This window comes from Myxocyprinus asiaticus, chromosome 4 (genome assembly GCF_019703515.2).
Source record: "Myxocyprinus asiaticus isolate MX2 ecotype Aquarium Trade chromosome 4, UBuf_Myxa_2, whole genome shotgun sequence".
In the NCBI taxonomy this organism is placed as follows: Eukaryota; Metazoa; Chordata; class Actinopteri; order Cypriniformes; family Catostomidae; genus Myxocyprinus; species Myxocyprinus asiaticus.
This window is the reverse complement of record NC_059347.1, coordinates 9,328,993-9,473,171: the sequence shown is the minus strand read 5'-3', so window position 1 is coordinate 9,473,171 and position 144,179 is coordinate 9,328,993. Positions and strand designations below refer to the sequence as shown.

The window sequence follows — 144,179 nt, the reverse complement described above, 5'->3', positions numbered from 1 at the left end:
GTGTTTACATGCATATCCTTTGTTTTGTGGCTATACTTTTGAAAAACGGAGTATTTTAACATTAATAAATTGGCCCCATTCACTTCCATTGTCAGTGCCTCAGTGTAACACAGATTTGTGCTTTTTTTAAAGAAAAGGTGGTGCAAGTAAAAATACTTTTTTGTGGTAATCAATATTATGCCGCAAATGCTGTCAACTGAGCTTAACTTTATTGAACCAGGAACATTCCTTTAACACATCAACACCAAAATGCCATTAAACTCTGAGATGTAGTGGTTTTATCAGTTGACAAGTTTTCTTCGTCAGCTCGGAAAAAAATGCTTTTGGCGAGAAAATAAACTGGAAATATTCACCAGTTGGTAGGTAACATTATTAGCAACTGCATCATTACATTCTTTTCATTAAACAGTGATCAACAATCAGACACTTGCTTAATAAAGTGTCATGCACAATTAAAATCAAACTGTCTTAACATCTGCCGCTACTCATGTATCTACTGTATAAACATATTTTACTTCAGTGCAAAATTTACCATCAGATGTTTATCTATGATGATGCCTAAATGTTATATTTCTCCAGAGCTCCACGAGATGCCACCTGTCCAGAATTTTCTGGTTTTTGGCCATCTGTCCTGGAAAAATACAATTCCATTTTGGCACACAAAAATATTTTCCCGACGCATATAAAATGAGTCTGATGAGCACTTTAGCGCATGGCTTGTGCGGTCAAGAGCCACAAACCTCAATTTTATGCACTGTATGCAAAAGAGCAGCAGAAATGTGGTTTATGAGGACATTTCTAGTGTCCCCATAATTCAAATTGCTTAAACATTCTAAAAAAATTTTTTTTGAAAATGTAAAAATGCAGAATGGTTTTTGTGAGGGTTAGGTTTAGGGGTAGGGTTAGGGGATAGAATCTATAGTTCGTACAGTATAAAAATCATTATGTCTATGGAGAGTCCTCATAAGGATAGTCGCATCAACATGTGTGTGTTGCATTTTCATTTTTGGTGCTTATAGCTAATTACCCGATATTCTGTCCCTGACAGAGTACGATGTGATAATTTAACTCACACACTCTTGCTTCATCCTTCACTGACACATACACACACTTTCACACTCCCTCTCTTTCACACACGCCCAACACACATACCCACACACGTCTCCCCCTTCTATAGTGTGATCACGCTAGTGCCACAGAGGAGAATCTGGAGGAAAATTCTCTTTCTGTTACGCAGCATGTGTGTTTTAATGAAGTGAATATGCAGAGAGAAAGAGAGAGAGAGAGAGAGAGAAAACAGAGAAGGTGAAGGTTTTATCATCTGCCATTTGATGAAAACTGTAAGTCTAATTGCTAAGAAAAGTAATAGCACACCTCTCCTTAACAAGCCACATGAGTAGAGGTATCAAAAATCATTAGGGCTGTCGATTTAAAATGTTAATTTAGTGTGATTAATTATATTTAAAAAAACACAAAAAAATTAACGCCCCGACCCATACATAAATTCTGTAATAAGGAATGTTCCTACCATTGCAGTAATTCAAGCTTAATGTACCACCTTGATTGTTTTTTTTTTGTTTGTTTGTTTGTTTTTTGTTTTTTTGAGAATCTGTGGCAGTAGGGGCAGTCAGTGCAACTCCAGCTGTACAAGCAATGCGCCTCTTCAAACCAGCGAGAGCAACCAGCAGCTCAGTCTTCCACAGACGCACTTTTTCTCTCAATGACAGCTGGACTGAGCACAACTGCAAGGATGAAAAATTAAATGTTTTTCATTTCGATTTGTTCTGAGCTGAAACTGTATTTTTCATTCTGGTTCCGGCTTTATGTGGCCTCCTTTCCAAATGGTAACCGGTTAGAACGAAATTAAAGTTTTTTTTTTTTTTTTATGACAGTAGCTAAGGGTGGGTGATATACCAGCTGCAGTGTTGCCAGATCTCACAAATCTCACAAGAGAAACATCCTGGTTACTTGCGTAACCTCCGTTCCCTGATGGAGGGAACGATACGTTGTGTCGATGTAGTGACACTAGGGGTCACTCTTGGGAGCCCCTCTGGTCTTTGAAAAAAGGCCAATGAAAATTTGCAAGTGGTATTTGCATACCACTCCCCCGAACATACGGGTATAAAAGGAGCTGGTATGCAACCACTCATTCAGGTTTTGTGCTGAGGAGTCGAGACAAGGTCCCGGCCATTTCAGCGGGTAGTCCATCTTTGTGGCAGGAGGGACACAATGTCTCGTTCCCTCCATCAGGGAACGGAGGTTACGCAAGTTTAATTTTTATCAGCTGATTGATGACTTGCAGTCTTTTAGATGTAAGTGGTGTATTAATCAATGTTTATGTGATGTTGATAATGATGGTTCCCTATCTGTCACTCACTCAACGTTGTGTCGATGTAGTGACACTAGGGGTCCCTATACGAAATGCCACAACTGGCTGAACTGTGTTATGTGAACTGGCGGTGTGTGACGGGCAGACCACTGTGTGCCTCATAGCCAGCGCATCAGGCCGACACGTAACCTCCCCCAACGCTGTTATGAGTGTCGAACGGCCCTTCGGGGACAAGTTGACTGCCCAAAAGATAGAGACAGGCTAGCCCAGTCGTGGACTCTTATCCTCTCTTTTTTTCCTCTCCCCAAAAAAAGAGTTAACCGACTGGGGCCACCAGGTCTACATCAGGGGGTGTCCCTCCCAAGGGGAAGACACCGCGGAGACCACACCCCGCCCAAAGAGAGGGGGGTGTATTTCAGTGGAAATACGTCACATGGTCTTGCCGAGCTTTGTCGGAAGTATGTCATGTGGAGAAGTCCCATGGTAGGTCCTACCCTACGGGGGAGGAGTTTCTACAAACATGGTGACTGGGGCAGAGGGCCTCTGCCCAAGGAAGACGCAGTTTACCAACAGGGAAACGAATTAGCAGAAAATATCCGTTGCATGCGGTTACCTACGAGGAACCACCACATGCGGAGCACCTACTCCATTACAGGGCTTAGTTAGCACGTGAACTGAGCTGGCAGCAAGTTTCTCCGCAAACTCGTCTGCCACAAGGCTCGGAGGAAATCATCCAGGGAAAACAGTTTGTGAACACTACTGGGAGTCAACAGCGCATGTCTTCAGCTCAGGGGAGATGAAAGGCGCTATGTGCAAGCGATGCACCCGGCCAGCTGTCCCGGACTTACCTGCATGTGCCTGCCACTACACGGGACGAAACCGGTTCCACCCGGAGATCGTAGAACCTCGCAAAGTTGTTGGGTGTAAATGTCTGTTAGAGAGGTGCCACTGGTCAAGGACCAGGAGGCCGCTACACCCCTGGTAGAATGGGCTCATAGCCCTGCTGGGGGCGGCACGTCCTGGGTGTGATATGCCATTGTTATGGCGTCAATGAGCCAGTGGGCGATCCTTTGCTTGGAGACAGCGCTTCCTTTCAGCTGTCCACCAAAGCAGACAAAGAGCTGCTCAGCGATCCAAATAGATGCGTAAAGCACGCACTGGACACAGCAACGTCAGGGCTGGGTCTGCCTCCTCCTGGGGCAGCGCTTGCAGGTTCACCACCTGGTCCCTAAAAGGGGTCGTAGAAACCTTGGGCACATAGCCCGGTCGGGGTCTCAGGATCACGTCAGAGTAGGCCGGACCGAACTCCAGGCACGTTTTGCTGACAGAGAACGCTTGCAGTTCTCCTACCCTCTTGATGGAAGTGAGCACGGTCAGGAGGGCAGTCTTCAAAGAGAGTTCCTTAAGCTCAGCTGACTGCAAGGGCTCAAAGGGGGCTCTCCATAGACACTGAAGAACTACAGAGAGGTCCCATGAGGGAACGAGGTGCGGTCTGAAGGGATTCAACCTCCTGGTGATCAGGTCGTGCTTCCCTAAGGACTTACCGTCCACTGTGTCATGGTGTGCCGCTATAGCGGCTACATACACCTTCAAGGTGGAGGGGTACAGCCGCCCTTCCAATCTCTCCTGCAGGAAGGCATCTCTGGGGGTCTTCGTGTCGGGAAGAACACCACTTAGCAAACAGACGCCACTTCAAGATATACAGGCACCTCGTAGAGGGGGCCCTAGCCTGAGTGATCATGTCTACCACCGTGGGTGGTAGGCCACTTAGGTCTTCCACGTCCTGTCCAGGGGCCAGACATGGAGATTCCAGAGGTCTGGTCGCGGGTGCCAGATGGTGCCCTGTCCCTGAGAAAGAAGGTCCTTCCTCGGGAATTTGACGGGGGGGCTGTCGCGAGGAGCGTGAGGTCCGAGAACCATGTCTGGGTGGGCCAGTAGGGTGCTACCAGGACAACCTGCTCCTCATCCTCCCTGACCTTGCACAGGGTCTGTGCAAGTAGGCTTACTGGGGGAAATGCATATTTGCGAAGTCCAGAGGGCCAGCTGTGTGCCAGTGCATCTATACCAAGAGGTGCCTCGGTCAGGGCGTACCAGAGCGGGCAATGGGACGATTCTTGGGAGGTGAACAGATTTACCTGTGCCTGCCCGAATCGACTCCAAATCAGCTGGAACACCTGAGGGTGGAGTCTCCACTCTCCCCTGAGGGTAACCTGCTGTGACAGCGCGTCCACTGCAGTGTTGAGGTCGCCCGGGATGTGAGTGGCTCACAGCGACTTGAGGTGCTGCTGACTTCAGAGGAGGAGACGGTGGGTGAGTTGTGACATACAACGGGAGCGGAGACTGCCTTGACGGTTGACATATGCTACCGTTGCCGTGTTTTCTGTCCGAACTAACACATGCTTGTCCTGGATCAACAGCCGAAACCTCCACAGGGTGAGCAGAATTGCCAGCAACTCGAGGCAGTTAATGTGCCAATGCAGCCGCGGACCCGTCCATGAGCCGGCAGCTGCGTGCCCGTTGCATACAGTGCCCCAGCCCGATTTGGAGGCCTCTGTCGTAACCACGATGTGCCTGGAGACCTGCTCTAGGGGAACGCCTGCCCGTAGAAATGTGAGGTCGGTCCAAGGGCTGAAGAGGCTGTGACAGATCGGCGTGATGGCCACGCGATGTGTCCCGCAGTGCTATGCCCATCTTGGGACTGGAGTCTGAAGCCAGTGCTGAAGCGGTCTCATATGCATCAACCCGAGCGGAGTGGCCACCGCTGAGGATGCCATATGCCCCAGGAGCCTCTGAAACAGTTTCAGTGGAACTGCTGTTTTCTGTCTGAATGCCTTCAAACAGGTCAGCACTGACTGTGCGCGCTCGTTCGTGAGGTGCACCGTCAACGAGACTGAGTCCAACTCCAAGCCGAGAAAAGAGATGCTCTGGACCGGGAGGAGCTTGCTCTTTTCCCAGTTGACCCGACGCCCTAGTCGGCTGAGGTGCAAGAGCACCAGGTCCCTGTGTGCACACAACACATCCCGAGAGTGAGCTAGGATTAGCCAATCATCGAGATAGTTGAGGATGCAAATGCCCACTTCCTTTAGCAGGGCAAGGGCTGCCTCTGCGACCTTCATGAAGACGCATGGCTGTAAGCAGCGCCACGAGCCCAGGAACCAATCATCGAGCCACGAGGGTTCAGGGGAGAGCGGAGGGTTCCACTCTAGCAAGACGCTCGTGGCTGCCCGGGAAAGCATGTCCATCATTTCCGTGTCAGCCTGTGACTGGGCGACCGTACCCGAGGGGGAGCTCATCAACTTCACGGCCTCCAAACAAGAGGTCGAACTCGCCATGAGACGAGCCGGCGGACTCATCCGGAAGCCCGATCGGGGCAGATGAGCATGCTGGAGAATGGGAGGTCTGTGGGGGGATACCCGGTGGAGGTGGTCCCATTGGGGCCCCCAAATCACCCCCAGTGCTAGCCACGCTGGCCTCATACCCGTAGGTAGAAGGACCGAGGCGGGGAGCCATTGGGGTGGCTTGCTTTCTTATGAAAGCAAGCCGTGACTGCAACATTGCCATGGTCATGTTTTCGCAATGAGTACATCCAACCAGGAATAACACACAAACGGAAAGGCATCTTTAAAAAGACACGTCTTTAAAAAGACGTTCCGTGTGTGCCGCTCTTTTAGAGAAATGTACTCTTTTAGAGTAATATACTCTCTTATTTCTGCCGAAGCATCTGCAGTGCACCAGTGCAGAGGAGGTAGAAGCCACTGAAATGCGCCGTCAGATCCAGCAAGGGTGAATGAACAGTCAGCTCAGTGAACATCGACCGTTCTGCTCCAAAGAGAAAATCTGAATGAGTGGTTGCATACTAGCTCCTTTTATACCCGTATGTCCGGGGGAGTGATATGCAAATACCACTCACCAAACTTCTTGGATCTGATGCTCCTGGTAGTAGCACCTCCCTGGCGCATTCCCCTGAGGCAGGACCTTCTCACTCAGGGGCAGGGCACGCTCCAGCACCAGCAGCCAGACCTCTGGAATCTCCACGTCTGGCTACTGGACGGGATGCAGAAAACCTAGCAGGTCTTCCGCCAGCGGTGGTAAGCACAATCACTCAGGCCAGAGCCCCCTCTACGAGGTGGCTGTATGCCTTGAAGTGGCATCTTCTGTGGGAAGAACCACAGAGATGCGCCATCAGGTCTGTGCTGTCTTTCCTTCAGGAAGACCTGGAGAGACGGCTGTCTCCATCTACCCTGAAAGTGTACATGGCTGCCATAGCAGCTTACCACGACACACTGGACGGGAGGCCCTCACGACAGTGCAACCTGATCAACAGGTTCCTCAAGGGCGCGAGGAGGTTGAATCCTCCTAGACCACGTCTGATTCCCTCTTGGGATCTCTCTGTCATCCTACCTGGATCCTATGCCTGGATTGCATGCAGAGCTTTAGAATCTCGGAGCAGCTCTTTGTTTGTTTTGGAGGACAGCAGAAGGGGAAAGCTATCTCCAAGCAGAGGCTAGCCCATTGGATTGTGGATGCCATTTCTCTTGAATACCGATCTCAGGACTTGCCGTGCCCCTTGGGAGTCCGGGTGCACTCCACTAGAAGTGGGCTGGCAAGGGGGGCCTCTCTAGCAGATATATGCAGAGCTGCGGGTTGGGCTACACCCAATACCTTTGTGAGGTTTTATAACCTATGCATAGACCCAGTTTTACCCAAGTGTTACGCGGTAACAGCAGGTAGACCGGGCAGCCGGTTGGGTGTACTGCTTGCATTGCGCCTTTCCCCTTTTTTCAAAGGTGATAATGTGCGCCTTTTTGTCCACAACAGTTCCCTGTATGCGGTGAACCCTGGACACCTCTTTAATTCTTAAGCACTGTTCAGTGACGAACTCGGCGGAGGAGTAACGACACCAGGCCCAGTACTCATGGTATGCCCTTTATCAGGTGAGCCAGAGCTTTCTCTGCCTCGGCCACTGTGGCTGCGTACCCTATTCCCCGTTGGTAAGTCCATGTTAGGTATTATCCATGTTAACCTCCCTCCAGTAGGATGTGGTCTCCATAGTGCTCTCCTTCCTGGAGAGGGAAGAGCACTTCCCAGCGCTATTCTAGAAAGTGCTCAGCGGGAAATTGCTTAACAGCAAATCAGGAAAGGCACCGCCGGTAGCCTACTTGGGTAAGTGCCTCCTCCCCCCATTAACGGGACTAGGGAGATGCCTTACCTAACTTGCTGGAAGGTCACGACGTGGTTGAGCGCTCACTGCGTGGCATGCAGCAGCTTGCCTGTGTCGACTCTTCCGTACCTCGTGACACGGTTCAGCGCCTGCGGCGTTTCCTATATATAGGAACCCCTAGTGTCACTACATCAAAACAACGTCGAGTGAGTGACAGACAGGGAACGTTTTGGTAACTGATGTAACCTCTGTTCCCTGATGGAGGGAACGAGACGTTATGTCCCTTCTGCCATGGCGCTGAGCCAGCCGCTGACATGGCCGGGACTCTTTATCGGCTCCTCAGCATAAATCTGAATGAGTGGTGCACGCCATCTCCTTTTATACCCGTATGTCTGGGGGCAGAGAATGGCATGCAAATTCCACTCGCCAATTCTCATTGGCCTTTTCTATTTTAAGCAAACGTGATTGGGGCTCTCAAGATCGAACCCCTAGTGTCACTACATTGACACAACGTCTCATTCCCTCCATCAGGGAACAGAGGTTACATCAGTAACCAAGACGTTTCTCTGTCCTCTACTGTGAGTCTAGGGCTAGAAGAGTTTTGAAGCATTGTGGCCAATTCATTGATATAAATATGAAATAAAGTTGGGCTTAGGCTGCAGTCTTGATGAACTCCCTTATTCTGGCTGAAATAATCAGTTCTTTTGTTGTTTAATTTAATGCAGCATTTGTTGTCTTTGTACATGTCCTTTATTAAATCATAAAGCTTTCCTCCTAATCCACTCTGAATCAGTTTTAGGAACAATCCATCATGCCAAACCAAATTAAAGGCTTTTTTTAAATCAATAAAACAGCCAAATATTTTCCTTGTTTTTATTGGTGGTCATGTTTGTTTATAAGTGTGTGCGGTGTGTAGATATGATCAGTTGTTCTCTGTTTTGGCATGAATCCTATTTGACAGTTTCTTGGAGATATTGGACAAATCTGTCATTTATAATGTAACAGAATAGTTTGCGAAGGTCCTGCTCACTGAAATGCCCCTGTAGTTGTTCGGGTTAAATTTGTCACCTTGTTTGAAGAATGGAGTGATTTGATTTTCGTTCCAATTCTCAGGAACGTGTCTTGATTTTAAGAGCAAATTGAATAATTTGAGAATGGCCTCATTCAGTTTGGGGCTGCCATGTTTCAATATCTCAACATTCCTTCAGTGATATAGGAGTGTCCAAATTATTTAAGTGACCCTTTATTGTGCATTCCATATTATATAGTTGGGAATTCAGAATTTTTGGGTGGGGTTTAATTTATTTTGTGTATAAAGGTTTCCAAAATGTTCTGTCCAGGTGTTTGGGTCACAGATTGGAATTTGTTTTTCTATTTTGGACTTATTTAATTGTTTCATAATTCCCAGAATGAATTTTGATTAACTGCTTCTATTTTGTTGAGCTTTCTCTCTCTCTCTCTCTCTCTCTCTCTCTCTCTCTCTCTCTCTCTCTCTCTCTCTCTCTCTCTCTCTCGTGCCCATGCTTGGGAGGTTTGGGAAGCTGAGTGTGTTGGTGGGAGTGAGCGTGGAAACTTTCATTTTTCCTAACTTTCATTGCATGTTTTTCATTTTTCCCCTCATTAGTCTACATACTGATCTTTGAGGTTAAAAAAAAAAAGTTTAGTAAAGTTTTCTTTAGATGCCGTTATGGCATTTAATCCTGGGCAGGGAACGACAACTCTGTCACTCCGTAATGGGTGCAAGTGTGTGCCGGAGCCTGCCGTTTCTGTGGAAGAGCAGACTGTGACGGCATAGTCTGCCTCGCATATGAATAAAGCTATTGTTGTTATTTTGAAAAGTGAGTCACTGGTCAATAAGTTGACTGTGAATGGATTATGGGTGAAAGAAACTTTTGTTCCAGTAACCCCGTTATCCGCTCCAGCAACCAAAATCATGATTTCTAATGTTCCGCCTTTTGTATCCAATGACACCATCATTAAAGAAAGGTTGAGATTTGGCAATCCCTGTGAAAATGATCCCTTTGTGTTGTAGAAACGCAATGCTTAAACACGTTCTTTCTTTCAGACTTTAAATGTACATGTTTTTGACTTCCCCGGAGCACTCTTTAGAGGTTTCTTTCCATGTTAATAACGGAGAGAATACTTATATGGTGTATGCAAGCACTGAGAATCTCAGTTGTTTTAAATGTGGAGACCTGGGGCAAAAGCGATTTTTCTAATTGTTTTTAAACGGCTGGCTCACTGGTGCAGTCAAAACAACCTGGAGCTGAACACGCTCAAAACAGTGGAGATGATAGTGAACTTTAGATAGTGAACACCCCAGCATCGACCCCGCTCACCATTCTAAACAGCACTATGGCAGCAGTGGAGTCATTCAGGTTCCTGAGCACTACCATCACACATGACCTGAAGTGGGGCACCCACACTGACTCCATTGTGAAAAGGGTCCAGCAGAGGTTGTACATCCTTCGGCAGCTGAGGAAGTTCAACCTGCCACAGGCGCTGCTGATACAGTTCTACTCAGCAGTCATTGAGTCTGTCCTCTGCACTTCAGTAACTGTCTGGTTTGAATCAGCTACGAAATCAGACATCAGAAACTACAAAAGGTAGTTCAGACTGCTGAGAGGATTATTGGTTGCCCCCTGTCCTCCCTTCATGAACTCTACACTTCCAGAGTGAGGAAAAGTGCTGGAAAAATCACTCTGGACCCCACTCACCTAAGCCCACTTCCTTTTTGAACTTCTGGATGGCACTACAGAATACTGAGCATCAGAACCATCAGGCACAGAAACAGTATTTTCCTTCAGGCTTTCCATCTCATAAACAGTTAAAACTGCCCCATTGAGCAATAATTATGTCCAATACACAGCTTAGTCTATTCTATTCATCCAACAAATCCTACCTGTTCTGCCATACATTCCCTTGCATCTGTATATAACAGATTTGTATTTGTGTGTGTATATATATATATATATATATATATATATATATATATATATATATATATATTGTCTTATTGTGTATTTCTATATATACTTATATTTTCTATTCACTTTTATTTATATTCTATTTTATTATTATTATTATTATTATATCTGTCTTGTTGTTGTATTGTTTTTGCACTGGAAGCTTCTGTCACCAAGACAAATTCCTTGTATGTGTAAGCATACTTGGCAATAAAGTTCATTCTGATTCTGACATAGGATATTTTTTTCCTGATCTTGAAAAGTTTATGTCATCAGTAATGTGGGCAAGGAAAGTAAATAGTCAGGAAGAACTTTCTCAACAAAAACGTTTTCACCTCAAAAAATATATTACTGCTATTAGACAGGGAAAAAATACTGGAATGGAAAGGCAAATGAGGGGGAAATCTAAATTAATCTAATGTTTAGAAGTTTTTCTTTTTCTTTTTTTCTGTTTACTTTCTTTCTCTCTTCATTATGGAGATCTTGCGGGTGGGCTCTCTTAACATGAATGGAATGAGGGATGGAAGGAAGAAGGATTTATTTTCAGAGTTTATAGGTTTAAAAGATTTGAGTGTGATTTTTATTCAAGAAACACATAGTACTCAGAGTAGTGAAGTTGATTGGAGTACATGGTGGGGAGGTGAAAAAGTTTTTAGTCACAGAACAAATCTGAGTGCCAGAGTTATTTTTTTCTTCTACAGTTAAAGTAAAAAAAAAAATCAAAGCAAGAAATGGAACTTGGTAGACTGTTGCTTGTGAGGGCTGAAATTAATAATATCTCCTTTTTGTTTGTGAATATATATGCTTCTAATATAGGAGTAGATAGAACACAGTTTTTCAGTATGTTGGAAAAGATTTTAATACAACAACAGAACAGAGACCATATTATCTTATGGGGAGACTGGAATTGTACGCTGGATTTTGAAATGGAGGAGAACCACACTTACAGTCTGCTTCTTGTTTTGGCTAGTCTGGTTCAGAGTTTTAAACTTTTAGATGTGTGGAGAGAACATAATTAAGCGGTATACTTGGGTTGGGGTCTGTACATGATTGGTATCAGCTGCACGTTTAGATAGGTTCTATGTATCTTGTAATATGAGAAATAGAGTCTTGAAAACTAATATTGTCCCCACTCCTTTTTCTGATCATAATCTCATTTACAGCTGATTTCTTTTTGGTTTTTAGAGCTCACAAGAGTTACTAATGGCATTTTAGGGGGTTTTCACACTGGGCACATTTGCTGCGATTCCGAGTGTGATTGTTCCCGGTGCCCCCCGCAGCTTTGGTCTGGTTTCACACTCACTTGATTCTATCGAACCCCGGTCCATTTGCGTTCATCTTACATCATCACAAACATGCATAGAGAACACAACGCGACTCATCATACTTTTTATTTTTTTGTTATTTTGGTGCCATTATGCACAGCAGAGTGAACGACAACTGCGTATATGTGCGCTTCATGGTGTAACTCATCAGATGTCCAGGGGAAGGCGGCTTGCTGCTGCTCGCAAATTGTGTTTTTTGAGGAGACAGCTGATTGCAAGGAATTCATTTGCATCTTTGTTTACACTGCACGCTTACTCACACTCGTGTCCAAGGTGAAGTTATCGCCACTGTCATCTCCTATTATACCCTATATTTATAACCTATAATAGTATTTATATATAGAATTTATAAGGTGTATAGATAGATAGATAGATGTCGTCATCAGCTAAAACGCATGCGCAGGTTACTTTATTTCCTGAACGAGTGTGCACCCGAGTCCGAGTTGCTTTCACATTCATGCGAAGGGCGCTACAGTTCCATTGCAACCGAACTCAGACCACCTCCTACAGGTAGTCTCGGGTTCAGTACCGCGGTGCGTTCCCTGGTCCACCTGACAGCTTTCACATTACCAATTTTTCATGCAAACCGTGCTGTGTTTCGAACTAAACTGCCTGTGTGAAAGCACCCTTAATGTGAAACTTTTAGAAGATAATTTCTTTTTTTTTTTTTTTTTTTTTTTTGAGAATTTTAGATCTTTTTGGGAGATCTGGAAAATAAAATAAAAATCATTATGAAAGTATTACTCGGTGGTGGGAGAAAGTACATTTAAAAACTTACTGTCAAGATATTATACCTCTCAGTCTACTCTGTGTTTAAAAAGGAAATTAGAATGGTTGGAAAATGAAATTATTGCGATTGAGAAGAATATGACTATATATAATTTTTTAGAAAAAAAAAATCAGCTGAGCTCATTTTTAAATGAGAAAGTTAAAGGAGCTCTTGCAAGATGTCGCTTTTTATCTTTAAGAGACATGGATGCTCCCACTTCTTTTTTCTTTAATCTGGAGCGCAAATCAGGACAAGAAAATCAAATGCTTTGCTTAAAGGACAGTGATGGACAAAATATATCAGACCCTGTGGAAATGTGCAGAAGAGACATGCTGCAAGATCTTCTGTGTCTTACCTCTAAACAAAAGGGCTTTTTAAAAACTGAGATCACCTTTGATGAAGTAACTGCTGCCGTTATGGGACTGTCTTCTGGTCAAATGCCAGGTATAGATGGTCTCCCTGCTGAATTCTATAAGCAGTTTTGGACTATAATCGGACATGATTTCTTTGAGGTCATTAAGAAGGTTTCATTGAAGGAATTCTTCCAAAGAGCTGGCAACGAGCTGTTTTAACTTTGCTCCCAAAAATAATACTTAACTTAGAGAACTGGAGACCTTTTGCAATTTTATGCTCTGAATATATAATCCTTTCCAAAGTTTTAGCAAATGGTCTGAATAATGTATTACATGGAATTACACGTAAAGATCAATCCTATTGTATTAAAGATAGATCCATTACAGACAACCTACATTTAGTGCAAAATGTTTTTGATCTGGCTTCTTATAATAACCCTAATATGGGTTTTCTGTATTTGGATCAGGAAAAAGCCTTTGATAGGGTTGATCATGTCTTTCTTTTTGATACTTTGAAAGACTTGTGTTGGGGATGGTTTTATTTCTGAGATAAAGTTGCTTTATACTGAGGCCACTTGTATGTTGAAGATGGCTGGTGGCCTTAGTATCCCTATAAGTGTTAAGAGGGGTATTAGACAAGGCTGTCCTCTTTCTGGACAGCTTTACAGTTTTGCCCAGACAGGAGGGAGGACAAGGCCTAATCGACATTAAATCCAGAATTAAAGTTTTTAGACTTCAAACGATTCAGACACCTCTTTATGGAAAAGAGGTGAGTTGCCGTGATGTAACCTGTGCTCTTTTGAGGAGAGCAGGCAAGATGGGTTTTTATTGGCATCTTTTCCTTATGGACATTAACAAACTTAAAGTCTTAATGGACTTTTATAGGTCTGTTTTAAATTCATGGGCACTTGTTAATTTTTCACGGGAGCTAAATGTAATTAAGCCTTTATGGCTGGGAGAAGAACCATTACTTTTCAACCATGCCTTGGGCTTAGATATTTTAAATTCAACTGCTCTAAGGAAAATTATTTTATCTGCGAAGGTCACTAATCTTGGACATTTATTGTCATTGAACGGATGGATATCTACAGAGTCTTTAGCTCACAGACTTGGCATAAGGTCAATTCATATGGCAAAAAGATTGCTGACCCAATTTTCTGATTCCTTGCCGCCAGACTATAGACTTTCTTTAGAAACTTATGATCCAGGGGTGGATATCTCTATCTTCCCAGAGCTGAGAATTCAAGTTGCAGCTGGAGAATGGCAGGAAGTAGAAGGTGGCTTGCTATCTCTTGTAACACCTATGCTGGGTTCTTTTGGGGACACTGGAAAGAAAGGACTTTATGGACTGTGTGTGAATGGACTACATCCACCTGCTCTTCAGAATGTCAAAGATTCTCACTGGCGAGAGGATTTTGGATTAAGTTTTTCCCCTTAAGGTAGCTGGAGGACCTTGTACAAACCTCCTATTGAGAAAAGATCTGAAGAGCTTCAGTGGAGGATTGTGCATGGTATAATAGCTATGAACAGACACAGAGCACATCTTGATCCACAGGTGGGAGAGGGTTGTCCTTTTTGTGGTGTATAAAAATCAGTGTTTCATTTGTTTTTAAATTGAGTGAGACTAGATTTTTTGTTTAACAAACTTTTGGAGTGGTGTCAGACTATAGGAGAAATCTTCAGTCCCATGTTTTTTATTTATGGTCCTTCTTATAATAACCCTAATATGGGTTTTCTGTATTTGGATCAGGAAAAAGCCTTTGATAGGGTTGATCATGTCTTTCTTTTTGATACTTTGAAAGACTTGTGTTGGGGATGGTTTTATTTCTGAGATAAAGTTGCTTTATACTGAGGCCACTTGTATGGTGAAGATGGCTGGTGGCCTTAGTATCCCTATAAGTGTTAAGAGGGGTATTAGCCCACGGCCATGCCCCGCCCCGTTCCTTTCTTCCCGGAAGTGCATGAGGAGCTGACAAGATCGTGGGAGGCACCTTTCACTGCTCAGTCCCGGTCTTTCAGCTCACCTGCTCTCGCTACCCTCGATGACGGAGCAGCCAGGGGGTATTCGGTGATCCCCCAGGTGCATAAGGTGCTTGCGGTGCACTTGTGTCCGCAGAGTGCCACCACCTGGCGTGGGTGCCCGAAACTCCCATCCAGGGCCTGTAGGTTTACGTCATCCCTGTCCCACTGGACAAGCTGCCTCCGCCCTGCACGCCATGGCTCTCCTGCAAGTACACCAAGCCAAGGCTCTAAAAGAACTGCACGAGGGTAGTTCTGACCCGGGATTGATGCAGGAACTGTGCTCGGTGACCGACCTCGCTCTCTGGGTGACGAAGGTCACGGCACGGTCTCTCGGGCAGGCGATGTCCACCCTAGTGGTCCAGGAGCACCACCTTTGGCTCAACTGCGTGAGGCTGATAAGGCACGGTTCCATGACGCCCCCATCTCCCTGGTTGGCCTATTCGGCGACACCGTCGCGGACTTTGCCCAGCAGTTCTCGGCGGTGAAGCAGCAGACGGAGGCCATACAGCACATCCTGCCCCGGCGCGGCTCAAGACCCTGCACCCAGTCTGGACTACGAGGACAAGATCCCTGCTCCCCCCTCCTCTGCCAATCTTATGGTGGATGGCAGGAGCCAGGTAACTGCTTCGATGTCCCTGGACTCAGCATGGCCACGGGGCTTGAATCCCCTTGACGTGGCACCTCAAGCTCCGCCCCACCGCGAGGCCCCACCCGCCGGTACATCCGACGTGATCATTCCATTGGTCCCCCTCGCCCGGAGTTTGGACGCGTGGCTCGCGCTTTCCAACCCGTCGCGGTGGCTAACCCGGACCGTCCAACTCGGCTACGCGATTCAGTTTGCCAGGCGCCTACCCAGGTTCAGCAGCGTCCGCTTCACCTCGGTGAAGGGTGAGAACGCTGCTACCTTGCATGCGGAGATCGCTACCCTTCTGCGCAAGGGCACGAAAGAGCCTGTCCCTCCAGCTGAGATGAAGAAAGGGTTCTACAGCCCTTACTTCATCGTACCGAAGAAAGGCGGTGGGTTGCGACCAATCCTGGACCTGCGAGTACTGAACCGGGCTTTGCACAGACTCCCATTCAAGATGCTGATGCAAAAACGCATTCTAGCGAGCGTCCGGCATCAAGATTGGTTTGCGGTGAAAGACCTGAAGGATGCATACTTTCACGTCTTGGTCTTACCTCGACACAGACCCTTCCTACGGTTTGCCTTCGAAGGCCAGGCATGCCAGTACAAGGTCCTCCCCTTCAGCCTGTCCCTGTCCCCTCGTGTCTTCACGAAGGTCGCAGAGGCTACCCTTGCCCCACTAAGGGAAGTGGACGTCCACATCCTCAACTATCTCGATGACTGGCTAATCCTAGCTCACTCTCAAGAGTTGCTGTGCGCACACAGGGACCTCGTACTCTGGCACCTCAGCCGACTGGGGCTTTGGGTCAACTGGGAAAAGAGCAAGCTCTCCCCCCGGTTCAGAGCATCTCTTTTCTCGGTCTGGAGTTGGACTCAGTCTCGATGACAGCGCGCCTCACGAACGAGCCTGAACAGTCAGCGCTGAACTGTCTGAAGGCATTCAGATGGAGAGCAGCAGTTCCACTTAACATTTTTCAGAGGCTCCTGGGGCATATGGCATCCTCAGCTGCAGCCACACTGCTCGGGTTGATGCATATGAGACCACTTAAGCACTGGCTTCAGACTCGAGTCCCGAGATGGGCATGGCGCCGCGGGACACATCAAGTGGCCATCACGCCAATCTGTCACCGCCTCTTCAGTCCTTGGACCGACCTTGCATTTCTACGGGCAGGGGTTCCCCTAGAGCAGGTCTCCAGGTGCATCGTGGTTACAACAGACACCTCCAAGACAGGCTGGGGTGCCGTATGCAATGGGCACACAGCTGCCAGCTCCTGGACTGGCCCGCGTCTGGGTTGGCACATCAACTGCCTAGAGTTGTTGGCAGTACTGCTCACCCTGCGGAGGTTTTGGCCATTGATCCAGGGCAAGCACGTGTTGGTCCGGACAGACAACACAGCATTGGTAGCATACATCAACCACCAAGGCGGTCTATGCTCCCATTGCATGTCACAACTCGCCTGCCGTCTCCTCCTCTGAAGTCAGCAGCGCCTCAAGTCACTATGAGCCACTCACATCCCGGGCGACCTCAACACCACAGCGGATGCACTGTCACATCAGGTTACCCTCAGGGGAGAGTGGAGACTCCACCCTCAGGTGGTCCAGCTGATTTGGAGTCGATTCAGTCAAGCACAGGTAGACCTATTTGCTTCCCGGGAATCCTCCCACTGCCCGTTTTGGTACGCCCTGACCGAGGCACCCCACGGTATAGATGGCACACAGCTGGCCCCCTGGACTACACAAATACGCATTTCCCCCAGTGATTCTACTTGTGCAGATCATCCTAGTAGCACCCTACTGGCCCACCCAGACATGGTTCTCGGATCTCACGCTCCTCGCGACAGAACCCAGTGGAAAGGAAGCACTGTCTCCAAACAGAGGATCGCCCAATGGGTCATCGATGCCATCACGATGGCATATCAGGCTCAGGACGTGCCATCAGCGGGGTTACGAGTCCACTCCACCAGGAGTGTGGTGGCCTCCTGGGCCCTGGCCAGTGGCGCCTCTTTGGCAGACATGTGCAGAGCAGCGGGCTGGGCAACACCCAACACCTTTGCGAGGTTCTACAATCTCCGGGTTGAGCTGGTCTTGTCCCGTGTATTGGCAGGCATGAGCAGGTAAGTTCCGGGACAACTGGCCGGGTGTACCGCTTGCACATAGCGCCTTTCCCCTCCCTTGAGGTGAAGACGTGTGCTCTTGTCTCCCAGTCATGTTCACAGACTGTGATCCCTGGATGACTTTCCTCCTTAGCCCTTGCAGCTGAGTTTGTGGAGAAACTCGCTGACCGGCCCATTACATGCGCTAATGAGCCCCTGTACTGAGGTAGGTGCTCCACATGTGCTGGTTCCCCGAAGGCGACCCCATGTGATGTCTTCCGCAAAATTGTTTCCCTGATGGCAAACTGCGTCTTCCTTGGGCAGAGGCCCCTCTGCCTCCAGTCACCATGCTCTGTAGAAACTCTTCCCTCTTTGGGTAGGACCTACCATGGGACCTCTCCACATGACATACTTCCAGTAGACTTGGTAAGACCATATGACGTATTCCACTCAAAATACCCCCTCTTTTTGGGCGGGGTCTGGTCTCCGCAGTGTCTTCCCCTTGGGAGGGACACCCCCCAACACAGACACTTATGGCTCCCAGTCAGTTAACAAATTCCACTCTTTTTGGGGAGAAAAGAGAGGGAAAATAGGCCTCGGCTGAGCTAGCCTGTTCCTGATGGACCGTTCAACGTTCATAAGAGCATTGGGGGCGGTTACGTGATGGCCTGGTGCACTGGCTACATGGCACACAGCAGTCTGCCCGTCACACACCGCCAGTTCACGCAACACAGTTCAGCTAGTTATGGCATTTTGTATAGGGAACCCTAGTGTCACTACATCGACACAACGTTGAGTGAGTGACAGATAGGGAACGTCCTGGTTACTTTCGTAACCTCCGTTCCCTGATGGAGGGAACGAGACGTTGTGTCCCTCTTGCCACAATGCTGAACTACCCTCTGAAATGGCTGGGACCTGGTCTCGGCTCCTCAGCACAAAACCTGAATGAGTGGTTGCATACCAGCTCCTTTTATACCCGTGTGTCCGGGGGAGTGGCATGCAGATTCCACTCGCCAATTCTCATTGGCCTTTTTTCAAAAAAGCAGAGGTGTTTGGGGCTCCCAAGAGTGACCCCTAGTGTCACTACGTCGACACAACGTCTCATTCCCTCCATGAGGGAACGGAGGTTAAGAAAGTAACCAGGACGTTTGTTTCAGATTTATTTTTAAATCTTGTGATTTTTTTCTTTTTAAAGAATCTTTGTTTTTTATACGAATTGTATTGTTTTTGTATTGTAATTTTTTGTGTGTGTGCATGACATTTTTTAACATTGGTAAATAAAGAGACGTTAAAAATAAAAAGTCTGTCTCTCTCTCTCTCTCTCTCTCCCTGGTTTTTGGCTTGCCGCTGTGTCTCATTTGAATAATTCAGCACAGTGTTGGTATTCTCCAGGACTCCATTGTCTCAGTGTGGCAGTCGAGCAAGAGAGAGAGGCAAAGAAGGAAGGGCAAAAGCCACTGCAGAGAGGACTCCTTTGTGTAAATCACTGCTAATGAGCCAGTGAAATGGCAGACAGTCCAACACATACACACACACACACACACACACACACATCATATCCTCCAACAGCCTTAGGTATCGACAGTCTGATACTCACCTGACCTTCTGCTTATTCCCCACACACCTCTCTGCACCTCTTTCAGCTTCACTTCAATTCAATTTAAGCGGTTGTCCTAACATGCCTCTCAGTAATGCCATACCGCCAGAGTATCAGGGTTGTGCACCATTCAAGATTAAATTCAAAATGCCTTTTAAATTCCGGTTCGATTCCCGAATTTGAATTGAGTTAGCTAAAAGAATGGAGAATTGTAATTTGATGCTCAATGCCAAGCAATCCAAAGGATATAGGTTTAATTTCCAGAGGTCGGACATACTGATAAAATGTATAGATTGCAAGCATTGTAAGTCGGATGAAAACATCCGCCAAATGCATAATGTAAAAGGCCAATTTGAAATGAAGGGGGGAAAATTCAAAGGGAATTAAATTAAAAGAATTGATTTAACTGCTGTAAGTTTTAATAGCCCTAATACTTTTCATTTTTTCACATTACACAGACATGTTATCATACGCAAATGTGGTATGTACTAAAACATTGAATGATATGTCACCTGTAGAAATTTGTATTAATTTGTATATATTTCATTATATTTAATAAAGTAACTTTCATTTTAATATCCATGATATCAGAACTCTTAATTTCCCAGAATTATAATTTACCCCAATGCCAGATAACATAAAGGAAGGCAATAATTTTGGAGCTAGTATCATATGTAAATTTGCCATTTCACTATCCCCTACAGAAAAACCTTCACAAAAATAATGGACTATATAATTTTCTATTTTTAATACATTATATTATTAATAGATGATTATTTATATTATAGATCATTTCAGTTCATTTATTAGATAATTTTATAATTTTAGATTATAGAAGAGACAGATTTAAATGTGTTTAAAGAGAGCTGTTGATTTTGTTTTGACAGGTGTCTTCAGTGTACTGAAACTTTTTTCCTGGCAGAAATGGTGAAAATGTTAAATTACTTTATTTGTAGTCAAGACTTCAAGCTATATTGTTATGCAGAAATTGACTTTCATAAATAACCCTTCATGAAATATTCACTGCAGTAAAAAATAAAATAAAAAAATATGACAACTGTCCCCAGTCTTTCCTATAATTAATAGATCATACTTTTGATGTCAATATTTACTTGAAAACAATGTGTTGGACATTTTGTGGTACTGTATGGCAAAATTAAAATCTGTTTTAATGGCTGTTTTGACCGTATAAACTTACTGTATTTTAGAGAAATGTGTCTTGTGAATTGAGGAAAAATGTATTCAATGTTTAAGGGCATAAATATGCATAATTAGACAAAATGAATAAAGAGACTATTTATATTTTGCTGAAAAACTTATGCTGGACAAATGAAATTCCTCTATTGCCTTTAATTTCTTCCTGTGGGTCAAGTGGGTGTGGCCAATCCAATTCAGTGGTAACTCATAAATTAAAAAGGAGCCAATTCTTAAATTCAACATTTTGCCCAACCCTGCAAAGTATGCATTCACACTAAACTAAAAAAAAAAAAAATCTTCTAGTGGTAACGTTTAAATTAATTGATTTTATTAAAGTCAAAAATATTATTTAAAGCTGAAGTGTGTAATTTTTTGCGTCACTAGCGCCACCGAGCGGAATTGCAAAAATAAGCATTGATTTCAAACAGCTTTTATGAACACTCCCTTTGCCTTCCGTTGAACAAACAAACTGATATTGAGTTGTTTCAAGGGTTAGATCAGGTAGAAATAGCCCCATAACGTAACAATTGCTGGTTACCACTTTTTACAGTTATCAAATTAATAATTTCAGGGATTCAAACTCCTCACCTTTCGGAGAAATTCGCCGTTTTGAAACCATAATCGGTCACTTTTGTGATTGTGAAGAGCAATGATTAATGTGCAACAGTGACAAATATTTATACGCATTAAGGGTCTTTCACATGACTCGCGTCAGCGCTGCAGAATACATTGAAGTCTATGAAGTGACGCCACTTTACACCAAAGTGTTTTTCACACATACATTTTTGTTTCACCAATAATGTCTTTGAGAGTACTAAGCAACAAGAAATATATAAAACCGGCCAAATTTGTGAAGAGACATTGAATGTCTCATAATTTATTTTAATTAAATATTACCTCATCGTTTACGAATATCAGAGACCCCAGTTATTGAACTAATTTAAATTCACCAAGAAAATGCTTAGACCTAAACATAAACAAGTCATTTTATTACTTTCTGCTATCAAAGCAACTGCAAGCTTTTTTTTCTCTTCCAAATACGTTTTCAATGTTTATTGTGCACACCTCCCACTTTTTTACGTGGCAAACTCGTAAAATTGCCCCTCTGTGACGCTTTCTGCAACTCTTGTCCTGTGGAGGGCAATGCGGCGCTTGACGCTGGCGTTGTTTAATAGGCTACTGTAGGAAAATGATACCGTAGATCTGCTTTGTGTTTATAATTCTTATACTGAAGTCAGTAGATTTGTAGCATGCAAGTTTTAATAAAGGAGAAGTTAAGGACGTTATTGAAACTCAGTATTATTAGATATCTTTTTGGATGAAAAATAATGCTCAGACTGAAGGAAGACTATAGATCTGCTTTGTTCTTTTAATGCTTAAACACTATAAAGTCTCTTGGTAGATTTCGGTCATGAACGACTCAAAATGATTCACTGACTCACTCATAGCACATAAGACGCTCATTTGTCGCCACCTAGTGACATTTCCAGAAGGGGTCACTGAACTAATCAGTTAATAAAATTGAGCAAATTTGTGAAACTGAAGCAAGCCTCACCAAAATACTCAGCTAATTCTGTACAATTGTAAACTTGAATAAACTTGAATCACTAAAATAGCTGGAATTGGTGCTTTTAGCTTATTCTTTAAAAAAAATATCCCCAGAAAAAATGTTGTGGACTAGTGGTTGTCTTACCTTTTTCGCCCCTCATGAGTTTGCATCCCTGTAATTTGTTGTGGCATTGCATGAACAAATCTACAAATTAGAAAAGAAGCAAATTTGTTGTTTTTTCATTACCCATTTAGCACTCTTGCCACCTGTGACAGCGTAGCCTACCTATGTGATTTTTTTTTTGTTTTGTTTTTTTGTTTAAGTAAACATGCTACTAAGATGGACAGAAAACATGGACAAGTTCTTGAAAAGAAAAAATATTGATGATGGTTAGCCTATGTGGGATAGTGGTGTGCCGTATAATTTTTTAGTCGTAAAAAGTGTGCCGTGGCAGAAAAAAGGTTGGGAAACACTGATATACTGTACCATGGTACTGAATGATTACTTTATTCATATACCATGGTAATTATGTGGTACACCAAGGTACTTCAAACAGTACCACGGTATTTGCATGGTACTGGTCAGAAAATACATGGTATTAAAACAGTGCTTTACCATGTCAAAAACAAAAATGGTAATAACATGGTACTATTTTTACAATACAATAAGTTTTAATGACAAACTCAACTTAAAACAACATAAGACACACACACAGCGGCCTCGTGCGTCTCTCTCTCTCTCGAACTGGCATCTCCGGCTCCCCTTTATCTTGCTCTCCCGCTGATCAGTTGACTCATGCCGGCCGTGCACCCTCACGGCCCGGCCATGCCCTCCTCCTCATCACAGTTACATTGATAAAGTTGGAAATAATTTGAAATGGTCTTTGTATTTTATACATACTGATGGGATTGAATGAATACCTATAACATTTTAAATAATGGAATCAATAGAAATTGCAGCGACATTCATCAAATTGCTATTACTAATGGAATATGTAAGTATTACCATGTACGGACAACATGGATCAACACAGAATCAAGAATCATTTTCAGTGAAGCACCTTTTCAAATAAAGCTTTCAGTGTCTCCAGACTTCAAAGGGATGACGCAAACATTGTGAAAGGACTCACTTTATTCTTTGAACACTATTCTTCTGTCCATAGTTGCACTTTTTTTCCTTTTGGGGGTTTTGAAATATAAAATCCATCATGCCTGAGCATTCTTAAAGGAATCATGTAAGCGTTTTTGGAGCAAATTTACCAGAAACACTGTCCATATAAATGCCCATGCTATTAATTACAGACATGCATAAGTAAATCGGGTCAGCGCTGTTTTGGATTAGTTCAGTCTTGTTTCATTTATTTGTCATAAATGTATCATAAAAATGTCTTTAATAATTATTATCTCCAATGAAAAGCAATGATCAGTTTTAAGGTTAAGTGTGTAATTTCTGTGTCACTACAACATTGAAAAACCTACACACTTCACCTTCAATGTTTACTGTTACTGTATGAAACTGTATGAGCTCTATCATCTCCAAAAATGTAAAGCCCAAAAATGCCAAGTAAAACCCCAAAATCCTCTCAGATCATCTACGATCATAGTTTTCATTAGCATATTGATTTAGCTCCATAGCTGTAAAATTAACAAATCAAATCAAATCAAATCACTTTTATTGTCACACAACCATATACACAAGTGCAATAGTGTGTGAAATTCTTGGGTGCAGTTCCGAGCAACATAGCAGTCGTGACAGTGATGAGACATATACCAATTTACAATAAACTTCAGATTTACACAACACAATTTAAAATCTAATATACACATAATTACAACACAATATACAAATAATAACATACAATGTATATTATACAATACACACAATATAGAATACACATTATACAATAAAAAATAGTATATATAGTATATATAAAATGTACAGTAGGTTGTATTGTACTGTATTGACATTCAGGCTGTCGGTTGATAGTCAGTTGCCAGTGTGTTGTTAAGAGATATACACAGGTGCATCTCAATAAATTAGAATGTCGTGGAAAAGTTAATTTATTTCAGTAATTCAACTCAAATTGTGAAACTCATGTATTAAATAAATTCAGTGCACACAGACTGAAGTAGTTTAAGTCTTTGGTTCTTTTAATTGTGATGATTTTGGCTCACATTTAACAAAAACCCACCAATTCACTATCTCAAAAAATTAGAATACATCATAAGACCAATAAAAAAAACATTTTTAGTGAATTGTTGGCCTTCTGGAAAGTATGTTCATTTACTGTATATGTACTCAATACTTGGTAGGGGCTCCTTTTGCTTTAATTACTGCCTCAATTCGGCGTGGCATGGAGGTGGTCAGTTTGTGGCACTGCTGAGGTGGTATGGAAGCCCAGGTTTCTTTGACAGTGGCCTTCAGCTCATCTGCATTTTTTGGTCTCTTGTTTCTCATTTTCCTCTTGACAATACGCCATAGATTCTCTATGGGGTTCAGGTCTGGTGAGTTTGCTGGCCAGTCAAGCACACCAACACCATGGTCATTTAACCAACTTTTGGTGCTTTTGGCAGTGTGGGCAGGTGCCAAATCCTGCTGGAAAATGAAATCAGCATCTTTAAAAAGCTGGTCAGCAGAAGAAAGCATGAAGTGCTCCAAAATTTCTTGGTAAACGGGTGCAGTGACTTTGGTTTTCAAAAAACACAATGGACCAACTCCAGCAGATGACATTGCACCCCAAATCATCACAGACTGTGGAAACTTAACACTGGACTTCAAGCAACTTGGGCTATGAGCTTCTCCACCCTTCCTCCAGACTCTAGGACCTTGGTTTCCAAATGAAATATAAAACTTGCTCTCATCTGAAAAGAGGACTTTGGAACACTGGGCAACAGTCCAGTTCTTCTTCTCCTTAGCCCAGGTAAGACGCCTCTGACGTTGTCTGTGGTTCAGGAGTGGCTTAACAAGAGGAATACGACAACTGTAGCCAAATTCCTTGACATGTCTGTGTGTGGTGGCTCTTGATGCCTTGACCCCAGCCTCAGTCCATTCCTTGTGAAGTTCACCCAAATTCTTGAATCGATTTTGCTTGACAATCATAAGGCTGCGGTTCTCTCGGTTGGTTGTGCATCTTTTTCTTCCACACTTTTTCCTTCCACTCAACTTTCTGTTAACATGCTTGGATACAGCACTCTGTGAACAGCCAGCTTCTTTGGCAATGAATGTTTGTGGCTTACCCTCCTTGTGAAGGATGTCAATGATTGTCTTCTGGACAACTGTCAGATCAGCAGTCTTCCCCATGATTGTGTAGCCTAGTGAACCAAACTGAGAGACCATTTTGAAGGCTCAGGAAACCTTTGCAGGTGTTTTGAGTTGATTAGCTGATTGGCATGTCACCATATTCTAATTTTTTGAGATAGTGAATTGGTGGGTTTTTGTTAAATGTGAGCCAAAATCATCACAATTAAAAGAACCAAAGACTTAAACTACTTCAGTCTGTGTGCATTGGATTTATTTAATACACGAGTTTCACAATTTGAGTTGAATTACTGAAATAAATGAACTTTTCCACGACATTCTAATTTATTGAGATGCACCTGTAATTATGACAGTCCAGTGTGAGATAATAAGATTAATAAAGTGCAGTGCTGATGTATATTGATCGTGAGAGATCAAGAATTCAAAAGTGTTTGGGGGAAGAAGCTGTCATGAAATTAGCTAGAGCGGGTCCTGATGCTGCGATACCGCCTGCCTGTTGGTAGCAGTGAGAGCAGTCCATGGCTCGGTAGGCTGGAGTCTCTGATGATCCTCCAAGCTTTTTTCACACACCGCCTGGTATATATGTCCTGGAGGGAGGGAAGCTCACCTCCGATGATGTGTCTGGCAGTTTGCACCACCCTTGCAATGCAATAATTGAGGGTGTTTAACTTTTACTGGCATTGTTTACTGGAAATTAACAAGCCAGAATGATTTGCAAGGCAGTGATTAAATGTTTGGTCTAGGGAGACAGAGTGTACAAGAATAATAAGAGGGTTCACTGGGGCTAACAGAGGTTAAATGGACATGTTCATTACACTGCTCTTGGCCTGCATCTTTTAACATCATTTGAAATAAATGGTTTTATATGCATTTAATGTGTAGCTTGTTAATTTACTATATTGACACTGTAGATTTCATCATCTGGAATAATTGTGTTAAGTGTTCTCAATAAAGATACTTAATTTTCCATTCTAGCACACTTTTTCCTCATTGACGACACTTCAGCTCTGTTCCAAATTTGTAGTGAGCTGCCTTGCTGCCTACATTGCAGGTGCCTTCTAAGAAAGCATACTAACTAAAATGGAACACAAGTGATTGATTTGGAAGGCTCTACATTGAAAACAACTTGGTGAATCACCCAAATAGCACTTCTCACATGAAGTACATGGGATACTTGACTCACAGTTGATTTCAATAGATTGTGGTGTTAGCATGTAGCTAAGCTAACGCTGCAATAAGCCTAAAAACACGTAGCACGCACAAATTTTGGGTTAAATATTTCATTTGTAACTCTGAACTACCAAGACCCTTAGATTTTAAAGAAGTACATGTGCATGTGTAACCGGTCCTGCTTGACCCGCTCCAAGCAGGATTCAAACCGGCGCCAGCCGGCATGGGAGGCGGGTGCGCTAATGAGGAGGCTAGTGTGCCTCTTGAGGCCAGGGGAGTGAGGTTTACACATACCACACAGCTGTACTGTCAAGCAGTAGTTGAAGAACATATCCTTCTCAATTGTTTTGTTGTTGTTGTTCTTGCTTCCTCTAATGGCGGATCCTCAGTTTTTCTTCTTCTTTATCCTTCAGAGCAGATGTCCTGTAAATGACACGACTCTGTGCTGCCCTCTAATGTCTGGTAGCGTATAACAAAGCAACTGTACTGTGCATGTGTCGAATGCGTCCATTCGCGCTCATCCACGTGTATACTCATATACTTTCAAAGCTCTGCGCACACAACTGTGTGTGAGACGGAACACGCAAAGTAAAGTATAACTTGGGCCTTTAGTGCATGCTTGCAAGAAAATACCAAAACGTTATGGACATGACCATTAACTTTGCTCTTATGACTTAGGCATAGTGTTGAGCTAAGCGTTAGCACACTTAAAATAGGGTCCCATGCCTTTTTGGAGCTTAACACGTTTGGACCTCATTGACTTGCATTAAATAATTATATCATATCCCCATCAAAATATCTTTGTTATTGTTCCTCAGAAGAAAGAAAGTCTTACGAGTTTGACACAGCATAAAGGTGAGTAAATGATGTAAGAATTCTAATTGTTGGGTGAACTATTCCTTTAAGAATAATTCTAATATACACCGATCAGCCACAACATTAAAACCACCTGCCTAATATTGTGTAGGTCCCCCTCGTGCTGCCAAAACAGCATTCTGAGATGCTATTCTTCTCACCATAATTGTACAGAGCGGTTATCTGAGTTACCGTAGACTTTGTCAGTTCGAACCAGTCTGGCCATTCTCTGTTGACCTCTCTCATCAACAATGTGTTTCCATCCCCTGAGCTGCTGCTCACTGGATGCTTTTTGTTTTTGGCACCATTCTGAGTATATTCTAAAGACTGTTGTGCATGAAAATCCCAGGAGATCAGCAGTTTCAGAAATACTCAAGCCAGCCAATCTGGCACCAACAATCATGCCACGGTCCAAATCACTGAGATCAAATTGTTTTCCAAATTTTGATGGTTGATGTAAACATTAACTGAAGCTCCTGACCCGTATCTGCATGATTTTATGCACTGCACTGCTGCCACACAATTGACTGATTAGATAATCGCTTGGATGATTGTTGGTGTCAGATGGGCTGGTTTGAGTATTTTTGTAACTGCTGATCTCCTGGGATTTTCACACACAACAGTCTCTAGAATTTACTCAAAATGGTGACAAAAACAAAAAACATCCAGTGAGCGGCAGTTCTGTGGATGGAAACGCCTTGTTAATGAGAGAAGTCAACAGAGAGTGGCCAAATGTTGAAATTCTTACACTTTATGCAGTAGTATACAATGTGACCAAGATACTCTTAAATTAGAGCTTTATTCTATTTAAATGTAAGTTTTTTGTAATATTAACTAAAGAGAATGCAGGTTTCGTCTCACACTGATTTTTTACTCTTATCCTATCACACCATGTGGGGTGTCTTTGGCTTATAACACTTTAGAGGGTCTGACAGCCCCAATGACAGGAGGAAGTTTCACCTGAGTGTCAACAGCACTCGAACTCCCAGTCGTGTTTAGGACAGATTAAGCCGATTGCTCATTACCGGTGACATAATTTAGATTAATGGCACATCTATTCCGTCAGGCGAAGGATGTAGGAAAGGAAAGATGGTGTGAGAAGGAACGGGGCCCAAGGGGGAGATCTTTTGGGGTGGGGCTGGAAATGGGACGGTAATCCTGTTTTATATTTAGAACATGTGTTAGTAGCCCACTCGCTTTTTTGAGTAAACAATAGAGTGATAGCACAGAACTTGAGTTACAGACTCTGCTTATTCAGAAAGGCGTGATGGAGTAGGGTGAATGGAGGTAATGGATGAGGTGCAGTGTCTACTGAGACAGGGACTGAGCAGAGAGAGAGAGAGAGCCTGCACTAAAGTGAGAGATTGACAGCTCCAAGGTTGTGACATGAGAGACACCAAGTGGTCCAGGAATGGAATTACAGCTTTTTTTGACATCACTTAACCCTCCTAACTGCACCCTCCTTTTGTCTTTCCTGTCATTTCTGACCAGCCTTAATAGAAATCGTACCAATTTCTCAGAGATCAAAGAGATTTCAAAGCCATTTGCTTTGGATGGTATTTATTTTTCATATGTCCATTTTTGTCACATCCGTAATGCAAGTTCATTTTCCAATTTAAACTGGGAAAAAGAAAAAAGAATTTGATTGAAAATTTTAAATCGGTTTATGGTTATACATATAAAATGATTTGATATACTGGTAATAAGTAATTTCTATGAGATGCTAAATTTCACATATAGATTGCAATGTCCTTTCTATGATGCGTGACCTCAAATTTTTGACTTCGCATTGTCATGTACACTTGCACAGACAAACGAAGACTGGTGCAACTTAACTAAGCAAAAACCTGCTGTAGCTTGATTATAGCTGCACATGTAAACATGCCGAGTGTGATGTGCAGGTCAATTCACATTTGGAGTTATCTTAGGAAAGGTTTCAGTTGTCAAAGAATACTGAATACTTCAGTTGTCAAAGAATCCCAGCCAGGATATCAACAAACATAATTGTGAGACTTGATAGTGCACACAGTCACTTCAGTTTTTTGGATAGTCTTATAATAACTACTGTTGAGAAAACTACAGCATTTTTTACCTTAACAACTCTAACCTTTCGAGCTGGTGAAGGGTTTTTGTCTTTCACCCTCTTACACTTTGTAGTCCATTAAAAGCAAAGCTTATACTCATGCAGTGGACTAATTGCAAAGTATTGGTCTCATTTTACATATGTGACTCACCATGTGCTCATTTATAGGTATTCAGGTTTTGTGATCTTACGCACCTTCTGAAGTATTTAGACAAATATCTTGGCCTGAGATCCTCAGCTTTACAATGATGTATAACATTTCATCATCGTTGTCAAGAACACATTTTGCAGATTATTATTATTATTATTATTTTTATCATGCTTTCTATTTGCATATTAGGTCTATTTTAAAAACATTTCGATTCATATTTTCCATCATTAACACAGGGTGGCGCTCATTTGCAACCTGGTGGATTTCGAGTCTTATCTTGTTATTTGATGTAATATAAATACAAATTGATGGATTCAAAAAGTTCAGATTCAAAGCTTTCATATAGTACCACACATGGCTATTTATGTATCCAGGGACATTTACATTTGAAGTGTAAACTTATTACATACTCGTGGCCCCACCCACTTTATTTAAATGGACACCCTATGGACATCATACATTAAGTCGCAGCCAATTAATATCACCAATTGACATTTTAAAAACACATCCACGCACGAAAGCCACAACCGGAGGGCTAATACCAGGACAAAGCTATCTAACAATATTTGCGATTTAAAAACTTGAACAGACACTGAATGCTCCAGCTAGCCTAATTTACACTTAGAAAACTCCTGATGTTGCTATAACAATGCAAAAAACACTTACCAATTTACTTGAAGTGAAAATCAGCCCTCCTTTCCTGTTTACATCTCGGGATTTTAAATCCATAAAGATCTCTTTCTCAATGGCGACTGCGGCAGTGATGACAGCCAGATCTCGCACTCTTCGCTTTCAAATTATGCACATCACTTAAAGCGTGATTGCGTCACTCAAGGCCAGCTAGAAGGCCTTGACTAGGACATATCCTAAAGACCACACCCACCAAGAACAAATAAATCAATCTGATTGGCTGATGAATCTGACAACCTGACTTTAGATGCCTATTCACTGCACTGTTGAGGGATTCTGTAGAAATTCTGAAGGCCTAACAGGGTGGAGCTCAGACTCACGCGCTGCTTTGGCTAACAAGCTCGGCTTCGGGCATGTGATTTGTGAAAGAGCCATCACGCTTCACTTGTAAGCAATAAGGAATATTGTGACAAGGAGGAGGGCGGGGCCAGGCCGTGACTACGCACTCCCGGCCCCCAATCAGGCTAATCAGCCAAGGAGAGGGATAAGTGCAACGAGATGCGGCAGTTCGGGAGAGAGAGAGCTTCAGGCAGCTGCCCTGTATGCATTTACGTTTGTGTACATTTCCCGCATCCTTCTTTCCATTGAACCCTGTTACAAATACATTCTGATTAGATAAACTATTAGTTGTTTGCTTTTAATTTGTAGATGAATTAGGGGTGGAAAGTGATTGAAAATGCATAGGCAAAAAGGTGAATTTATTTGGCATGTTAGGCAGGGACGGATTAACCACCGGGCCGATTGTGCTATTGCCCAGGGGCCTCTAAACCCAAAGGGCCCTGAGCTCTAAATCAATTATTTATTTATTTTGAGATATCTATTATAAATCCACGTAAATGTCAGCCTTATGTGAAATATAATTTGTTCGGCTGAATGCGTGCTGGACATCAGCAGCGCGAGCACTGACACTTGAGTACAAGCTCAGGGAATCTGCGTCTTACAGGTGCTGCGCATTTGTTTGAAAGACTACAGAGAACAGCGTCTGATTCACAAAATGCTTCCAAACACAAAGATAAGGTGCAGTTTACCCTGGCTCTGTACAAAGCTGATTGTTTAAATTCATATAAGCAACAGAATTCATGCAACAGTATAGAGGACTTTAAAATGTTTAAGTACTGCATGCATTTAATGTTTAATGATAAAGCGAAAGATGCCTTAGTACCCTAAATATGTGCACGGTAACCTTTTGTAATATTTGGTTTACCGCGAGAGTTCACGAACGGTTATTCTGTTATTTGTCAGGAGTCGGGACTTGGGAATAAAGAACGTTTATTGCCATGGATCAAATCAAATCAAATCAAATCACTTTATTGTCACACAGCCATATACACAAGTGCAATGGTGTGTGAAATTCTTGGGTGCAGTTCCGATCAACATAGCAGTCGTGACAGTGATGAGACATACGCCAATCTACAATAAACATCAAATTAACACAACACAATTTAAACATCTGTTATACATAATTAAACTCGACTTAAAACATCAAATTAACACAGCACAATTTAAACATCTGTTATACATAATTAAACTCGACTTAAAACATCAAATTAACACAGCACAATTTAAACATCTGTTATACATAATTACACAACTTAAAACATCAAATTAGCACAACACAATTTAAACATCTGTTATACACAATTACACTCAACAATATACAATAATAACATACATTGCACAGTATACAATATGCTGTTTTTGTTTTTTGTTTTTTTTTTTTGTTTTTTACTATATAGATACTATATAGATACACATTATTCAATAAAAATTAAAATATATATGAAAAAAGTATATATATAGAATGTACAGTATTGTACTGTATTGACATTCAGGCTGTCGGTTGATAGTCAGTTGTTAAGAGAGACATAATATAATGACAGTAATATAATTTATGACAGTCCGGTGTGAGATAAAAGAGTAATAAAGTGCAGGGATGATGTATTTTGATCGTGGGAGATCAAGAGTTCAGAAGTCTGATTGCTTGGGGGAAGAAGCTATCATGGAGTCGGCTGGTGCGGGTCCTGATGCTGCGATACCGCCTACCTGATGGTAGCAGTGAGAACAGCCCATGGCTCGGGTGGCTGGAGTCTCTGATGATCCTCCGAGCTTTTTTCACACACCGCCTTGTATATATTTCCTGGAGGGAGGGAAGCTCACCTCCGATGATGTGTTTGGCAGTTCGCACCACCCTTTGCAGTGCTTTGCGGTTGTGGGCGGTGCTATTGCCGTACCAGGCGGAGATGCAGCCAGTCAGGATGCTCTCCACAGTGCAGGTGTAGAACCGTGTGAGGATGTGGCGGTTCATTCCAAACTTCCTCAGCCGTCTCAGGAAGAAAAGGCGCTGATGAGCCTTCTTCACAACGACTTCAGTGTGGACGGACCATGTGAGTTCCTCAGTGATGTGGACACCCAGGAACTTGAAGCTGCTGACTCTCTCCACTGGTGCCCCATTGATGGTGATGGGACTGTGTTCTCTGTCTTTTCTTCTGAAGTCCACCACAAGCTCCTTTGTCTTACTGACGTTGAGGGAGAGGTTGTGCTCCTGACACCAGTGTGTCAGAGTGTGCACCTCCTCTCTGTAGGCTGTTTCATCATTGTCAGTGATCAGACCTACCACCGTCGTGTCATCAGCAAACTTAATGATGGCATTGGAGTTATGTGTTGCCACACAGTCATGTGTGTACAGGGAATACAGTAGTGGGCTGAGAACACAGCCCTGCGGGGCTCCAGTGTTGAGGGTCAGTGATGAGGAGATGTTGCTGCCTATTCTAACCACCTGGCGTCTGCTTGACAGGAAGTCCAGGATCCAGCTGCACAGCGAGCTGTTTAAGCCCAGAGCCCGGAGTTTCTCATCTAGCTTGGAGGGCACTATGGTGTTGAATGCTGAGCTGTAGTCTACAAACAGCATTCTCACATAAGTGTTCTTTTTTTCCAGGTGGGAGAGAGCAGTGTGTATTGTAGATGCAATGGCATCATCAGTGGAGCGGTTGTTACGGTAAGCAAACTGCAGCGGGTCAAGATTGAGTGGTAATACAGAGCAGATGTAATCTCTGATTAGTCTCTCAAAACATTTGCTGATGATGGGGGTCAGAGCAACAGGACGCCAGTCATTTAAACAAGTTATTTTCGATTGTTTTGGAACAGGCACAATGGTGGATGTTTTAAAGCATGTGGGGACTACAGACAAAGAGAGGGAGAGGTTGAAAATGTCCGTAAAAACACCAGCCAGCTGGTTCGCGCACGCTCTGATGACGCGGCCCGGAATGCCGTCTGGACCCGCGGCTTTGCGGATATTCACCCGTCGGAATGATCGGGTTACATCCGCTACAGAGACGGAGAGTGAACTAACCTCTGTAGCTTCGGCCGTGAGAGCTCTCTCCGCGAGGGCGGTGTTATTTCCCTCGAAACGAGCATAAAAATTATTTAGCTCATCTGGGAGAGAGGCAGCGGTGTTCATGGCGGAGTTTTTATTCCCTTTAAAGTCCGTGATGATGTTAATTCCCTGCCACATGCTTCTAGAGTTGGTGGTGTTAAACTGTCCTTCAATCTTACTCCTGTACTGGCGTTTTGCTGTTTTGATAGTTTTTCGGAGGGCATAACTGGCTTGTTTATGCTCCTCCGCGTTCCCGGAATTAAAAGCGGAGGTCCGCACATTAAGTGCTGCGCGAACATCGCTGTTGATCCACGGCTTCTGATTCGGATAGATTCGCACAGTTCTGGTCGGAATCACCTCCTCTACACACGTTCTGATGAAGCACATTACGCTATCAGCGTAAAGCTCGATGTCGTCATCAGAGGCGGACCGGAACATCTCCCAGTCCGTGCGATCAAAACAGTCTTGTAGCGTAGAGTCTGATTGGTCCGACCAGCACTGGATCGTTCTGAGGGTGGGTGCTTCCTGTTTCAATTTCTGCCTGTAAGCGGGCAGAAGCAGAATGGAAGAGTGGTCCGATTTTCCAAATGGTGGGCGGGGGAGGGATTTGTAGCCATCCCGGAACGGAGAGTAGCAATGGTCCAAAACCCGGTCCCCTCGTGTGTTGAAACTAATGTGCTGGTGATATTTTGGTGCGACTGATTTTAAACTGGCTTTATTAAAGTCCCCGGTCACAATGAACGCGGCCTCAGGGTGCGCGGTTTCCTGCTCACTTATACTCCCATACAGTTCCTTGAGTGCCTGGTCTGTGTCGGCTTGTGGGGGAATGTACACAGCAGTGATAATGACCGCTGTGAATTCCCTCGGTAGCCAGAATGGTCGACACAGAAGCATAAGAAATTCCAGATCAGGAGAACAGAAAGACTTGATAGAATGTATGTTCCTCTGATCGCACCAGGATTTGTTGATCATAAAACATACACCACCTCCTCTAGTTTTACCTGAGAGGTCTTTCGCTCTGTCCGCTCGGAGCATGGAAAACCCCGCGGGTTCAATGGCTGAGTCTGGAATCTCCGCAGACATCCAAGTTTCCGTAAGGCAGATAACGCAGCAGTCCCTCGTCTCTCGTTGGAAAGAGATACGCGCTTTCAGCTCGCAGAGCTTGTTATCCAGAGACTGAACATTTGCCAGTAGAATAGTGGGTAGTGGGGGTCGATTTGCGCGGCGTCTTACTCTGATGAGAACGCCGGCTCTGTTTCCCCTTTTCCTCCTGCGTTTCCGCGGCCGTGCTGCCCAGACAAAGGGCTCCGCTTGCGTGTTTGTAAACAGCGGGTCGGCATTGAGGAATGTGAAGTCCGGTTTACGGTGTGAGATCGCTGAGCCAATGTCCAAAAGTGTTTGTCTGTCGTAGACAATAAGGCAGGCAACATCCAAGACAAGAAACATAAGAATTGTAAACAAAACAAACAAACCATTGCTAAGTTGTGTCGGAGCTCGCAACGCAGCAGCCATACTCGGCGCCATCTTGAGTCAAATCACATGCGTCAAACACAATCTCAGATAGCAGGGATTAAAGTGCACAGTGAGCTATGAGCCTAAATAGCACAATACATAGATCTTCAAATGATAAAATCACATTAAAGTCAAACAAAAATAATCTCTGTCACTGCCTGCAACATAGTAGGCCTGTTCTTAATAAATGAAAAATGCATAATTCTGCCAGGGCAGGTTCACTTTTTATGAGGCAGCGAACACTACGGATTATAGGACTTCTTCGAGCTGCTTTGATTTTTAGATGATTCATCGTTTAATTTGAGTAATTATTGTCTGCACACCAGAGCAAAAGGGGGAAAAAAACATTGGCTCACCATTTATCAAGTGCTGAAACTTTGCCAGGTGAAAACAATCTGGAATCATGTGTAACAGTTACATTAATTCCTCTTTGCAACCTGAACTTCAGAGTGTCAATTTGTGACATCAGTGTTGAAAAAGCTTGATGCAGCGCAACAAGTGGTGAAACAGAACACAGGTGTCTTGAGATGCGTTAATAAATACTGAAATTATTTTTAAGTTAACAGTGTCTAAAACAATGTGATGGTCCTGCACAACGAATTGTAAAACAGAACGCAGGCATCTTGAGATGCGTTTATAAATATTAAAGTTCTTTTAAACTTAACACAGTGTCTAAAAAAATGCAACTGGTACGCTGAAAAACTGGTACGCTGAAAAAAGTGAGCTGTGGCACAACGATCAAAGACATCCGTCCAGTGTGTGTTTACATGGCCTCAACGCATGTGTGAATAGCCCATAACTCTCCCTATAGCCTACTTGAAAAACTGACCCGAACTTGGCCAAAACCTGTAGGTTTGTGGGGTACTGTCGGACTCAGATTGGGTTGAAGACCTCTAAACACGTGCAGAATAATCGAATAGTGATTTTGGTATTTGAATACCATGCACATCTCTATTAATAACGCATGATTTTGGATCGGTACATTATTAAAAAGTACATATAACTGGCCATATAAGACATTACTCCAAACTTTTCTTCCATCAATTTCTTCCAACCAAATCTGGCAAGCGTCCTGTTGTGGGGGGGCTCCATGGTGTACCAGCCCATGGGCCTCTCAGTTCTTAATCCATCCTTACATGTTAGGCCAGGAGGCCAAGGATTTGCTGGTCCTGAGAATTCATCACTGCCATCCCTATACTGGGGCATTAGGACACACACAGACCTGCTGGCCTCCCGAATACCTCTTCAAAAAGCAACTATAATTTTTCCCAGAAGATCTCCTATCCAGGTACTAGCCAGGCTCAACACTGCTTAGCTTCAGTGGGTAACCAGGCAAGAGCTGCTGGGTGATATACACCAACTCCCACCCATGTCCAGTTGCGCGTTGCCCAGGCACGGAAATTGCTCTTAGACTTAGCTCTTTCGTGAAAATGTGATGTAGCGGTCATAGCGTATAGCCCTGCTTCTACTGTGGATATGAAAATAGAGCCCCCTCTCTATTTCAATATTTCTACACAAGAGTCATCTCTGGATTGTGTGTAAGTGCTTTACAGCAGCTAATGCCTTCATCTCATGGCTTTTTCCACCTTGGTGGGAGGATATGGGTTGTTTCAATCTCTTCCTCCTCAGTGAATGTTTATATCTAGTCGACCTGACCTTTGGACTACAGACTCAGTGAGCTGAGAGGTTCTGACCTTAACATCAAGAAGACTGCACCTATAAACAACTGTGTGCACCTGCATCACTGAACAGTCTTATAATACAGTGTAGAGCTGAATTGTATGTTCTGTTCATGATGAGTATAAGGAACAAGATGAGGTTTTGTTAACAAGTCTTCTATTCATTAAAGGGAGAGTTTTCATTTACCCAAAAATGAAAATTCTTTCATCATTTACTCACCCTCATGCCATCCCAAATGTGTATGACTTTCTCTCTTCTGCTGAACACAAACGAAGAAATTTAGAAGAATATTTCAGCTCTGTAGGTCCTCACAATGCAAGTGAATGGGTGCCAAAATTTTGGAGCTCCAAAATGCACATAAACACAGCATAAAAGTCATCCATAAGATTCCAGTGGTTAAATCCATATCATCTGAAGGGATATGATAGTTGTGGGTGAGAAACAGTTAACTATTTAAGTCCTTTTTTGTTTTTGGTGATTTGCATTCTTCATGCATATCACCCCCTACTGGGAAGGGAGGTAAAAACTGACTTAAATATTGATGTTTCTCACCCACACCTATCATATCACTTTTGAAGATATAGATTTAACCACTGGAGTCTTAAAGATGACTTTTATGCTGGCTTTATGTGCATTTTAGAGCTTCAGCATTTTGGCACATGGCATTGTATGGACCTACAGAGCTGAGATATTCTTCTAAAAATCTTAGATTGTGTTCTGCAAAAGAAAGAAAGTCATACACATCTGTGGCATGAGGGGGAGTAAATGATGAGAGAATTTTCATTTTTGGGTGAACTATTCCTTTAAATTATCATGAGTTGATCTGAATTGTGAATGGCTTCAGCACTGTAGACCACTGGGTATCTGCAATACAACATTATGTAGGGACAAAAGAACTTAAAAAAATGTACTTCAGCATATGCTTGTTAGATGTTTCTTTACAGTTAGGTCATATTTCAACTTTGCAACTTTTGACTGACAACACTTCAACCTCCATCTTCGTTTGGTATAATGCAATTTTCTAAGGACTAAATTGTCTCAACTCCACATCTATGATGCAATTTCAGCAAATTAAATGTTATTTTCCATGGCCACCAATAAAACCTCCATCCATTCAGTGCTTGAGCTTGGCCCCATCCTCATCATATTAAACTAAGCACAGAAATCACAATGTCAATCTGAAACGCCAGCCTAATGGCCTTATGGCAGCTAGGGTTGTTTTTTCCCCTCCATTTGTTTTTTCTCCTAATCCTATCTCGATCCCAATTAAAGCTTTTAATCTATATGTAGATATTGGTGACCAACACCCCTGCTGAAATGTCAGGTTGGGAGAGGTTATTAGTTAACTTTTAATTACTGTCCATCACTCACATTGGCGGCTCAGGAATAAGGCTGTTTACATTACAACCATTCATCTGCTATCTGGCTATTACTGTAGTGGTGACAGTTCGGCCATCTTTGATGCGTGGTCAGTGTGTATGAATTGACAAATTTGTTGTGTAGGACTGAAGAAACACAAATCAAAAACTCACACATACATTTAGTCTGACCTCACACAAGAATATTGTTGGATTATTGTTGATTATTGTATTAATTATTGTGTAACTATTGTAAATACAGCCATTTGTGGTAGTCTCACCACGATAACAACATGTATCTGAGCCCAGTGCTGCAATGGTGGCTGTTCAAACAGTTCACTAGATGGTGCACAACAGAATGGAACAGATTGCTGTGATGGTCAAGACTACAGACTGACTGAGATTTTTTGAAAGTCAAGACAGAAGTTTAGCACTATCATTAAAAAAAAAAAAAAAAAAAAAAAAAGAAAGTCCTAATAAAAAATGTATAATATAATAACAATAGTTTCTTGATGACACTGAAAATAATTAATACACAGCCTCTTATGGCACTAGCTATCACTTTTAATTAAAAAGCATTTTAATATGAAGATGTGAACTTGCACAACTACACGTCAAACTAAGAAAATGCTATTTTATTTGACTATTTATCAGTTTATAATTCATGTCCTGAATTTTGAATTAATAAAATAAAAAATTATTGTAAATAATAAAATTAAAATAATCTATAACAAAATTTCATTATAAATTAGACATACTGTTCATGCACAGAAAAGCTCCCTCAGTGACATCACTGTGCAGTAGTAAATGTGGCTGTGTTTCCACTGAAGTGCACAAGATTCACCAACATGATCACACAGGCAGTTGGCATTTAATATGATGTAATATGATGAGGATGTTTCCAAGGGTTCCGGTTCCCTAGGAACAGCCACATTATGCCGACTCACTGACAAGCGGCATCTCGTATCAGACATTTTTTGCCTCAGCTCCAGCCTGTTTACCATCGCCTGTGGAGTGACTGGAAGCAAGTTGCGTCAGCATCGTGGGAGTCCCAAGTTAGGATCTCACGTTGAAACCAGGATGTAATTGCATTCGCATAAGTTATGTGTGCCATTTGGAGGTTGCATTTTTCCTCCATAACATTACATTTTTACTCCGCTGATGGTTTAGGTTTGGGGTTGGGGGGTACAGTTTATAAAATATGCATTCCTCTTTACTGTATTACAGCCTGTACTGCTGAAAACATCTCACTTTTGGCACCCCTCTGTGAACATTTCACCCTGAAAATGGAGCTCACATATGCCAATATGCCCAACAACACTTACCGCTTTGGCCACTGGGGGAAGTGTTTTGCATTTTGGTAAGCAAAAATGTAACAATTTTTTTATTTATTTATTCATACATCAGGCTTTTATTGTTTTTAATGGTCTCTTGAATGTTTTATTAGACTATTTTAGAAATACTAAGAATACATTTTGGTCACTTTATTAGATAGGTTAGTTTAATTTCAAATATTTAATAAGCCAGTCATGTGGCAGCATCTTAATGCAGATATGTGCTATATTTAAAATTGTCAGGAATGCAGAGGCTCAGGACCCAAACGCAGAGTTAAAATAAATGAATTTATAAATGCATACAAAAAGGGCAAAAATCAAACCAAAACTTCCACAAGGGGGAAAAACAAACATAAACAACTCTGTAGGGGATAAACAACAAAGGAAGTAATCTGGGCTGGGGAAGAAGGTAATGGGGAATCAGGACCAACTGGGCCGAACAGGACTGGGACTGGAAGCAAGACTGACTGGAAACACAAGACACACAAGACTGGAAACAAGACGAACTGGCACTGGACAGTAAACACGAGGAGACTAAAATAGGGAGAGAAATCAAATGGGTTAACAGGGGACAGGTGAATCAAATTAACTAATAAGCAGGTGGGGTATGATGTAAGACAGAGAGACATGCGGCAATACAGAAACAAAACAAAGCCACGTGCTCTCACAAGACAAAACACCTGAATGGCATGAGTGCACATCGCCAAGGCAATATGCGCCCATGCCAACGACAAACAAAGCGATGCCATGCATTCTCACACTAAACGAAACCTGAGCGTACATCGCGAGGCAAACGCCACGGTTGCAACAGGTGACAAAAACAAGACAAGACACCTGTGCGTGAGTTCGGCTACACACACACCCAACACCTTAGTGTCACCTTAGTAGCATAAGTGACCGAACCTTAGCACAACATGAAGACAGCTCGCGACCCAGGCGGCAAAGCATCGCGAGCATGATGCGAGGCGTACGCGCGTTTGCGAGAGCCAGACAAACTACTGACGTGAGTGCATGCTGCCAAGATGACATAAGCGCGATGCACCCACGTCAATAACAGACAGACATGGAGCACGAGTGTCCAGATCCTGACAGAGACCGAAACTGAACCAGACAGGAAGTCAGGATCCAGACACTGTGCTCCCGACATGAAACAAGATGGACCGAAGAGCACACAGCAGGGAATACAACCGAAACTACGTGCTCACACAAAGACAGACAACGAAACACAAGACAAACATGGGACGATAATGCCACGGTCCTGATAGAAAAAAACCCAAACTGACAGAGTGACAGAACTAATAAAGAAATAATAATTTGCACCATTCATGTTTTTGGATGAATGTTTGATTAATTAAATGCTGAAAAGTAGTATACATTTCTTTTTTTTTTTTTTATTGATTCATAGACAAAAAAAAAAGGAAAAACACAACGTATGTACATTGAATCACATTTACATTTAACCCCCACTATTACCCCTCCCCAATCACCCACCCCACCCTGAGCCCCAACGAATACCCTTGTGGTCACAAATAGGAATACACACACACACACACACACACACAAAATAATATATAATAATCATGTATAATTAAAACTAAACCACTCTCTCCATAGCCCCTCCCCGAGAGTCCCCCAAAAACACTAAGTACTTGCCCTATTTCCTATCAAACAAATTCCGACCCCCCAGCCTTTTGCTTGGCCCCTCTTCGAAAGCAGCCACCCTCCCCATCTCCGCACACCACACCGGAAATGATGGCACTCCATCCGACTTCCATCCCCTTAAAATAATTTGCCTGCCAATCATGATACTGGTCAGAACCCAATTTTTTATGTGTTTACCCCCCAAATTTATGACCGCCCCATCGCCCAAAATACAGAGTCTGGGGCAAAGTCAAATTTGAGTGCCCAAAATGTCATATACAGTTGTGCACAAAAGTTTGCATACCTTGGCAGAAATTGTGAAAATTTGGCATTGATTTTGAAAATATGACTGATCATGCAAAAATTGTTTTATTTTACTTAAGGATAGTGACCATATGAAGCCATTTATTATCACATAGTTGTTTGGCTCCTTTTTAAATCATAATGGTAACAGAAATCACCCAAATGGCCCTGATCAAAAGTTTATATACCCTTGAATGTTTGGCCTTGTTACAGACACGCAAGGTGACACACACAGGTTTAAATGGCAATTAAAGGTTAATTTCCCACACATGTGGCTTTTTAAATTGCAATTAGTGTCTGTGTATAAATAGTCAATGAGTTTGTTAGCTCTCACGTGGATGCACTGAGCAGGCTAGATACTGAGCCATGGGGAGCAGAAAAGAACCGTCAAAAGACCTGTGTAACAAGGTAATGGAACTTTATAAAGATGGAAAAGGATATAAAAAGATAATTCAGTGGAAAATTCTGGGATCTCTTGATACCAAGCCAAGGTCATGTAGACCAAGAAAGATTTCAGCCACAACTGCCAGAAGAATTGTTCAGGATTCAAAGAAAAACCCACAGGTAACCTCAGGAGAAAAACATGCTGCTCTGGAAAAAGATGGTGTGGTTGTTTCAAGGAGCACAATACGACGATACTTAAACAAAAATGAGCTGCATGGTCGAGTTGCCAGAAAGTAGCCAATGCCACAAAAAAGCCCAGTTACAATATGCCTGGCAACACCTGCCTCACAGCTTCTGGCACATTGTAATTTGGAGTGACAAGACCAAAATAGAGCTTTATGGTCACAACCATAAGCGCTATGTTTGGAGAGGGGTCAACAAATCTTTAGTTACCTCTCCAAGCTCCTCCAAGTTTATCTCAGAATCAAGATAATTTTTTTGCTCATTCGTCAATTTAGGGAGTTCTAATGGTTCCACAAAGTTTCTAATGTCTTCATCAGTAGACGAAGACGTGGAACTATAGAGATCAAGATAGAATTCTTTAAAAGCATTATTAATATCAATGGCAAATATTTATCAATGAGGTAAATATTTCACCACCATCAGATTTCACTGAGGGAATGGTAGAAAAGACTCTCTCTGCTTTATATATCTAGCCAAAAGCTTCCCTGCTTTGTCCCCCGACTCAAAATATGACTAATGTATTGCCCTGAATAGCCAAAACTCCACCTTCCGCGACAAAATAGTATTATATCTGTATTTCAATCGGGTTAATTCTCTGAGGCCATCAGACAACATTCGGTGCTTCAGCTCTGGCTCGGCACTTTTAATATTCCCTTCCAACTCCACAAATTCTCATGCTTTGGATTTTTTGATGAATGAGGCATATACCGTATGAACTGCCTTAAATGCCTCCCAAGCCACGCCCACAGAGGATACTGAGGACCATTTGGTCTCCATATAGACACTGATTTTAGCATTTAGCATTTGTTAGAATTCAGGATTTTGTAAAAGGGATACATTAAAGTGCCAACTATATGATTTATTTTTCTCCGTATGTGGCAACACCTCTAAACTCACCAGGGTGTGATCTGAGACTAAGATGTTTCCAATTGAGCAATCAACAACAGATGAAATGAGAGACTTAGATATAAAAAAAAAAATCTATTCTAGAATAAATCTTATGGACTGATGAAAAAAATGTATAGTCCCTACCAGATGGGTTCAAAAGTCTCCAAATATCTGTAAGACCAAGATTTTTACACATTCTGTGAAGCGTCAATGTTGCTCTAGGGGGCTTATACACATCTGCTTCACTATGATCAAGGACTGAGTCCATTTAAAAAATGTTGTCTCCTCCCAATATTATATCATGAGGGGTGCCAGCGGCTTGCAACATCCCTTCAAGATCTATAAAAAATCCCTGATCATCAGCGTTAGTTGCGTAAATATCAGCCAAAATCAACCTTTGCCCCTGAATTTCTGCTAAAACAATAATTACTCTTCCTAATTTATCATTAATCTGTTTGAGACATTTGAATTGTAGATGCTTACTTGTCAATGTAATGACTCCCCTGCTCTTACTTGAGCCAGCACTGAAAATATGTCCACCCCATATCTTCCCAAATTTTTCAGCTTCCTGTGGGGAGAGATGCGTTTCTTGAAGTAACACAATATCATATTTCTTATGTTTAAGAAAATAAATAACCTTCCTTCTATTTATGGGGTGCTCCAACCCATTCACATTCCATGTGGAGAGAGACAATCCACTCATATTAACATTTGACATTTTGACATATTAGAAAAAAAGAGATTGTGTGTCAAATGACAACATTCCAACATTAGTGCAACAATCAAACCCCAAAATTCCCCCCGAACAAAAAACACAGAGAAAAGAAAAACATGCGCCTTAACCCCGCGCACGACAGCGGCAACTGGCGTCCATCCATCTAAACTCAAACAGTCCATGTACGCCTACGAGAGCCCCCGCGACAACTCTGCCATCGGATTGCTCAAGTCCAGTGCTTCTATACAAATTTTGTGAGACAGAATTACACAACAGAAAATAATCTATAAAACAAATTCCAGCCAATAGGAGGCATAAGCACAAAGAACGTGTAGATTCATCCACATAACTGTCCGAAGGTGTGTTCCTCCACAAAACAAACTCCAGCCGCTAGGCAGAACCAGCACAAAAAAAAGAAACAAAAAAAGGTGCTCAGTTTCCTCGGACAGTCAAGTGAATGTTCAGTGAGTCAGGCCCACTGGGCTGTTGCATGAGTGCAACAAATACCCAAATCACTCCAATGTTTTGTAAGAAATATTCCACAGAACAAACTCCAACCAATAGGAGGCATATGCACAAAGAATGTGCAGATTCATCCACAAACTGTCCCGAAGGAGTGTTATTCCACAAAATAAACTCAAGCTGCTAGGCGGAACCAGCACAAAAAGAAACAAAAAAGGCACTCAGTTTCCTCGGACAGTCAAGTGAATGTTCAGTGAGACTGTAGATGTGATAGATTTATATACTATTATTTATATGAGTACGCAGGGAATAATACAGTTAGCCTAATATGATAAAATCACCTGACGGACACATTTCAGATTTGTATGTGGTGAAAACAAGGGATTTGACACTACTATAGGAAACAATATTTTTTACCTGTGAGTCTAAATATATTAAAGAGTCATGGTCCTGTCACCTTGTCAGGTTGGGTTTTTGTCTGACGGGACCGTGACATCATCGCCCCATGTCCTGTCTTTGTGTTGATTGCATAGGTTCAGGTGTTAGTTACTGCCGTGTGCTCTCCAGTAATGTCACGGTCCCGTCACCTTGTCAGGATGGGTTTTTGTCTGACGGCACCGTGACATCATCGTTCCTTGTCTGTCTTGTGGTTTGTGGACATTCTTTGTGTGAGCAGTTGTGAGGTCCGGTTGTGAGTTACTGCCGTGCGCTTTTCAGTCGGTCTTGTTCGTGTCTGGGGCATGGTGTCTGGATTCTGACCGGTTCTGGTCTGTGTCGGGATCCGGACACTCATGCTCCATGTTCTGTCAGGTTTGTTAAATGTAGTTCAGTGTTGACTGAATGTCGTTCAGTATTGTTGAATGTAGTCTGTAATGATCGTTGGATGTTATCATTATAGAAAGCTGTTTGATGTGAACTTACCTCACTCTCTCCGCCTAGTTTGTCCTATCTCGTGTATCTGTTGGTTGCCCGTCTCTGCCTGCGTGTCGAGCATGTGGTTGCCTTCCAGTTTGCTGCATGTCAGCTGATATACCACAATGCACACATTCATCCATTGAAGTTAATTTGAACTGTCAATAAATCCTTTGAACTGTTCCTCTGCCATTGGGTCTCTCTGTCTCTCTCTTTGACATTAAAGGTGCTGTTTTTTTAAGAAAATATTCCTACTGTCTGAAAGATAGTACTGAAATAAATGTTCTAAATACCTAAAATACACCGGTCTCTGTGACAGGGTGACCATGTTGGGCTAAGGGGGTGTTAATTAATAGCATTCAAAACTGTGTTACTATGAATATAAACTTTAATACATCTAACAATATTAGCATAATATAAATAAATAAAAATAAACAAAAATGAGTTTCATTCTTCCCACATTTTACATTCTTTTTAATGTCTGTGGAATAAAATAACACATTAGATGTCATGAGTGTAACTTCTACCATCATTTACATATTATAATGGCTATAGAATATAATACAATGCAATAACATGAAATAAAAAATTACATTACATGGCATTAAAAAAAAATCACTGTTCCTTGACACTTTTGACTTTGGCTTCTACATCGTTCCAGTCAGGTGGCTTACTCAGATCCATCCACATGAATGAGGAGAACTCCTCCATGTGTTCCATCCACTTCTCCAGATACTCCAGGCATGAACTGTACAGACCCTGCACTTGAGTACTGAACTGGTCGCACTTCTTATCAAGTCCATACTTGTGCTTTTGTGCCAACAGTCCCTTGACTTTAAGGGACATGAAGTTGTTGGTTTTGCATTCAAGAAGCATGGTGTCAACTCTGTTCAAAATTCTCTTCACTTCTACAATTGAGATGTTTTCCTTTTACATCTTTTAAATGTGTGAATGGAATACACACTTGAGAGGATAAATCTTGTGCTAGAGGTAAATCTCAATGAACTCATCTTCAAAAAACATCTTGATCGAGGAGGTGAAATAATGCTTTCAAGGCTGGAAATAGAATATCTGTAGCAGCCTCTTAATACCTGGGAATAGTGACAGCCATCATGTCTTGTTGTGAGAAAGGAGACTTCTGTATTTAATATCAACAAACCCACAGTACTTCAAATTCTCTGTGTGTACAGTGTAGATGTGAAATTATTGATATATTTTGAAGATGATGTTCTCAACATCTAGTGTGTCTGCAACATAATGAACACAATTGTTCAAGATGTGTGCTGGGCAGCCCACCCCAATTAAAGCCTTGTTCTGCAATGACCACTTTAAGTTTGCAAACACATTCTTTCCCTCTTCAGCTTGCCTGATTCCCCAAACATCGTATTGCAGTTGTCACCTGTAAATGCAATACATTTGGAAAAAAACTCCCCTTCTGGTCCAGGGTTTCTTTGATGTACTGTGCAATCATATTTGGTGTATTTAAGTTCAATTAATTTACTTTGCACTAGGGATGTCAATTTTCAGATATTTTCATAATCGATAGTCATGGAAATTAACGATCAATTAATCGTTAACATTACTATCGCAAAACGCATTTGGAGGACTCCAAATTATATGTGCATGTAGTCTGTTGTTTAAATATAATTGACATTAATACACTTAAGGAATGCAAGTATTGGCATTTCCCTCTTAAAATATTTTGAGTTCAGTGTATTTTAATACATTTAGACTGTGTTTAGTATGAATTTGTGAATTGTTTAGATACTGGTAATGAATTAGGCTACTGTTCAAAATAACTTGTAAACAAGATATATCACTTATGCATATTTGAGTTCATTAAAACTTCACGTTGTGGATCGTGGGATATTTCGGACCTTTGGACTTATTTTTTTATTTTAAATTAAGTCAAATCATAACACGCTGCATAAACATAGTACTTATCATACCGTTTCTAAGGTGACGATGGTGAGATGTCAGCTGAATGTACCTTCGTGCTTTCCCGGCAATCGCTGATGTAATTGCAGGATGAAAAAAGAGATCAACAGTGCTTGTTGTCATGTACTTTAACACACTATCATAGTGTGTGCAGAAAACATTAATGTTCATTTAAAGAGAAACGCTCCAACACTATTTACATTTGAGCCCGCATCATCTCGCATATGTGCGTCTTCTTCTGTGAACCGGATAATGACATGCAGCCTGCAAGTGCCCTCTAGCGGTGGGTGACTGTATAGACAGTCTTATCAACATCTGCTGGCTTGATTTCAGAACACATTTATCCTGAAATTAATTAATCGACGATCGATAAGCTTAATCAATTAAATTATTAACGACAATGAATTGTTTTTCAATCAATCATTAACATCCCTACTTTGCACACCCTCCGTTCTTCCAATCAAAATACTGAATAAGCAAAGGGAATATTTTCATGGCACCATGATTGCTCCGATCTGTAGACACACCACAGTAAGATATTTCTTCTATTGCTTTCAGAGCAATGTCAACAGAATGCGGTGCTAATACAGCGTTAACAATAGCTTCTGTCTTCGTTCGAGCGCTTAGAAAATTTCCAGGCTGTCTCGGAATCAGGGAATACCTTTTTTAAACAAAACATTAATTATGTTATTACTGGAACTATGTTTAAATACCTCTTGTTCGTATGGCATTGAATGAATATATATATATATATATATATATATATATATATATATATATTTAAAAATATCATATGATCAATTTAATGTTGCTATTTTGCAACTGTTGTGTCAAGTGGCATGTCCAAAGTTTTTTGACTGGGGTGACCCATGTGGGGCACAGACTCAAGGGGCAGTCACACTAGGCTTTGGGGACCCACTTTGTTTTGGACAATGCAACGAATCAGTATATGGGCTACGTTCACACCGCAGCTGAATTTGGCCTAAATCTGACTTTTTTCGCTCACATGTGACACAGATTTGTTAATTGGATGACCATGTGAAGAGCCAAAAGTGCTTTGAATCTGACATTTTCAAATCCGATCTGGGCCACTTTCATATGTGGAAATAAATCAGATCCATATCTGACTTTTTACAATGTGCCTTCAATCTGAACAGCCAGGTCAGATTTAATGTGATTTTTACATCAATCTAACACAACATTCGTCACATGCGGGCTTGATTTACAATGTAATATGCCCGTTATGCTTTAAAACTTTAAATTTCAATTAATATCTTTTCTGCATTCAGTTCCTTTTTAAGACAAGAAAATGATAGGCTTCAACAGCTGGGTTCAGCGGTTCATTTGAATTTCAGATAGAATATTCAGATAGAATAAAATATGTGCATGAAAAGATGCAGAGGCAGATTGAGCCTATGTAACATGGCTCTTTGCTCATGTCACTCATTCAGAAAACAGTTTTTATATTTCTTAAACTGTATCAAAACGCAAATGCAAACAAGTTAATGGAAATCTGAAATAATTACAGTTAACAACTCCTTCCTTACATATACACCAATCAGCCACAACATTAAAACCATCTGCGTAATATCGTGTAGGTCCCCCTCGTTCCGCCAAAACAGCTCTGACCCATCGAGGTATGGACTCCACAAGACCTCTGAAGGTGTCCTGTGGTATTTGGCACCAAGACATTAGCAGCAGATCCTTTAAGTCCTGTAAGTTGTGAGGTGGGGCCTCCATGGATTGGACTTGTTGGTCCAGCACATCCCATAGATGCTCAATCGGATTGAGATCTGGGGAATTTGGAAGCCAAGTCAACACCTTGAATTCTTTGTCATGTTCCTCATACCATTCTTGTGTGAACAATTTTTGCAGTGTGGCAGGGTGCATTATCCTGCTGAAAGAGGCCACTGCCATCAGGGAATACCGTTGCCATGAAGGGGTGTACGTGTTCTGCAACAATCTTTAGGTAGATGGTACGTGTCAAAGTATCATCCACATGAATGCCATGACCCAAGGTTTCCCGGCAGAACATTGCCCAGAGCATCACACTGCCGGCCTGCCGTCTTCCCATGGTGCATCCTGCTGCCATCTCTTCCCCAGGTAAACGACGCACATGCACCCGGCCTTCCACATGAGCTAAAAGAAAGTGTGATTCATCAGACCATGCCACCTTCTTCCATTGCTCCATGGTCCATTTCTGACGCTCACGTGCCAGCATGGCACTCTGACCAGTCTGCCACTATGCAGCCCCATTCTGACACCTCTCTATCATGGCCAGCATTAAGTTTTTCAGCAGTTTGTGCAACAGAAGCACTTCTGTGGGATCAGACCGGACGGGCTAGCCTTCGCTCCCCATGCACATCAATGAGCCTTGGGCCCATGACCCTGTCGCCGGTTTACCGGTTGTGCTTCCTTGGACCGCTTTTGGTAGGTACTAACCACTGCATACCGGGAACACCCCACAAGACCTGCCGTTTTGGAGATGCTCTGACCATTTGTCTAGCCATCACAATTTGGCCCTTGTCAAAGTCACTCAGATCCTTACGCTTGCCCATTTTTCCTGTTTCCAACACATGAAATTCAAGAACTGACTGTTCTGCCTACTTGCTGCCTAATATATCCCACCCCTTGATAGATGCCATTGTAACAAGATAATAAATGTTATTCACTTCACCTGTCAGTGGTTTTAATGTTGTGGCTGATCAGTGTATATATATTTATATATATATAATGCAGTTTGACCTGCTTTTCTTTTGATTTGATTTTGTCTCAATTATAAGATTACATTCTTGAGCTTCAACAGTAATTAAACTCCATTATATGACTGCGAAATACTTTATTTAAAATTAATTTATCCATCTGGTCTTCCATCACTTGCTGATACTTAATTAGATAGTCATTAAGTGTCCTATTCGGGTTAATAAGTTAGTTAATTATACATATTAAAATAATAAACATGTCTGGGTTTGTTATACGCATGCTCAGGGAGTGTTATACGCATGCCAGACAGTTGTTCAGACCAGTTTCTAATATGGGTTACATTTAAAATGTTCTCTGAACAACCTAACAAAAAAAATCACATTTGAGCAAAAAAATACGATTTGGGCCACATTCAGCTGCGGTGTGAACGAAGCCATGATGTCACGTAGGAGGGCTTCTGGTGTAAGTAAATAATACATCACAAATAACAAATAATATTATATTAAAAATGTAAAAATATATTGTCTACTCACTTTTCTGCAATAATAAATCACGCAGCATTAAAATATTTATTCTTTGTATTGAGCCAAGAGGTCAGGGTGTGACGTTTTGATCTTCTATTGCTCATGCATCCTCTCATTGTACGAATTCCCAGTTCAGACTTCACCAAGCTTGAACTTTTGTATGTAGCATTGTACAAAATGTCTTCGCATGAACTTGCGTTTCCTGCCTCCCGCGTTGAGATGTGTTTGAATGGGAGTGAATGGAGCGTGAAGTGTAGTGTGACTGCCCCTTCATTCAAAGATGGCATGAAGCATAACTCAGCTGATATATAAGAAGAAGAAGAAGAAGAAGAAGAAGAATTGAATAGTTGAATGTTATTTAGTTAAATAGTTGATTAATTGTTATCAAATGTAAATACTGCAAAACACAAAAGACTCCAAATAGCTTGTATGATACTGCTTTAATGTTGTGATCGATACAAAATTGATTCCATTTATTTCATGCTTTGTCCCAAGATATACATCCAACAAAGACTCATTGATATTGCTCATTACTCAAAAATATTGCTTCCAGAAATTAAACAGAGCAAAGAGTATTTCTTATGACCTTATTGCTACACCGATGTTTTAAAACATCAGCATTTCTCATATAAATATGTTATTAACAATGTTAAAGGAATGTTCTGGGTTCAATACAAGTTAAGCTCAATTGACAGCATTTGTGGCATAATGTTGATTCCCATAAAAATTTATTTCAGCTTGTCCCTCCTTTTCTTTAAAAAAAAAAAAAAAGCAAAAATCGAGGTTACAGTGAAGCACTTACAATGGAAGTGAATGGGACCAATTTTTGGAGGGTTTAAAGGCAGAAATGTGAAACTTATAAAAGCACTTACATTAATTTTTCTGTTAAAACTCTTGTATTATTTGAGCTGTAAAGTTTTTACAGTCATTTTAGAGTTTATGGTTTGTTGGCATTACATCGTCATGGTAACGAAGTTGTAAAATTAACAATAGCTTTACATAGAAAATGTTAGTAAGTTATTTTATCACACTAAAATCATGTTTATGCATATCCATTATGTCTTGTGGCTGTACTTTTGAAACACTGTAACAGATTTTTGCTTTTTTTAAAGAAAAGGAGGAGCGAATCAAAATACATTTTTGTGGTAATCAATATTATGCCACAAATGCTGTCGATTGAGCTTAACTTGTATTGAACCCGGAACATTCCTTTAACTTCCACTGAACAGGAGTTCCTTAAAAGTAACACTGCACTTTTTGAAACTGCATCAGGAACAATAGCAAATTCCTTTGATTAAATTGGTAATTGAAAGTTTTTCAAGAAATTCAGTATATGACAACAAATATCCATTTGAATTAAGTAGCTGCCTAACTAAAGGGTGTTGATGGTTTCTATGTGTTTTTGTTGGAGCTGATGATGTTTATTACAATGTTGTTGATATGTAATAAGCTGCCAGAAGATGGAAGAAGAGTTCTTGACTGGGCACAAGTCAGTGACCCTTAAAGGGATAGTTCACCCAAAAATGTAAATTCTCTCATCGTTTACTCACCCTCATGCCATCCAAGATTTGTATGACTTTCTTTCTTCAGCAGAACATAAATGAAAATTTTTAGAATAATATCTCAGCTCTTTTGGTCCTCACAATGCAAGTGAATGGGTACCAAAATGTTGAAGTTCCAAAATCCACATAAAGGCAGCATAAAACTAATACATATGACTCCAGTGGTTAAATCCATGTGTTCAGACACAATATGATAGGCAGGGTTGGGGAGTAACGGAATACATGTAACGGGATTATGTATTTAAAATACAAAATATAAATAACTGTACTCCACTACAGTTACAATTTAAATCATTGGTATTTAGAATACAGTTACATTCAAAAAGTATTTTGATTACTGAAGAGATTACTTTGCATTTTATTGTCATTTTTTTCATTTAATATTTAGTCCTTTCAGATGGAAAACATTTATACATATAAATGATGCGATCCAAAGTGCATTTGAATAGCGGTGAAACACTTTCTTATGAAGTGTTACATTCATACGAGCAGACAGAGAAGTAAGTTTGAAGTAAGTTTGGAGCAGAAGAAATAGAAATAAACCTTGTGTAAATTGTCAGCTTTACGCTAAGCTAAAATGCTATTTCTAGCCATTTTACATGCACATGTTACCAGGCACGATCATATTTTTTTATCAAGAAAATTCACGTTAGATCATAATTTATTTTTTTTTCTAGTAAGACCTTTGATATTAGGGCAAAAATCCTATTCTTGATAATAATTTTTGTATTGTTTTCCTGTAAAAATATCTAAAAATCTTTAGAATAAGATCATTTATGATTTATCTTGTTTTAGAAACAACACTGCATAAGATATTTAGGTTTTTCAGAGAATGTATTTTTAACATGTGTATTTTGTATTACTGTACTGGCAGAGTTTTTATAGTCAAAACAAGTGAAAAAATCTGCCATTGCTGAAGAAGTAATCCAAAGTATTTAGATGTTACTGACCTTGAGTAATCTAACAGAATACGTTACAAATTACATTTTACAGCATGTATTCTGTAATCTGTAGTGGAATACATTTCAAAAGTAACCCTCCCAACCCTGATGATAGGTGTGGGTGAGAAACAGATCATTATGTAAGTCTTTTTTTTAATTTATTTTTTTATCATAAATTCTCCTCCCTGCCCTGTAGTGGGCGATATGCATGAAGAATTTGAATAACCAAAAACAGAAGAAGAAGAATGTGAACCACCAGAGTTGTCTGGAGTACTTTTATGTTGGCCTTATATGGATTTTGGAGCTTAACATTTTTGGCACCCATTCACTTGCATTGTATGGACCTGCAAAGCTGAGAAATTCTTCTAAAAATCTTCATTTGCGTTCAGCAGATGAAAGAAAGTCATACACATCTGGGATGGCATGAGAGTGAGTAAATGATGAAAAAAAAAATCATTTTTGGGTGAACTATCCCTTTAAATGAACTATCTACCTGTATGTCTTTCAGTAAGCCAACACCAAAGTTTGTCTTGACAACCTTTCTTTTCCTAGTTGTGTTGACTGCAGTAATACTTGCGCATTCTTTTGCGGTGGTTTCTGTAGTGGGCATGCCATGCCGGGAAAAGCAGGCAGACTCGGTGGGTTTGCTCAAGTAACGTACTGTCTGTACAGCGGCAAAGCAGCAAACGACACTTCAGTTACCTCCTCTCTCTCAACATAACATGCATTGTTAACGCCACTCAGGACACTGGCAGCACCAGCCTTCCCACAATTTATTATATCCATGTGCCTGTCTCTGATGATCCTGAATCCAGATTCCAGACTCATTGACCATATTGATACTGTTGCAGATAAAATACACCAAGTTAATGAACAGCACGGACGCGTCCTGGTGCACTGCAATGCAGGTGTGAGTCGCTCCGCTACATTGTGCCTGGTGTACCTGATGAAACACTGTGATCTGACCCTAGCGGAAGTTGGTCAAATTTCAGAGACCAATAGTAAGACCAAACAGCGGGTTTTGGGGTTAGCTGATCGAGTATGAGTGTAAAATACGTGGAACAAATACAGTTAAAATTATAACTTCACCTGTCGAACACATTTCAGATTTGTATGAGAAGGAAACAAGGGGTTTGATACCACTTTAAGAAACAATTGAAATGTGAACTGTGAGTCTTGATATATGAAATGGGGGTATTTTGTGTTGTCTGTTATTTCAGTAGATTTGTAAAATTAAAGAGTAGAGCATTTCTACTGTATTTGTTGTTTATGATGCTGTTGTGATGTTATGCAATAAGCAGCCAGAAGATGGCAGAAAAGTTCTTGAAATACACTGGCCCTAAAAATATTTCCGACTATGCTTAAAATGTACTGTACGATTGTCATTGTGTTAGATATCAGAATATAAAACCAAAATGGCACAAGCACACTTTTCAAGCAAAATGTAATTTTCTGGTTGTCAAATGTTAGTGGAACATGTCCATAGTCAATGTGATGAACTACACATGTGGTTCTTCTTCTGACTTCTGTTAGTTCTGATAAAGCTCTACCATCATTTGTGTGCAGGTGCCACTTGCTTTGATATTTCATATCTAACACGAGGAGATTCGTTCATTTTAAGTGTGGCTTAAGGGAATGCTTCACCCAAAAAAAAATTTTTTTTTCTCAGCATTTACTCCTCATGCCATCCCAGATGCGTATGACTTTCTTCTGCTGAACTCAGATTTTGCAAGTGAAGGGGTGCCAACATTTTGAAGCTCCAAAATGCACATAATGTCTGCATAAAAGTAATCCATATGACTCCAGTGGTTTAATCCATATCTTCAGAAGTCATTTGATAGGTGTGGGTGAGAAACAGATCAATATTTAAGTTAGTTTTTACCATAAATTCTCCTCCCTGCCCAGTAGGGGGCGATATGCACGGAGAAAGCAAATCACCAAAAAATTTAAAAGAAGGACTCAAACATTGATCTGTTTCTTACCCACGCCTGTCATATCTTGTCTGAATGGATTTAATATGGAATTTTCCTTTAAGGCTGCGTGGGGCTCAAGTGAGTCATTTATGTGAACTAGTTAATTTACATGCTAAATATATGTAGGGCCAAATTACTCACATTTAAGTAATCAAATAAATATTTAAATCATTAAATGCATAAAGAGTTGTCAAAATAATATCAAAATTAAAATAATAATTTAATCACTAAATAAATCGATAAATGTCCCCTATATTTTTGTTAGCACAAGTTTTAGCCCATTTTCATTTTAGCATTGAGCTTCATATCTTTTCAATTTCAGGGTTACGCTATCAGCAAATCATTCAGTAACAATGGCCATCATCTTTCAAGTAGGACGTCCTCTTCAATAATTACTTTCTTTCACAGAATTAACATCTTGCCGTGCATTTTCCAGTCAAACTTAATGCTCAATGCTGTCAAGAATGGTCCACACACCCAAGCCAGTGCTACTGTCATTTACAGCATTTATTTCAGCCAGCATTTCATTTACATTTTCTAAATGTGTTAAAATTAAGCGATTCCTTTGAAAAGACACTTGAATAAATGCACACCTTAAATTTGGGGGTGCATGTTATAGCATAAAAGTTCAAAGGAAAAAATATAACTGCACAAATCAAACTGCAACTTATTTATTGACCAAAGTACTTTTTAGAATGAGTGTATTATTGTGAAAGCTTGCTGTTGTTTATAACCAAGAATATTTTTGCAATAAGTTGCAACAATATCAATCAACAATAAGCTATTTGTTGGGGGACCTTGTGGTCTGTGTAATATATTAATGTAATATTTCATTGCTTTTAAAGTGAAAGTGTTTCTTGCATGTTGCGCATGGTTCTTTCCTCCCAATGATGTGCCATTCAGGAGTGTGTGTCTAGGTCTATGCCTTAGGTCAGCACTTAGTTTGGAGAAAAAAACAATATGCTCGTAACTCATTCATCTGAGCATGTTCATCATAAATCAGCACAGCCCCTTTGAATTAGTACTTCAGATACCAGTCAAGTCTGAGCTGCTAAGTATGCTCTACTTTATTCAGGGCCCTTACTTCATTGGATAACATTGATTTTAGACAAGATAAATGGGGTTAAAATGGTGTCTATAAAAATATTTGAAAGGGAATTTTCATTGTACTTGTGTCTTAAAGGGCTGTCATCATTTACACACACCCCATAAGACTTTCTGAGATGTTAGGCAGAATGACAGCCACAGTCACCATTCACTTTCATTGCATTTTTTTCCATATAGTGAAAATGAATGGTGACTGAGGCATTCTGCCAAACATCTCTTTTTGTGTAACTTAAAAGGAGATGTTTTGTTACACCACCTTCAACTGTGCCTTTTCTTAGACTTAAACTTTTCTGGTGTGGGTTTTGTGAATTTATATATCAAGTTTTTTTTTTTTGTTGTTGTTGTTGTAGGCATTGGAATGTTGCACTGCAGCATTTTCATACAAATGGAAATTTTTGAGATGTTGCAATAGTGTCCTTAGATTGAAGGGCTTGTATTGCTTTCTTATTTTATTTTTTTATAATTAATTCTAGTCACATGCTCTGGGCATTGTTTAAACATTCCATGCCTGGCTTGGAAATGACAGAAAGTCCAACCCGAGGGTGTATGAGGGATTTCCCTCTTCATGAATGATATGCTTTTACAGCGTTTACACAATTTTTCATTTAAGGCAACCAGGTATTTAGTCGCCATAGTTTTTAGGGTGGTTTAAGTTCACATCACATCAGCATTTACTATGCAAGCCTTTTTTCTAAATATATAATCTTTAAGCCTCATTTCTAATCTTCATTTGTTTTTAACAATCCAAACACCAAGTAGATGACTGCATGTGCCAGTCATCATGTTCAGTTATTCAGGTTTAGTCGGGAATCAGTACGTGGGAATAAAGAATGTTTATTGCAGTGTAATTTCCTCAAACACAGCTCAAAATAGCAGCACAGTGAGCTATAAGCCTGAATAGCACAAGTACATAGTACATAGGTCTTAAAATGATAAAATCTCACATTAAAGTCATACAAAAAAGTTGTAGCATTATGAGATTAAAATTGTAATAGTTTGAGAATAAAGTCGTAGCATTGTGATATTAAATTTCGTGTGAGAATAAAGTAAAAATGATTCGAATAAAGTCATAGCATTGTTAGAATAAAGTAGCATATTGTTTGAATAAAGAAGAAATATTTAAAGAAAGAAAATTCAGTATTAGGCAAAACAGAGCGTGATTATCACAACGACAGAACGGACGCCAAGCCAGCAGCTTCATTAATGCAAGAGATGGATGTGGAGGATGTAGTTAAATCATACTTTAGGATAGGATTTTGCAATAAAGAAATCCTTGGTCTTTTGGCGTATCAGCACAGAGTTATTAGTATCCGGACTCTGCAGTGGTTATGTAGGAAATATAATTTATTCAGGAGAAAGAACCAGACAGATTCGTGCAGTCCCAATCAGCTTTGGGTTTCCTCTCAAAACAACACTGTAACTGAGTGGATGTTACCACATACAATATCTTGATACTGACTTATACAATTCACAGTAGTTCCAGTTATTTTTCACTTCACTTGAGTGCGAGCCTATATCTTGCGCCTCCCTTGACAGGCGCCCACATGTTGAAAACTCCTGTACTAATGCACACCTCATTCATGAACAGAGATCTAGAAAAAAAAAACCTATACATTCAGCTCGGTTGCATAGCCAAGTTATCTCCCTGGTTAATGATGTTCTATGTAAAGACCCAGACGCTCCACTTTGCTGTTGTCCACCACATCATTTTGATGTTACTTTCCTTTCGATTTATTCTCAAAATATTAAAACTTTAATCTCATAATGCTTTAACTTTCTTCTCATTATTTTTACTTTATTCTCAAAATATTATGATAAATGACAATTGCAAATTTAAATTGTTAAATTATTTTGATTTTATTGTTAGCGTTAATTTCTGCACAATGAACAATGAGCCGACAAGTTGTAATTCTCGTTTTGATCCTCTGCAGTTTAAATTTAAACATGTTTGATCCGTTTATTGTGCGCCTGATGTTTGCTTATATAAAGTTCTGAACCAGTGTCAGAGTTGTGCTTAATATAGTTATTATTTGACAGGTAGATTGGTCATTTTTTAAGTCATGGAAGGAAGGATTCTTCTTTTTTTATATATATTATAATATGGCCTGTGGGCTAAGCCCTGGATGACACTGAAGTCTAGTGATGCCCCTGCATCACATTATATGTTTTAATATAATTAACTTCACAAAACATGTACCTCTAGGCCTATATGCTATTTATAAAAGCAAATTGAAATCTTAAGATAATTAGAATTTGAGAGGCGTAATACATTTGATTCAAGTCATACAATAAATTGCATTGTTTTACACTCTTTATTTTCCTAAAGACTAACATTTCCATATCAATTGTAACCAAAGAATGCATTTTCAATGTTTTCACTTTAAATGCATATTTTGATGACACAGCACTCCCAAATATTCAAATATAAGTAAGCTGTGTATTGTGACAGTCCATAAGCACACTTGTTTCAGTGGAAAGTGAAAGGGGAAGGGAGATAAGGGGTTTTTATACTTCTATTTCATACAGACTGTCATCTGATTGTGTTTTTCGATATGAAACTTTGCAATAATACCCCTTGCTTGAAGCTGAGCAAAGCAGTTGTTTGTCATACCTATAACCTATTTTATGAAATGAAATGTTGAATTTGTATGTCCTTTTGCAGAAATGTGACACGGTAATGCATTAAGTAAACCTATGCCTGTTTAACAAGTGCGTTTTAAACCTACATAAGACAGATTCAAAATCTAGCGCATTTAAAAAAGTATTTAGACCCTTCTCTTAATTCATTATTTCATTGAATTACAAATTCTACAATGCAATTTAGCTCTCTGTGATATTTTTATGTCTAGGCAATAAAACTAATAATACATTCAATGTGGTGTGTGTTATAAAATATCAAGATGGATAGATGGTTGGTAGGAAGGTCTTTAGATTGGTCGGTAGGTTGGTAGATACAGAAGGTAGGTAGTTAAATAGGTAGGTAGGTAGGGATGTGGGTCTGTAGACAGGTACATTAGCTAGTTAGGTAGGCAGGTCAGTAGGTAGGTAGGTCAATAGATTGGTAATAAGGTAAGTAGGTAGGTAGGTCTGTAGGTAGGTAGATATGTGGATAGGTCAGTAGTTAGGTAGGTATGTAAGTAGATCAATAGGAAGGTAAGTTGGTAGGTCGATAGATAGGTAGGTAGGTCCATTGGTAGTCAGGTCAGTAGTTAGGTAGGTATGTTGGTAGTTGGGTAGGTAGGTAAGTTGGTCGATAGATTGGTAGGTAGGTGGGTTGGTAGGTCATTAGGTAGATGCGCCGATAAGTAGGTAGGTAGGCAAGTAGGTAGGTAGGTCAATAGGAAGGTAGGTAGGTAAGTAGGTAGATAGGTTGGTAGGTAGGTCAGTAGATAGGTGGTGTAGCGCAGAGGAGGGCGGGGCCGGGTGGAATGACAGACACCCAGACCCCAATCAGCCTGATGAGGCGAGCGAGGGATAAAGGCGACCGAAGACGGCAGCTCGAGAGAGAGAGTATTATGGGCAGCTGCCCTGTATGTGTTTGTGTGTCTTTTTATTTAATTAAATATTATTTATATTGTTAAGCCGGTTTTTGCCTCCTCCTTTCCCTTGTACCCCCTTTACATTGGTGCCAAAACCCGGGAGGGAGGAGGGATGCCCATCGTAGAGTCCTCGACACTGTCGTCCACCCAGGGGAGCGCCGCTGCCATCCGTCGGGGGATGGAGTAGCCCGACCGCCCGGACACGGGGAACGGCCGCCGTCCGTGAGATGAGGAGGGACTATACACCCCGACCACCTGAAGTGATGGAGTCACTGCCAGGGGCGGAGGAGTGTCCCCACGTGCCGCCAGAAAAGCAGAGGGGCGTTCTGTCTGCTGGGGGTCAGAGGTTTGACTCCGGTCCGCCCGGGGAGGAGCGGCTGTCGTCCGCCTGAGAGGGTGGAGGAGTGATCGGGGACCACGCGACGGCGCATCAGAGAACCGGTGAGTGAGCTTTTTCTCTCTCTCCTCTCTCTCTCGCGCTGTCGCTCCGTGTTGGCCTTTCCCTCGCCTTTTTTTTTGTTTGTTTGTTTTTGTTTTGTTTTTCCCTCCTGTCTCCTCCCAGGTCGAGGATGGCGGGGATGACCTGCCGGCAGGCGGGGCGCAAGGCACGCCCCCAACCCCGGAGAGGAGGGGGGATGTACGTCATGCCGGGGACTCCCCGGCCTGAGGCAACGCAGGGAGGAGTGTAGCGCGGAGGAGGGCGGGGCCGGCGGGATGACGGACGCCTGGACCCCAATCAGCCTGATGAGGCGAGTGAGGGATAAAGGCGACCGAAGACGGCAGCTCGAGAGAGAGAGAATTATGGGCAGCTGCCCTGTATGTGTTTGTGTGTCTTTTTATTTAATTAAATATTATTTATATAGTTGAGCCAGTTCTCGCCTCCTCCTTTCCCTTGTACCCCCTTTACAGGTGGGTAGGTAAGTAGGTACTGTAGGTTGGTCACTAGATAGGTGGGTAGATAAGTAGGTGGGTAGGTCAGTAGATAGGTAGGTAGGTAGGTTGGTAGATAGGAAAGGAAGTAGGTAGATAGTTAGGTAGGTCAGTAGATAGGAAGGCAGGTCAGTAGATAGGTAGTTAGGTGGATAGGTAGGTAAGTAGATGACTTGTTAGTGAAGCCACTTTCTTCTGTTAACACATTGGAAGATATAAGGCAGAATGCTTCATTCTTCTGCCTTCCAATTAAAGTCAATGGTGGCATAGACTTTCCCCAACATTCCAAACATATTTTGTGTTCCACAGAAAAAAAGAAACTCACTTGGGTTTGGAACAACATGAGGATGACTTAATGATAACTTTTCAACTTTTCATCAGTCAGCAAGGGACTGTATGTATATGTTCCATGTATGGATGTATGCACATGGAACTGAAAATCAAGACTGAAATCAAACTCTGGTGTGGCTGAGCAGTGAACCATGTAGAGTTTTCACCTCTGTGGCTCTGCATCAGAGATGTTGTTTCATACACATGATGGCCTTATCAATATTTTTTTCTAAATTTTTCATTTCCAAATGTTTCTAAAATGAAAAAGAATGGGATGTTTATAGGCTTTTTGTGCCTTTTGGACAGAGAGAGCAATGTAGTGGAAGAAAGAGAGCGGACTGTGATGATGCAGTCTTCTCAAACCTGCATCACAACTGAATCAACATCAACATAACTCCAACGTGTCATGAGTACGTGCACTACCACTGTGTCACCGGCCCCACTAGAGTGGGTTTGTTATTTACAAATATATTTCAGAGGCCTTTCCTATCCTTCATGTGAAGCATTTGAAGAGGTCCCATCCCATTCAGAAATTACGTAAACTGTGATAGGCGGGCCTTTCTAGGCTGTTAACCCTTGTGTTAATTGTTCCCATGCATAGTGTCATTAATGAAACAAGACAGTGGGTGAGTGGTGTGACACTTTGATGGTGATTTGAACTGACAGATGAGCGCACAACCCATAGATGGAGATGTTAATTAAATGTGCTTTCTTAAGAGTAGAGAGAGAACAGTACTTAATTGCCAAGGAATACAGTAAATTCATCACAGTACATGTACAGGCAGTGCGAAATTAAGGAATAGATACACAGCAATGCACAACAACAACAAAAAACAACATACAGTAGACAATAAACAATAAATAAAGTGCAGAATGTATGATAGTTACAAAGTTTCTTAATGTAAATTAGGATAGCCTATGAAAATCTGTGCAGTACTATAGAGATGGCTATACCTCTATAATATGTATTGGTTTCAAACATCAGTCACAGATCTACAGTACTTATGTTGTTAGTAAAAAAAAACAAAAAAAAAACAAATTGAAAATACTCAAAACTATATAGATAAAAAGCATGGAATTTTCCAAACATTGAGAGCCCAGAAGTTCTTTTAAGTCAAAGTGCACTGTGCACTTAGTTGCAGTATACTGTGTATAAAAATATAAATGTGGAGATGCTATATACAGAGCAACATTGGACATGGATGTTGCATCCATGTTGTTGCCAACTTTCTTCCACCCAAATGTAGAACAGGATGTGGAATACTGTGGCAGTGTGGATATGCTATTAAATACATGCATATTTTTAATACAGAAATCACTCATACATGTTTTTGTTTTTCAAACCGTGGTAGGGACTTTCCCTGGGCTTCTGTTGTTTTTATACAGAGCTAACAATATTTTCTATCCCCTGATCATAATACAATTTTGATATTTTTAGATTTGAGAAATTTAGTACATTTATTATGGCATTTTCCAGCATTAAATTTAATCCATGCGCAGAGCGCTAGATGGCGCTAGGAAGTGTAATCAAGCTTGAAATCATGATTGCCAAGGAGACATTGAGACATCATACACATTGATTAAACCACTGGAGTCATATGGAATATTTTTATGCTGCCTTTATGTGCTTTTTGGAGTTTCAAAGTTTTGGTCACTATTCACTTTCATTGTGTGTACCTACAGAGCTGAGATATTCTTCTAAAAATCTGTGTTTGTTTTTAGCAGAAGAAAGAATGTCATACACATCTGGGATGGCATGAGGGTGAGAAATGTTAAATTTTGGGTTGATACATCCCTTTAAATGTGTCTCAATATTTCAGTAACACTTTACATAAATGTTCCTTTTAAAGCCATTCATTAATGGCTAATAAGTTAATACAAATGCATTATAAATAGATGATATGCAGTTCAAAGTATTTGAATAAAAAGTATGACTTTCATGCAATACTTGCTAAATCGTGAGCATTATAACCTGCATGTTATAAATGCTCAATAAAAACACTTATTCACACTTATATTAATCAAAAACATAAAATTCGGTTATCCATGATTTATGTCACAAAATAGATTATTATAGTGAGATTAAAAGGACAGGTTGTCATTTTGCTACAGAGCTCACTTGTGTCACTTTCTTTGTCACGTTGATGTCAAAAGAATGACGCTACTACGAGTGCTGTTCCAACGTACTTCCCTAGTCCTAGTTATCTGAAGAAAAGTAAACCTATACACTTTTCAGGTCTAAATGCTCATTTACAGCATATATCATTTAATGAAGCCTGATGACCATTAAATTATAGGCCTACTGATTTTTCTGTTCATAGGTTTCCAACGTTGGCAAGTCCTTAATAAATTCGTCATACACTGGCGGCCAAAAGTTTGGAATAATGTACAGATTTTGCTCTTATGGAAAGAAATTGGTACATTTATTCACCAAAGTGGCATTCAACTGTTCACAATGTATAGTCAGGAAATTAATAATGTGAAAAATGACTATTACAATTTGAAAAAAATGTTCAGAACTTCTTAAACTACTTCAAAGAGTTCTCATCAAAAAATCCTCCACGTGCAGCAATGACAGCTTTGCAGATCCTTCTGTCAGTTTGTCCAGATACTCAGGTGACATTTCACCCAACGCTTCCTGTAGCACTTGCCATAGATGTGGCTGTCTTTTTGGGCACTTCTCATGCACCTTACAGTCTAGCTGATCCCTCAAATGCTCAATGGGGTTAAGATCCATAACACTCTTTTCCAATTATATGTTGTCCAATATCTGTGTTTCTTTGCCCACTCTAACCTTTTCTTTTTGTTTTTCTGTTTCAAAAGTGACTTTTTCTTTGCAATTCTTCCCATAAGGCCTGCACCCCTGAGTCTTCTCTTTACTGTTGTGCATGAAACTGGTGTTGAGCAGGTAGAATTCAATGAAGCTGTCAGCTGAGGACATGTGAGGCGTCTATTTCTCAAACTAGAGACTATGATGTACTTATCCTCTTGTTTAGTTGTACATCTGACCTTCCACATCTCTTTCTGTCCTTGTTAGAGCCAGTTGTCCTTTGTCTTTGAAGACTGTAGTGTACACCTTTGTGTGAAATCTTCAGTGTTCTGGCAATTTCAAGCATTGTATAGCCTTCATTCCTCAATACAATGATTGACTGACAAGTTTCTAGAGAAAACTGTTTCTTTTTTGCCATTTTTGACCTAATATTGACCTTAAGACATGCCAGTTTATTGCATACTGTGGCAACTCAATAACAAACACAATGACAATGTTAAGCTTCATTTAATGAATCAAATAGCTTTCAACTGTGTTTGATATAATGGCAAGTGATTTTCTAGTACCAAATTAGCAATCTAGCATGATTACTCAAGGATAAGGTGTTGGAGTGATGGCTGCTGGAAATGGGGCCTGTCTAAATTTGATCATAAATGACTTTTTTCAAATAGTGATGGTGCTGTTTTTTTACATCAGTAATTTCCTGACTATACTTTGTGATCAGCTGAATGCCACTTTGGTGAATTAAAGTACCAATTTCCTTCCGAAACAGCAAAATCTGTACATTATTCCAAACTTTTGGGCACCAGTGTATGTGTCCAATTTACACTAAGTTAAATGATTTACAATGCATTTGTATAAACCCCTTTATAAACCCATAACAAAGGGAACATTAATGTGGTGTTACCAATTATTCACCAAAATAACATGCGTTTACGAGCTTTTTGTATTGAGGAACAGATAAACCATGTAGAGAAATGTATTTGCAATACATAGTTATCACAAATGTGGTAAATAAATCACGTGCTCAAATGGTTTACGATTATTTATTCTCGAGCACAGCCGAGAGAAACAACGGCAATGGCAAAGTTTGCATGGCATTTCATTTACACGACACACAACAGACAAACTTGACGTCCCGGTAAATACTTGAAGGTTGGCAACGCTTCAGAATCATGACGACACAAAGGACAAAGTAAAAGTCAAGACATGACGCAGTTGTGTTGTAGTCAGATCTTACCCTATCCGAGTCTCTGTGTGCGAAATGGGTGGAGCGCGCGGTTATTATTTACAGAACTGGAAGTCGAAAGCACTTTTATCACTTTGTACTAGTATGTTCTGATAGCAAAAATAAATAAATAAATATATATATATTAATAATAATAAATCCAGAGCAGTCTTTTATAAGGAAGGTCTGGAATCTGCTTGGGTTTTATTGAATTGCTTAAGTTAAATCTATCACTGAATATTTATTATAATATGGACGTTTTTGACCAAAATGATCCAGCGTCGAACACTACCATCCCTACTGAAAACTGGACATCTGTAAGTAATTGAAAACATTGTATAACAACTAACGCATCGTGCACAGACGGATGCTGTTTGCGTGCATTGGACTTAAGATATGTATTTATTTTTTATTTATTTTTTTATTAACAGATAGGCTAATTATAATAGCTAGTTTAAGGAATTTGAAATGGAAAATTCGCAAATGAGAAATAAACTGAATATTGTTTTTGTTCGGTAGGGTACAACGGGGCTAAAGGCTCCCCGGTGTAAAAGGCTCCTTTGATTTAATTTTTCCCAAAACACAAAATATCTTCAAAAACTACCACAGGACTTTCCTAAACACCTGTTTGTCACTATGCGCTGCAAAATTTTCCTGATCCATGACATCATTGCGTGTAATGTCTAAAGTTTGATTTTGAGGCAGTTTGATCTAATATTTAATAATTTTTAGAATGCTGTAAATGTATGAAGCTAATGAATATCCTGTAAATTATAACATTTATTTTGAGACAAAATACTTTTTCAAGGTGTGTCAAAACCATTTCAATATCTGTCCAATAAGTGAAAGGATAATAGGCCCTATTAAACACATTATTTTTCTTAAAGGCACACGCAGTAATTCTTTCCCCATAAAAAAAGTTTTACTCCTAAAGAAATTAATAGTAATTTTGAAACCTATGTATAAAATCATGAGCACTCACATGAGATGAGGACTCTAGTCATATCAGTAATCTTATAAAAGCTGTTTTATTCAACATGGGGCAGGGGGGCTCTCATGGGGGCTGCCATTTTAAATCACATGAGCAGCTGAATACTACTCCTTTAATCTCAGTAACCATCTTGTTATTGGACACTTTCACTCTTGGATTTAATTAATCATGGCTGATTGTGAATAGTGCAGTTCTACAATGGCATCTGTAACTGAAAACTATTGATTTTGAATGATGCTGCATCCAAACCACTAGGTGTCACTGTAAGTCCAAGATGACACAGACAAAAAGATACTAAGCGCACCTTTAAGTGGGGTGAATAGATTTGTTATGAAGAATATTTAAAGTGGGCTCACACTGACTGATCCAATCACAATGGAGATTCATTTGTTTATAGAATACTTGAGATGTTATGAAATGTCAAATGTGATTGAAATGAACAAGAAATTATGCACCCTTTTCTGAAGTGGTTATTTTGAATAAGCATTATCTTAATTTGTTACTCAAAAAAGCATCTTGCTGTCTTAAAAGTATTTGTATAAATTGACAAATTGTGCCCTGTAACTATTGCCCCTGTATCTACACTATATCAATATAACCCCTCTGGGGGCATTTTACCCCAAGTGAGGGAGCATTTTTCACCAGCTGTGGGGTAAAAGGCTCCCTCACCACCTTTTTTTTTTTTTCAAAACAACATTCTGTTGTTATTTCTTTTCACACAAATTATGTTGCTCCATCAATATTTAATAAAAATACTTTGATACACTTTGTGACTAGAAAAAAAGCTAGTTTTCCTTAAGGTGTGCCTTTAGCTCCAATGTACCCTATGTAAAATAATCACTTCCGTATTACTTGCATAGGCCATTGCAAATATTTCGAGACACTTCATATCTGGGTCATGCATTGTCATGAAGTCTTAAAAGAAAAGAAAAGGAAAAAAATAAAGAAAGGAAAAAAAAATGTGTTTGTTTAGTTTCCCTGTGGAACCTTGAACATGATTGTATTTTTTTTAAGGTTTACTCAGCAGTTCGATGGATTCAAATGATCATGGCTGTCCTAAGGTGACTACTTTTACACCGTGATTTAGTTTTGTACTTATTTAATATTCAGACACTAACAATGAATGTATATGTCTTGTGTATGTACAAATAATTTGCCTCCCTGTTTCTTCAGCATCTTAGGTGCTGGCTCCATAATCATATATGCCACTTCTCAAAGACTAGTTAGAAAACCAGAGGTAAGCCTCTGTCTGCTATGTACTATGAATTATTAATTATGTTAAACATGTAAACGTAATTTTTACAACAACATTCGGAAAGTTTGTTGCCTGTATGTATGTGATTATTTTTTACCCTGATAGCACACGTACATCACCCAGACATCTATTTGATGTATATATTTACATCTGGAAGATGTATTTTTTTAGGTTGTTTGCTTTTTAAGTCGTATTTCAATAAGTATGTCTTGGATGTCAATGAGACATTCAGCAGATGTCTTTGAGACATTTGAATTAGAATGTTTTTTTTTGTTTTTTTATCCCCTTTTCTCCCCAATTTGGCATGCTCAACTCTCACTACTTACTAGATCCTCATGGTGGCGCAGTTACTCACCTCAATCCGGGTGGTCTCAGTTGCCTCCGCTTCTGAGACCATCAATCCGCGCATCTTATCACGTGGCTTGCTGTGCATGGCACCGCGGTGACTCACAGCATGTGGAGGCTCATGCTATTCTCCACGATCCACGCACAACTTACTACACGCCCCATTGGGAGCGAGAACCACTAATCATGACCACGAGGAGGTTACCCCATGTGACTCTACCCTCCCTAGCAACCGGGCCAATTTGGTTGCTTAGGACACCCTGGATTTGAACTCACGACTCCAGGGTGGTAGTCAGTGTCAATACTCGCTGAGCTACCCAGGCCCCCCTGAATTAAAATGTTTTTAAATCTGACCTTTTTCACAGATGTTGATTAGATTGTGATGCTTTCCAGATGAAAAGATCTAAAACAGACATCTCGGAGATGTACATGTGCTGTCTGGGTATTATCAAACCCAGGGATATCCCTGATAGCACACGTACATCACCCAAACATCTATATGATGTGTGTGTTTACATCTGGAAGACATATTTTTTAGGTTGTTTGCTCATCTGCATTACGTCTATGAAGCGTTTCTTCTCGGATGTCTTAGAGACATTTATGATTTAGAATGTATGTAAATCTGATCTTTTTCATCTTTGTAAATCTCTTTTATGAAACGCTCTTAAACGGACATCTCAGAGATGTATGTGTGCTCTCTGGGAGTCAGCTGAATCTAAATGGGTGTTAGGAGCAACAAATCCTGCAGAGTGATGAATAACACTTACTTTTCTCTCTTTCAGGTGCTACCATTATTCTTGCTAAGTTTAACAGACCTACTGTTAGCTTTGAGTTGGATGTGTGGGGGTCTTCTCTTCACCCAGTCCTGTAACTCCTATGCCACCTGCTATAACCTCCACATAGTGGAACAGGTAAAAAACTAGCACAGTGTCATGCTGACATTAGGCCTAACATAGGGAACGGAGCAGCACTTTCACTACATGGTTTTCGCATCACACTTCCACTTACACAATTAAAGCCACACTGCACTGGAGCAGCCCATCACTGTGTTGTTTAGTGCCATCAAAACAATGATAAGCCTAAACACATTAGTACTATTGGGGTGCCTTGTACTATAAGTGGAATGGTACAGTACATGAACTACTATTCAGTACTATCATATTATCATTTGATACCACCACCACAGTACTTTTTGTTTTATATGAATTATGGAAAGTCATTAATTGTAACTTTGATTGTCATTTAACCCGTAGAGTCTGTTTAGATGGTCTTAACATCTGGGATTGCAGTAAAAGTAATTTCACAATTTGTAGTTTATTTTTCCTAATAAACCTAGCAAACTTTTAAAAAAATGTTCCTCTGACCTAATAAAAACCAATTTAACAGATATTAGTGACAACATTTGTTACTTAAAGAGTACCATTTTTCATGAGATTATCCAATATAGTAACATTGCTTCTGTTCGGGGTGAATTTACACTTGTACATAAGTTGAATAAACAAGTGTAGTTTTTATCTCAACTCGCTTAACAAAGTTAAGTTGAGTTGTTGTTTTTGTAATCACTGTTGATTAATAGTTGTATGGTGATGTTAAAGGGATAATTCACCCCAAAATGAGAATTCTCTCATCGGTTACTCAAGAAATATCAGTTACTCAAGAAAGTATAACTTTCTTTATTCTGCTGAACACAAATTAAGGTTTTAGAAGAATACAGTACCTCAGCTCTGTAGGTCCATAAAATGCAAGGGAATGGTGATCAGAACTCAGAAGCTTCAGAAATCACATAATGAATCCATAAGACTCCAATGGTTTAATCCATGTCTTCAGAAGTGATATGAAAGGTGTGGGTGAGAAACAGATCAATATTTAAGTCCTTTTTTTTTTTACTATAAATCTCCTCCTTTGACCAGCCCCAACTATAAGGTGGCTGAATGAGAAAGTGAAAGTCACTTCCCACCAGAATGTGGAAGTGAAATTAAAAGTATAGATTTATAGTAAAAATGGAGTTTTCTTTCTCACCCACAGCTAACATATCGCTTCTGAAGACGTGGATTAAACCACTGGAGTCTTTTGGATTACTTTTATGCCTCTTTTATGTCCTTTTTAGACCTTCTGAATTCTGGCCACCATTCACTTACAACGTATGGACCAACAAAGCTGAGATATTCTTCTAAAAATCTTCATTTGTCTTTAGCAGAAGAAAGAAAGTCATACACATCTGGGATGGCATGAGGGTGAGTAAATTATGAGAGAATTTTCATATTTGGGTGAACTATCCCTTTAAGAGTTAATCTTTTACCTAAAGTTGTTTGTTGAGTATCACCTGAGGTTTCTGTGTCAAGTGTTGTCATCTACAGTATATGCCTCCTAATCAAATTATTACACGTGCAGCCCGAGCCTCTCAGGAAGAGATCAACCAGCAGTGCAAAACTTGCAGGGTTTACTTGAGAATTAAAGGTGCACTCAGTAATTTTTTTAAGTGTGTCGAAGTGGCTTACACTGACACCTAGTGGCCTGGATGCTGAGTCATTCAAACACAGTAGTTTTCAGTTACCAATGCCATTGTAGAAATTCACTATGCACAGTAAGCCAGGGTTCATTTAATCCATGAATGGAAGTGTCCAGTAATAACAGGGCAGTGACTGAGATTAAGTGAGTAGGCTAGTATTCAGCAGGTCATGTGATTCTAAAATGGCGCCCATGAGGCACCCCTGCCCAGTGTAGAATAAAAGAGCTTTTATAAGGTTACTGATATGACTGAACTCTTCATCTCACATGAGTGGTCATGATTTTATACGTATGTTTCACAATTACTATTCATTTCTTTAGAAGTAAAACTTTTTAAATGAGGAAAAAAATTACTGAGTGAGTTTACAGACTTTACAGTGGCAGACTTACTCAAACTTTACAGTGGCAGGCCTTAAAGTTCAGTAGACTAAAGTGAAGTTGTCATAACTACATCCAATTTGAGCTCAACTAACTAAACTGTTTAAGTTAAGATAACTAAAGTGAAGTTTTCAACCCAGTGTCTTACACCCTGTCTACACCGGGCACATCCGTTGATGCATTCCTGTTGTCTGCCAGTGCACTGCAGGCCAAACATGTGTTATTTGTTATCTACTTGTCCTATTCAACTGAGAAATAACATCAGGAAATCACTAAAAAATCCACTAGTGCTTGGGCAATTTCACTTAAAAACGGAACTGTTTCTAGCTTAGCCATTAAAACCAGTGTGTCCCATAGCACAAAACCAACAAGGAACTAGGACGAGTCTGAAAGGAAGTGGAGCGGCAAATGTATTTCATATTGCTTGACCAGATATAATAAGTTCTGCCCTACTTTTGAGGTCTACACATGCGGAGTTCATTCTATTGTTCGTTATTGGGGTACCACTATTTGCCCTACATGTTTACTCTATTTAATCATTTTCATGTCCGTTTATCAAAATGAAAATGCAATTTGATTTCAGATCCCCATGCTGTATTCTAGGGACTTCATAGTTTGGTTTGATGTTTTTTGGTATGCAATAATTTGATTAATAACTTGAAGTTTGTTAATGGAACGTTGGACATTCCCAAAAAAATCATTTGAGATGTAATCACTGCTCAAACCTGGGTTCGGTGAAACCTTTGGAAATTCAATTCATAGATCTTTCCAGCTTTCCTTCAGGCAGAGAAAATGGCTTTCTGGAAAAAAAAATATAGATATAGCATACTCCCTGATGAGTCATATCTTACTTGAAGGGCATGCTCAAGTTTAAACCTGTAGATCTTATACATGTCTAATCAAAACGAGCTGGTCGAATTATGTTCTTTGAATTCCTTAAGCATTATATCTCACTTTATTGTCAGATATATAAAACAAAGATAAAGATGCTTTTTTAATGTAATTGTAATCATGCATTAAGCATCCAAGAATTGTGCTCTTTTTTAATTCAACAGCTGTAGGCTACAAACACTGTAAACGAATGCAATGTTCATACAACAGTGTTGATTTAATGGGTACACAGCAGTCATATTTTAATATACGCAAATAGGAATGAGATTTGCAAACTTTGAGAGAAACATTTTCATTGCAAGCAAACCTACATTTTTATCTGTTTCTCACACAAAGCTATCATATGGCTTGTAAAGGTCAAAATGTAATAAAGGCCCTAAATGTGATAACTTTTGGTCCTAAAAGTAATAAAGGACGTAAATGTAATAACTATTGGTCAGAAAGGTAAAAAGGCCCTAAATGTAATAACTATTGGTCCTAAATGTAATTAAAGGCCTAAATAACTTTAGGTCGTAAATGTAATAAACGCCCTAAATGTTATAACTATTGGCCCTAAATGTAATTAAAGGCCCTAAATGTAATAACTATTTGTCCTAAAGGTAATAAAGGCCCCAAATGTTATAACTATTGGCCCTAAATGTAAAAACTATGGGTCCTAAATATAATATAAAGGCCCCAAATGTTATAACTATTGGCCCTAAATGTTATAACTATTGGCCCTAAATGTAATTAAAGGCCCTAAATGTAATAACTATTGGTCCTAAATATAATATAAAGGCCCTAAATGTAATAACTATTGGTCCTAGAAGTAACAAAGGTCTCCAATAACTTTTAGTCCTAAATGTAATTAAACGACCTAAATGTAATCACTATTGGCCCTAAATGTAATTACTATTTGTCCTAAATGTAATAAAGGCCCCAAATGTAATAACTATTGGCTCTAAATGTAAAAACTATGGGTCCTAAATGTAATTTAAAGGCCCTAAATGTAATAACTAATGGCCCTAAATATAATAACTATGGGTCCTAAATATAATTTAAAGGCCCTAAATATAATAAATATTGGTTCTAGTAGTAATAAAGGCCTCCAATATATTTTAGTCCTAAATGTAATTAAATGGCTTAAATGTAATAACTATTGGCCCTAAATGTAATAACTATGGGTCCTAAATATAATTTAAAGGCCCTAAATATAATAACTATTGGTTCTAGAAGTAATAAAGGCCTCCAATAAATATAATAACTATTTGTCCTAAATGTAATAAAGGCCTCAAATGGCATAACTATTGGTTCTAAATATAATAACTTTTGGCCCAGTAATAAAGGCCCAAATGTAAATAGTTATTTGGAATCGTACAGGATGGACTATGTTTTTCAGATTTTTGTGGTGCTTTTTTGGAGCTTGACAGCATCCGTTCTAGTTATGTATTGCAATGGATTCTATGGATTTTTGCTGATTGTTAGAATCAGGCAATGAAACAAATATAAAACAAGCAATATACACCTTGATCAAATATAACTAACAACTATTCCCCTTTTTCAATCATTTGCACAAAGCAAATAAGAAAACAAAACCCTGTTGGACCGTAAGGCATTTCATAAGATGAAAGATATGCTATCTTTTAACATAAAGCACTTAATCTACACTCCTGGAATGTCATTTAACGTCTTTGGAATGCTTTGACATGAGTGTCAACAAATGTGTCATAAGACAAACTAAGAACAAATGGGGGAGTCATGTGTAACGTTATTGAGACAACATGGTGAAACATTTTCAAAGATCAGAATGTGAAAATGAGCTATAGGGCACACCTGGACTAGATGTCACATGGGGAAGTTGTCACAAGCGCTATATCTTAGTAACTGTAAGGTTTTGATTCAAAAGTCCAATTACACAAATGTGTTTTCTCCCGTTGTGGTTTTTTTTATTTTTTATGTACAAGTTCAAAATCCTCTAAAGTTAGAATAATTTTTGTGAATTATATCTTTCAAATTAAAATTCCACTATCATCATATTTTTGCAATCTGTCAGGTAAAATAAATAAAACCACACTGGCATATAGGGTGAATTCAGGTCAGTTGAGCCACTTTTGGACGTTAAGATGACTGTCAGAAATGTACCCAGATTACATGAATTCACCCTACTAAGGCAAGGCTCAACTATATAATGAAGGTACATTGTAACCAAGAGGTTGAACTGTGTTCTCAGGATAAGGGTATTTTTCACAAATGTCAGGTCATGACAAGTTGTCAAATTTTTATTATGGTAAATTGTCACATGTGTTCTATATTTATTTATACAATTTATTAATTACAGTATTTGTTGGTCAAAACAATGGTTTGATATTTTTGCATTGTTTGCATCTTTTATGTTTCATAATTATTTTACTGTTTAGAATTACTGTTAGGTCTTAGGCCAGGTTCCATCGTGACAACTTACCCCATATAGTGTGACAACAGGGCAAAGGTCAGTGTGTGTACAATGAAGACACATTGACATTAAGGTATGTGCTTGCTTAGAAATGGAACCTACCCTGAAAAATATTTACAAAAATATGTAACAATTAGCCCCAGTCTCCCCTATATAAAATATAGTGTCACTTAAAACATTTTAACCTAAAAATGTGCTTCATGTGATAACCTTTAAATTAACTGGTTTTATTAAAAACATAAACACACCTAAACATCACTGATTCAACCTGAATACATTAGGTTACACCAATAAAACTAATTTTAAGGGCTATATCAGGTAGAAATAGTTATTAATGGTAACAGTTGCAGGGTAGCACTTTTTACAGTGTAACTTCGACTTAACTTCATTTAGTTCTTGTCTCTTACACCCTACAGACACTGTATATGGCATCTTTCTTTTACACGCTACACTATGTTTGGGTGTTGTACACTGGACTGAACAGGAAGTATTACAGGAGACTGAATGGTTTCCCAGCTGAGGTAATAACACTAATTTGTATAAACAAGCTGATAATAGCAATTCTTTATGTGGCACAATATTGTCTATTTAATGTCAGTACTGGCAATACTAAGCAGCCTGTTCATTTCAGCATCCAGCAAAAGCAAGAAAATGGAGATGTTTGGTGCCAGTACTGTTATGGTGAGTACATCGTCACTTAAATAAAAACAGTTTGATAATTATTATTAGCTAGTTTTTATATCAAAACCTAATTTTTTTTATTTTATTTTTTTTTTGGTTTTGGAAATGGTGCATAAAAACGTGCATTTATTCTCATCCTCTGCTGTAAAATTCCAAATTGGGGAGAAAAGGGGAGAAAAAAAAAAAGCACTCTTTTTCAGTTATCAGTTGTCCAGTGTCTGTGTTTCTTTGCAATTCTTCCCATAAGGCCTGCACCCCTGAGTCTTCTCTTTACTGTTGTACATGAAACTGGTGTTGAGCAGGTAGAATTCAATGAAGCTGTCAGCTGAGGACATGTGAGGCGTCTATTTCTCAAACTAGAGACTCTGATGTACTTATCCTCTTGTTTAGTTGTACATCTGACCTTCCACATCTCTTTCTGTCCTTGTTAGAGCCAGTTGTCCTTTGTCTTTGAAGACTGTAGTGTACACCTTTGTGTGAAGTCTTCAGTTTTTTGGCAATTTTAAGCATTGTATAGCCTTCATCCCTCAAAATAATGATTGACTGACGAATTTCTAGAGAAAGCTGTTTCTTTTTTGCCATTTTTGACCTAATATTGACCATAAGACATGCCAGTCCATTGCATACTGTAGCAACTCAAAAACAAACACAAAGACAGTGTTAAGCTTCATTTAACGAACCAAATAGCTTTCAACTGTGTTTGATATAATGGCAAGTGATTTTCTAGCAAATTAGCAGTTTAGCATGATTACTCAAGGATAAGGTGTTGGAGTGATGGCTGCTGGAAATGGGGCCTGTCTAAATTTGATAAAAAATGACTTTTTTCGAACAGTGATGGTGCTGTTTTATTCATCAGTAATGTGCTGACTATACTTTGTGATCAGTGGAATGCCACTTTGGTGAATTAAACTAACAATTTCCTTCCGAAACACCAAAATCTGTACATTATTCAAAATTTTCAGCCACCAGTGTATATATACTGTATATAAAAGATTAGTTCAGATTTGTTCACTTATTCATTCAGGAAAACATTTTTGTAAGTTGCAGTTTTACGCCAGTAGGTGGCAACAAATGAACATCTTTTATGTGTTTTGTGTCATTAAACCATTGATAATAAAGCACAGAGACATTCACCACTGAAACAAGTCTAATTATACTTCATTCAAATCAGTGTCTACCAAGAGACTTTAGCAGTGTTTAAATATCATTAGCATTTTCCTTGCAAATGACAACAACGCATATCATTTTGTGAACCGCGGTGCATGACCATCAAGGTATATGCAAAAATATGACATAGCCTAAAAGTAATTACAGGTTTTAATTACGTCCTGATGTCATTGTAATTTCATTAGTCACTTTTACTCTTAATTAATTCAGCCCCGTTGTCTCCTTGTTAAAGGAGATTACCGAATTAAATGAGCAGCATGCCTCCTCTCTGTCAATCGGTCATAATAAGATGCTGATCCTCATTCATTCATGAATCGAATGAGGAAATGGGGTGTGTTTGTTTAGTGGGTTAAACCAATGATATGCTCCTTCACAGCCCACACTCCAATGCTATTGGCTTGCGTTACAGTCAGTCTTTACATGTGGGAAAAGCCACCAAAGTGCTTCGCGCCTCAAACAAGTGCAGCACTGTGGCTGCAGCTGTAGCTGTTTAAAACACTTACGTGCTGATTGTAAAGTCACAGATTTTTAGGGGGGCTGAGATTAATTTTAGGGGGGCTGAAGCCTTCCTAAAAAGGATCTAGTAAGGTTTAGGCTAGGTTTTGTTGATTTAAAACTTGATAGAGAATTCATCTGTTTGGGAGAACATTTAACTCACTTTTAGTGCCACTCAGTGGACATTTCACCTCTACCAATACATGTAATGAACCATGTAATGTTATGTTGCACAAATGTTGCCACAGTCAGGTAATTTTCATGAGACCTGGCAGGCTTTGCTAGTGTTGGGAAAGTACATATCTAGTATATGAATATGAAGTTGCCAGTTTGGCATTAAATTGGGTCTTGTGCCTTGTTGTGTACTGTATGTGTTAGCATGTAAATATTAACATCTAGCAATGTTTATGATTTTAAATTGATTATTAAACTGCTGTTACAGCTTTAGCTTTACATTCCTGGCCAATTTTCTACATCTGAAAAAGTCAAAAGAGAACCATTACAAGCATCTTTGGCATATTGTTTGTAAAATACAATTGTCAAATACCAATAAAAAGAAATGGGAAGTAAAATACTATGATGACTCAAAAATTCTAATCTGGCATACTATTTAGGATGGATTTCAATTGGGACACCGCCAAGAATTGGCAGAGGTAGGCAATAGCAAGTATGCATGGCTTTTTGGTTTTCTGACTCTGTCCTGATCTCTCCATACAGTCTTTTACCTTTAGTGCTCATGGTGCCTGTCTTTGTAGCAGGAAATGTGTTTCAGTGTTACACAAACTTCACCCAGCCCTACAGGTCAGTCTAACTGTATTTTCACATTGACACTGCATGATTAATACACTTTATTACACTCTGGAATACTTGATTCTGATTGGTCAATCGTGGCATTCAGTGGTGAAATATTTCTGAATAATGATTAGCTGCCCAGGACAACGGTTAATTAAAGAGTTTAGTTGTCATTATACAACAATATTTGACCGCATTGTGCCACAATCGACCAATCAGAATCAAGTATCATAGAGAGCCATGTAATAATATGTTGTTAAAACAATCTCTTTGACTTACAGATGTTTGCTGATGCATACGGGCGCTGTGTATCTCACTTCAACTACAACAACAGAAGTCACAGCATGTAGTGTCATCCAAATCTACTGTATGGCCATCTTCCTTACCACCTTCTTCCTCACCTTCATCGGCATCACGGTTAGCTGCCTTCAACATTTATCATGACTCATATATGAACAGCTGAAAAATGCATGACTTTAATAAATGTATTATTGATGAACTAATTTACCTGTGCCTGATTTTTAAACACATACTAATTTTATTAACATTATCAATTCCAGTTATCTTTATTTAACTTGAAGCATGACTGAATGCCAAAAAATTTGAAGTATGAAATCCAGAGTATTTTCTGATAATAAGGTTCTTCCATTCTGTGTGTCGCACTCATTTCACCTTTTCAGACTCTTATGTGTAAAGCTCGGTCCCTGTACAAGCGTGTGGTCACGTCTCAAGGTTTTTTTGGTGACCATCATTGGGCAACCCTGCGTATCCTAGAACGACGTATGCTGCTCTATCCCTCAGCCTTCTTCTTCTGCTGGAGTCCAGGTAAGCAGACATTATTTCCATAGTGCAGCTAAAGTTAAAATGTCAACCTATGAGAATAATTGTACTAATGAAATATATTTAATTCCATTAATGTAACACACAAACACAATATTACATGTTAATGATTTCTAAAGACTGGTCAGAATACGAGCACCAGCACAGTTGCCTGATTTCTATATATATACACACACACGCACACACACACAAAACAGCACTGTTACCCTTTTATCAGTAAATGATAAAGAAACAGCAATTTTTCAATAGCTAATCAAAATCAGATGGAACTGAGTTTGGCAAGAGCTAAGCAATTTGCAGTCTCTGTAAGGTAGAATTTAATTATCATCGAATTTCATCAAGGATGAAATATCACCTACTATCAAAGATCGCAGCAGAGCTTAATTTGTCCCAGATCCTGATCAAGCAAGATCCCCCATCTCATACGTTTCAAATCAAGTGTAACAAAAATAATAGCAATATCTTCGTAAATAAAAAAGTTAAATAAAAAGTACAAATTGTTTATCTTTGTTTTTCCCATTTTCATTTACTCCAGTGCAAAATATTAGAAAACCTGCCATCACTGTTGTAAATGCAATGCTAACAAACTGTTGTACTCACTGTTATCTGCGTCTGTTATACTCCACGTTGCACTGCTTGCTGTGAATACAGCTATTGATTTCATATCATAATATGACATAGGAGCTTTTTCCTGTCATCTTACCCTCTGTTTTTTTTTTATTTTTTGCACCATAACACCATCAAATGTTTTTCTGCATATTTGTTTTCATTTTCCCCTGCACTGTTTTTCCTTCATTCACATATTGTGCCTAATGAGAAATACCAATTTTTTTAAATACAATTGAATATAGGCAGTTATAATGTTGCCTGCATTTCCAAAATCAGTTACTACAGGAAAGGGTCTACTGAAGAATATTTCAGCTCTGTTGGTCCTCGCAGTGCACGTGAATGGTGACCAAAACTTTGATGCTCCAAAAAGAATGTAAAGCCAGCATAAATGTAATCCATATGATTCCAGTGGTTAAATCCATGTCTTAAGAAGTGATATGATAGGTGTGGGTCTCACATAAAAATCGGCAAGTGTGTGCCAATTTTTCTTTAGCCGAAATCGGTATACGTTGACCGAATTTGAAAACATTGGCTCCAGAGGCTAAAGCAGTAAGCGTGTCAGAGCATATAAACAAGTGTGACATCCATTTATATAAAGGGGAGGTTGCCAGAAGCCAGTTGTAAAAAGAATTGTTTTCTGCTGAACAGGGTATAAAACAGTGAAGAGAAATGCTTATTTTATTTAATCTACCCACCATCCAAAACCCAGATCTATCCCTAATCATTAGTAGAGACAAACTGCAATGTTAGGCACAAAAATGCAACCTCCTTATCATGCTTGTGACTGTTTATACAAACGTGATCACTTCCTCATTTGATTGGGGACTGAACTGTGGTCTCCCATGCAACTGACGCAACACGCTACCAGTCGAGCCACGAGGGAAAGTAATTGTTGTTGAGCCGTTCCAAATATGTCCGATGGGAGATAGGGCATGTCAGTGAGTCGGCATACTGTTGCCGATCCTAGGGTAATGGAACTTTTGGAAAAAGCATGCCGACTTCCCATGTGATCATGTTGGTGAAACAGATCAGTTTATGTCCATTTTTACTATAAATCTCCATTTTCACTTTCACTTCCACCTTCCTTTTTTTTTTTTTTTTTTTTTTTTTTTTAGCGATTCACATTCTTCTAGCATAATGCCACCTACTGGTCTGGGCTGTTCAAAGGTGGACATTTATAGTAAAAACTAGACTTCAGTATTGATATTTTTCACACCTATCCTATTGCTTCTGAAGATATGGATTTAAACACTGCAGTCGTATGGATTTCTTTTATGCTGCCTGTATGTGCTTTTTGTAGCTTCAAAGTTTTGGCCACCATTCACTTCCATTGTATGGACCTACAGAGCTGAAATATTCTTCTAAAAATCTTCATTTGTGTTCTGCAGAAAAAAGAAAGTCATACACATCTGAGATGGCATGAGTGTGAGTAAATGATGACAGAATTTTCATTTGGGGTTATTCCTTTGACAGCTGCCCACCCTAAAGATTGAAATGCCTCCCAAAAGATCACATCCTAGTTCCACCCCTGACGGCAGCAATGTCATTTTTTCACATACTGTCTCTCGCTTGTACTGGTTGTTAAAGGCACTCTTTATCATTTGTGTTCCGTGACACCCCCAACATGCCGGATCCATAACCAGAATTTCTTAATATTTTAATCTACTGAGAAATTTATTAAACACATACTGAAAACAAATTTACAGCAACAACAACAAAAATCGTTGCCAGGCTTTTCATTCTATATGTTTTTTATGATCTTTTGTTTACTAGCAATACTGCTGGCCACTATAATGCTGGTGAAACCTGATGTCATAGAAGGAAGGATAGGAGTCATCCTCTACATCCTGCAGGTTAGCCGGAATACATAAAAACCTATTTTATGCTATTTTATGTGCAAACTGAGCAGTCTAACAAAATAGTTGCTTTACTCCTACTTGCAAGTGGACATATTTGTTGTTCTCTGTCCCTCTAGGCCTTAACCTCTGCATCTCAGGGTCTGTTGAACTGCCTGGTTTACGGCTGGACGCAACAACACTTTCGATCTCTCAGCAGTAGTACCTTCCGTGATGCTAACACGCAGACTCCCCTGTTACGCTCGCAGAAAAAAAACTATGCTACTTTGCATTCTGGTGGCTCACTCACTAATGTTGTCTGACATAAAAACACATCGAGATAAATCTCTAGCATACAGTGCCATGTCATAAAAACATTTGTTGCAAGTACACTGTCAAACAATTCTGAGTTTTTCACAGATGTCTGGCACAGATCGGATCTTGCTGTTTGAGTGTAAACGGCAAAAACACTTGCCATACAAATTGGGCCACTTTTAATTGTGGTTCAAAATCTGATACTTATGAAACATCTGGTCGTCTAACTCAAGTCAAAACACTCATATATCCGACTCTCCTTTTAATTCGTGATTTTTCGTCATTGTTACACGACAGAAGCTCAGGTAAAGTTACTGAATGCATGGGAATCGCCACCACTGGCAAGTGAGCGTCAAGAGCAAGAGCGATTAAAATTATATGTATTTATTTAGTTTAGCAATACATTTTAGAAATGTATGCATCTGCATATCAAATTATATATAACAAAAGAGCGCAAAAGTGCCCGCCAACTTTTTCAGCCATCTTGGTTCCGGAAGTGTTTTCCCCATTCATTTCTTCCTTTGGGATTTCAAAAAATTCTTCATAAAAGAGTTCAAAGCCATGAACCAAACCAACCAGCTCCTATAGGTGAATCACAACATTACATACTTTGATTTGAAGCAAAAAAGTTTTTGAAAATCAAACAAAAAAAGGTACAAGACTGTGCACTTAACGTCTTTAATGGGGGAATGAACTACAATCCCATGAAGCATTGCGAATGATGAAATGAAAGTAAAAACAATGGAATATATAAAACTTTTGTTTTAAAGTTGAGTGGGCGGTCGCTACAGAGCTCTTTTGGCATGCTTTGTTGGTCGCGACTCTCTGATTGGTGATCTTATCAGTAGGATCATGGGTAGTGTAGTTCTTTAACAGGAATTTCACTATTTGCACGATTTATTTTTTTCAAATTAAGTTGAAATAAAGTGGACTGATGGCTTCAGCATAAGCATACACCATTGATTAACAACCTTGGAGCTCACAGTAGGTCTGCCTTTAAATGTTTATAAAAAATATTAATTTATAAAAATGAATGGGATGTTTACTTCTGGAGTAAACAGACGCTCCAAAAGAGGGACGTAACTGCGCTACTCAACTGAACCAGGCAGCGTGCGACAATGTTAACGTAAACCCTCAAGACAGTGGCGGGAAAATCACTTACCTTCACAGTTGGTTATGTCTGTATGTAATGGGACAAGACAGAAAAAAACAGAAATGTGTCAATATCTGTGCTGTCCTTCAAGCGTGAAGTAAACAAAACCATACCCTGCTGAAAAAACATCTGAAACCAGCCTAAGCTGGTTAGATTGGTCTGTTGGCTTGTTTTTGAGGGGTTTTGTGCACTTTTCAGCTAGTCTGGCTGGGAGACCAGCTTAAACCAGATACGATCAGCAAGGTTTATTTTTGATGCCACAGTTGGAACGATGTGTGCGTCTGTCATAACAACACCAGATGGTAGATAATGGTGCCTGTAGCACAAAGAGTCTTGGGTTTGTTAGAGATTTTTGATGTAGTAGCACCTGGTGTTAGCTGAGCCAAAAGCAAAGTAGAGGAATCCACCCCAAGAAACTGTTTCATCATCCCACTTCTACAATATTTGCCAGTTACCATTTGCAATGACACAGTCAAGACTCACAACTGTTGAAATGTAAAAAAGGGAAAGACCAAAGGGGGAGTCCAGCTAGAGGGAAACAGCTCTAAAACAGGATCTGAGAGCACAATACTGCTGCTTTCCAGTCAATTCTTTTTTTTAATTTTTAATTTTTTATTTTTTTATAAATAAATAAATGTGCTGTACACGCCCACACACAGTTGGGGTATTCACAGTTAGTACTGTATTGCAGGTATAAATTACCGCTAAAGGGAACCAAAAACAGAATTTCCTCTTCATAAACAATACACTTGTAGTTCACTCACACTGCACTTGATTTGTCAAGCTATCTGCATGTTTAAGTTTGAATAAAAGTGTACTGAATAATAATACTCTTGTTACAAGACCATTCAAAGTAGTTATTTTTGCTTGAAAATGTGCCTTGAGTAATTGGAGAATAATGCTGATATTGTTGGAGATTGTTTTCTGTTGCAAAAACAGATGAATATGGTGTCATGCTACACTTAAAAAAAAAAAAAAAACTATTTTTAGTTTTACGACGGACAATCGTACATTTTACTCCATTACAGAATGACGTAACTGCATCTGTTTCTTTTAAACTAAAAAAAAAATTTGTTTCTGAATGCATTTGTGTAAAGTTTACATACTGTATGTATATCTCGTTAATCTTGATACCTTTTGTTAAAAATGCAATAAACATTTCAATAAAATTGAATTATGTTTGGTAGGCCTACTGTGGTGGTTGATTTCTGTCTTTTTACAGTTGTTCTCAAGCGAAACAGACACTTAATTTTGCAGAACAGTTTGATTTCACTGCATAATGAATTAAAACTAAATAATAACATCAAAACTACAGATGTGTTCTCTGTTGACTTCGTAACATTTTCAGCTGTAGACACACAACTCTACTATTGAAATAACACACTAATCATAAAAAATCCCCCCAAAAAACTTTTTCCATGTGTTTCCATAAATTTTTTCAAATTTTCTAGTTGTTCCTGTTCTTCCTCTGGAAAGAGAGTGAGGAAGTTTACTGTAAATAAAAAAATAAAATACAAATACAAATAGCAGTCTTGCTATATTGTATAGACCAGCGTTAGACAACACTGTAAGCACAGATGGTACAATAATTGTGGACTTTCATTGTGTCATGCAGACTAATGCCATCCCTCTCTCTTCTTTTTTGTTGAGATTGAAGTCACCAGATCTGCTCACATCAGGCCGCACACTCTGTGTGTCTCAGAGAGACTGTGATTCATAACCTGATCAATTAGAGGTACTTTTAGATCATTTGAACCTCTTCTGTATCTTCTTTACTCTACTCTCCCACCCTGCTGTCCTCTTTCTCTATGGTCACCATCATTAAAAGAAGCATGAATGTTGGATCAAAGAAATTTGTGTGGTGTTTTGAGAAAATTATGAAAATCAAGAAAAATGTACAATCTGTTTAGGACAATTACAACGTGTTCAGATGGTGTTAACTGTTTTGAGAGCAGTGACCCGAGTCTGGGGAAATGTGTAAAAACTGTAATATGAATTACTGTAATGATGTCGAGCTTTTTCTGCCACATTCTTTTTTGCCAATGAGCTTTTTAGACAGCCATGAATGATTGTGAGTTGCAGTGTGGCACTGCTATACAAACACGTGTGTCTTATTCTTATACTTGCCAGTGTGAACACTGCATGTTTAACTGGTCACATTCTCTCCAAAAATGCAACAAGCAGGAAGAATATGGGTCAAAACTTTTGGAAAGTAAATACTGCCCTCTGCTGCAAGTATCCACTACTGCTATCATTATATACAGTACTATGATTCTATCTATCTATCTATCTATCTATCTATCTATCTATCTATCTAGCACTATTTTCTATCTATCTATCTATCTATCTATCTATCTATCTATCTATCACTATTTTATATCCTCTCTCTCTCTCTCTCTTCTCACTCTCTCTCTCTCTCTCTCTCTCTCTCTCTCTCTCTCTCTCTCTCTCTCTCTATATATATATATATATACTGTATATCCATAGACAAAACAAAAACAAAATGTCTCAACTGGGGTGTATACTACTTATTTCTTAAATAAATTAGCAGTGAAACTATTTTATTTTAAAATATGATTAATATTTGAAAAACATTTGTCCACCAAATCAAAGTCATGTGGTGTAACCAACACGCAGGTAGCCATTTTGTTGTCATGTGACAAAACAACAAACAAAAAAACAAACAAACAAAAAACAAGAGAAAGAGAGAGAGAGAGAGAGAGAGAGAGAGAGAGAGAGAGAGAGAGAGAAAACCAAGTGAAAGCAAAGAATGTAAAAAAAAAATTATTATTATTATTCAGGTTAATGAAAACATATCTCAGGTGTCAGACAGACATAAGCCAACACAACTGCAACCCTCATGAAAAAAATACACATACTATAAGAATATTTACATAAGTGTAAAAATATGTCAAAGACAAACAAGCAGCAGAAAGTCAATATAACAAATGCAAGCAATAAATATAAAATTGCTAAACAGTTAAAAAAGAATGGATCTAAAAATATAATACATAAAATGTACATAACAAATGTACATATGATGAAAAAAGGTTTGAAAAAAAAAAAAAGATAAATTAAAGAACTACTGTATGTGACATTGTGTGATGAACGCACAACCAGCAGAATACAATACAGAAACTAAGCAATAAGTTAAAAAAGTGTTGTTTTGATTTAGCATTTTCCAGTTTATGCTCACATGCTGTTTATTATAGAGTGCTTGGCTTCTGTACCACCAGCAAGATGAAACCACCATCTTATAATTTCATCCATCTTCAACTCTGTTGTCTGTGTACACTGTGGATTTGTTCTTACAGCCTCTAGGAAAAAACATATACATGGTTAGTAAAAATACAAATACATTTAAGGGATAGTTCACCCCAAAATAATAATTCTCTCATTATTAACTCACCTCATGCCATCCCAGATGTGAATGGCTTTCTTTTTTCTGCTGAACACAAACAAACATTTTTATAAGAATATCTCAGCTCTTTAGGTCCATTCAGTGCAAGTGAATGGTGACCAAAACTTTGAAGCTCCATAAAGCACATAAAGGCAGTATAAAAGTAATCCATACAACTCCAGTGGTTAAATCCGTGACTTCAGAAGTGATATGATGGTGTGGCCGAAAAATAGATCAATATTAAAGTCCTTTTTAACTACAGATTTCCACTTTCACATTTTTCTTCTTTTGTTTTTGGTGATTCACATTCTTTGTGCATATCGCCACCTATTTTTATTTATAACATTTATAGAATTTAAAATAAAAAAAAATATTTAAATATTGATCTGTTTCTCACCCACACCTATCATATCACTTCTGAAGACATGGATTAAACCACTGGAGTCTTATGGATTACTTTTATGCCGCCTTTATGTGATTTTAGGAGATTTAAAGTTCTGGTCACCATTCACTTGCTTTGTATGGACCTACAGAGCTGAGATATTTTTTTTATTAAAATCTGTATTAGTGTTCTGCAGAAGAAAGTCATACACATCTGGGATGGCATGAGAGTGAGTAAATTATGAGAGAATTTTCATTTTGGGTTATTCCTTTGACAGCTGCCCACCCTAAAGATTGAAATGCCTCCCAAAAGATCACATCCTAGTTCCACCCCTGACGGCAGCAATGTCGTTTTTTCACATACTGTCTCTCGCTTGTACTGGGTGTTAAAGGCACTCTTTATCATTTGTGTTCCGTGACACCCCCAACATGCCGGATCCATAACCAGAATTTCTTAATATTTTAATCTACTGAGAAATTTAGTAAACACATGGTTGAACTATTCCTTTAAAGGTGCATTCAGTAAACTTTTGCTCGTGCCATCTTGGACTTACAGTGACACCCAGTGGTGTGGATGCAGCATCATTCAAAATCAACAGTATTCAGTTACAGATGCCATTGTAGAAATTCACTATTCACAGTCAGCCATGATTAATTTATCCAAGAGTGAAAGTGTCCAATAACAAGATGGTTAATGATATTTCAGTTTTTCTCAATCGATTTGGCACATTTAGTGAAAAAAACTTACTATTGTCAAAACTCTAAGTACAATCCTCACATCACATGGTACACTCAGCACACCACTCTATTATGTGACCTGTAAAAGACAATTACTCAATCAAAGAATTAATTCATGTTTCAAATGTAAATACATCCATCAATGAATAAATGAATTGTCATCAAAACAAAAGGTCCCTTTATCATTGCTTAGACCAAGACAGTCAAAATGCAAAGACATCATGTCAAATGACAGTGTACTCTGAAAGTGTGAAAGTGTGACCCACTATGTAATATTGTCCATTTGCTAACATTGTATATGTAGGCAGCTGAATGGTATTGATGTCAAAAAGTCATGGCACACACAATACTTTCAACAAAACATTTATTCAAACATTTCTCATCATTGTATGTACACACTTTACAGTCAACCGAAACTATGTAAAAAAAGCTTGTACATAATATGATACAGTATTATTATTATTACTTTAAGGATTTGTTGTATACAATAGTAATATATTCCTGTCTTACTTTACTTTCACCTGGAGTTTATATTCTGATGCTGAGGCTGTATTTTATGTAAGCATTGTAGGCAATTTTCGTATTGTAACAATAAACATACAAAGCATGGCGGCCCCTCGGCACACTAGAGCAGAAGGAAAAAAAACATTGCCATTTATCAAGTGCTGAAACTTTGCTTGTTGCAGAGCAATCTGGAATAATGTTAAACATTGTAACAGTCCCCTTTTTGCAACCTGAACTTGCCAATCACCCAATCTAGACACAGTGCAATGATTGAAACAGAAAGCAGGTGTCTCGGCATGCATTTGTGAAACCTGAAGCTCTTATTCACTTGACACAGTGTCTAAAAATGTCCATTGTCCACTGAAGAAACAGCAAGATGAGATGCAGCATGTATGGAAGATCATCCAGCGCGTTTACACAGGAAAACAATGGAAAAATAGGCCCCATTTTTTTTTTCATAAATTACAAACCCGAACCCTACTTAAAAAACTCACCTATCCTGACCCCGGCGGCTTCTAACGTGAACCGCTCTAAGAGTGCTGACAACAGCGTATTTGCACATGTACCCAGAAAAACATGTCACCCCTCAAGCATTTTTTTGCAGAGCTTTCCTACCGGGGCGGGCCAATGCATTTTGTGCCAAAGCAATTATAAATGACTATAGTCATGTCAACAAATGACCTAATGTTCATATAGTTAGTCATATAGTTTGACGAAGTTTAATAGTCATTCGATGATTGTGCCAAAGCGATTGAGAAAAACTGTAAGCGAGTATTCAGCTGGTCATGTGATTTTAAAATGGCAGCCCCAACGAGAGCGACCCTGCCCCATGTAGAATAAAACAGCTTTTATAAGGTTACTGATATGACTAGAGTCCTCATCTCATGTGAGTGCTCATGATTTTAAACATAGGTTTCACAGTTACAATTAATTTCTTTAGGAGTAAAACTATTTTATTGGGGGGGAAATTACTGAGTGCACCTTTAAGTGTTCCGCAGTTGAAATATAACTGAATAAGGAGTAAGAACCGGCCATATGCTATCCACATTTATGTCAACAATTGTCCTGTTTGCTTTTATGTTTATTTCTCCTAAATTATTGTTATAGTGAAATGACACATAATTAAGGTCTCCAAGCCTTCTGAGCAAAGAAAGAGCAACCTCAGAGCCTTAAAGTTTCTCTGAGATTAGAGTCTTTGGGTTTTGAAGTTCTCTGCTCTATGTTAACGCACGACCAATCACAGCAACGTCACATAACTAGTATCCAATCAAACAACCGAAAGCAGAAACGCTGGAAACCGAAAGCCAATCAAAACAAGCAGACACCTTGCACGTTATGTGTAATCATGTGTAGAGGGAATAATAGTGCGACTCTGCGGAATCAAATACAGGAAAGCAGGCCAAGAGAAGGAACATCCGAAAGGTTTAATACGTACGGTCATCTTAAACAATATTAATTCAAACATGGATAAGAAACAGACCATACATTTTGGAGCGGGACCGGCGAAACTTCCACAGTCGGTAAGTTCTTCCCAAACATTTAGAGTTTACAGTTGCTTGTTTGTTCACTGTAAAAGTTGATGCTATAGTTTTATTTACGTGTCAACGCGTTTGCAGAGTCGCGTGAACAATGATAGGTGTTAATGTCATTTTAATCAATAGAAGCCTTTGCTGCGAGTAACGATACACATCATCTATACGTTTCAAACCATAGTATGCATGCAAAATCTGCTTGTAAATATATTTTTGACCATGTAAAGTCCTTTTATTTTTTGGGATGCAGGCTGTAAGACTGCAATCAGAGGGAATACTGTTGAGTTTCGATGGTCTCTCAGTGATGCATGTGTGATGTTGCATCAGCCACAACTTGATTGGTATTCAGATGACTTTCCCCTATTGACTCAAGAGTGCCAAGGCTCTGAGATATCCAAATGTCAGTAAAAATGTTACTGTGGAATGCATGATGGCTTGCATCTTCTACGTTCAAATATATAATTGTTTTTATTTAGTTAAACCATCCATGCCATGTGCATTTAAATGTCAAAAGGAGGCTTTTGATTCAGTTGATTCAGTGTTTCTGCAGTGATTATTAATGCATGACTTTCCCACAGTTCATAACTTGCCAACAATTGTGTAAGAACCTGTTGTAGCCTGTAGATTAGAGTGTCGTTCTACATTACATAACCCATGGGGGTTTGAGTTGCAAATTCAGTGTCAGATTTGATTTTATTGTTTCATTCTTGTGTATGTGTCCTATTGTAAATGTATTTCATTGATTAAACCGATCATAAGACTTGTCCAATGACAAGTCCATCCTTTTATTTTGCTGTCTAGTTTACTGAACAACTGCTGTCAGTTTTTGTAGGTTTGAAGTTTTATGCTTTATGCTTTCGCCCGGGTTACTAGGATTCTACAGTTTGTACAGACTGTCACCACTACAAAGACTTTAATTCAAAAGCAAATTTGCTGCGAATCCACATTGATCAGGATTGCAAGCTACTTTGTTTTGTGTGGTTAACTTAAAGGTGCGCTCAGTATTTTTTTTACTTATTAAAAAACTTTTACTTCCAACGAAATGAAAACAAAATTTTAACTTATGTATAAAATCAGGAGCACTCACATAATATGAAGGCTACAGTCATAATATTAACCTTATAAAAGCTTGTTTAATTGTACATGGAGAGGGTCTCCTTATGGGGGCTGCCATGTTGTGTAGTGGTTGACCGATATATCGCCGAGGCCGATAAATCGGCCGATATTCAGAATTTTTTAATCATCGCCATCGGCCGATAAATTTTCCCCTTTGGCCAATTTGTTTCTTGAGGGTGCTGAGAATCGCCTGCTTGCATGTGAAGTGGCTGAGACATGTAAACGACGAATTACGGTTTTAGTTGTTACGTGCCATCGTGTTTTTACAATAATAGACCGGTGTGCAACACAGTCTCATTTAAACGGTCCACATATCAGAGCCGTGGCAGACGCGTTTGAGCTCATTATGTTAAAGTGCTCGTCTGTTTCATTCTCCCTCTCTCTCCTCAACAGTTCCCTGTAACTTTTAACTGACTTGTCTAATGATAAAAAGGCAAATATCAGTAAAACTAATATCATATACCTTCTGCAAATATGTGCATATCTCGTTTAAACAGATGTAATAAACCAACCTCACAAAACTTCAGCAGATCCAGCATCCTGTGGAGCACTCATAAATCTTCCTCTGAAGCACGTAATCTCAACATTAGATTCTTTTTTTTAAATAGTTAAAGTTTACAGTGCCAACACAAATATCTCTCATGCACCTGTCATTGACAAGTGCATGGAGAACAAATGAATGGCCAATCTTTGCGATTAATTTAGCCATCCGTTTATTTATTAAAGTTGCTTTTTCACACCACTAGGAGAAAAGCATCAGTGTGCTTTTTTTGGAACACTAATATAGCCCAATTCTATAAAATATATTTTGAAAAAATGCAGGCAAATTCCCTGTATTAAAGGTGCAATATGTAACATTTTTCATGTAATATTCACCTTTTTTTTTTTTTGCCAATGTGTGAACGGCTTGTAACGCAACTTAAAAAATGAGTCCTTCCCGGACATCCTAGGTTGCCTATTAAAGCCTGTAGACTGATTTTCATGAGAAGGGAGCGGGTCGCTTTTGCCGGGAAAATCCAAAGGATGTGACGTTTATGCGTGCTCCCAAGAGCCTTGCCTCAGTGCTTCTCTTCTGCTATTCAACAGCGACAACAAACTGCAACACTAGGTAATGTTATCTTAGAGATGGAATCCAGCAAACGTTCGGCTCCCAGCACAACACCGACTCCTACACAAACTCCTAGTCAGCCAAAAAAACATTTATCTACTGAATCCCGTCTGGCTAAGCGGGAACGTGATTGTGGTCAAGCGATGAGTGAACTTCGGCAGGGCCCTTCGTTCGGTTTTGGGGATCAAAACCGACCCTGAATTGGCGTTCTTCTTATTGGACAGGTAAGCTTACATAACTGCAAAGCATGTGAAATATAGTGACACAAGGATTGATCTGTGTAATTTTAGCTAACTTGATCTTGCCTGCTAACGCTGACGAATTGCAAGCTACCTTGCTTCGTAACTTTCAAATAATTTCAACGATCTTCGCTTTATACTAAATGTCAGGTTAATGTCAGTGTTAATCTGTAATTATTCAGCAAGGTAAACTACAATAACATATTAAATGAATGCTAGACAATGTTCAAGATAATGCAAAAAGCTCCATTCATTAGTGTAACGTAACTTGGTTATACAGAAAATATATACATTCTATTACTATAAAACAGTAGCGCATCGATATATCAAAATGACAGTTGTGATGGAATCACATCAATACTGAATTGTGTCAACATATTTATAATGTACAGTCTATTTTATAAACAGCTACTGTCACCATCCACCAAATTTAGCTAACAGCAATTGATAAAGCTGGCTAGCTAGCTAATGCCGACATAGGCTATCGTATAAATGCAGTCAATATATCATGCAAAGAAAAGTGATTATTTCAAACTACAGTCTCGCATAGTCAGACCTATATCCACACTTTGTTTTAGCCCTGTTCCAGCACTGGAGAGTCAAATATAATATACAGTCTCAAAGTTTGTAGTAAAACAATCATAACTGTGTAATTTTAATTATGCTACCTCATCTGTCAGCATTAGGCCGGTGAATCACGTTCAGCCTCTTTGTACGTTACGTCATTGTTTTGGTCGATGCTTGCTCGCGTCCCTATGGAGTGTTTGCACGAGCACGAGCAACATGTAGCTGGCTGCAGTTCACTTAACGGCCACAGGTGTCAATAATAACAAGGGTTTCTGAATCTTACATACTGCACCTTTAAATTAAATAAATTACCAAACGAATAAAGCATTCAATTAAACATAAATAACCAAATAAAATAATATAAAAAATAACCGTCTTTTGTAGACGAAAAAAGTCGGCTGAATGACATTCTCAGAATGTTCTACACTTTTTTTTACAAGACTATAAACTATCAGAACTATTTGTCCAATGCCGAGTTCACTTTCAGAAAACAAGCTTTTGAACATTTGAAAACGTTTAAATAGTTTAAAAGTTAAAAGTTTACCTTGGATCGCATTTGCTGAGCTTCTTCAGAAAATGTAAATTGCATTTATGACGCTAAAATTAATTTTAGATGACAATCAAGTTCAGTTGGTCGTTAAAAGTTGCTGGACAATTATGCAGGATATAATGCAGTTGTGATGTCGATGCGTTAGATTAGATGATTGTTGAAAATAGCCTATTGAATATCAGAAATGTATTATATATGTAAACCCTGATATTACACCGCATCAGTGTTTCTTTAATAGCTGTGCACACAACATATACACATGGATGGATGGTCCTTATACTAAGACTGAAAGTTTACCCCACTACTTGGTGCAGTTTTCCAGCTTGAACAGGGCCGTGACGATTCGCTTTCGGGTCGGAACCGGTGGCAACCTGCGATAGGCGCAACATCAGGACAAATAATACAGTCCTATCAGAAGGGCAACTGTTCCCTTTGATTGAAATTCCTCCTCTTCTGATTGCTTTTATTTGTGAAATTAAAATGACAGTAAGCTGTCTAATTTAATTTAATTGTCTCAATGCTCTCCCCATTTGACCAAAACTTCGGGGGGAAAAAGAATTAGGGACATCTGGGAGGCGAAAGGTATACAGTTAGCGATATACACACATTTCTGTATGGAAACGCCTTAAGGGCAGATTTCTTTTGCGATAAACCAAAACTTATGGGACAAAGTGTTTTTTTTTTTTAAGCATGACGATATCACGCACAACATTTTTATCGATAAAAGGCCATTTGAATGGAAACAGGCAGAAGACAGCAAATTTCGCAAAACATTTTTTACGCATTTTCACATTGTCGATAACAAAACAGCGTGAAAATGAATGGAAAATAGGTCACTGAAGCTGTTCAGTGAAGCTGTCTGCGTGACCTGCGGATAAGGTAAGGATTTCTTTTTTTTTTTTTTTTTTTTTGCTTTTTATGTTTGGAGAGGGGTCAACAAGGCCTATAGTGAAAAGAATACTATCCCCACTGTGAAGCATGGTGGTGGCTCACTGATGTTTTTGGAGTGTGTGAGCTCTAAAGGCATGGGGAATCTTGTGAAAATTGATGGCAAGATGAATGCAGCATGTTATCAGAAAATACTGGCAGACACTCTTGGACTTTCCAGCACAACAATGACCCTAACACAAGGCCAAGTTGACCCTCCAGTGGTTACAGCAGAAAAAGGTGAAGGTTCTGGAGTGGCCATCACAGTCTCCTGACCTTAATATCATCAAGCCACTCTGGGGAGATCTCAAATGTGTGGTTCATGCAAGACGACCAAAGACTTTGCATGACCTGGAGGCATTTTGCCAAGACGAATGGGCAGCTATACCACCTGCAAGAATTTGGGGCCTCATAGACAACTATTACAAAAGACTGCACGCTGTCATTGATGCTAAAGGGGGCAATACACAGTATTAAGAACTAAGGGTATGCAGACTTTTGTTGCCATGTTTTGTTTTATGATTGTGCCATTCTGTTATAACCTACAGTTGAATATGAATCCCATAAGAAATAAAAGAAATGTGTTTTGCCTGCTCACTCATGTTTTCTTTAAACATGGTACATATATTACCAATTCTCCAAGGGTATGCAAACTTTTGAGCACAACTGTAGATCTAGGACAATGGACCAACATATTTAAGATAGGGGGAACCAAATGTAGAAAGGTGTTTCTTCAACCTTGGGCACTTTTAGCACTTTGGACTTCTAGAAAGTCTTGTACATTTTTTTCAAATTCTCACTGATTTTTTATTTTATTTTATTTTTTAATCTATCTATGTGCCTACTATCAATGTCCAACATGCATCACTTGGAGATCTTTTTTATTTTTTTTTTCCTGAAAGTCATTGAAATTCCCACCACAGGGTCATTTCCAGCACATCTGTTTATAATTCTGTGGTGGAAAGGACGGTGATGGCAGTGACGTTTTTAACATTTGTGCAATACAAATAACCGATTCATTTGTCTTGCTAAGGCTAATTTAATAGCTAATATTTATGTATCCCAAAAAATTTATATTTTCACACTTTTTGCATCATTTGGCAAGATTACAGCTTGATTGGAAATGACGCCCAATAAACATATTCTACTCACAAGTACCTTGATTTTTCTTTGATTTATTCAAATATCACTTGTCTTATTTTCCCCCTCAAATATGACATTTTTATTGACTTGTAAACAAGTACATTAACTTTAAAAAAAAAATGTATTGGGGGGAAATTGTTTGACATGTTGGTAATGACGCCACAAACGATGGAACTGTCATTTATTTTTTGAGAAACTGATAAAAATTTGGTTAAACAAATATTTAAATGTTACGTTTATTTCACTTTGTGTAGATTATCATAGTTTTAAACGTAATAATTTGTTCATAATGGATTTTCATCCTTTACTAACACTTTCTCACCCTCATGCGATCCCAGATGTGTATGAATTTCTTTCTTCTGCAAAACACAAATGAGGGTTTTTAGAAGAATATCTCAGCTCTGTAGGTCCATACAATGAAAGTGAATGGTGACCAGAACTTTGAATCTTTAATAATCACATAACGCTTAAAGATTCCAGTGGTTAAATCTGTGTCTTTTTAAAGTGATATGATAGGTGTGGATTAGAAAAGGTCAGTATTTAAGTTCTTTTTTCTATAAGTCTCCACTTTTGACCAGCCCAGACCAGTAGGTGGCGATATGCACGAAGAATGTGAATCGGCAAAAAAACAAAAGAAGAAGAATGTAGAAGTGAAAGTGGAGATTTATAGCAAAGAGGACTTAAATATTGATCTTTTTCTCACCCACATTTGTCATATCACTTCAGAAGATATGGATTTAGCCACTGGAGTCTTATGGATTGCTTTTATGCTGACTTTGTGATTATGGGAGATTTGTATGGACCAACAGAGCTGAGATATTCTTCTAAAAATCTTAATTTGTGTTCTGCAGAAGAAAGAAAGTCATACACATCTGGGATGGCATGAGGGCGAGTAAATGATGAGAGAATTTTCATTCATCGGTGAACGATCCCTTTAATAAAATCTGACCTGTTCTTTATACTGGATCATCTGGATTTTTGATGAAGCACACCACTATTTTGGATGCCAATACAAACAATGACGGACAGTTTTTTCAATGCATATTTTCCATTCTTAGGTTTTATTCCAAGCACAAAAAGAGCTACTGGATTATAGTGGCATTGGAATAAGCGTTCTTGGTAAGGATCTGCATTTTTAAATTTTGTAGATTTGTTTGTGTAATCCAGTGTTTTTGTGTGGTAATTTTTTTTTCCATGTCATACCCAGAAATGAGCCACAGATCGTCCGATTTCACCAAGATTTTGAACACTGCTGAAAATCTCCTGCGTGAACTTTTGTGAGTATTCAAGGTTCATGAAACAGATCTTTCTTAAACGCCAATGGACAGATATTTTTCACTTACTTATTCCTTATTTCTGTTCATTCTGTTCAGGAATGTACCTAAAAACTATAAGATACTGTTCCTGCAAGGTGGTGGCTCGGGACAGTTCAGCGCTGTTCCGCTAAATCTAATTAGTCTGAAGGAGGACAGGTGTGCTGATTATCTGGTCACAGGTGCATGGTCTGCCAAGGCAGCCAAAGAGGCAGAGAAGTATGGAAAAGTGAATGTGATCCATCCAAAACTGGAAAGTTACACCAGTGAGTCATTAGCATATTCCAAGCATTAAAAATAAAATAAAAAATGACTGATGTTAGAGGGTAGCGGTGCATTTACTGCATTTAGAAAAGAACCTGAAAAAGAAAATTCACTTGTTAACTGAACTGTATGAGCTCACGCATGGTGGGACTTATTTTAAGAATGCACTCAAATCATGGCTATTAACAGTGATTATATCGACTTTTCAGGTTAGGTGGTGGATTTTTCCATTCACTTCAATTCTACTGGTTGATTATGCTTTAAAAAAATGTCATTAATTTTATATTGCCGTTATATCGGCCATCAGCCACCCTGCTCTCTAGATATCTCATTAAAAATAGAGATTAAAAGTCTCTTTTCATTGCAGTATGTTGTTGTGAACATCTTTGATCCTCCTTTCTCAGAGATTCCTGAAAGTAGCACTTGGTCGTTGAATCCTTCAGCATCATACGTCTACTACTGCTGCAACGAAACTGTGCATGGCGTTGAGTTTAACTTCATCCCTGACACTAAAGGAGTGCTTCTCGTCTGTGATATGTCATCCAACTTCCTCTCGCAGCCAGTAGATGTGTCAAAGGTTGGTGAAATTTCTTCAGCTAATCATGTGTGTATTTCTAAGTTTTCACCATCTTTATCAGAAAAGTGGTCATATCATGTGGATTTAAATGTACTTGATCATTTTAGAGGTCATTGTACTAGGACAACCATAAACAGTAACTCCTCTTCAGTGGAAAAAAGACAAATTTTTGAAACTAAACTGCTCCTTCTGACCTTCCCCAACTTTCTGACATCACACATGTAAATACATTTGAACACGTGACAAACACCCACATTTACACGTCGACAACGCCTGTTAAGTGTTCGGAAGCTTGAGCCGCTTAGTCATGGTGACTAACAAACAAAGGGAAATGAGGGAAAGTTTGTCAACATTGAGCTGTTTCATGGCTGTGTGTAGCACCTGCCGCTCTGCATATACTTCTGAAGGATCCTGTTACAAACAAGTGGCTGAAGTTTATTTTTAACAAGGTCTCTGATTATTTCAGTCTGATCTTGAGCCGGGTGCCACATTAGCTGATTTTATTTCCAATGATTTTCAGGTGTGAGCTTCATTAATATAATCACCAGGCCAGACGGAGGTAGACGATGCACGCATTAGCGTCTCTTAGTGGGATGTCGTTAATCACTTGACCGTCAGGATTCTCTGCTGAGTTAATAGTTCCAGCAACGGAAGAGCACACCAAAATTGATCAGTCTGTCGCCGAGGCAGGCTCTTTTGTTCTCGTCAAGTGACCAATGAGTTTCTCTTTTTACTGAAGAACGGACAAAACTTCAAGCTGAACTGAATGTTTTATCGCACTCAGCTGCATATCATCACAAACGCTGATTGTAATCCATAGTGATTCTGTCTCCAAGCATTTTTCCCTGTAATTCATCATCAAAACGTGGATATAGCCTTTTGGCAACTATATTTGATATAGTTGCACGTTTAAAGTGCGAGCTATTAAAGCATTCCTGAGGTAATTTTAGCATGATCACTTCTCTTGTGTGGATAGCAGCAGAACAGACGTAGGCTGGCGTCAGCAACTTTATGACAGAAATAAACGTGGCTTCACTCTTTCAGAGTGTATGTTTGTGTGCTTGTGTGCGTGCACAAGAGGGAGAGAGACAGAGCTCCATAACCGTGAATGTACTTTTCAATGCAGAAATAATGCAAAAGCAACTAATGACAAACAAAAATAACCGCAATGGAAATTTTACAACTACTCATCCGTGTGTAGGATAATGTTAATTTGCAGAGCAGCCACTGACTGGAACATGCATTCTGTACCATGCGGTCATGTTTTGCATAACCGTGACATAAATGATACTCAAATATTTGTACCCGTTGACACATTTTTACAAGTATATAATTTTAACCGGTATATCGATGAGCTAAGTCTACGAAATGAAGAAAATGCAACATTGTAACTATTTTAGCCCCTATTACGAAACATATCAAACAAGCTACAGGTCTGAAAACATCCTAAATCACCCTGTTGCAATTGTTTATGGTCATGCAGTACTCCTGTAGTTATTTTGGCGAGTTCCACTTGAGTTGGTATGTTTATCACTCCTCCACCATTTTGTATCGGCAAGTGACCGACTGAAGAGAGCTAGATTTCAGCTAAATGGTCTGCATGTGTGACACCTTAGGCCAAAAAAAGATGTGTTTGGAGTGCTAGTGAGACGCTGGTTTTAGCTGTTTAAAAAAGAAATAATAAAAAATATATGATTTGACCCCTATAATAGAAAACCTTACAAAAAAATCTAGAGTTCTGGCAAACTAGCCACAAATTTGCCACTCATTATTTTCACATGCAAATGAGCTTGTGATTCACCGGTAGAAGTGGTGAACCTGCAGCAAATCTTTGGCAACAATGGACAAATTGCCACAAGTTTGCCGCAAAGCTCATTTGCATGTGAAAATGGTCAGTGGCAAATTTTTGGCAAGTTTCGGGCAAATTTGCCATAAACTCTGGATTTTTGTAAGGGAGCTTAATAGTTAAAATAACTTGCTAATAAAGATAAACTATTTAAAAAAAATTATACTGTTACAGGGATCTCGGAATGTTCTGAAAATTATTTAGCCTAATTGGCTGATTTTAAGGTTGTGCATTTTTCATTTCCACAGTTTGGTGTGATATTTGCTGGTGCACAGAAGAATGTTGGTTGTGCTGGTGTGACAGTTGTAATTGTAAGAGAGGATTTGTTGGGCAAAGCTTTGAAGGAATGCCCAATAATACTGGACTACCAGGTGCAGGCTGGCAATAACTCACTCTACAACACTCCTCCATGCTTCAGGTATTTATTTTTCTTGTTAATCGTGTATCTCAGTGTTGGGGAGTACCATAGTTAAAGTTGCATAACCACTAACTTGACTATATTTTTAGTAGCTTAGGGTTAGGGTGTTAAGTTATTTTCACAATACTGTAGCCTATCCAGTAACAAGCTCCTTTTTCCAGCGGGTAGAGCTGTAGTGTCATAAAACACGGCATTTGTCACATTGTATATTGCGAATGCAGCAGTGGAGCAGAGGGGTAATCAAACGCGTTCACTTAAACCATCCTCTCTCTCATGCATAGGCGTAGATTTAGGTAGGGATGGTGGACATGTCCCTACCAACTTTCAAAAAATCGGAAATGTCCCAACCAATATTTGGGCAATTTTACCACTTAGAAAATATTTTAATTTTATACTACATTTCATTTTCATTTTATTGACTATTAAAGTTTCTCAGCATTGTTATTCATGTGTAAATTATTGTCGAACCTCTTTTAAAGCAGCGCTTAAATGGTGTTGTCAAGTGGCATCTGTTATTTTTCTCTGCTATTGAGGTTGCACCAATCACAGTTGTTTGTGATAACTGCAAATAATTTTCTGGAGATTACACCGGCAGATTTGTTTTGTATCTTAGGTCCAATTCTTGAAATTAATAGATTTTAACAAGCATACTTTCCATATACACATTTTCTGTCAAAGTAAAAAAACGTCCTGAGTTTTGCATGCAACCCAATGGAGGATTCTGCTTTTACGGCTGGTAAATGCCCTCTTGAGGAAGACATCTTTGAATTTGAACGACTGTGCCAGATAAGGGGGTCGATTAATGAAAATGCATTTTCAGATTGTCTTAATTGTGTGTGTAAATGCATTTGAGGAAAATTACATGTCTCTCCATATTGCCATCACATTGTCCAACAAGTTTAGCGCATATCGCATTTTTCTTACATATTGAGCTGCCCTAGTGGTCAGTTCTAAACCTGTTTATTATTTAGAAAAAAATGTTAATATTTAATATGGTAGGGCAGAGAAATTGGAAATGGGACTTTTTATATGAGAAAATAATGTTATTTTGCCTGTATTACCAGACTGACTTTCTTGCATTTTCTTAATACCAAATATATGCATTTTATCCCTGTTGCAACATGTCCCTACCAACTTTCAAAACTTGCTCTCATGTAGCGCTGGGACAACCAAATGAGTTAATCGGTTGTTTCAGTAAATTAACCGATTAAAATATATGATTCCTTTTATATTTGGCATTGGGCACTCCAGTTCATTTTAGTGAGTCTGTTCTTTTGGTGGTTCATGTAAATAAACTAATTCGCATAGACGATTCATTTAGTCACCTGAGCCCTGTGTAGCTTTATAGGGACTTTGCCTTCTTTTTACACTAAAGTGAAATATTTAGTGGATTACTGCTGTTTATCACTATATTTCGATTCAGTTATAAAATGGGGTGTTTCTAGTTTATGATTGTATATTAAGTATACATTTATGTTCAGTTTACTGTTACATTATTTGTTTAACCCTTTATAAAATTAACCATGGTTCCCTTTGAAGTCGGTCTCTTTGACGTTGCATCAGTAGCTGACAATATGGGAACTCCTCCCAGGAGTGACGATCTCTGAAGCCCTTATTGAATCAAATGTCATTGGCAGATGGTGCTTAACGCTCTGCCCTGCATGCGCATGTCATTGTGAGCAAATGTTTCTCTTCAGAGTCACAATTTCATCTCTCGTATTCTGCTAAACCTGACTCATCGCTTCATCATCTGAGCTAGTACACCTAAATAGCGAGTGGATTATTTTCTTCAACCTGTTTTGCTTCCAACGATCCTTTACACTTCCATGTTTTACATTTGTGTATCTAATGTGTGTGTTTCTTCTAGAAAAGAAACTAAAAAAGCCTTTTGCTTAACAACATCCTTTTCAAGGTGGAATTTCACAAATGTTGCCCTCTGTGTGAGCGATTTATATCCCTCTTTCCAATGAGCATGAGCGCTGCCTGGTCTGCCTGGGTCAAGCCCACGGGGAAGTCCCCCTCGTTGAGACTGACTGCGCATGAGCGCATGAAACACAAGATGCTTTGCTCTTTACTGACTTTCATTCTGAAAGCCGACCCCGGTCCCCCCCCAGAGCACGGAGATTTTGAGGATGATTTGTCGCTTGTTCAGGTCTCGTGTCCCTCCTCTATTACAAGAGGGTTCACCTGTTTGGTTTGCCCTTGACGATCTGCATCAAGCAGATCTGCCAAGCAGACCTAATGAAGGACATGGACTAAAGCGGCCCGGACCTTCAAAGAGCTGCACCGTGCCACAAACCTGGCGCTCCGGGCTTCCAAGATCACTGCCCAGGCTATTTACAGATATATGGGAAGCCTAGTGTGTGTTGAGCATAAGTTCAACAAGAGCTGATTAAAGATACGTGACAAGGCCTTTCTGCTTGACGCTCCAGCGATGAATTTCTGGCTCTCATCCTAGCGGAAAACCTCCTTCTAGGTGGGGCAAGCATTCCTGATGGTCTGAGGGCCTGGAAGCGGGGACTAAAGCCTACGGAACAGTCTGGGATGCCCTGTGCGACAGTCGTCCTGTCTTCGGCACTTGGACAGGTGCTTGAACGACGTAACACAAATTGCCTAGAACTCCTTGCAGTCCTCTTGGCTCTGAAAGCTTTTTGGACAGACGTGCAAGGTTTTCACATTTTGATCTACACAGACAGCACTGCGGTTGTGGCTTACATAAATCACCAGGGAGGAGTTTGTATGCACCCAACATCGAATTCTCCTCTGAAACGAGTCTCATCTCCTGTCACTAGGTGCGATAAACATCCCCGGTCACCTGTACTGTGGGGCAGACTTGCTCTTGCGTCAGGGAGTCAGAACAGGGGAATAGAGACTTCTTCCTCAGACAGTTCAGAGGATTTGGAAAGTATTTGGGGAAGCCGAGGTGTACCTTTTTGTCTTTTTGGAAGACAATGAAACTGTGCAGTTGGTTGCGCTGGAGTGGTCCAACCACCCTTGGTTTTTGGAGCTGGTAGAACTGTTGGATGCTACCTCGTGGGAAATTCCCTTAAGGAGGAATCTCTCGCAAGCTCAAGGCACGATCTGGCATCCCCAGTCGGCACTGTAAAAACATTATGTCTGGACCCTGAATGGGGCTTGTGTGACACTCAGGGTTTGTTGCAGCCAGTGCTCCACCATACTGCAGGCTAGAGCCCTCTCGATTAGGTGGTTCTGAAGTGGTGCCTTTTCGCTGACTGGTGTTTCTCCCAAGGTTAGGATCTAGCATTTTGCCCTGTGCAGACGGTGCTCCGCTTTTTGCAAGAGCATTTGGATGCTGGACTATTTCCATCCATTCGCAAAGTGTATGTTGCTGCCATAGTGACAGGGCACGACCCTCTGTTTGGTTTGTCAGTGGGCAAACACCCTTTGGTCAGTACGTTTTTGTGAGGAGCTAGACAGTTGAAGCCCTCCTGCCCCTCTACCATCCTGGTCTGGGACTTCATGCTTATGGGTTCCCCTTTTGAGCCATTAGATGCAGTAAGCTTGTGCATACTCTCCTTAAAGACTGTGCTCCTACCCGCTTTGGCTTCAGTCAAACGTGTTGGGGACCTTCAGGCCTTGTCGGTCAAAGACTCTTGCTTAGAGATTGGATTGCGATTGTCTGAAGTCGTTTTCAAGCCTAGGCAAGGTTATATATATATACAGGTGCATCTCAATAAATTAGAATGTCATGGAAAAGTTCATTTATTTCAGTAATTCAACTCAAATTGTGAAACTCGTGTATTAAATAAATTCAATGCACACAGACTGAAGTAGTTTAAGTCTCTGGTTCTTTTAATTGTGATGATTTTGGCTCACATTTAACAAAAACCCACCAATTCACTATCTCAAAAAATTAGAATACATCATAAGACCAATAAAAAAAAACATTTTTAGTGAATTGTTGGCCTTCTGGAAAGTATGTTCATTTACTGTATATGTATTCAATACTTGGTAGGGGCTCCTTTTGCTTTAATTACTGCCTCAATTCGGCGTGGCATGGAGGTGATCAGTTTGTGGCACTGCTGAGGTGGTATGGAAGCCCAGGTTTCTTTGACAGTGGCTTTCAGCTCATCTGCATTTTTTGGTCTCTTGTTTCTCATTTTCCTCTTGACGATACCCCATAGATTCTCTATGGGGTTCAGGTCTGGTGAGTTTGCTGGCCAGTCAAGCACACCAACACCATGGTCATTTAACCAACTTTTGGTGCTTTTGGCAGTGTGGGCAGGTGCCAAATCCTGCTGGAAAATGAAATCAGCATCTTTAAAAAGCTGGTCAGCAGAAGGAAGCATGAAGTGCTCCAAAATTTCTTGGTAAACGGGTGCAGTGACTTTGGTTTTCAAAAAACACAATGGACCAACACCAGCAGATGACATTGCACCCCAAATCATCACAGACTGTGGAAACTTGACACTGGACTTCAAGCAACTTGGGCTATGAGCTTCTCCACCCTTCCTCCAGACTCTAGGACCTTGGTTTCCAAATGAAATACAAAACTTGCTCTCATCTGAAAAGAGGACTTTGGACCACTGGGCAACAGTCCAGTTCTTCTTCTCCTTAGCCCAGGTAAGACGCCTCTGACGTTGTCTGTGGTTCAGGAGTGGCTTAACAAGAGGAATACGACAACTTTAGCTAAATTCCTTGACATGTCTGTGTGTGGTGGCTCTTGATGCCTTGACCCCAGCCTCAGTCCATTCCTTGTGAAGTTCACCCAAATTCTTGAATCGATTTTGCTTGACAATCATAAGGCTGCGGTTCTCTCGGTTGGTTGTGCATCTTTTTCTTCCACACTTTTTCCTTCCACTCAACTTTCTGTTAACATGCTTGGATACAGCACTCTGTGAACAGCCAGCTTCTTTGGCAATGAATGTTTGTGGCTTACCCTCCTTGTGAAGGGTGTCAATGATTGTCTTCTGGACAACTGTCAGATCAGCAGTCTTCCCCATGATTGTGTAGCCTAGTGAACCAAACTGAGAGACCATTTTGAAGGCTCAGGAAACCTTTGCAGGTGTTTTGAGTTGATTAGCTGATTGGCATGTCACCATATTCTAATTTTTTGAGATAGTGAATTGGTGGGTTTTTGTTAAATGTGAGCCAAAATCATCACAATTAAAAGAACCAAAGACTTAAACTACTTCAGTCTGTGTGCACTGAATTTATTTAATACACGAGTTTCACAATTTGAGTTGAATTACTGAAATAAATGAACTTTTCCACGACATTCTAATTTATTGAGATGCACCTGTGTGTGTGTGTATATATATATATATATATATATTAGACCCATTTCTAAATAAGTTTTTCAATGCATTGAATTGAGTAGACTTCTTCAAAAATATTCCAATTTATATAAATATGTAGTAACAACTTTTACGTGTTTGTTTGTTACAGTATTTACATCATGGGTTTGGTTCTGGAGTGGATCAGGAACAGCGGAGGGGCAGATGCCATGGAACAACTAAACAAACAGAAATCTGCCATGATCTATGACATCATCAACAACTCCAATGGATTCTATTCGTTAGTGAGATTATCTGAACATCATAACGTGTTAGAGCCCAGTTTTAGACATTTTAAGACCAGAAGGAACAAAGCTACATTTTTTATATAGCTAATAGCCTTTAGTTTACATCACAGCCACAGATCATGATTTATAGCTTGGTGGTAAAAGGTGGAGGGACATTCTCATTCCAGAGAGCATTTTAGTTGACAAAAAATGTGGATACACCTCTGTGTGCAAGATAAGTCATAAATATATTTTGTTTGGAAGAATGACTACAGTTTTAAATGGGTATCTGCTAAAAGTTATTTTTGTCATTTTAGCAGTATACCAGCATATATGGTAGATGAACTCAAAGCTAACATTTCAAGAATTAAAATGAAATGTAACCTTTAAAAAAAACTAATGTAATGATGCTTGTGCATTTTATGATCCCCTGATTTCTTATCTTGGAATTATAGACAGTTACTGTTATTTTAATCTCTCGTCTAGCTGTAATGGTTTCACAAGCACTTTGATTGCTTTTGTCCCAATGCCATTTTTACACCCCCTTCATTGACTTTATTGATTTCAGTTGCCCTGTTGATGAGGCATGTCGAAGCCGTATGAACATTCCCTTCCGCATCGGAAAAAAGGAAGGAGACGAAAGCCTTGAAAAGCTATTCCTGGATGGTGCCTCAAAACTTGGAATGATTTCACTGAAAGGACACAGGTGTTGTGTGAAAATTAGGAAAATATTACACAACTATTTTTGTAATTCATGCTTTATAGGTATAGATCTTGGGGTTAACAGACTAACATTTTGTTGAGTGTTAATATTGCACAAACTACAAAGATTAACCCCTGATTACACATGATGTATCCATATACAAATTAAGAAATGTTGAATCTAGTGTCATATTACCATTTCTGTAACCACAAGTTTTTGCCTAGCTTTTTCAACTTTTTTGGCCTTTTTTTTTTTTTTTTTTTTCTTTCTCAGGTCTGTTGGTGGTATCCGAGTTTCCTTGTACAATGCAGTGACTGTTGAAGATGCGAAGGCTCTCGCCACATATATGGAAGAATTCCTAAGGAATCACCAGTAGCCTAAAGTCATTTAGGCTAGTAGTAGTTTTTTACTTATTTAGAAGTGTTTCTGGATTGTGGCATCATTAGGCTGAAGTGATACTAACAGCTATGCAGCAATAATTGCAACAAGTTGTAGCAGGGGAACGGAATCTAACAAGAAATCTAATCCTTTACTCTTCGATTCGAATTACAAATTGTTGTCATTTTTGCTTTGTGATCTTTTTTTTTTTTTACACAACTGAGCCTTTTATTCTAAATCTTGTGTGCCTTCATGCTTGTAAAAATTGTTATTCTATAACATTCCATGTTTTAAATGTTGCAAATGTGTATGTTATAAGTGAACGAATGGATAGAATGCTGTGATACAAGCAAAAGAAAATAAAACTACTATAATGCCCTAAAATCACTGCAATGGTTATTCTCAGATGTGGACAATATAGTCCTTTAAGCATGGGGACAATATTATGTATTTCATATAAACACACATTACATGGCCAAAATTATTGGGAAATTATAGGTGGGAATATCTGTGCAATTTCAATAATCTCTTGTAAAACTAATGAGTCTATGCAGTAACACAGCCTCCAAACTTGGGGCAAACCAAGATCCCAGGATGTGGGGCGTTACTGAGATGACACACTTTACCCAAAATTAGTAAATTGGTATACTGCAAGGATCAATGAGTTGGAATATTGTAGTTTAATCTGCATGCCTTTTCAGTACCATAGCATTGTGTGTATACATACAATGGTATTACTATCTGATATCATCACTGTACCATAGTATCACCACAGTTTTGTAAGGGTGGACAAGATGGCCGGGTATGAGGGCTGAGGGGTGCATGGCACCCCTGGGATTTGCCTAAAGCCTGATGATCCCGCCCTGACTGACGTGAAAACGATCAACGTTTGCCCCTAAACATACAAGATAGCAGCTTAGTAGGTGAAAATTAAAGTTAATTTTGGGAGTAAATAAAATTAGATGTGTAAATAAGATCATGTGTGTGGAAAGTGCTTTATTGTGAAGCACTGATTTTTAGATGACGATCAGGAAATTACTTTTATTTTGACACGATGAAAGAACCGGTAGTAGAAAAGACTTGCCAGTTACATCAGAGCCCTCTTATGTCATTGAAATGCTGCCGAGGAGACGAGTCTGGTTTTTTAATGGATATCTATGGTGGAGATGCTTCGGAGTGCTAAATAAACTGCTTTTGTGAGGAAACAGCTGAACACTTAATGAATTAATCGCCTGTCCGCGAATCTTCAACATGTTTTACACTAATAAATCCTTTTGGAACGAACTGTGTGGAGTTTACTACGATTAAATTGCTGGTTTAGAAGAGAATACACGGACAGTTTTGAGACTGGTAGTTGTCAGTTTACGGCTCTCCCGATTTATTTGTATGGTATCCGCAAACGGTGATTTACTGTCGTAACACGCTAGTTGACCGTTACACTCTCTCCTATGATAGAACCGCGGATGTTGTTATAACAGTATATAGAACATCTCTTAGAGTTACGCAGCATTTGAGAAAGCAACAGTGATTGTAATATCAATTTTCAGGGTAAGCTATTAAAAAAGTTCGATTTTTAAATTCATACTTCATTTATGCGTTGGTAAGGACTTAATGCACATTTGTTTACCTTTTTATTTTAAATGATTTTGTTTAAATATGAAATGATTTGACAGAAGTGTAACGGCCGGCGGAATTCAGGATAAGGCTGGTGAATATTGAACAAACACCTGCATGTATGTTCGCTGGGAAGCTTGCGGGAATCAAAGATGATCTCATTTGTAAAGCAAGATTAACATTTATTAATAGTCGGTGAGTGCAGCCTTTCCTCATTATTAAACAGACTGTTCTTATATCTTCTGTTAGTTTGACTCAAACATGACACCCCTTCCGGGACTTCTCATGAGTTGCTCTTTGTCCTCGGCAGTTAAATTGTTACAAAGAAACTCTACTCATTTATTATTTTACTATTTGATGATGCATTCAGACGATACATGTGCGAAGCCAAGCTAAAAGTTAGGAATAAAGCACATTTGGACAAAATCTGACCAGTTGTATCTTAAAATTCGACCTAAAATGTTTTTGTTTATGCATGTGTGCCAGGGGCGTAGAATACGCGGGGGATGAGGGGGACATGCCCCCTCACTTTCAATAAAACCACCCGCAATTTTTCACAGGGAAAATGTGTTTACGCTGTAATGTCTAAATGTGTACATGCAAAAGTTAAAATTCACTGGTCAATCTTGTAATTAATTCAATAAAACATTTTAATCGATTGAGAGCCTTAAAAATATATCTTGTATATTTATGTTCATCTTGCATTAATCGTTCTGTCCCCCTCACTTTTGAAATGATTGCTACGCCCCTGCCTGTGAGCCACTGCTTTAGACAGTTTATAAAACATTTGAATTTAGTGATCATAATGGGAATGTTTGGGTTATCACTGAATTCAACTGGGACCTGTAAAAAAAAAAAGGTTTATTTGTTCTTCTTTGTTTGATTCTCTGTGTTATCTCATTCTTCCTCCATCATTCCAGACAGCAAAGAAAATGAGTGACAAGGGAAACAGGAAGTTCTCTCCTCGATACAGAAGACAGGAGGCAGCGGATGAAGCGGAGAGCTGGAGGAGCCCGCCAGGACGAGAGAATGTGAGATATGAGCACAGTTACAGTCCTAGGACCAACATTAGAGCCTGTGACAGTGACGGGAACAGAAGAGCCAAAGCCTCATTGTCATATGGCTCTCCTGAAGGAAAAGCGTTCGGACAGAGTCCATCTCACACTGACCGAATCCAGAGGGGCTCACCTGCTGACCGCAAGAACTGGAGACAGCCACCACGAGATGGACAGAAACAAGACATGCTTGGTAAAACAAATAGATGAAATATGACCATGTGATGAGGTCATGATATTAAAAATGTGACTAAAATCTGTCTGTCTGTCTGTCTATCAGATAGCATGCAGAGATGGAGGGAGAGAAACAGAATCGTGTCAATTGAAAGGTGCCTCACGAGACGGGATCTTTTAGAGCTCTGTTTGGAAGTAGATAGCAGTGATTGCAACAGTGCTGTTCAAAACAAAGAGGTTAGTTCGTTATGGACCAACCGGTTAAACATTTTAAAACGTTAACTGGGCAAAATGCAAAAAAATTAATGCCGTGCTTAAAGGACTATTCTGGGTTTGATACAGTTTAAGCTCATTCGACAACGTTTGTGGCCTAATGTTAATTACCACAATAAATTATTTCGATTCTTTAAAAAAAAAAAAAAAAACAGTGAAGCACTTACAATGGAAGTGAATGGGGGCCAATCCATTAAATGTTAAAATAATCACTGTTTCAAAAGTATAGCCAAAAGAAGTAAACAATATGTGTGTTAACATGATTTTAGTGTGATAAAATCGCTAACTAACCTTTTCTGTGTAAAATTATATCCAATTTTTCAACTTTGTTGCCATGACAACTGATCAACCATAAAAAAGGACAATTTAAACAACTTTACAGCTCAAATAATACACCAGTTTTAACAGAAGAATTAATGTAAGTGTTTTAATTAAATTATAAGCTTCACATTTCTGCCATTAAACTCTGCAACAATTGGCCCCCATTCACTTCCATTGTAAGTGCATCACTGTAACCAATTTTTGCTTTTTATAAAGAAAAGGAGGGACGAGTCGAAATTATTTGTTGTGGTAATCAACATTATACCACAAACGCCTGTCGATTGAGCTTAACTTGTATTGAACCCGGAACATTCCTTTAATTGTATTCTAAAACTAATGTTATTGTATGTTACCCTTGGTATATTATTGTAAATTAAAGGTACTGTGGAGGTACAATGTTACAGTGATAGCATGATACTTTGATATATGTACTTGATACATAATGTATGCATAATGGTCCTGCTGTGTGACAGATGGACTCTCAAAGTACAAATATTCCATGTGGTCTCTCAATTGAGATGGGGTCATAATGCATAAGAATGATAAAATAATTAGAAAAAATGCTGTTTAAAATAGTTTGAGTATAGCAGGTCACACCAGCGCACACATTTTCCCTAAAATATATCATGCCAACTGCCCATATACCATTGTTCGATATTATTACTTTATTCAGATAACATTGGTCATGGGGCTTCAAGGTGCTTCAAAGAATACCTTGGTACATGTTCATAAATCATGGTATCGCTGTGGTGCATTTTTTTCAATTGTGCACCATAGAATACATCCTTCCCATTCTTTGCCTAGTCATTATGTCAGTAAGGGGCTGTTCACACAGACTTGTTCTCGTGACTTGTTCTCATGTTCAAAAACAGCTAGAGAGAGAGCACAAAGGCATGGAACAGAGTGCAGGATGAAGAGATGTGTTTTTAGAAGTTGGAAGTATTTTTAACTTGACGTGCAACACTAGTGCTACAAGATGCGAGGCAGCGGGCAAAGATGTCTGTCTAAAGCATGTGTGTACATACACCAGCAGTTTAAAATTAGTGCTGATGGAACACGTCCTGTGTGTACAGCCCCTTGCTTTTCTGTGTTCCAGTTTGTTGACAATGAATAATAATCATACATACTTTACAAGTCAAAAGTTTTGGTTTTCTCTTTTAGGCTGAAGAATCCTGCTTAAATGCTTAGAATATAAACTGTGGCTGCATATGAAGTTCTTTTAAAAACTATAATTGTAAATTAAAATAAAAGTGAAAGGGATGATTTGGACCATATAATGTAGGAAAAGTATATGTATAATTTCCAGATAGGGTTGTCACGATAGCAGAATTTTCAGTAGTTGATACCAGTAAAATTTCACGATTCTCGATGCAAATTTCAATACCAAAAAACCAACACAAATACATTTTAATGTGCTATTGAAAACACTCATTTAGCATATTTAAGAAAGTTTAATGTATCTACATAAATTTTAAATGAAAACAATTGAGTTTCTCAATTAAGTGAACAATGCTTTTAATCAAAGTGCTTCTGTAAAGATCCTTACAGCATAGTCTAAAACACTTCATTGGTCATATTTTTGTCAAATAAAGTGCTGCACAGCAGAGCATCATATTATGAATGAAAACATTAATAAAAACTATTCAGTACAATAGCACTCTTGCTTGTGAGATATTGCTTTCATATGATTAGTATTATTCTTACAGTAAAAAGTACTGTACAGTAGTTATATATTTCTGTCGCAATTTCTTAAATTCTCACGCCGAGTTTTTATTTTGAACCGAACTTTAATTCTGACTTGAATGCTTTTCCGTTCTGTGTTTTTGATGGAAGTTTCACACCTCTGGTTAAGACGTTGGTTAGATGGCACAGTGCGATTTAATAATATAAATAGATAGTCTGCAGGCGCTGCACACTTCACAGTAAATGTGCACTCTGTCATCTACTACAACAAGCACAGCGCGATGCTTATAAAATGTGTTTGATCCTTCTGTTTTCAGCTTAAAAGCGGCCTCATACATTCACATGTGTGCTGAAGCACACCGCACATGCACACTGTATTTATTTTATTTGAATTGGCAGTTTAATAATCACATGGTTTAATAGTCACACTAGAACATATCACTATATTCATTTGATTAATTGTCCATTTCAGTGTAAAAGGAGTAAGGGCGCGCACTCATATGCGTGTGAGCATTTGAAAGCAGCCTTTTTCAGTCAGTAGTGTAAAATGATTACCATATTTGATTTCAAGATTTTCAAGCTGTTTTTATGTGTTTTGAATAGAAGTCAAGCATCAGTCTCGAGTATAAGTGTGACAAATGTAAAGTGTGCTTTGAAGACCTCTCACCAGCTGTCAGCCACATCAGAGAAAGATCCCACAGAAGGAAAGCCAAGGTGAGGAAGCAATCATTTATAAAATTGAGACCAAAATTATGTTAAAAGTCTGTTGCTCTCTAGTGACTGTGGTTGAAACCTAAAATTGCATGCAACTTGCGGAAGAACACTTTATGTGAGTTGTGTCTCAGCTCTGCTCTTCTGCACGGATTAATCTCATGCTTTGAGGAGTCAAAGATATTTACCTGTTATGTTATTAATTTAAACATTAATAACCGAAATATTAATTGCTTTGAGGAAGATAAACAACACTCTTATTTGCACTTATTTAGCGCTTTCTGACACTACTCTCAAAGCGCTTTTACATAGAGAACAGGGGACTCTCCTTTTACCAGTACATTTCAATATGATTATTCAAGTGATTTATCTACTGTTAATGTCTGTATTGTACTAGGGCTGGGTGATATGCAAGAAATACATTCACAATATTTTAATAAAAAAATATTGCAATATCAAATTAAATCATCAACACTCCTGCCCCAACTGCAGAGGGATCTGTGGTTAATTTTGCTTTATTGAGTTTGCTTTAAAAATCTAATTAATTTATTAAAACACACACACAAAAAAAAAAAACTTAAACCAAAGATATTTCTCAATTAAAATTGCACTTCAAACAAAATGAAAAAGCAATTAAAATAACGAAGTGGTCAATTTTGTATATAACCTCTTTCCCCATCGGCCACATTAGCCATCATGCAAGTATCCGTCTACGACAACAGGTTGAAAATTACTAATACTAATTAAGATCTAAAGACGATTATGAATGTAAAATAATAATAATAATAATGCTAATAATAATAATAAAAATATAAATAAACCATTACCTCTAGAAAGTTCAACGCAACCCACGTAATTTCTACTTTCATAACCCGGCCGCAACAGTTTGTTACTTCCCTTCGTCTGTGCATATACAAATAGAAAACACTAGTTTTCCCATTAGATGTAAGTCTAATAAATTCCCTTGTATTCCCCAATTAATGCTGCCTAATAATTTCTACTGCATGTGTTCTTATCGAATTTGTGTTGGTAATGCTTTTTGTTTATGCAGTTAATGCTGCATAAAGAAAATGAAATAGAGCAATGCTTTAGGTTCAAGGTAAACGTGTTTTTGTATTATTTTATGAATAAATCACTTTCATCTTTGTTTCTTAAATACAAAGATTTATATATATATATATATATATATATATATATATATATATATATATATATATAAGTGAACCTGCAGAGTTGTGTTCACAATGCAGGTTAAGCACAAACTGCTCTTTGGAAATAAAGCGAACTAAACTAAGAGCACCTCCTGAGATGATCTTAGGTCATTTTCAGCATTCTCATAGATGACACAATTTTTGAAAACTGTTTTCAGATGACTGGAAAAGAAAAGAAAAGAGTGAAAACTTTTTACATGCACGTGTTCCACGAGACACACTAGCACCTCTGAACAAACATTGAATCAGACACGTGCATTGACAGCTTTATTCGTCTGTTCTTCTTAATTGAATCAAGTGTGTTTCTTCAAGCGCAGAACCACACATTGTAGTGACCACGAGGAGGTTAACCCATGTGACTCTGCCCTCCCTAGCAACCGGGTCAATTTGGTTGCTTAGGAGACCTGGATACAAACTCGCGACTCCAGGGGTAGTAGTCAGCATCTATACTCGCTGAGCTACCCAGGCTCCCGAATAATGTCTCTTTTAATATCTTTTCTATTCTCTACAGTCAGTTGTTGATCAAAAACGTTAAAAATAAACATTTAATTCTATTCATACATAGCACAGATGAGGTAAAGCCATTAGAGTCTCTCTCATAAACATGGGCTCATTTACACACACTCTTTACAGAAATGCCGGTTTTGTTAAAGAGACAGTACCGGTTTTTGATATGAATCAATATTGAATCGAATCGAGAGCTTGTGAATCGGAATTGAACGGGGAAATCTGTATCAATACCCAGCCCTAACACTTTATATCATCGCCACAATATATATCGTCATATTGCCCAGCCCTAATAGCAAGTCAACAACTTCACCAAACAGTTAACAGATAAACAACCTTCCAGACTGCAGCGATGTTGTCTTGAACTGTGCGACTGACAGAACGGCGTAGCTTCCCCAGCTGGAACACGCAACAACCGGTACTTCATTTCTGTGAAGTGCACCAAATCCGACCTGATAGCTCAAACTACTAATCATTTTTGTAGGCTTACCGTGGTGAATCGGGGTAAGGTAAGGACATTGTTTTGAACACTGCTTTTCATGTCCTCGATCAATAATGACATTTTGTTCATTTTTAACCAAAAAATCCTCCGTAGCTGCAGCTTTAAATCTGTTGATTAAAGTTCAAGATCAGTGTTTCCCAACCAGGCGTATGCAAACCCCAGGGAGCCAGGGCTCTATAGTGTGACCATTATTTTCTTTAATGTATTTTCTTGTGCAAAGAGGTCAGTGTTTATCACTTTTTATGATGACAATACTGCCATACAAAGGCTGTAAATACACTGCACACCAACAAAACAGTTACTTGATTTGAGTGTGGATTTTGTAGTTACTACAATTTTCTCAAAACCTGGTTATAGTTGAGGAAGACCTTTCTGTCACAGGGCAACTTACAGTCTTAAGCCCGGTGCACACTGTACAATTCTGGCCACGATTCTGCCGTCTGAGACAAATTTTGGGAATCCTAAAGGATTTCTGTCATCGTAGGGCAAAATCGGCAATCTTACATCGTTCAGTGTGACATGTTCATCGACGGCCGATTAATAGCCTTTGCGATTATCTTCAGCCTCTGACGAAGATCTGGCAGTGTCAGAAATTTAGCATCGCGGCTATATAGTGTGACTGCTATTACGACGGGCAGATGAGAAAGTCCGCTCCTCTCTTGCACCGCTCGTATATGAATTTTCGGCATTTTGCGTGGCCGATAGGTTACTAATCTAAAAGAGGAGAAAGACGTACTATAACCCACCTTTTTTTTTTTCCCCTATGTGAATGCAGAACTTTGTCATTTTTCGTGCCACAAATCTTTTTATTTCCACAATGAATATTTGCTTGTGGTATATAATTATTACTGTAGGCTACCTCCCTCACTCACGATCATTCTCAACATCTGTTATTTTCTGTATTTGTGATAGGCCTTATTATAGGCCTATTTGACAAAATCCATCTTTCTTGTAAATGTTAGCCTATGCTCGTGATGGAGTGGTATTGGAGCAATGGAAATGCTGATTTCCTGACTTTCAGGGAAAAAAATGCTCCTCCGAGGCAGGCAAATCTCACCGTTTCGCTTCTATTCCGCAACGCTCCTGTAACACGAGTCGCGTTCGCTGATTGGGACCACAGTCGGCTACGATGTGTATCGTACAGTCTGACATAATGTTGCACAGTGTGACATGGCGATATCAGTGCATTCATATCGTACAGTCTGACAAGCATCAATCGTAAAGGACTGTAAAAATCCTACAGTGTATAACAGGCTTTAGAACCCCAATTTTGGTCAAAATGTGAAGTTAATGTGTTTTGCCTTTGCGCAGCAGAATAATCAATAAGAAAAAAATGAAGATATATCAGGAATCATTTTGAAATCGGATCGTGACTCCCAGAATCGGATCGAATCGTGAGGTGCCTAAAGATTCCCGACCCTAGATTGAAGCTCATGAAGTGCTGTATAGTACAATCAGACTCCCAAATGCATCTACACTGCGCAATAGTTCCATTTCACACTGCGATTGGCTGCTTTTCATCCCTTCAGTCAACCAAGTAAGCTCGAAAATGTTGTGTGAGATGTTTTAGTCAGCTTGAATGAAATGAAAAGCATCAAATTTTACTTTAAAAGTTAAAAGTTTACAAAGCCTGTCTAACTGAAATTGTTGTACATTGTGTGACAGGAACATTAATTGTGTTCAGCAGTGCAGATGCCAATTTAGAGTTCTTAAATACATTTAAGAGGACCACACTTCAAAGACTGAACATTGTGTTTTTGTATATTTTATGTTCTCAAGGTGAAACAGGTTAACATGAGATGCTGTTGTTTTTTGCAGATAGCCTGTCAAATTAACTGAAAATATTAAATTTGTTTTATATGAATTTAAACTACTTTGTCATGACTCACATTGTGTTTCTGAATTTTGTCATAATTGATGAGCTCAGTTTTCTCATGCATTTTTGTGCATGTTATATTGTGACACATTAACGTTACCATCTCTAAAAAAAAAAACTGGACTACAACTGTGCTCCTAAATATTTGACTGTGCTCCTAAAAATGTAAGTATAGAGCCCTGCAGGGAGCTCTTGGAAAGATTTTGCTCTTGCTCTGGGAAACCTGTAAAACAGAAATTGACCAATATTAAGGCTGTCAAAGATTTTAATTGCTTATAAAACTGAATGACTAATAGACTAAAACACCAACAAATCGTGATTAATCTCAAGATTGTTTTTCCCCTTTATTTTTGTCCTTTTATTTTTACACATTTTACACGTCGTTGTGGGAGATGATGCGAAATGATATCCAGTAATGTGTTAAAGTAGCACATTTCTGGTTTGTGTTGATGAAGAGGTACTTGAGTCTTATTGAGGGGCTGTGAGGGTATGCAAGACAAAATTGTTAGGAAAATGTTACTTGCCGCAGACTGCTCTGCTAGTTTTCATTGTTTAAATATGTCCTCCCTATACAGGAACTGCAGAAGTTGACTCTGCTGTTGAATATACCACCTCCTGGAAAAGCACAATGTAATTCAATCAGTTCCGCTATAGAGAGTGTCATCACCAAATATAGTTTCAATGATCAGGATTTGAAACAACGGCAGAGTATTCTTACTCTCATTGAGCAAGTCCTTCGACCCGTCCTACCGGGTATGTAGCAGCATAGTAGTAAATGTAAAACGTCTTGAATGCTTGATTCAGTGGTTCCTCAACAGGTTTTATTTCTCCCGCAGAATGCCAGTTCAGGTTATATGGATCATCTTGCACCAAGTTTGGTTTCAAGGATTCAGATGTAAACATTGATGTGAAGTTTCCGTCCCATGTGAGTAGAGAGTGCTTATAGAATATCTGTGTATCTATTTCGATAGATCCAAGTATGTTTGTATATATAAATATCTTCAGACTTAGTGATTTTTACATACTTGCATGTACAAATTTACATTTAGAACAGCAATTATAAGGCAGAAGTGTTTGGCAGATTGTGGGTGTATGAATCAATCCTCTGTGCAATTGATACTTTTAATGATTGTTTCTGTATTTTGGACCGAATTGTGCCTGTTTTGAAGAAAAACATGGGTTCAAGTGTTTTGATTTTACTTAATTATAATTACTCTCATCATATTTCCCCAATTACTAAAATTGATATAGAGATTATTGGGATGGTACATATAAAATTCTGAGTTAATTTCCTTTTTATTTATTATATAAAAAAAATATTTTACCATTTTCTCCACTTATTAAAACACCAGCCAAATACTGCATTTACTGTTCAAGCAAGACTGTACAGTGCCATAATAACTAGACAAAACTAGCTATTAAACTCCAGCTATTACAGGCATCACATAATGAAGTATATCAGTTATTGAGGCTCATATCACTGGAGTTTGACTGCTATTGGCTCTAACTTGTGATGCACAGCCAATTGTCTTTGGCATTTGGGCAACAGTATCTCAGTTTGTTGTGTGTAAATGTAGATAACACAAACTACTTCAAGTACATTTCATAGTAGCTGTTAATTTGGTTCCTTTCCCAAACCTCAAAAGGTTCAAACATTTTTGTCGTGTTTGATGCGAAGTTAAAGTTTTGAATGCACATTATCATTTGCTTTGCTACTGAGTTTTGGTGTTTTTTTTTAAAAAAAAGGGAAACAAATCTCTCAACAGTTGCAGCACCCAGACGTTCTCCTCCTAGCTCAAGAGCATCTCTCTAAAAGTGGTAAGTTGCTATTCGTTTTTTATTTTTTATTTATTTAGATTTTTTTTTTTTTTAAGTAATTCAAAAATGTAATGTTCTAAAAAATAATAATTTAGAATTTTTAAAACCGTTAAAGTTGTAAAAAAAAATAAAAAAATTACGTCTTTTTTTAAAGGATTTTTAATAATAATTGTTTGATTTATCACAATAGAAGGGAAGCGTTCGTCTTTACTAGTCTTAACTAGTTGTATTTCCACAGCTCTTTTTGTCAGTGTGGAGGGAGACTTTCATAAGAGGATGCCGGTTGTTGTTTGCAAAGAGAAATCAAGGTGTGTGTTTCCTCTCCTATTACTCATTTCATATCCATTCATATCCTTCAATTCATAAGCTATCCATTTAGCATAGCTTTATTATATTTACAAGCCTTTTTATATGATTATACACGCTCATATGTCAATTTAAACTTTGTTGCTGTATTTTTTGTTCTCCAAAGTGGTCTGATATGTAGAGTCAGTGCAGGCAATGAAAGTGCTTGCCTGACAACAGCATATCTGACTGAGATGGCGAGTCAGGAACCACTGCTCATCCCTCTGACCGTGTGCTTCAGATACTGGGCCAAGGTAACACTCATTTGTACTAGAGGTATACCGATAGTGGATTTTGCCGGTACTGATAACAAAGGTGGTGGAAAAGGCCAATAGCCGATAGATTTTAAAATTGATTTATACAATATTAAAATATTTTCTTTATCTTTCCTTACTATGATGGGCACAGACACAGAGATTAAAAGAGTCCAAAATGAATAAAATCCCAGATGCATTTTATTGTGCATCCAAACACAATAAATACACTTACTTATTTTGGGACTCTTATTTTAAAATGATGCAGACTTGGATCAGATATTATGCTCTAAATTGAAGTATTTACCAAATTATTATTATTATTATTATTATTTTTATGGCCTATATATTCACCAGAATTAGGAATTTATATAAATAGTGATATATACACACACACACACAGCTCTGGAAAAAAAGACCACTGCAAAATTATAAGTTTCTCTGGATTTACTATTTATAGGAATGTGTTTGAGTAAAATGAACATTTTTGTTTTATTCTATAAAGAACTGACAACATTTCTCCCAAATTCCAAATACAAATATTGTCATTTACAGCATTTATTTGCAGAAAATGACAACTTGTCAAAAAAAAAGAAAAAAAGATGCAGTGTTCTCAGACCTCAAATAATGCAAAGAAAACAAGTTCATATTCATTTTTAAACAACACAATAACTTAACTTAGGAAGAGGTCAGAAATCAGTATTTGGTGGAATAACCCTGATTTTCAATCACAGCTTTCATGCATCTTGGCATGCTCTCTACCAGTCTTTCACAGTGCTGTTGGGTGACTTTATGCCACTCCTGCTGCAAAAAATTCAAGCAGCTCGTCTTTGTTTGATGGCTTGTGACCATCCATCTTCCTCTTGATCATATTCCAGAGGTTTTCAATGGGGTTCAGGTCTGGAGATTGGGCTGGCCATGACAGGGTCTTGATCTGGTGGTCCTCCATCCACACCTTGATTGATCAAGACCCTTGATGATCTAATCAAAATAACAAAATATACATTGAAGTGGAAGAAACAAGGAGGAATAATAAAAAAAACTGTCTGCAAGTATCGGTGTCGATTTTTGCAGATAACCGATAGTTCCAAAAAGCAATTATCGCACGATTAATTGGTAAATACGATATAACAGTCTACCTCTAACTTGTACAGCGCCATATGTATTATTATACATTATGTACTGTAGGTTTAAAAAAAAAAAAAAAAAAGTAGGTCTTCGGGCTGCAGAAATGTCTGGATGTATGCTACTAATAGCACATCAAATGGAAGACCACCTGTGTTAAATGATATAGACTATTTCTCTTGTCATGCAAATGTTCATGCTTAGGGATAGTTATCTCATCATTTACTCACCCTCATGCCATCCCTGATGTGTATGACTTTCTTTCTTCTGCTGAACACAAATTAAGATTTTTAGAAGAATATCTCAGCTCTGTACGTCCACACAATGCAAGTGAATGGTGACCAAAACTTTGAAGCTCCAAAAAGCATAAAAAGGCAGCATAAAATTAATCCAGTGGTTTAATCAATCAGTCAAAGTCTTCTGAAGCGATCCAGTCGGTTTTGGGTTAAACAGAGCAAAATATAACTCCTTTTCCCTGTAAATTTTGCCATTGCAGTTTCTAGACGCGATCATGATTTCAAGCTTAATTACACTTCCTAGTGCTTCACACATGCGCAGAGTGCTAGGAAGTGTAATCAAGCTTGAAATCATGATCGCCAAGGAGACTGGTGTTGTCAAGATTTATAGTGGAAAAGGAGTTATATTTTGGTCTGTTCTCACCCAAAACCGATTGGATTGATTCAGAAGACATGGATTAAACCATTGGATTAGTTTTATGCTGCCTTTTTGTGCTATTTGGAACTTCATAGGTTTGGTCACCATTCACTTGCATTGTATGGGCCTACAGAGCTGAGATATTCTTCTAAAAATCTTCATTTGTGTTCAGCAGAAGAAAGAAAGTCATACACATCTGGGATGTCATGAGGGTGAGTAAATGATGAGAGAATTATTTTTGGGTGAACTATCCCTTTAAAATAGCAACTCAGTGTTGTCTGAGAGATGATGTTTCTTTGTTAAAACAACGATGAATGGGTTAAATAGGCAACATTTTATCTTATCATAAAACTCTGTAAAATCTTTAAAGGGTGTGTTTATTTGTATATCTTAAAAATATGTGATATGTTTGTTGTTTATGAATCAGATTTGTGATGTGGATCAGATTGAAGAAGGTGGACTTCCATCCTATTGCTTTGCCCTCATGGTCATCAGCTTCCTTCAACGACGCAAGGAACCAATCTTACCTTCATACCTCGAGTCTGTGGTGTGTCAGTCTATTTTAATGCATAAAATGAAAAGTTTATAAGACCAACGTATAGTTGATGCAGCTAGAAGCCTTTGGACATGCAACATGGGATAATGTACAGTCAGTCGTTTATTATTGCAAAATAAACCCTGTGAGGAGTGATAATGACCAACTGATTATACAGTATATTATCCTTAACACATGGCTGCTTACCAAAGAAAAATATACATAGACAAGAAATATTGATTTAAGTTTAAATGATTTTATTATGTGAAATGAAAGTCAGAGTGGTGTGATACGGGAGACAATTAGCACAGATAAGTTGGAAATCATTAAATTATACTGGGTGTGGACATTATCGAGCAAAATGCCATGACTGACCAATCAGAATAAAGTATTTCAGAGAGTTGTGTAACAAACAACAATATGGCATTTAATCCACTCATGAGATACAATCTCAAACTAGAAGATTTAGAAGGATTAAGGATTCTCTAAAGAAAATGTTTTTGCATTGTGACAGTTTTTTGAATCTTTGATCTACAATGAGACCGACTGATGTTGTGTCTGATTTTAGGGTTTGCCCTTGAGTAAACTGAAGGGTTTCTCCTTAACTGGTGTTGAAAAGGGGCATGTGCTCTGGATGTTTGATCAAACCAACAATGATTCATCTTGTGAAAAAGTCATCAGGAAGGGAAAGGTTAGTATGTTCCTAGATAATTCTGTTTTGTGCATCGCAAGGCACACTGGTAAAGCAAATACACTGTGGCCAAGCCAAAAGAAAACAAAACTACTACAATAATTCAATTCAGTTCTTTACCAATTGGTTCATAGTTCTGATTTATTTGTTTTTATTTTTTCAATAGGTCCCGCTGGTTTTTAAAGACCACAGTCCTTCTGTTCCATTAGGGAAGCTTTGGGTTGAGTTATTACGATATTATTCACTGGAGTTTCGAATACCAGAGAAAGTCATTAGTGTGCGAACCAATGGCGACCTATGGCGTGATCTTAAAGACTGGCCTAGGAAACGGATTGCAGTAGAAGGTCTGTATCCATGACAATCCATGATACCATTGTTGAACTGTAGTTCCATTTTATATTGGTTCCTTATCAGCAAACAAATCAAGATTTGTTTTTTTCTTTTCAGATCCGTTTGCCGTCCAGAGGAACGTGGCTCGGACGTTGAATAGCCAGCTGATGTTTGATTACTTCTTGCATTGTCTCAAAACATCATATAAGTACTTTGCTTCTCCTGCTAAATCCCCTGCAGGCAAAACCAGTTCTAATAGGCGAACTGACAACACTGTACATATCAAGCAACAGTCTAAGAGTGACACAAATCATGTTGATTCAGCATTGAGAAGCACAAAAGTGGCCACTGAGGTTTCGGTCAGGAAACATGCAAGGTGCAGCCCAGATCATGCAGAACATCTGGAAGACTCGGACTGTATGATTGAGCTGGAACAGGATGATGAGGAAGAATGTGACACTGACACTGAGGTAAGCAATGGGCTTAAAGGAATATTCCATGTTCAGTGCAAGTTGAGCTCAATTGACAGCATTTGGGGCAAATGTTGATTACCACAAACATTTATTTTAACTTGCCCCTCCTTTTCTTTTAAAAAAAAGCAAAAATCGGTAACAGTGTGGCACTTACAATGGAAGTGAATGGGGCCAATCTATAAACATTAAAATACTCACTGTTTCAAAAGTATAGCCACAAGACGTAAACTGTATGCTTGTTAACGTGATTTTAGAGTGATAAAATCGCTTACTAACCTTTTCTATGTAAAGTTATATTCAACTTTACAACTTTGTTGTCATGACGATGTAACGACTGTAAGAAAGAAAAAAACCCGAGGATTTAAGTAACTTTACAGCTCAAATAATACACCAGTTTTAACAGAAGAATTAATGTTAGTGCTTTTATAAAATGATCAGCTTCAAACCTTCCAAAAATTGGCCTCATTCACTTTCATTGTAAGTGCCTCACTGTAACCTCGAGTTTTGCTCTTTCGAGAAAAGGACGGAAGAGTTGAAAATATTAACACTGTGCCACAAATACTGTCATTTGAGCTTAACTTGTAATGAACCCGGAATATTCCTTTAAAGGAAAAGTTTGCCTTAATATGAAAATCCTGCCATTATTTATTCACTAGAATACCGAAAAGGGAAAAAACTGTAAAAGCAGACTTTTAGCTTTTAATTTGTAATTTTGTTTTCCTTTCCTTTCTATTTTATTTTTAATTCATCCTTTCAATTTAGTTTAGTCAATTTAGTTGTTTTTTTTTTTTGTTTTGTGTTTTTGATTGCCATTGTCTAGTTTTTAAAATTTCTGATGGATAAAATCAAGTCCTGTCTTCCTTTTCCCGTTGAATCTCTTATATGTCACATTACAGAAGTAAAATTGGGTGCAAATGCTGTGACATGTTGACTCTAATGACATTTAGTTGTTTTCCATAAAATAATTAGAAAACAAAATTGCATTGCAAATGGGAAATACTGGAGATGCAGTTCTTGCATTCAGGTGCTCCCATCAGAAAAAAACAACAAGTTCTTGACTTTGTAGGCTGAAGACGAGGAAGAAGATGATGATGAAGATGACGACATAGAGCTTGATGAATCCGGGTGTGATCATTGGGGTGATGAGATCTTCCCCTTCGACCGGGAGATGAGTGATGTGATGGGCTCAGATTCAGACCCAGAGGAAAAGAAACCCCAGGCAGAGCTTCCCAAATCTCTATCACCTGTACAAACACAGTCAGACCCTGAAGGCTTTCAATATGTCTTCAACAAGCGAGTGTTGAGCGATGGCAAGGTAGGTGCAGCTAATAAATCAGATTGAGTTTAACTGTGCAATCTGGTCAGTCTCACCTATATAGCTGCCTAAAGATGAGGCCAGAATATTAATGTTTTGTGGTCCTGTTTGTTCAGATAATGTTTACCTTGTTTTAAGATAAATGATACCAAATATAAATGGATTTTGAATGTTGGGCCAACAGTTTCCAATGGGCGACACTGTTTTCTTCCTTAATTGGGTGCCTGACAGTTCACAAAGCCAAATCTTCCACTGAGCCGCATTCAAATGTCATTTTTTGTTTTTCGGAATCTTATTGGAAACTTGCTTAAATCTGTTAATTCCAAGGATTCACACCCAACATGAGTGAAAATCCAGCTCAGCAAAAACAAATTCTTCTCAAGTAATCATAAACGACTGTTTCACTTAAGTAGCAGTCTTTACAATAATTTACACCTGAATTGACACTGCAAAACTTTCATAGCCATTGAATTGAAAATGCAGGAAGAATTCTAATAGGGGAATTGTTATTTATGGTGCATCCAAGGCATTTTGGAATGATCGTATTTACTTATTTGAGTTGAGCCACCACAAAGTCGTATTTACCAGTGGGAAAGTCTGGATTTTCTTTAAACCCGACTTTCTGAGTTTGGGGACGTGTCGATCAAAGAATCATGAAGGAAGCAAACTGGTATTGGTAATAATTCAGTTTTGCTTGTGGGTTTTGACTGTATAGTTTAGTTTGTATGCATTTTTGTATTTTAATAAAGAATAGCGGAAAAGTTTGCCAGAAGATGAGACTCATTTAGCTGGTTTATGAGGGGACTGGCGTGTGCAACAAAACAAAATATTTCATCATATGTGCCGTAACGAGAATTATAAAATAGATAACAAATCATTTACTGTACACACCTAATGTACGGCTTTGCTCTTCATTTTGTTGCATTGGTGCCAAAAAAGCTTGTCTTTGTCAGTATGTAAAAAAAGAGAGAAAGAATTATGAAATGGCAAAATGGGTACATTCTTTCCTACTAAAATCACTTACGACCTTGTCAGTACAAACTTCCCAGGAGGACTTGAACGCTGCATTTTAGACCCATTGTACCTGACCAATATTATGGCATTTTTCCACTGCACGTTACGGTTCAACTCGACTCTGCTCGCTTTACTTTTCTGAACTTGCTTTTCCACTGCAGTTTATGAAATGTTTTGTAATGTGTTCACCCCTGTCGCCGATTCCTCGTGTAATTTGAAAACCCTACGACTTCCATGACAAGACAGACAGTTGTGTAATATGAATGGTACCACAATCTGACATCTTTGAAAGTCGTGTAGTGTGTAGGAGGCATTAGTGCAGCCTCAACGTGGGTGGGATTATAGGCTGATCGTCATAGTTGCATCACCCCATCCAGCTTTCGTTGGATCCTCTCCTTGGCTACTAATGAGAGGAACGCCTGCACCTCGTTTATTGACCACAGCGTGGTTTTGCGCACAGCCATTTCTTTTTACAGTTCGAAAGTCGCGTGTACAAATGATATTGCTGTCGCTGTTGCTAACTTTAAAACTAGCGGGTTGATGTCCCGTGTCGCAAATCCAGTGACGCTGGTAGTGACGATTCTCTCTGACCAATCAGTGATCTGCAGGGTTTTGACGTCACATTTAGTATCAGCTCGGCTCGCTTGGAACCTCGACCGAGGTGGTACTAAAAAAAGTATCAGGTACTATCCACAGTGGAAAACCCTCAAAAAGCGAGTCGAGCCGTACCATGCAGCGCAGTGGAAAAGCCCCAATATAAGAGACCAAATCTAGGCCTTTTCCATGTCTCCATGTTAATATGCTAATTGCTATTCTACCTGCTAATTCTATTTCTATAATTTTGAGTAAATGGATAGTATCAGATGAGCTGTATTATTAAAGGAGTATTCCAGGTTCAATACAAGTTAAGCTCAGTCGACAGCATTTGTGGCATAATGTCGATTACCACAAAAATGTATTTCGACTCGTCCCTCCTTTTCTTAAAAAAAAAGAAATCGAGGGTACAGTGAGGCACTTACAATGGAATTGAATGGGGCCAATTTTTGGAGGGTTTAAAAGCAGAAATGTGAAGCTTATAATTTTATAAGAGTACACATTCATTCTTCTGTTAAGACTTGTGTATTATTTGAGCTGTAAAGTTGTTTAAATCGTCGTTTTACGATCGTTTTAGGGTTTATGGCGTTACCTTGAGATATGGCATAGAATTAATGTAAGTGCTTTTATAAAATTATAAGCTTCACTGTCTTTAAACCTTCCAAAAATTGGCTCCATTCACTTCCAATTTAAGTGCCTCACTGTAACCGATTTTTGCTTTTTTTTTTTACAAAAATGAGGGATGAGTCTAAATACATTTTTGTGGTAATCAACATTATGCCACAAATGCTGTCGATTGGGGGGGCCTGGGTAGCTCAGTGGTAAAATACGCTGGCTACCACCCCTGGAGTTCGCTAGTTCGAATCCCAGGGCGTGCTGAGTGACTCCAGCCAGGTCTCCTAAGCAACCAAATTGGCCCGGTTGCTAGGGAGGGTAGAGTCACATGGGGTAAACTCCTCGTGGTCGCTATAATGTGGTTCGTTCTCGATGGGGTGCATGGTGAGTTGAGCGTGGTTGCCGCGGTGGATGGCGTGAAGCCTCCACATGCGCTATGTCTCCGTGGCAACGCGCTCAACAAGCCACATGATAAGATGTGCGGGTTGACGGTCTCAGATGCGGAGGCAACTGGGATTTGTCCTCCGCCACCCGGACTGAGGCGAATCACTATGCGTCCACGAGGACTTAAAAAGCACATTGGGCATTCCAAATTGGAAGAAAAAGGGGAAAAATAAAAAAAAACATGCTGTCAATTGAGCTTAATTTGTATTGAACCTGGAATATTCCTTTAACTAACCTTCTTCCTCTCTGTTAGTCACACATTCTAGTGTGCAGCCTCTGTAAGAGTGATGGACATTTAAAACAGGACTGTCCTGAAGACTTCAAGCGAATGGAAATAGAACGGCTTCCACCTTTGACTCCAGAATTCCGCAAGACACTCAGTGAAGTCTGTGAGCAGTGCTACCGTAAGTACACTGGGAATGTGTTTTGAAATGGAAATGTTATTTTCAAGGCATCTTGAGAATGGAATGTAGCCTGGACAATACCGAGTCGAAAATTTTGAAATCACAATGAAAATCAGGATTTTTTGTTTGTTTTTTCATTTAAACTTAGAAACATTTAATATTCTGTGTTTCTTGGTCATTATTTCTAATCAGATTTCTGGGATTATTTTTAAACAAAAGTAAGTTCATATTTGATATTGATCATGTTAACTCTGTAGAAAAGGTCGAATTTCCTTGCTTCCATTGAAGCACTCAAGACCTTTGGAACGTTCTCAAATCATGCTGGATAACATGGATCGACATGTTTTGCGCAAACTTTTAGAGTCCATGCCAGCTTGAGGACAATCTGTGATTAAAGTAAAAGGGAAACAACAAATATAAGGACAGTTTGAAATTTAAGTTCATTTTTCAGTTCAACTATAAATATTTTAATACAATTTGTAATGAAAAATGTTGTGTTAAGGATCATTGACGAAGGTTGTCCAAGGTTATAACAATTAGAAGTCTTTTAAAAATCTAGTTCAAAACGTGTCAAGTTCACAGAAATGTAATCTTGGTGTGTACAATTTGGTTTCATACATAAAAAAAAATCTAATAAAATTCATAAATTTTTTTCTACAAAAAATTCAATGACTTTAAAAATGTAATGTGGTGTAACCATCAAGTAAAAGGGAGTAAAATACTTTACTTGCACCTTGAATACACAAAAGTGTACACAACCTATTAATTACAAAAAAGATTTCAAACATTTTTCAAGGGAAAAAAATAATAATATATATATACATACATACATAAATGTATGTGTGTGTGTGTGTGTGTATATATATATATATATATATATACATACACACACACACATACATACATACATATATGCATATATATATATACACACATATATATATACACACACATATATATATATATATATATATATATATATGTATGTGTGTGTGTGTATGTATATGTGTGTGTGTGTATATATATATATATATATATATATATATATATATATATATATATATATATATATTTTTTTTTTTTTTTTTTTTAAATATCATGAATTTTTGAGTCAAGAATATTTTCTTCTGAATCGTTTTCTCACTGTTACACTATGTGACCTGACCAAAATATGCTTTTTCATAAATGCAAAATATCTTGAAATATATATTTTGTTCTTTTTTTTTCTTTTTTTGTTCTTTTTGTCACATGACAGCAAAATGGCAACCTGCATGTTGGTCACACCATATGACTGATTTGGTGGATAGGTTTTTCAAATATTAATGTCTAAAAAAGAAAGTTTCACTGCTTTTTTTTTTTAAAGAAATAATTAGATTATTCTGCTCAACTCATGCCAACATTTCTTTTTTTCTAAAACTTCAGCTTTGTTTTTTTTTCTTTTACATCACGTGACTTTTTTTTAACTTTCAGCCCCAGAAAAAGTGTAAAAATGACTTTGAAAACATTTTAATCATAATCGAGGTGTATTCAAGTCATTGTTTTATGTGATTTTTGAATAGATCCGAAAATAAAAATTAGTGTCTTGCCATTGATCCTTAAATTAGAAAACAATGCAAAATAGAAGCATTTTCACTAGTGGACCAAGATCTTTGGAATGTTTACTAGTTTTTTTTTATTTGATTTTGAAATCTCTCGGCCACTTAATTTCTTAGTTTCAATGATTCTGGTTTCAATAAAAATAAACTCATTTCTTTAGGTGACTTTGCACCAGATGATGTTGAGGAGCAGGTCAGAGAGCATATTCTGCAGGACTTGGAGACATTCTTGAGATGTCAAGTGCCAGGTAACACATTTACTTAGTGTCTGCATATTATATTCAGTACAACAAATGCAACCGTGAGGTATACTTACAGTTGAACTGTACAAATGTAGTTGACAATTCAAATAAAATAGCATTATTTTTGCTTTTATTACAGTAAACAGTAGGCAATTGAATATTGGGTGGAAACGTGCTTAATTGTCATGAGAAAATGTCTTACAATAATAATGGTCTTTAAAGGGATAGCTCGCCCAAAAATGAAAATTATTTTATCATTTACTCACCCTCATGTTATCCCAGATGTGTTCGACTTTCTTCAGCAAACACAAAAAAAATATTTTTTGAAGAATATTTCAGCTCTGTAGGTCCATACAATGCAAGTGAATGGTGACCAGACCTTTTGAATCTCCAAAAATCACATAATGGAAACCAAAGTAATCATGTGATTCCAGTGTTTAAATCCATATCTTCAGAAGCGATATGAAGGTGTAGGTGAGAAACCGAACAATATTTAAGTCATTTTTTACTCTAAATCTTCACTTTAACTTTCTCTTTCACATGTGAAAGTGAATCTTAATAGGCACCACATGTGAATTACAGATGTAAAAGTGAAAGTAGAGATTTGGAGTAAAAAAAAAGGACTAAGCAACCAAATTGGCCCGGTTGCTAGGGAGGGTAGAGTCACATAGGGTAACCTCCTCGTGGTCGCTATAATGTGGTTCGCTCTCGGTGGGGCGTGTGGTGAGTTGTGCGTGGATGCCGTGAAGCCTCCGCACATGCTGTCTCCGCGGTAACGCGTTCATCAAGCCACGTGATAAGATACGTGGGTTGATGGTCTCAGACGCAAAGGCAACTGAGATTTGTACTACGCCACCACAAGGACTTAGAGTGCATTGGGAATTGGGCATTCCAAATTGGGGAGAAAAAGGGGTGAAAAAAGGACTTGGAGTTTCTCACCCACATCTGTTAAACTGCATCTGAAGATATGGATTTAAACACTGGAATCATATGTATTACTTCTATGTTTCCTTTATGTGATTTTTGGAGCTACAAAGGTCTGGCCACCATTCACTTCACAGACCTTCAGAACTGAGGTATTCTTCTAAAAATATTTGTTTGTGTTCTGCTGAAGAAAGTCAAACACATCTGGGATGGCATGAGGGTGAGTAAATGATGATAGAATTTTCATTTTTGGGTGAACTATTCCTTTAATAGGGCTTCATATTCGTGATACAAATATTTCAAATTTTTCTATTTTGATTTCGGTGTGGAATATGACCCGACCATTCATCAGGTTTACTCAGTTACTCCGTTATTGTATTTTAATTGTTTTACATATGCATAATGGAAGGAATACGCAGATGATAAATGATTCATATTTGTTCAACAGGAGCCAAGTTGGTTCTGTTTGGATCATCTAAGAATGGCTTTGGCTTTAAACAGAGTGACTTAGACATCTGTATGACTCTAGAAGACCATGACACAGCAGAGGTAATGCACAAAGACTTTTTTTTTTTTCAGACAGACAGAAAGTATCAACTCAAATAACAGTGGTTCACAACTATTCTTAATTGTGCTTAATAGTGACGATAAACTACTTTTTCATCACTTGCCTATCAAATAAAGGCTAATAAATATCTATTTTTAAAGAAAAGTACTTTGTAAGCATTGCTCAGAGGGACTATGACAGGTGAACTCACAGGTGAACAAGGAGACACTATAGCATTGGTTCATGAAATAAATAGTACAACTGTGAATTATTAGCTGATTATTTCTCACTGTATTCTGTAGCGATCATTTAGTTTCCAATTCTGGTGCCTTGCACACATTCTCTTTGACAGGGCTTGGACTCCATTGCGATTATTGAGAGCTTGGCTAAAGCGCTACGTAAACACCAAGGTAAGCTTTCAGTGTTATGTGTGTAACTGCAATATTGCCTGTCGTTTACACTACTAAAGGATGAAGAATAAAGAGGATGCAGAGAATGTTTAATTGTTAAATCATTTGGCAAAATAATATAATTGAACTATTCCAGTCTCCCCTGCAGTATAACATATATACATTATAATACAGAATCAATAATATAATTTAATCTAGAAAATCTATTTAGTATGTGTGTGTGTGTGTGTATATATGTATATAATTATTATCTGTTTATTTGTTTTATTTATTTTTTATTTTAAGGAACATGAAGGTTTTTCCTCTATATACCTTCCTTTCTTTGTACCTTCTAATGTTCCCCACTGGTAAATAAAATGTCATGAAGCCCCCTGTATTTTTCAGGAAGGAGATCGACCGATAGTGGATTATGCCAGTGCCGATAACCGATTAATCAGCTGATCATTGCTTTAAATCAATTTATAGAATGATAAAAAACATTGACATTGAGGCTACAAGAATCAAACATTTAACAAAGACTTTGTTTCTATGCTCCATATGTAGAAGTGCTCCACATGTATGTATAAGTATTTATGAATAATCGATAAAACCGATATATAGGTCTACCTCTACTTCATGAAACTTCCATTTACTTCCAATTTAGGAGTATGATGGTAAAATTAGAGTGATTTTGTTTTGCCCGTGCCCCTACTGCCTCCAACTCTCTCTTCCTCTCCCCATGTTTGTTCTTCCATTCATTTTAGGTGTGAGAAACATCCTGCCTATTACTACTGCCAAAGTCCCAATTGTGAAGTTTTACCACATCAAAACAGGACTAGAGGGAGATATAAGCTTGTACAATACACTGGTGAGAGAATAACTGTATTAAATTCTTTTTGTCCACGATAGACACTTAAACAGAAACTAAGCATTAGCCCAATGAAAGTGCAGGCCACATATTGTCAGGGTTTATAGTGCTAATATTTCACAAGAAAAAAACTCTTTATGTTTTGTCAGTGTGTCTTTGGTATTAGGGGCCAAGCACCAAAGGTGAGAAACCCCTATTATATCTTATTATTATTCTTCCACCAAAAGTCTATGGCAGTCCATATAGCCGTACATAGGAAAGTTATGAAATCTGGCACACTGATAGGGGGCACTCTCAAATGGAACTGACCCAAATTTGGGGTTTCTCACTCCAATCCTCTAGCGCCGCCAACAGTTCAAATTTCACTTGTGTTTCGGCCGATAACTTTTGAAGCGTAAAGGCTTGAGTATATTTTGGTTGTCCGCATTGCTGTTCACTCTGCGCACAGTATGCATGATGCAAATTTCGTCATAAACACAATCCGCATGGCCCAGATTTTCTCAACCCGCGGTTACGGTCCTCATCTGTGTGCATTGTCGGTGCGTGCACCGGCCATTGACTGTACTAAAAGAGTATCTAAAATCTGCTGTAGTGGGCATGTGTTAAACACGTTCATTTACTCCCTCTCGGTCAGAAGAGTATACTCTGAAAGGCAACGCGCTTGGCCGGGCGCGATCCGAAATGCAGAAAAACAAAGTATACCCTGGCCTCAAGTCCTGTAAACAAAATTATTTTGTCCTCTGATTCCTTGGGTCACGCCCCATAAGGAAATATCGCATTGTTTTTTAGCTCCAGCCACTCGATTTTCCGAATTTTCAGAAAAAAAAAAAAACAAAATTCGGACTCCTAGACCATATGTCCAATTCACGCGAAAATTTAGCACGTAACATCTAGAGACACTCATGACAAAAAGTTTTGAGATTTACGATGATAGACCTAAACGTTCTTGTATAACGCTTCAACAAATTTGATTGCGAACACAGCATGGACGTGAGGCTGTATCTTCACAACGTTTTAGCGTATTGACACGAAACTTGGTATGTCATCACAAGCATAACCTGAGGGTGCCTGCAGCGTTTTGGCACAGTGCCACCTAGTGGTCAGGAGATATGAAAATGGCTATTTTTGCTTATAATTTCTGAATAGTTTGGCCTAAAATTATGAGGCTGGTCTCGTTAGATTCCTGGGGTCATGCCCAGATTCATAAGAATTTCCCACTTTGTCCCCTCAGGCTTTGCACAACACACAGTTACTGGCATCATATGCTGCCATTGATGCTCGTGTGAAGATCCTCTGCTATGTCATGAAAGTGTTTTCCAAAGTAAGTTTGACACATTGATTATCAGATTGTGGTGCCATCACTGCTTTAGTCATAATATCTTGATTTATAAGAGTCAAGCATGTTGCTTTTTAGTGAAAATTTCCCAATAATCACAAAATGTGGATGTAAATGTGACCAATGAACATGACTTTGGCTGTGGCTTTGTTATTAATGATCAGTGGTCCACATGTAAATGGTTTGGGCTGCAGATAAAACTTGTTTACATTCAATTCATAAATTTGATATATTGATCATGAGAATGAAATGATTCTTGTTTCTTCAGGTATGTGACATTGGAGATGCATCACGTGGCAGTTTATCTTCCTATGCCTACACACTTATGGTGCTGTACTTCCTTCAACAAAGAAACCCTCCTGTTATCCCTGTTCTCCAAGAGGTGTGCTTCTTGTTGCCTATACATTTTTCCAAAGCTTTTAGCTGTAATTGAGTTTTTAATAGCAAGCTTTTTCAGTGTTTCTAAGCTAAATGTGTACTTTAAACCAAACTAAACTGTGTTACTTTTTTTATGTTAAAATGCTTTCTCCTGTTGCACCTTAATGTGCAGAAATTATGTAAAGGTGAAATGCGTAATTTGTGCGACACGGGTGTCACCAATCGGAAGTGCAAAAATGCTCTCTGTTGTCAAAAAGGTTTCCTGAACACTTCACTGTCTGCCAGGGATTGGGCAAACAGGTTGTCCCACTGCAAACTTTTACCATTGGTTGAGCCAGTGTTCCTGTGTCAGGCTGGTTGGGATTCTCAAACAGAGCGATGTTTTGATAGCGCCACAGTATGACACTTTTCAGGAGAATGAGCCTACGAATGAATTGCTTAGTTACTTATGCGCACATTCAAATAAGTTCACCCAAAAATTATAATTCTCTCTTCATTCATCCCTCCCTTATGCTCTCTCAAACTCTTATGACTTTTTGTCTTCTGCGGAACACAAATGAAAATATTTTGATGGCGATATGATATGAAATTACCCATACAATGCAAGTCAATGGGGTCCAACACTTCCAAGCTCCAAAAAGGACATAAAGGCAGCATAAAGTTAATCCATACGACTCCAGTGGTTTAACCCATGTCTTCTGACACACACTGCTCATGTACATGCACTCTGCGTATGCGTCAAGAGTAAGTTTAATCGAGCCTCAATGATCGCGGCTTGAAGATTGCAGATCGCAATATTTATAGTGAAAAAAAAAGTTACATTTTGGTCTGTTTCTCACTCAAAGCTGACCAAATCACTTGAAGTCATGGATTAAACCACTGGAGTTGTATGGATTACCTTAATGCTGACTTTGTTCTTTTTGGAGCTTGGAAGTGTTGGGCCCCATTGACTTGCATTGAACAGATATATTTACATCCCCATCAAAATATCTTCGTTTGTGTTTTGCAGAAGAAAGAAAGTCAAATGAGTTTTAAGATGGCAAAAGGGTGAGTAAATGATGAGAACTATCATTTTTGGGTGAACTATTCCTTTAAAGTGGGATAGGAGAAAGTATTTTACCATCGAAACAATGGCAGAAATGATCAAATGTCAATTATAATGTGCTCATCATGTTAGAATAAATGTAGAATAAATAAATGTTTTTTTGATAGATATTTGATGGGGAGAGGAAACCTGTAGTGCTTGTAGACGGCTGGGATGTGCATTTCTTTAAGGATTTAAAGAATTTGGTGAGTGAATTTGTGGTTTATCATATGAGGTCCAGGAAAATTCTATAAAATAAATTATTATGTTTAATAGCTTAGCGTGCTAGCTGTAATTGAAAAATTTTGATTTAATGCTTTAGCATTTAGTTGGTTTAAAAGCTTTCCATGGCAGATACTCTATATCCCTGTACACAAAAGGAGATGTTAGGAAAAAGTTAGCCTGAAGGCCCCAGTACACTTACAGAGAAGTTCTACTTTGTTCTCTGTTCAGAGGTAAAAAGAAGTTAGAAGAAGCTGAGCAACGATATACTGTTTGCGAACATACAGACTCCAGCCACACCACTGGGGGAGGCGTTTAGAGGAGCATTTAAATATGAGGACCCTCTACATGTCATCAACTAATATGACATTAAAATGTGTTATCAATGACTTTAAGCCTCATTGTATGAGTAGAATTCACAAGGGATCAGTAAAAGAAGCTGTTTTTAACCAGTCGATGATTTAAATAAATAAATATGCAGTTGATAATGTGTAATTTGTCATGTTTGCCTTTTGCATTCATGGTGCTGATGCGCTAACACGTTATACACAGCCATAATATGCGCTGGTTACACTCTGTTATTGTAATTTATGATTTACACTGATACTGCTGCAAAGATGGGTAATGGGTATAATACAGACAAAAGAATGATGATTGTTATATCTTACTTTAGGCAGGTGTGTGAATGTCATCCTGCTGCAGATGAAACAAAAGTGAAGCAGCATATCAAACAACAGAGTGAATGGGCACTTAAGAATAATGAGCAGATTTGATTCCTCTTGTAGACTAATTAAACAAAAAAATGCATGACATGCTCTTCGAAAATGTCTCTACACGAACGATCGTACAGATGTAGGTAAATGTGCACCAGTTCGCTCTTAACTTTGTATGCCATTGTATTCATGTTGACTATCTTAACTGACTGAACGGGAATTAGCTATGGGCCTCAAAGTAGGTGGAGCTCCAGGTCCATAATCCTGCTGATTATGTGGACCAATGGCAGTAAAAAGGTGTTTAGCAGCCGGTAAGAAGCTTTCCGAAAAGTTTGCCCTGGCGAGCTGTTACGAACCCTGAAACTAACAAAAACACACCTTCTTTTTGGACAGATTTTGCTCTAAATCACGTCACACCCATTCGTTCTTCGATTTCATAGGAAGAATGCAGGGGCCTTCAGTCACCATTCACTTTCATTGCCTCTTTTTTTTTTAATACAATGAAATTGATTTAGGCTTTCATGTCAGTCTTTAACACTCTGCTTATCTTTTGTATTCCATGGAAGAAGGTAAGTCGTGAGTAAATGATGACAGAATTTTTTGGGATGAACTATTCCTTTAAAAATGCAGCGCAAAAATGTGGCTTGGGTTTCTGGTTTAATAGTTGCCAAATATGGGATCGTTTATTCCACAGCGTGATTACTGGCCGGAGTACAAGAAGAATAAGGAGTCGGTGGGGGAACTGTGGCTCGGGCTGCTGCAATTTTACACCGAGATATTTGACTTCAAGGAGAACGTCATATGTATCCGCAGGAAGGAGCCTCTCACCACTTTTAAGAAGCAGTGGACCTCCAAACATCTTGCCATCGAGGGTGAGCCCAAGCAGTTTACTGCTATTGTGATGGCATGAATCAGACCAAGAACCCAATATATGCAGTGTTGGAGGGTAATGCGTTACATAATTAGATTACTTCTTTAAATGTAACGTTACTTTTTTGGGATTGTTTGCATCATAATATGTGACATTAATTAAGTAACATTAATTTTCGATTTAATATACTGACAAATACAGTTGAAAACCTCTGAAACAAACAACTAATGTGTTACTTAAATTTGCAACAATGCAATCTAAATAGTTTCTTTTATTAGACGTTACCCAATAGTGAACTGGTCATGTTCCCCAACACTATAGATATGGTGCAGTATCATGATTGATCAGTTGTGTATACATTGTCTTTCTCTTGTTGTTTTAGATCCCTTTGATTTGAGTCATAATCTCGGAGCTGGTCTCTCACGGAGAAGTATGTAATGTTTCTTTTCCTTTTGTTGTTACTCTACTCCAACATGCAAAGTTACTGTATTCTAATTTTTCTTATCACTGTTACTCTTTTTTTCTGGGCTGCCAGAGATTTACTGATAAAATACTACCTGTCTGAATGGATAGTGTAAACTGAACATTAATTGACAGTACAGCATACACTATATATATACACATTTAATACAGCTTATCAGCATTTACCTTCATTAAATATCTAGCTTAATGAAAGAAAATGCCCACAGAAACGTTCTGGTATAAAATGATTGATTACTTGAAATTAAGGATTTGAACCTGTTTTTCTTATGAAAAAATAAGCACTTAGCATAAACAACATCTAGATTCAAAAATAACAACAACAATAAAACATTTGCACTCACACATAGAAACACACTTTCCAAGTCTTCTGAAGCAATACAATCACTTTAAATAATTAAAACTTTCTTTTTGGGTGAACTTTTCCTTTAACAATGCATCCACAGCGCCAACCAATGCATTGACTTGTAACGGCAAGATTTGGGTGAGAGAAGCAGTTTCATTGTAGCCCACATCAGAAAAAGGCACAAAGGAAAATCCAATTGCAATATTTGTGTAGTGTTTTTACTAGTTAGGTATTTAAAGCTGAACAATGAATAATCGATTACACATGCACATCCCAACCACATACAGTTGAAGTCAGAAGTTTACATACACTTAGGCTGAAGTCATTAAACCTCATTTTTTTAACCACTAGTTATATAGTTTGTATCGTTTTGGCAAGTCGTTTAGGACATCTACTTTGTGCATGACACGAGTAATTTTTCCTAAAAACTTTTACAGACAGATTGTTTCACTGTTAATTGACTATCACAATTCCAGTTGGTCAGAAGTTTACATACACTAAGTTAACTGTGCCTTTAAGCAGCTTGGAAAATTCCAGAAAATGATGTCAAGCCTTTAGGCAATTAGCCAATTAGCTTCTGATATGCTAATTGTCTAATTGGAGTCAATTGGAGGTGTACCTGTGGATGTATTTTAAGGCCTACCTTCAAACTCAGTGCCTCTTTGCTTGACATCATGAGAAAATCAAAAGAAATCAGCCAAGACCTCAGAAAACAAATTGTGGACCTCCACAAGTCTAGTTCATCCTTGGGAGTAATTTCCAAATGCCTGAAGGTACCACATTCATCTGTACAAACAATAGTACGTAAGTATAAACACTATGGGACCACGCAGCCATCATATCGCTCAGGAAGGAGACTCATTCTGTCTCCTAGAGATGAACGTAGTTTGGTACGAAAAGTGCAAATCAATCCCAGAACAATAGCAAAGGACCTTGTGAAGATGCTGGAGGAAACAGGTAGACAAGTATCTATATCCACAGTAAATGAGTCCTATATCGACATAACCTGAAAGGCTGCTCAGCAATGAAGAAGCCACTGCTCCAAAACCACCATAAAAAATCCAGACTACACTTTGCATGTGCACATGGGGACAAAGATCTTACTTTTTGGAGAAATGTCCTCTGGTCTGATGAAACAAAAATTTAACTGTTTGGCCATAAAGACCATCATTTTGTCTGGAGGAAAAAGGGTGAGGCTTGCAAGCCGAAGAACACCATACCAACCGTTAAGCATGGGGATGGCAGCATCATGTTGTGGGGATGCTTTGCTGCAGGAGGAACAGGTGCACTTCACAAAATACAGGTGCATCTCAATAAATTAGAATGTCGTGGAAAAGTTCATTTATTTCAGTAATTCAACTCAAATTGTGAAACTCATGTATTAAATAAATTCAATGCACACAGACTGAAGTAGTTTAAGTCTTTGGTTCTTTTAATTGTGATGATTTTGGCTCACATTTAACAAAAACCCACCAATTCACTATCTCAAAAAATTAGAATACATCATAAGACCAATAAAAAAAAAAAACATTTTTAGTGAATTGTTGGCCTTCTGGAAAGTATGTTCATTTACTGTATATGTACTCAATACTTGGTAGGGGCTCCTTTTGCTTTAATTACTGCCTCAATTCAGCATGGCATGGAGGTGATCAGTTTGTGGCACTGCTGAGGTGGTATGGAAGCCCAGGTTTCTTTGACAGTGGCCTTCAGCTCATCTGCATTTTTTGGTCTCTTGTTTCTCATTTTCCTCTTGACAATACCCCATAGATTCTCTATGGGGTTCAGGTCTGGTGAGATTGCTGGCCAGTCAAGCACACTAACACCATGGTCATTTAACCAACTTTTGGTGCTTTTGGCAGTGTGGGCAGGTGCCAAATCCTGCTGGAAAATGAAATCAGCATCTTTAAAAAGCTGGTCAGCAGAAGGAAGCATGAAGTGCTCCAAAATGTCTTGGTAAACGGGTGCAGTGACTTTGGTTTTCAAAAAACACAATGGACCAACACCAGCAGATGACATTGCACCCCAAATCATCACAGACTGTGGAAACTTAACACTGGACTTCAAGCAACTTGGGCTATGAGCTTCTCCACCCTTCCTCCAGACTCTAGGACCTTGGTTTCCAAATGAAATACAAAACTTGCTCTCATCTGAAAAGAGGACTTTGGACCACTGGGCAACAGTCCAGTTCTTCTTTCCTTAGCCCAGGTAAGACGCCTCTGACGTTGTCTGTGGTTCAGGAGTGGCATAACAAGAGGAATACGACAACTGTAGCCAAATTCCTTGACACGTCTGTGTGTGGTGGCTCTTGATGCCTTGACCCCAGCCTCAGTCCATTGCTTGTGAAGTTCACCCAAATTCTTGAATCGATTTTGCTTGACAATCCTCATAAGGCTGCGGTTCTCTCGGTTGGTTGTGCATCTTTTTCTTCTACACTTTTTCCTTCCACTCAACTTTCTGTTAACATGCTTGGATACAGCACTCTGTGAACAGCCAGCTTCTTTGGCAATGAATGTTTGTGGCTTACCCTCCTTGTGAAGGGGTGTCAATGATTGTCTTCTGGACAACTGTCAGATCAGCAGTCTTCCCCATGATTGTGTAGCCTAGTGAACCAAACTGAGAGACCATTTTGAAGGCTCAGGAAACCTTTGCAGGTGTTTTGAGTTGATTAGCTGATTGGCATGTCACCATATTCTGATTTTTTGAGATAGTGAATTGGTGGGTTTTTGTTAAATGTGAGCCAAAATCATCACAATTAAAAGAACCAAAGACTTAAACTACTTCAGTCTGTGTGCATTGAATTTATTTAATACATGAGTTTCACAATTTGAGTTGAATTACTGAAATAAATGAACTTTTCCACGACATTCTAATTTATTGAGATGCACCTGTAGATGGCATCATGAGGAAGGAAAATTATGTGGATTTTGAAGCAACATCTCATGACATCAGCCAGGAAGTTAAAGCTCGGTCGCAAATGGGTCTTTCAAATGGACAATGACCCCAAGCATACCTCCAAAATTGTGGCAAAATGGCTTAAGGACAACAAAGTCAAGGTATTAGAGTGGCCATCACATCAGTCCGATAGAAAATTTGTGGGCAGAACTGAAAAAGCGTGTGCGAGCAAGGAGGCCTACAAACCTGACTCAGTTGTATCAGTTCTGTCTGGAGGAATGGGCCAAAAGTCCAGCAACTTCCAGAGAAGCTTGTGGAAGGCTACTCAAAACATTTGACCCAAGATAAACAATTTAAAGCAATGCTAACAAATACTAACAAAGTGTATGTAAACTTCTGACCCACTGGGAATGTGATGAAAGAAAGAAAATCTCTCTACTATTATTCTGACATTTCACATTCTTAAAATAAAGTAGTGATCCTGACTGACCTAAGAAAGGGAATGTTTTCTATGTTTATATGTCAGGAATTGTGAAAAACTGAGTTTAAATGTATTTGGGTGTATGTAAACCTCTGACTTCAACTGTACTTTTAGACATGTTTAAATTACATTGAAAAGATGTAGAGATAAAATTTGTTGGCTTGATGTTGATTAAAACACTACACTTCAATAACTGGTCGCATCTTCCTTGATGTTTTCAGTGGCCAGCTTCATCATGAAAGCCTTTATTAATGCACGCAGTGTCTTCGGCACCCCTGTCAGAGTTTACCCTCCAGAGTATTCAAATAAAATGGTTTGTGTCCACCTACATTCTCTACAGTGCCTTTTCAAGTCAAGTGAGTTTGCTTAATGTCAGTTTTGTTTTGGCAGGAGTACTTTTTTGACCCAGAGGTGCTCACCGAGGGCAAACTCGCACCCAACGACCGCTGCTGCCGGATTTGTGGAAAGATTGGACATTTTATGAAAGACTGTCCAATGAGAAAGAGGTAATTTAGCTAAATTCTTTTTTTTTTCTTCTTTTTTTTTCTTTAGAATAATTTGTTTTACATCTGTGTATTTGATAAACTTTCAACATAAAGATTGCTAGAAAATGTCTTTGGAAATGGTTGGTAATGCTTTACAGTGTCAATGCATAGTACAGATGATCTAGTAACAGTGATGTACTAGTCAGTTATTAAACTGTATTAAACAGCTTTTCATTTGAATATATCTGAGAAGCACTTTATTACTTAAGTTATTGTCCAAAGGCTACTTTTCCTGTAAAAGTCATGGAGATAAATAAAATCTTAAAGTCATGGAAATTTCTGTAGTAAATAAGAGCAATGTCGAGCCGATGAAATGCCTTATTTAGAGCTTAGCATAATGAATATTCAGTGTGTGTGTGAATATATATATATATATATATATATATATATATATATATATATATATATATATATATATATATATACAGTGTATACTGTATATATATATATACAGTGTATACTGTATATGCACTTTATTAGGAACACTATACTGTACTAATACTGGGTATAATACTGCTAATACTAATACTGCTCTCAAAACAGCCTCAATTCTTAGTGACATGGATTCCACAAGAAGGTGGAAACATTCCTTTGAGATTCTGGTCAATGTTGACATGATTGCATCATGTAATTTCTGCAGATTTGTCAGCTGTACATTCGTGCTGCAAATCTCCTGTTCTTCCACATCCCAAACTAAAGAACAGTGAACATGTTCATGAAGCCAGTTTGAGACGGGTTTCGCTTTATGACATGGTGCATTATCATGTTGGTAGTAGCCATCAGAAGATGGGTAAATTGTGGCCATGAAAGGATGCACATGGTCTGCAGTAATACTCAAATAGGCTTTGGCATTCAAGTGATGATTGATTGGTATTAACTGAGCCAAAGTGAGCCAAGAAAATGTTCCCCACACCATACACCACCACCACCAGCCTGGATTGTTGACACAGGTAGGTTGGGTCCATGGATTCATGCTGTTGTCACCAAATTCTGACCCTACCATCTGTGTGCCTCAGCAGAAATCGAGATTCAGCAGACAAGGCAATGTTTTTCCAGTCTTTAACTGTCCAGTTTTGGTGAGCCTGTGCAAACAGCAGCCTTGGTTTTCTGTTCTTGGCTGACAGAAGTGGAACCCAACATGGTTTTCTGCTGTTGTAGCCCATCTGCCTTGAGGTCTGATGTGTTGTGCATTCTAAGATGCTCTTCTGCTCACTAAAATTGTACAGAGTGGTTATCTGAGTTAGCGTAGCCTTTCTGTCAGCTCGAACCAGCCTGGCCATTCTCCATTGACCTCTCTCATCAACAAGGTATTTCCGTCTGCAGAACTGCCGCTCACTGGATGTTTGCCGCTGACTGGATTCTGAGTAAACTCTAGAGACTGTTGTGTGTGAAAATCCCAGGAGATCAGCAGTTACATAAATACTCAAAGCAGCCCATCTGGCACAAAAAATAAATATAAAGAAATCAATAAGATCACGTTTTTTTCCCCATTCTGATGATTTATGTGAACATTAACTGAAGCTCCTGACCTCGTATCTGCATGATTTTATGCATTGCACTGCTTCCACACGATTGGCTGATTAGATAATCGCATGAATAAGTAGGTGTACAGGTGTACCTAATAAAGTGGTCGGTGAGTGTATATTCATTATGCTCAGCTCTGAAATATGGCATTTCATTAGCTAGAAATAGCTTTTTTTGAGTGCAATCTCTATAAAATGATTTTTTACATTTTCATTCATTAATCATGAACAACTAGAAAGATCATGGAAAAATCAAGGAAATTCACTTGATTTAAATGAGAGGGAACCCCGTACAGAAATCCATAGAGAATTTGTAACTTGCTAATTGTTACTGAGAAGTTTATTTCATTTGATTTAATTGAAGTTGTTAGTCCTTTAGCTAGTTAAATTGAAAAATAAATTTACAATCCATAAATAATACGAAGCCATATCTGTCTTTGCCTTGCACTTACACCTTAGCACATGCCAAAACAGAATGAAATCATTATTAAATCAGACACATTATGCATTTTAGCTGCTGTTGTTGTTCATTGATTTGCTTTTTTTTAATGATATATGAAGACAGAGGCATGACAATACTGATGGATTTCTCAGTGGGCGTGACGTCATGAAGTTCAGCAAGGGAATGAAGGACTGCAACCCTTATAAGAATGGAAGGTGGCGACAGAAGGAAGAGAGATGCTGTTTTCTGTGCGGCTCCAGTTCTCACATAAAGAGAGACTGCCTGCTGTCTAAATCTCTAGGTAGCTCTTCATCTCAGGTCATTGCATTGTTTCATTTTAGTTGCGTTTGATTTGGACATTTACCTATGACACGTTCACAGTGTTTGGGATTTTTATTGAGATTTACTAACAGGTGTGACTGTATAATTGTCAATCCCAATTTCTGTTCTCACGATAGCAATGAAAATTGCCTATAACCATAGTGACAGTGATTAAAGTAAATCTCAACAAAAGAAAGCCATCAAATTTGTCAAGGCATCATTTAATGTACGAGCCAAATCGAGGCGCTCGTTTGTCCGTCAAATCTATTTTTAACCAACAGCAGCTTTGAATGCTTTTTGCATTCCAAATATTCATTTAGTGTGGTTTCATTCACAGCATGGGTTTACCAAAAGCTCTCAAAATGCAGTTGTTTGAGTTCTGAAATGTTAAGAGAGTCAGCTTGGTTATAGAAATCTTGTGTCAGTCTCGTTTATAATATGTTTATGGTGTGTGTGAAGTAGGGCTATCAATCAATTAACATTTTTAATTGAATTAATTACAATATGTTGATTTATTAATCAGATTAATCGCATATATGAATATTTGCTGTAAAAGGCCCCCAAATAAAGATAATTCAATATATTGTAATCAGAATAATTATAAATATAATTACAGCTGTCAAAATTAATGCGTTAAACAATTTTAACAGGTTTTCAGTGTCTCTAGCCATAAATGCTGCGTCATGTCAAGTTAAATGTAGTTTGAAACTTTAAAAAGCACGTCTTGAGACCCCTGCACTCTGCTCGATCCGGCTGTTTTTGTACAGCTGTGAGTTGCCTGTACAGCTGGAGTTGTGCTTACTGCCCCTTGCTGAAAACAGGTGGCATTTCAAACATGAATAGTAGGAAAATTGCTTATTACGCTGGCATGATTAATTGCATTTTTAACACGCAATTTTTTTTTAAATATATATATATATACACAATTAAACACCAAATTAACATATTAAATCGAGAGTGAACATAACCGTATTTAGCACTCTAAAACAGGACTGCCAACAGTATTCTGCTGCTGTGTGAACGTAGCCCTAGTGTTGCACTAACAATATCTTCCTCAAATTGTGAACCATGTTCTGACTCTGGACAGACTTGATATGTTTACAACTAAGGCATGTTTTGGATGTTTGAGGCTTTGGTCAAGAGTCATGCAAACATCCACATGTTTGTCTTTACAGAGTCCTCTCCACACACATACCAAAGAAGTCCTGCTTCAGACAGAGACAGACAAGTATGTTTTTGTTTTGTTTTTTCTTCCATTTAATGTTATTTAATAATAGTGTTGTTTTGCTTATTAATGCACATAAATGCAATGCTCTTCTATGCGTGTACTGTACAGGGCAGTCCTCAACAGGACAGGAAGAGGAAGCAGAAAGCAAAGAGGGTAATTTTGGGTCCTGAAGCAGGTTAGCCCAGTACTTGTACATGGTGTTTTATGCAATGCTTAATATATTAGCTGTTTGATTAACTCTTTAATCCTGTTAAAATTTCATTTTACAATAATTTTCATATGAAATGTTTTAACGTAGTGTTAAACTCATAACATTGTCGATAAAATGTCATACTTTATCACATAATCTAGATTGATTCCATGTTGTGTTGTAGGTAGTCTTGCCAGCAGGAACACATCTGTAAATCAGTCTGTCCAGAAGTGGAGCCCTTTCCAGTAAAACCTTTACAGTGAACTATTACAGACTACAGTGAATTATGTCTGATCCGCAACAGCCTAAGCAGAGTATTATCTTAAATCAAAGTTAGATCACTCTGATGAATGTGCCTTTTATAGGTGTTTCATTTTTTTAGTTGTTTTTTCTTATGGAAGGAACTATGGTTGTTTCTCATTTTATCTGTTTTTATTTATTCTTTTTTTTTTTTTCGTTTTGCTTTGTTTTTTTAATGAAAGAGTCCAGTTGATTGAATTTGTAATTTAGTAATGTATCCCCACCTACTGTGTGTTTTTGAATTAGCTTGAATTGTTTTAGTAAATCAGAAGTTTGCACCATTGTGTCGTGTGTGTTCCAAGAAGCATTTTGTTTTGTATAAATATGTACAGAAAGAAATGTTGGTTGGGGTCTGTGTATTTACATTGTGCTAATATTAATGCAAGTAATTGTAGAGCTGTTCTTTGTGCTTTCTTCTGTTTGGCTGGGCTTGGTTTTAGTTTTTACACTTTGTTTTATAGTTGTGCTTTGATTTTGCTGGATGAGTTGTGCATTTATTTGCAGGCAGGCTACAGTGCATTTGCTGCGATGTCAATAAACTCGTTTAACAAAATGGATTCCTGTTTGTAATTGAAGTCTGGTTTATGTTATACATGATGTGATTTTTTTCTGTTAACTTTTCCCCCCTTTTAAGCAGTAATCCTGCTCTATTTTAAGTGTAGTGCAATGCTTTAAGTCATTCACACGAAGTTAGTGGACATGGCCATGAAGTCTTTGTAAGTGGGTTTAGCAAAATTGTGTGCAAAGCACTAATGGGCTGGGTCAAGTGCAATTTAATTCTAAGGTTCTTCTCCAGTTATTGCACTGTCTGCATCCCATTATATAGTCCATTCCCTGTCAAGCGTCAGTGATATAAACAAAGAATGCACATTTATAAAAAGTTGGTATTGTAAATGGACTGTATGCTGAATTACGTTCTTTTGTGCAATAACTGTATCCTTGTTGAATGTCAGGCATATTTCTGTGACTGTGACACACTCCTTTTATACACATGGAAAATGCAGGTTCAGGATTTGGATATAGGCTCTGTTAAAATTATAGAGAATGTAAGTATTGTTAATTATATGGCTGAGGCTATTTGCACCCCAGTGCAAATATAGTGGTAGATACTATTTGCACTCCAAATTAAAAAGCAGTGTGTTTATTGTTTATTGTGTTTATTTAGAGTCCCACAGACACCCTACACCCACCCCTACCTCTAAACCTCACCCTAACCCTACCTTATAAAGATTAACCATGGTTTTACTACAGTAACCAAAGGATCATC

The 144,179-nt window shown here is 38.8% G+C and overlaps 3 protein-coding genes and 1 pseudogene across 7 annotated transcripts; all 4 read left to right on the top strand.

Annotated features, from left to right (window-relative positions):
* Window positions 1-53,279: 53,279 nt before the first annotated feature.
* LOC127436838 (dual specificity protein phosphatase 14-like) lies at window positions 53,280-53,814 on the top strand (annotated as a pseudogene).
* Window positions 53,815-64,618: 10,804 nt separating this feature from the next.
* Window positions 64,619-82,413, top strand: LOC127437328 (transmembrane protein 116-like). The gene is made up of 11 exons (XM_051692171.1): window positions 64,619-64,860; window positions 66,549-66,595; window positions 66,708-66,771; window positions 67,917-68,045; window positions 73,759-73,863; window positions 73,974-74,023; window positions 76,403-76,486; window positions 76,759-76,894; window positions 77,158-77,302; window positions 79,700-79,779; window positions 79,902-82,413. Exons 1-11 carry the CDS (start codon window positions 64,795-64,797, stop codon window positions 80,082-80,084), a joined length of 1,089 nt encoding a protein of 362 aa, XP_051548131.1. The 5' UTR covers window positions 64,619-64,794; the 3' UTR covers window positions 80,085-82,413.
* A 5,170-nt stretch (window positions 82,414-87,583) lies between these two features.
* Window positions 87,584-104,833, top strand: LOC127437317 (phosphoserine aminotransferase-like). Its single transcript, XM_051692164.1, has 9 exons — window positions 87,584-87,772; window positions 94,493-94,553; window positions 94,642-94,711; window positions 94,808-95,013; window positions 95,416-95,588; window positions 97,683-97,852; window positions 103,262-103,390; window positions 103,945-104,082; window positions 104,353-104,833. Exons 1-9 carry the CDS (start codon window positions 87,716-87,718, stop codon window positions 104,453-104,455), a joined length of 1,107 nt encoding a protein of 368 aa, XP_051548124.1. The 5' UTR covers window positions 87,584-87,715; the 3' UTR covers window positions 104,456-104,833.
* A 741-nt stretch (window positions 104,834-105,574) lies between these two features.
* LOC127437116 (terminal uridylyltransferase 7-like) lies at window positions 105,575-143,469 on the top strand. 5 transcript variants are annotated; one of them, XM_051691845.1, is made up of 31 exons: window positions 105,671-106,005; window positions 106,131-106,266; window positions 106,992-107,319; window positions 107,407-107,537; window positions 110,181-110,291; window positions 114,960-115,137; window positions 115,221-115,309; window positions 116,151-116,202; window positions 116,441-116,510; window positions 116,675-116,801; window positions 119,008-119,127; window positions 119,684-119,806; window positions 119,973-120,150; window positions 120,254-120,606; window positions 121,676-121,924; window positions 124,845-124,995; window positions 126,752-126,838; window positions 128,205-128,305; window positions 128,656-128,713; window positions 129,457-129,560; window positions 130,792-130,881; window positions 131,165-131,278; window positions 132,487-132,564; window positions 133,988-134,165; window positions 134,547-134,594; window positions 138,585-138,676; window positions 138,754-138,869; window positions 140,993-141,191; window positions 142,370-142,422; window positions 142,531-142,597; window positions 142,797-143,469. In XM_051691845.1, exons 3-30 carry the CDS (start codon window positions 107,004-107,006, stop codon window positions 142,577-142,579), a joined length of 3,615 nt encoding a protein of 1,204 aa, XP_051547805.1. In that variant the 5' UTR covers window positions 105,671-106,005; window positions 106,131-106,266; window positions 106,992-107,003; the 3' UTR covers window positions 142,580-142,597; window positions 142,797-143,469. The 5 variants fall into 5 exon arrangements, with proteins under 5 accessions (XP_051547797.1, XP_051547805.1, XP_051547779.1 ...); XM_051691819.1 differs by having other exon boundaries at window positions 105,674-106,005; window positions 140,993-141,174; XM_051691837.1 differs by lacking the exons at window positions 105,671-106,005; window positions 106,131-106,266 and adding an exon at window positions 105,575-105,653 and having other exon boundaries at window positions 140,993-141,174.
* The last annotated feature ends 710 nt before the right edge of the window (window positions 143,470-144,179 follow it).

Bases quoted from the DNA above. Each gene is read 5' to 3' on its own strand.
- LOC127437328 (XM_051692171.1), top strand. From the start codon at position 64,795: ATGGACGTTTTTGACCAAAATGATCCAGCGTCGAACACTACCATCCCT. The intron at 77,303-79,699 runs GTAAGCAGACAT...TTTGTTTACTAG, and splicing joins CTTCTTCTGCTGGAGTCCAG to CAATACTGCTGGCCACTATA. The intron at 79,780-79,901 runs GTTAGCCGGAAT...CTGTCCCTCTAG, and splicing joins TCATCCTCTACATCCTGCAG to GCCTTAACCTCTGCATCTCA.
- LOC127437317 (XM_051692164.1), top strand. From the start codon at position 87,716: ATGGATAAGAAACAGACCATACATTTTGGAGCGGGACCGGCGAAACTT. The intron at 87,773-94,492 runs GTAAGTTCTTCC...TTCCATTCTTAG, and splicing joins CGGCGAAACTTCCACAGTCG to GTTTTATTCCAAGCACAAAA. The intron at 95,589-97,682 runs GTTGGTGAAATT...TCATTTCCACAG, and splicing joins AGCCAGTAGATGTGTCAAAG to TTTGGTGTGATATTTGCTGG.
- LOC127437116 (XM_051691837.1), top strand. From the start codon at position 107,004: ATGAGTGACAAGGGAAACAGGAAGTTCTCTCCTCGATACAGAAGACAG. The intron at 115,310-116,150 runs GTGAGTAGAGAG...ATCTCTCAACAG, and splicing joins ATGTGAAGTTTCCGTCCCAT to TTGCAGCACCCAGACGTTCT. The intron at 126,839-128,204 runs GTAACACATTTA...TTTGTTCAACAG, and splicing joins CTTGAGATGTCAAGTGCCAG to GAGCCAAGTTGGTTCTGTTT.